The sequence below is a fragment of the Electrona antarctica genome (genome assembly GCF_951216825.1).
Source record: "Electrona antarctica genome assembly, chromosome: 1".
NCBI lineage: Eukaryota > Metazoa > Chordata > Actinopteri > Myctophiformes > Myctophidae > Electrona > Electrona antarctica.
The window spans coordinates 8,964,205-9,104,839 of NC_136806.1; the positions used below are offsets into that span (position 1 = coordinate 8,964,205).

Sequence of the window (140,635 nt, forward strand, 5' to 3'; positions counted from 1 at the left end):
GGTGACAACAAGACAGCAGGAATGTAAGGAATATGTGTGGAGTCAATTGTCCAACATTTGGCCTAAGTCATGTGAGGTCTCCTCTTCGTGCATTAAAAACCAATAAAGTCTGCACGTCGGATCATGCTCTGAAGAAAAGCCGGTGAGGCTCGAAACGTCACGTCCAGGGGTGGAAACCAACCATAAATATATTTTAAACGTTTCGACACGGACAGGGGTTGGTGTTACAACCACAGACACTATAAATGTGACACCAGTTTTTGTGTGCAGTATACAACGCTGACGAAGGCTTCGGCCGCAACGCGTTCGTTGTGTGCTGCTTGTTTGCAGCATGCCATACCCAACCTACCAATGGTAAAATAAATAAGTGCCTTAAAAGCTATTGCCGTGAGTGCTGGTTTTCTTCTGTTTAAAATGTCGTTTCTGACTTTGCACCCGGTAAAATGATTAAAGTGAGCGAGACGAGATGGAGTGTGTGGACTTGTTTTTTTATTTTTATTCTGCCCTCTGCCCGGCCGTCACCTGGTACTTTAGTGAGAGGATGTGTGTGCTTTATTGTTTGTTTCTCCTCTTCATACATGTCAGTCAGTAAACTCACTTTTTATTTACCTATGAACATACACAACTTCTATTTTCTTTGATGCTTTTAGAGATTCTGATTGCTACAGATATCGCAATCAAAGATACTAATGAAATACCACAAGACTGAATATCTGCGGGGCAGAAGACTTTTATTCCCAAAACCGCTATATTTCAGGAAATGGGGAAAATAACCTGTGTTCCAATGAATCATAGTTATTATTCAGTCACAATTAGACCCAGTGAAGAGGAAATGACGGAGTAGTAGCAGCAGTAACTGTGTGAGGTTGAAGAAATGACGGAGTAGTAGCAGCAGTAACTGTGTGAGGTTGAAGAAATGACGGAGTAGTAGCAGCAGTAACTGTGTGAGGTTGCACTTAAGTATTTTTCTCTGCCACAGTGAGCTACTCGTCGTTTATTCCGTGTTTTCTCTATGAAACATTTCCCTACGGTTGACTCAGATGTGGAGAAAGAAAAGGGAAAAAAGAAGGTATAGCACAAAAGAACCATTGAGAGCGCTGACATCACAGAGAGAGCCCAGCGCACAACTAATGCATGTAGTGTGTTATTATTATAACACACTGCCTTATGCCTTATTAAGAAAACCATATTGAGGCTTTGGCGCGGACAGAGGGGGAGAAGAACTGAGTCAGAGGGGAAAGAGTGAGCGCGGATGTTCCCAGGAGGAAGCAGGGTGAGCGAGAGGAGAGGAGAGGAGAGGAGAGGAGAGGAGAGGAGAGGAGGGGAGGGGAGAGGAGAGGAGAGGAGAGGAGAGGAGAGGAGAGGAGAGGAGAGGAGAGGAGAGGAGAGGAGAGGAGAGGAGAGGAGAGGAGAGGAGAGGAGAGGAGAGGAGAGGAGAAAGGGATGGGAGGGTGAGCAAAGCAAGTGAGACTGAGAGAGGGAGGGGTGGGACGGGAGACGGAGAGGAGCAAGAACATCCAAATGTAGTTTAAAGGAGCTGCAGCTTCTGGACAATGTCCCGACTTCCACCTACTTAGGCTGCAGCCCATTTTATTCTGAGTCACAAACAGAGGCGCACACGCATGCACGCACGCGCATTAGAAAGCCCCAATATGGTTACAAAAATAACACTGTATGTGGATGACGTTCCCGTGACTCTCTCTGGGAACTGTGTGTGTGCGTGTGCGCGTGCGTGCACGGTCTTGTGTCCATATACAATATTATAGGATGAAGGAGAAGGTTGAGGCTGGCACGCACCCGGTACTAGAGTCAAACAAACTTTTGGGAGCCAACCCTGCAGGGCAAAGCCAGGGAAGGAAAGAAGCGCACCATCTACGTAGATGCACTGCAGTGCAACACCTTAGCTAACACTGTAGAGATCAAGACCCTGATGTTGGATAGGAGAGTGTGGCAGCCGACGACTCAGGAATCCCGAGATGGTGTTCATGGCTAGACCACACCCTCTCTCGCATCACATCGCATCATTGTGTCCATATACAGTAACTCAATGTATGTTGATATATGACTTGTTTGCGCGTATGTTTATGTGGGTGCACGTGTGTTCATGTGAGCGTTGCTGTGGCTTACTGGATCTCCGTTGGGGCCGGCTGAGCCCTCCCTCCCCTGCTCTCCGCGTGGTCCTGGATCCCCCTGGTAAAGGAACAAGATGCAGTGCATCAACTCACACCGCACATCTGAAGTCCACAAAAGACTAATAATAGACAAGCAGCGAGGCACACAGAGCCAAGTTTGAAACAGCGCTAAGCCCTCAAGCACACAATAGATTACATTAGGCTGACTAAACCAAACAGACAGGCAAATTCTTTTCTTTTTCAGGGATTCATACAGTAGGTCAATCCAATTGCTACTTCATTTTCTAGTTCAACGTTGAATTTCACATTACTTCAAGAATACAGTTCCTTTAATGCAGGATTATTAGGAACGTTTGTTTTTTAATGAAACAAACTGAATTATGGTGACTGTACAGCAGCTCCACAGTCAGGAGGACCAGCATTCATTGTTGTCTTTGCTCCAACAGACCCCCTCAAGTGTGTCTTGGGAGTTATGGGAGTCCACATTCAAACCAGTTTCAGCTGAATGCCAATTTTGTTTTTGCTTTCCATTTCTACACATTTATTTGGCTGTGTTTTTTTATTTATTGCCATTATTTTGTTGTCATAGACTGAATTAACATCACTGCTACAGCGCTCTATGGGTGGAGCTTAACCACACAAACTCTCTAGCGCAAAATAGCCATAAAACATTCAGTGACAATTGATCATATTCACACGGTGGGCATTTTGCTATTAACTCCTTGGACACCAGGGGGTGGTAGATGCTTTAGGTAGCAGGTGCCAGCCGATTCTGCAACATGAGCGAAGAAGGGGCGGTCTTTTTGTGGAAGTGGAACTAATCGAGCCCCCGGCTCTGCGGAGGCCCAACGAGGCCTACTAGCGCTCCGATCAGTGTTCATTAGCGGGAGGCTGGATTCACGTTTTGCGCCTATTTCATCTCATTTTGAGCCATAATGCCAATAAAGACGGCGTGCGTGCGTGCCATTTTTACATGGACGCTAGCAGTGGCTAGCTAAAAATGCTGAACAAATGCTATTTTTTTTAAAACGCTGGATTAACGCCAATTAATCAAATCTCGTTCTCTCGGGCGTGGCGACCTGGACAAAGGTAGATTAATCTCGTTATCTCGGGCGTGGCATCTAAACCGTTAATGAAATAGCGCCAGGCTGGTGGCATTACTTCTCAACGGGACGTGTCACGTGAGAGCAAAATGGCTGCAGTGTGGATAATAGTCAATAGGCAAACATTCAGCAGAAATAGCCAGTCCTCCTTAGCGACTGCGCCACCGTGCCCCTGATTAGGGACGTTTATAACGCCTTCTCATCCTTCATCATCACTTACTATTTCTCCTCTTGTACCTCTGTTTCCACGGGAACCTTGTTCACCTTTCTCTCCTCCTAGTCCCTAATGGTGAGTTGAGACGGATGTTGAAACACACACATAAAACACTTGCATAGAAGCACACACTCACAAAGTATTGATATCATTTATATTTACTATCTCGCCACGAGGTCCGTCCTTTCCTGACGCGCCCTGAAACACAAAGACACACACACACACACACATTGAATACACAGATAGGATATCAGAGTACATCACCAGTTCATGAACTCCACGTCTCCGGGGACTTTGTCTATTTTCTGTCGTAAAAACAGCGGTTTCGAATCGCTGGAATCACTCACGTCATCGCCTCGTTCTCCTTTGTCCCCGCCGGCTCCGGGAGGGCCACCGTCCCCCTATCAATAAAACACAGAATGTCACTGATGTGTCCATCAACAGGCCTATTTCATTGCATATTTCATACTTTTGACACTTTTACAATTCCCTATCTTTCTCATTAGTAACGCATGGCAGGGTATAGTAATGACTTCAGTCTGTCTGTGAACAAAATAACTGTAATTATTTACACAAATCATGGTGAGAATGATTGATTGGCTGTTTCATTTTTTGTTTTTTTGTTTGTTGACACTTGAAAAAAGGTGAAAAAAAGGTCAAAAACGGGCCCAAAATGAATTTCGGGCAAGCCGAGACGTTTCCCCATGGCCTGTCTGTCAAAAGTTAATGTTTGACGATCACTGTCCATGATTAAGGCTGTCGTGTGTGTGTGTGTGTGTGTGTGTGTGTGTGTGTGTGTGTGTGTGTGTGTGTGTGTGTGTGTGTGTGTGTGTATGTCTAGTGAGCCTGGGAGGGTGTATGACTCCTATGGCCTCAGTCAAGCCCTAGGTATACAAGGTCACAGACAATTTCAAGGTCAAGATCCAGAATGGATGGATCGGCTGCCCTGAGGACTGAGGAGATGATTAAGGTTTTGGTCAAAAATGTGAAGGTCAAGGCCTCAAGGTCAAAATAAGCCTACATGATATCCAGGGACAGAGAGGCGTAGAATTGAGAGACGGAGAGAATATAATACCTGGGGCACTTCCTCAGAGTCCTGAACTGTTTGACTCTGAGGATGACGCGAGTCGAAACACAGTGGTGGGAAAAGTACTCAATTGTTTTACTTAAGTAAAAGTACCAATACTGCAATTTAGAACTACTACGTTAGAAGTAAAAGTATGGAATTGAAAATGTACTTGAGTAAAAGTACAAAAGAATCGGCATCAACATGTACTTAAAGTACTAAAAGTAAAAGTATTCATATTGCAGAATGTCCCATTTCACAAGTTCAAAATGTGTAGAAAATAGCCGATCTACAAGCTTGTAGATCGCCTATTTTCAAATGGCCGAAATGTATAGGGTTGAAGTGGTAAATGTATGTTTTCTAATCAAAATTTAAAAGTAACTAGTAACTAAAGTTTTCAAATAATTGTAGTGAAGTAAAAGTACAAATTTTGGCTCTGAGATGTAGTGGAGTAGAAGTACAGTACTTAAGTAAAAGTACTTAGTTATTTTTCCACCACTGTCGAAACGTCAATCACCCCTGCAAAATAATAAATACATGCAGACACGTCGAGTGCTCCAGTATTTTATTTCATTTGGGTCGTCTCCCCTGAGGAGCCCAGGTATTATATTCTCTCTTGAAGTTGTCACTGTTGAGCACCCTTCTACCAACTGGCTGAAGCGTGGAGGTATAGGGTTGGGTGATATGACTTCAAAACAATATCACAATTATTTAAAACTTTTTACAAATATCTTAACCCATTTAGGCCTGACCTCAAAATTTTAAAAAAATTCTTCTAAATCCTCCAGTTTTCTGAAATAAATATTTTCACAATTTTTCAAAAATAGCAGATCTACAAGCTCATAGCGCGCCACCGAGTGGCGCGCTATGAGCTTGTAGATCTGCTATTTTTCAATAGCTAAAGCATAACATAGTGCTAACACCAAAAGGGGTTCCCGCCCAAAATGGGTTTAAAAAAAAGATCTACAAGCTCACAACACGGCGTGAGCTTGTAGATTGTGCGAGTGAACTTGTAGATTGTCTATATTTTTGCACGCCACCATTGTACAACAAAGTACTGTACTGTATACTGTGAATGGTGGTTGATCAGAATAATCCATTTAGTCGATTTTGAGAAATCTATTAGAACTTCTTTTGGTGTCGATTCGTTGGTATAAGAAATTTAAAATAATTATCAACTGCTTGTCGATTATTCGGTTGACTATATATGCAAGTTGGTTAGAGGTTCTACATTTCATTTTTTTTAACATATTTTCGGTGAATTGCCCTAGATTGAGGTTTGCACCCCCAGGTTCATTTGCTTATTTGGATATGGTAAATGATGCGTTTATATAGCACCTTTATCCAAGGCGCTTTACATAGATTGTGAATTACATTCACCCATTCACACACCGATGGCCGAGGAAACATGCAAGACACCAACCTGCTCATCGGGAGCAATTAGGGGTACAGCGTCTTGCTCAAGGACACTTCCGACACTAACTCTGGGGGAGCCCGGGATCTAACTCACGGTTCCCATCCAGCTGTTCTACTGGTCACTCTACCCCTGAGCCACTGCCACTCCATATATTAACCCATTACATTTTAGGCCTGACGTCGAAATAAAAAAAAACGTTCGTTCTGAAAGAATATAAGTAAGTAGCCTCGCCGAGCCATGAGGCCCACCTATTCAAAGATTTGTGCCGCATTTTTACGATTTTTACAAGCTCGTAGCGCGCCACTCGGTGGCGCGCTATGAGCTTGTAGATCTGCTATTTTTCAATAGCTAAAGTATAACATAATGCTTGAAACACCAAAAGGGGTTCCCGCCAAGAATGGGTTAATAGTACCTTGGGTCCCAGGGTTCCAAAGTTGCCCGTTCTTCCTGGTTCACCATTTTGTCCCCCATCTCCCTGGAACACATTGCATACAAATGTGTCAGACAGTGACAAACACACAGTGGCAAACAAGTAGTCTGACTATCTTTGACAGTGCACGTCATTTATCGTCTCACCTTTCCTCCTTTGTTTCCGTATGGGCCGGGGTCTCCCTTTGGACCGAGTGTTCCCTGCTGACCCTGGAAGCAGAAAACAATAGAGACAGTTTCACTCTTATGATCATGAACTGCTGAGGTCACGTCAATCCATTCTCAGGGCCTGTGTGCGTGCGTGCATTTGTGTGTCAGTGTGCACGTGTGGATGTTACATTATGTGTATTTGTATGTCAGTGTGCACGTGTGGAGGTACAGTATGTGTATTTGAATGACTGAAGCATGATTTATACTTCATCATACAACGGTGGCATGCACCAACAATAGCAGATCTACAAGTTTACAACAACGCATTGTGAGATTGCAGATTGGCTATTTTCAGCATATGATAAATTGGGCATGACTGTTTGCGTGCGTGTGTGTGTGTGTGTGTGTGTGTGTGTGTGTGTGTGTGTGTGTGTGTGTGTGTGTGTGTGTGTGAAGTTCAGTCACGCGAGAGACTCAGAGTAGAGTCGCTGCTTCTTCGCTTGGAAAGGAGCCAGTTTAGGTGGTTCGAGCATCTGGTTAGGATGCCTCTCGGGCGTCTCCCTAGGGAGGTCCTCGAGGCACGTCCCACTCGGGGGAGACCCTGGGGCAGACCAAGGATCACGTCCCACTGGGAGGAGACCCCGGGGCAGACCAAGGCGCAGTTGGAGGAAACACATCGACTCGCTGGCCTCGGAACGCCTCGGGATCCCCCAGGAGGAAGTTACTGGATGTTGCTATGGAGAGGGAAGTCTTGAGCGCTCTGGTGGAGCTGTTGCCCCCGCGACCCGACTACGGATAAGCGGTTGAAGATGGATGGATGGATGGATGTGTGTGTATGCCTGTGCATGTATTTACAGTATGGCAGTACTACAGCTTCATTTAAACAGTCTGTCAGCAGAGAATGTAAACAGATGGTGATTAAAGAGCCAAGTGCCATAGAATCCCCCAGCCTCACTGCCTCAGGGCCCGAGACACTCACCAAGACGCTGAGCTTCCAAACATGTCAGTATGGCTAATGGCTAAACTGTAAACAATAGTGGTCAAGCCACACAGACACAGATGGAAGTGCTGGGCTGGTGTGGGTGTGTGTGTGTGTGTGTGTGTGTGTGTGTGTGTGTGTATGTGTGTGTGTGTGTGTGTGTGTGTGTGTGTGTGTGTGTGTGTCTGCATGCAAGTGTAAATTAGTGAAAGAGTGTTAGATCAGGAATTAAGAGTGTGTGAGTGTGTGTGTGTGTGTGCGTGTGTGCGTGCGTGCGTGCGTGCGTGCGTGCGTGCGTGCGTGCGTGCGTGCGTGCGTGCGTGTGTGCGTGCGTGCGTGCGTGCGTGCATGATTGAGTATCAGTAAGCAACTTTCCATTCCTCAAAAGCAACAAACGTGATGACAATGTCAAAAACTAATACAGTCATACTCTATGACGGAATGTTGTTTAATTTGAGATTAAAGTTTTAAAAACAAATAAAAGAGTGTTTGTTCAGTAACAGTAGTCTCTCCAGCTTTTGACCTGAGATCAGATTCTAAAAATGTCTTCTAAATCCAGACAGTTTTCTGAAAAAGCTATGTTTCTATGTCAGTCGTTCTTCGATTTTTCAAAAATAGCAGATCTGCTATTTTTCAATAGCTAAAGCATAACATAATGCTAACACCAAAAGGGGTTCCCGCCCCAAAATGGGTTAATAAACAGAATACATTTTCAGATGGGTTGAACATTTTCAGACAATCAAGAAAGAGTACCCATTTATCAGCTTACATTTTATAGTGTTCCAGTTTCAATTTTCACTGCTCATTTATTCACTTCACTCACTTCACTTCACTTACAATTTCACTTGTTTAATCTGTATTCTACAGTATGCACGTTTTCTCTCCTGATTGGATAAAATATGTATCCCGACCTGAAATTCTATTTTACTAGTTTACTAAAGAGCGGGAGAGACAGGGAGACGTTCTACTACTGAACAAACGCTCTATACCAATGAGTACTATCAGAATGTAGAGCGACTTAACAATTATTTTTAACAGAACAATATCACATACCCTACCTTTAGGATTTGAGATCTGAGATTGGACATTTATGTTTTATGATGTAAGATTTTGTGTTCTATACATTTAGATTTAAATTCAGTACTCACGTTTGATCCGGGACCACCTTTGCAGCCTGGAAGACCTGAGAAACCAGCTTCACCCTAGCGGGGAGAGAGGCAGACATGTTATCAGAGAAAACACAAGACTCCAATGACAACAACAAAAAACAAACAGACAATGGGAAAACAGCCAGAGCATTAAAGGAACTACATCATGCATTTTAAAACCTGTTTTTAATATTTAATATCATATTGTTTATGTCCCTCAAACGTATTTCTAATGGTTTGAGCCTAAATCACCACTCTGTCATTTCTGTCTGGCTTCTAAAGCCGTTTTAGCTGCATTACCACAATGTCCTGATGTGGTGGGGGCGCTGTGGATGCAAATTATTTTCTCCGCCACACTCTTATCCCAGCTGCTCCCCTCTCACATCTTTGACTCATTATAATATGGCCCACCGCCCCTCCCCTCCCACAGTCTCCAAAGATGAAATGCAACTTTGGAACTGGAGAAGGGGAGGGATTATACAAAGTAGGGAGATACCTATGACATCACCAGCAGCACCAAATCAGTTGGCCTGTTCAAAATTGGGTATTTGTGGGGATAGAAGACACACAGGGGAGCCCAAAAAACACGTTGTAGGACCTTTAATGTTTGAACAACAGTAACTGTAACTCACCTTTCTGCCATCAGATCCATCTCTTCCAAATTGACCTTTATCTCCCTAAAGGGAGGAGAGAGAGAGAGAGAGAGAGAGAGAGAGAGAGAGAGAGAGAGAGAGGGAGGGAGGGAGAGAGAGAGAGAGAGAGAGAGAGAGAGAGAGAGAGAGAGAGAGAGAGAGAGAGAGAGAGAGAGAGAGAGAGAGAGTGAGAGAGAGAGTTATACAAAGTGAATGCAAAACATCGAAATACTGCTGTCAACTTTCAAAGGTTTATACCAAGCTAACCTCTACTATGGATGTATAACTAATTTTTTTTTTTTGTATAACTATTTCTGACATAAATGTATAGTATAAGATAGTCTTCCCCGTGTAACACACATGCAGCTCTGTTACTTTACACTTGCATTTGATTCCTATTTATATTCAATATTTATTTGTACATACATTGTTTTGCTTTGATCGTTTTGTTCCACTTTTTGTGGAACATAAGTATGATTTCTCATGTCAATACATCTCCTTTGAATTGAATTGAATTGAGAAGAGAAGGAAGTAATTCGGAAAAAAGCTGTCAAGATAGCTAATGACCTCCTCTCATCCACTCTGCAGGGAGTTCGAACTACTTCCCTCTGGTAGACGGTACAAAGTACCTAAAGCTAACCGTATTAAACGTCTTTAAAAAAAATCCTTATCATGTCTCGTTAAACTTGTTTTTAATGTATTTGTCACTGTTGTCCTGCTTTTTGCCATGAACATAATTGTGTGTAAAGGTGGCCTTACACTAGCCGATTTTTTTCAATCTGAAATCTGATAGCACCACACACTACAGGATAATCGGAGCGGGGCAGAGCAAATATCAAACATTCTTGATGTTGATCGGGCCGATCCCGATCGCGCTTTGAGCGGCCCCGAGCAGATCGATTGAGTCGGGCACCCCCCGAGCGTCAAAAAATGCCCGATTATCGGCTAGTGTAAGGCCACCTTAAGTGTTGTTGCTGTTTTGTTGTTACTGTTGTTTGAGACCGAAGACAAATTTCCACATTGTGGACAATAAATGAAACTAACTAACTAACTAAGAGGAAAGCATACTACAGGGTATTTGCTACTTAAAATCAGCTTACCTTGTAGCCTTTATGTCCTCTTTCACCCTGGAACAAAATGCCAGAAATTAGTCATCCGCATATTATTAATATATACATTACAGCACGTATAGACATTTTACAAACTAAGGCTACAATTCTCAAGTAAAGTCCATTAAATACAGGATATAACACTCTGTGAAATACTAGGAAATGCATTTAAACATTTTAAAGTATACATTTTGAATCTGTGTGTGTGTTCCTCTACCTTGTCTCCTCTTCCACCACGGTCACCCTGGAAACACAAACATATATAGTTAGCTTTGTAATTTATTAAACAAGTGCTATTACGTCATCATTACACCATTACTGTAAACATCCTTCTTCAACCTTCTTCTTTATCATTGTGTATAATAATAATCAAATTATTTACGTGACTAAGTCAGGGCGCTTTTGTATAAATCACCTCCCTCTCTTAAGCCCAATGAATCATACCTTCATTCCACGGTATCCGATAGGGCCGGGATCTCCCACATTTCCCTGTAAAGCAATGAAACATCACACTTTTAAGACATCTCAATAACGTGGCCTCTTGTCCTGTGTCCTTGTCCAGTTGTTGAAATAATTTAAGACAAAGATTTATACAACTGTGTGTGTGTGTGTGTGTGTGTGTGTGTGTGTGTGTGTGTGTGTGTGTGTGTCTGTGTGTCTGTGTGTCTGTGTGTGTCACACGCGTGTGAAAAGTGTAACTTTGCACAACATATTAGGATGTATTTATGTTTGCATGTGTGTCCGTGTGAGCGACCGGGTGCTTACTGCGGCGCCGATGTCTCCTTTCTCTCCTGGCAAGCCTGGTCTGCCTGTTTCTCCCTACAAAGACAACACAAACACACGTTCAAAAGTTGTACAAATTGACGCAGTGAAGAATGCATGGCGCAAATGTGTACATGGTATTCAAATTTCTCCTGGTAGTTAAACTTTTAGCCTTGAGAAAAAGTACACAAATGTCTCCTAGTTGATTAGATATGGTGTAACAATTAGGGTTGTCCCGATCGGATCGGGTGATCGGAAATCGGGGCCGATCACATCATTTTCAAATGATCGGATCGGGAGCCAAAAATCGTGATCGGGACATCCCTAGTATCAATATTGTATCCATATCATCATATTAGACTGGATATTGTCTGTGATTTGGGATATTGTACTATTGTGATATGGCATAAACATATCACAATACAAATATCGGATCGGGAAAAATCGGTATCGGCAGAGGCTCAAAATCAAACGATCGGAATCGGATCGGGAGCAAAAAAACGTGATCATTAGTAACGGTAGTACGATCTCTCACCTTTCCACCAAAGTCTCCGTCCGGTCCTTTGGGCCCTCCTGGAGCCTGCAGAAAGAAAGAAAACATGGTAAGGTGATGCGATGTCAGGGCTTTGAACAACTGGAGCGCTACGAATGGACATGGAGGTGTCATACGAGGTACTTACGTTGCAGTCGAAAGAGCAGCACTGGAGATAACAGAAGAAAACAAAGGATTGACTCAGTGATGTCAGATTGTCATCTTAAATGGATATGCTTTGCTTTACTTCTCATAAGATGAAAACATAAAGGATAACAATTTGCTAGAATGATGACTAGCATCTGAATGGTACCCCGGATCTTCAGCACAACTTCAGCTTCATACAGGTCAGGTACAGCACCAAGTAATTACGTTTTCAGAGCAAACATATATATAGTTAGTAACATGTAAACTTAAAAAAAAACATACCACATCCTTGGTCTCGTTTGTCTGAAAAGTAAAAGGGAAAACAATGGTTAGGATCACATCAAACTGCGAAGAGAAGAGAAGAGAAGAGAAGAGAAGAGAAGAGAAGAGAAGAGAAGAGAAGAGAAGAGAAGAGAAGAGAAGAGAAGAGAAGAGAAGAGAAGAGAAGAGAAGAGAAGAGAAGAGAAGAGAAGAGAAGAGAAGAGGATACATACAATCATGTCAATGATGCTGCGGATGGTTGCCATCTTGGTGGATCTTGGCGAGTCATCGGCAGCAGTGAAGTTCTGTCTGTAGTTGTGGTCGGTGGCAATGACTGACAGCCTGGTGTCCTGGTGAGACATCACAAAAACATCAACATGTAAAGGCCTACAAATATGACTTGTCACTTCTGTTAAGGGCCGGTATGGGTTTTATTTAGTTTAGTTAGAAGTAATAATAGTAGAGTATTATGAAGATTTCTAGACTCTCCTGATGATAACATACTGAGGACTTGCTTCTAAACGCCTTTAGTTTATTTTCTAGCAATTATTACATTTATTTACCACGGCAAACAATTGTAATGATCAACATCATCATCCATCATCAAAACACAATATACTGTAGTGTAAATATCAATGCAAGGATGTCATAGTTGCCCTTATTTCTGACTCAGGAACAACAGGGGCCTGCAGTCTTTCTATGCTCTGTAGGTCCAAGACGAATCCTCGTGTAAACTATATTGTAAGATGTTTACTGTACTTGATGAGGGGTCATAAAATATCTCACTAAGAGAAGCTGAGCTTCCAGTTGCCTGCTGGATGTTTTCAGGCTGAGGCATTACAGTGTGTCATTACAGTGTGTCATTACAGTGTGTCACAGGAGAATGTAAGGGTGACCTCTGTATGTCTTTTGGCTACGGGCCCTAGCAGCACCAGTCCATCCAACGGTCCCTAGCAGCACCAGTCCATCCAACGTGACATTACTTATTGTTTGTTGTAAAGCCATTTGGACAAACTGACCGTAATCCCCCTATACAGCTATAGCTCTATATGTCAGAACAAAAGTACACCCTGCAGCTCACTGAAACCCATTCTTTACTGGCACTGTTGCAAAGCTTGCATTGCTTCATAAGGAAATTAAGGTCTGGGGGCCATTCTTACAGTGTTTTCATGTAGTCTTTTCTTACACTACAGTATATCAAGTTATAAGGTCAAGGCTAGTGTCTGTCTGTCTGTCTGTCTGTCTGTCTGTCTGCGTGCGTGCGTGCGTGCGTGCGTGCGTGCGTGCGTGCGTGCGTGCGTGCGTGCGTGCGTACGTACGTGTGTGCAAGCATGTTATCAGGACTTTTAATTATACATTTAGATTTTCTATTTTCATCAATCAGTGTGTGTGTGTGTGTGTGTGTGTGCATGCGTTTGTGTTATACCTCCTGGTCAGGGGAGATAGCGACGGCGAACACTTTAACCCCATGTTGCCTGGCTTCATTAGCAGCCTCCTGCACGCCTCCACAGGGCTCCTTGTAACCAGTGATGGGGTGACCGTCGGTCACCACCACGATGTACTTGTTCTCATGGTAGTGGGAACCCCTGCAGAGACAAAGGAACACTTCTTAAACTACAATGTACTTGTTCTCATGGTAGTGGGAACCCCTGCAGAGACAAAGGAACACTTCTTAAACTACAATGTACTTGTTCTCATGGTAGTGGGAACCCCTGCAGAGACAAAGGAACACTTCTTAAACTACAATGTACTTGTTCTCATGGCAGTGGGAACCCCTGCAGAGACAAAGGAACACTTCTTAAACTACAATGTACTTGTTCTCATGGTAGTGGACTGGGAACCCCTGCAGAGACAAAGGAACACTTCTTAAACTACAATGTACTTGTTCTCATGGTAGTGGGAACCCCTGCAGAGACAAAGGAACACTTCTTAAACTACAATGTACTTGTTCTCATGGTAGTGGGAACCCCTGCAGAGACAAAGGAACACTTCTTAAACTACAATGTACTTGTTCTCATGGTAGTGGGAACCCCTGCAGAGACAAAGGAACACTTCTTAAACTACAATGTACTTGTTCTCATGGTAGTGGACTGGGAACCCCTGCAGAGACAAAGGAATACTTCTTAAACTACAATGTACTTGTTCTCATGGTAGTGGACTGGGAACCCCTGCAGAGACAAAGGAACACTTCTTAAACTACAATGTACTTGTTCTCATGGTAGTTGGAACCCCTGCAGAGACAAAGGAACACTTCTTAAACTACAATGTACTTGTTCTCATGGTAGTGGACTGGGAACCCCTGCAGAGACAAAGGAACAGTGGTGGAAAAAGTATCAATACTGTAATATATATAGAAATACTCTGTTAAAAGTCCTAGAATTCAAATTGTACAAAAGTATTGGCATCTTAAAGTACCAAAAGTACAAAGTACTCATTATGCACAAAGTCTCATTTCAAGTATTCAAATGTCTAAAAATCCTTTGAAAATAGCAGATCTACACGTTCGCAATGCGTCGCATCGCGACCCATTCTGAGCTTGTAGATCGGCTATTTTCAAATGGCCGAAATGTATATATATATAGGGCTGAAGTGGTTAAAATGTATGCTTTGTAAGAATAATCAATCACAATGTCTCTCGCTCTGCGCCTCGTTGGTGAGCTATGGGCAGTTCATACCCCGTCTACCAATGACATCACCAATGGGGATTCCAAGCTCATAGAAACTACAGCCTTTCTCTTCCTGGAAAGTTAGCTTGCTGAAATATAAGCCAGTGATGTCACTAGCAGGCAGGTTTCTGACCTTGAGATGAAATATAAGCCAGTGATGTCACTAGCAGGCAGGTTTCTGACCTTGAGATGAAAATATATTCTCTCCGCCACATGGAGTGACTAATCCTGACTAACACTAATTGATGTGGACAATAAACAAACTTTTGCTCATTTGTTTGGTCTACACGGAAAGCATTTTGGCCTGTGTGTGTGTGTGTGTGTGTGTGTGTGTGTGTGTGTGTGTGTGTGTGTCAGGGCTGTGAGAAACCTGTGTTGGCTGGCCGAGGCCACATACACGGATGTGATTAATTGGAGATTCGGACTTTCAATTGTAGGCTACATACATTTTGTTTTGATTGTATTGTTCCACTTTTTGCTTTGGCAATGTAAATGTATGTTTTCTCATGCCAATAAAGCCCTTTGAATTGAATAAATCACACCCGTGTGAAGTGAGGGGCGCTAATATATTAAAGTCTAACTCATGTTGATTAGGTGATGTAATGGTGATGTAAATATATTAAAGTCTAACTCATGTTGATTAGGTTCTGCCCTCACCTTTACCTTCAACAAGTACTTTGCTCAGCCAATCAAATCATCGCTATGGGGTGATCGGCCAAACATCAGCCAATGTTTGTGTTCACACAAACACACAAAGCTGGGCATAGGAGAGGGGCTAGCTAGCGCCCCTCAAAATTTGAATTGAATTGTGTGCACGTGAGCACACTGGGCAAGAACTACGCTGTAGAGTGTATTGGCGGAAGTAGCGGGACTCTGGCGGAGGAACCGCTCAGGGAAACGACGTGCAAATCTGTTTACATTCTCCGTGAAAGAAAGAAGTGTTGTGATTGGTCGAAAAAAATATCGTATCCGGGGGAAATACATCTGACGGATGTTCCGGCCCGACACTTACGCCGATATACACTCTCCGCCTTAGGTTGTGGCCTGCAGGCGTTTCTCTTCGCAGATGAGTAAGGCCCGACTCACACGGTCACAACAGATTGTTGTATAGCTGATGCATGAGACTTGTTTACTGATGCAAGCTCGCAATGCATTTCCAATGGGAGTTACATGGTTTGACACAACATTTTTGTTGTATGAGGGGGAGGGGGGCAGTCGAAAAACACAGCCGAAAGCCGTACAACAAAAATGTTGTGTCAAACCATGTGACTTTCATTGGAAATGCATTGGGGCGGCCATGACACTCTGAGGCTAGCGTGTGAGTGAGTGAGTGAGTGTTGTCATTACCCTACGAGCAGCTCGGCGAGGCCTCTCTTGATAGCACAGTCGGTGTACGTGCCCTTGCCGATGTACTTGATGGTGTCAATGTCATTCTTCAGCTCCTGCTTGTGTGTTGTGATGTCGGTGAGCGCACGCACGAGGATGATGTCGTCACTGTAATGCAGCGCTCCGGAGTTCCACGTCAGGTAGCGGTCGCACGGATGGCGCCTGAGAAATGACACGTGACAAATTATTGACCGACAGTCATTCAGTCAACGACACAGTCATTGAGGTGAGGCATGTAATTCATATACAAGGCTGTAGGGGGCATAATCAGGTACCAGCCAGGACCCCTGCTAGCTAGAGTGTATATATGTCTCCTACATCATTGCTTCTCAAAGTGGGGTCTGGGGACCCCTAGGGGTACTTGAGGGAGTTCAAGGGGGTCCCTAGATAAATTAGAGATAGTTAGGAACCAAATGGACCCTTATGGCTCTGTAACTCTGAGTTAAATTAACAATGATTTTACAATATAAGTTGGGGGTCCCAGAGATAGCAATGCCATTACATGTGGGGCCGTAGACTAATGCAGGTCAAACTGGGGGTCCTTGGTTGAAAATCCCTGTAAACATCTTCTCTTGTGGGGTGGTCCCAGGGATATCTTTTCAAATGGGATTCCACAGCCTAATACAATGTCGATTTGGGGGTCCTTGACATGCATGGAAAAGGTTTGAGAACCAGTGTCTTACATATCTTGGAGTTCATCTATGAAGCGCTTGGTGAAGTCCTTGATCTGGTCGATATAAAAGTTGGGCGGTTTTTGCCTCAGGGCAACACTCTCCGATGTGTCCAACACGAAGAACAGGTCCACAGGACACTCTGCACAGACGGAACAAAGCCAAAGAAATCCAGTGTTGTCAATCTGTCAATCAATCAATCAATCAATCAACCAACCAATTCTTCCATCCATCCATCCAAAGAACCAACCAATGAAGCTAGGGTGACCAGATCCAAACTGTTCATTTGAGGGACAGAAATATTGGGCCAACTGGACAAGTGGTCATATTCGACCCATATACTGTAGGTTTAATTGCCTATCATTTTGTTAAATTAAACCCTGCTGGTATCTCACATTTTATTTTAACAGGCTTAAAATAAAAAAACACATCTTGCAGGAAAAGATTGAGAATGAGAAAGGTTTACAACAGAAAGCCAACTATAGGGGACTAACTATTAGGGCATTTGAACACTGATGCCTGACAGTCACAATGTGGGACAGGGGTCTCAATTTGTGGGACACCTGAAAAGTCTTGGAAATGAGAGACTGTCCCATGCTAAGGGGGACTTCTGGTCACCCTAAATGAAACTGGCTTCATACCCAAAATTATGTTATAAAGTAGCCTATACTGTGCAGGCATACCAAAAAGGTATTTGATTAAATGAAATTGATCAATTAATTAATTACAATAATCAATTATATACTGAGTAGCAGGCCCACAGAGCAGCACAATCAGTTGAGGAATCCTTTAGTCATGAAGGGGGTGGTCAGGTCAGGTGTAGGCCTATCCTAGTCCTAGTCTGTTCCCATAAGATGGCTGTCTTCATCCTTCTGTAACTCATTAGCATCATGCAGCAGACATGAGAGGGCCTGCAGGCACCTTTAGTTCATATTTGTCCACAGCTGTTTGATGTCTGATGCAACAGCAACGTTCCAATTCAAAACATATAAGCTTGCACCGTTGAACTTGTTATACCCTAACTTAAATAGTCATGATGATCACTGAACCAAACCATGGCCTACTTATACACAGTGAACTTGACAATCATGTTGTGTTGCTATATTGCAACTGGGCACCTAGTTTTGAAGACACATTAATACGCAGCTATAGCTCTGGTCAATAGCTCGAATGTCTTTAAAGGCATTAGAGCTATGGACCAGAGCTAATACGCAGCCAGTGAGAGGAGATGAGAGACATCTGGATTATTTCCTGTGGCGACATCAACTTTATGAAGATGTCGCTTTTATGTATACACAACACAAACTGATATGCTGCTAGGCTACAAGTACATTCACGTTAGCGAACATTTTGGTATATATATTTTTTCCAGGAAAAATAAAAAATAATTTTCTCCAACCTACCCGCAAACCTCGGTCTATTTAGGACCTGCGCTCGCACCCCAGCCAAGACGCACAGCAGCGCAAGGAGAACTCCTCCGGTCTCCATCGTGGAAGAAAGTAAAGTGCAAAGAAAAAACCCTTTAAACTCCTACCCTACCCCCCTAAAAACACCGAACCACTCCGACCCGCAACTCCGTTACCTCTCTAAATAATTTTGGCAAACTTTTTTTGTGTTATAAATCCAGTGCTGCGACGCCGTTTGTCCAGTGCGTGCGAAGCCCGGAGCGCGCATACAGAGGACCTGGAGACGGGGAGAAGGCGGAGGAGGAGTTCACGCGCTTTCTGTGGAAGGGAGGGAGGTATGGGAACGCGCACGGCACAGGACAGGAGAAGAAGTTTGTGCTAATTCATTCTAAATGCCAGAACAGTCCCTAATCTCCCTATAATAATAATAACAACCGATTCTTGCATTAATATTAGTCACACTCACAGCAGGGCCCTCTCTGGGCATATGCTTCCATATGTAAACATTTTCAAAAGATACAAGAATATAGGCCTATAGGCTTTGATTCATAAACGTATAGCCTACTAGCCTATACTTCATGTTTGTGTCAGAAATGGATGATTATATGAGTTCATAATTCATATATGGTTTTTCCAAGACACCAAAACAGGAGAGAGAGAGAGAGAGAGAGAGAGAGAGAGAGAGAGAGAGAGAGAGAGAGACAGACAGACAGACACAGAAAGTATATAAACTATACTAATCTCTCTCATACTACTATAGATGATTGTAGACAAATGCAACACTACTGAATAGATGCAGACTGGCGTAATTTTCAGCACTCATGCTTAACGAATACCAGATGCCAAACATCTTGAAAGCATTCTGTAATCTCTTCTCTCTCTCTCTCTGTACATGTCTCCCTTCTCGGCTCTGTTCCTCGCAGGGAGACAGTGGGTGGAGTCTCTACACATCTGGTACACTTCAGTGTCCAGATCTGACCTGCACATTAAAGAAAGAGTCAAAGAGAGGAGGAGGAGGAGGGAGTGGAACAGAAGGATGTTCTTGGCATCATGTCTGTTTCCTGGCCAGCAGTTTTTTTCCCCCCCGAAGTTCAGAAGGAGCCACACTGCCATCTAGTGGCCTTTCGTTCATTGCCTGGGGAGGGTCGCTGGAGGTAGTAGTGCATGGTTGGGATGGTGGGGTGGGGTCTGGCTAGCTGGAGAAGGCATTGGAAAGACTGGGGAAATTGGGGATGGAGTGCCAATAAGGAGAGGGAGGCCGAGGTGTGTAGGCGTCTAAAGTAGAATGTTCATTTGGCAACGCAATGATGGGGGTAGCTGTCCTACGCGGTTGCTATGGACACAATGTGTGTGTGTGTGTGTGCTTTACTGTATGTGTTAGCCTGTGAGTTAGGTCTGGCCAGGACTCACAGTTTCCACTGAGGTCACTCTTTTAGGGAGGAAAAAAACAGTTGTGTGTGTGTGTGTGCGCGCGCGTGCACGCAGGGAGAGTACTATTGAAGAGCAAGGGGGAGGGATGAGGGGGCATGAGAGAGAGAGAGAGGGAGAGAGAGACACATCTGGTAATGATCTTTGTTTATTACGGAGCTCTCACAGTAAATCTGCTGGATATTGTTTTTCATAGCCGTTCTGATTCTTGTTTCTCGTACAATTTCAGATTTGAAACAGCATTTTCAGGAAGGACAACAAATAAGTCTTCTATTACACTTTATTGTGTACGTCCTGGGTTGAACATTACGCTGAAACGTGTATTTCTTTCACCAAAATCAAATCAAATCAATCCTCAATAACAGCCTTTGTAATAAACTCAGGAGAACTCTTTAAAGCTTGAGAGGATTCTGCTGCTCTGGTGCTCCCACTACCATCTGCTTCTGTCGGTTACATCACGAAACTAACCGTCAAATATTAGTTTACAACAGCAATGTATTTAATGTGTACATGCATGCATGCGTTGCCTGTAAACAACTCAACCTATAGGTCATCATCAATAATAAACATTCCCTGCAATTAGCTGTGTATCCTGAACTGAACAGTGTGTTCAACATGTGATTTTTATTGCCATATAGTGCAGTTAAGAGAGAGGTCTTAAAATATATGTATATAAAGTTTGCAGCATACTAACATCAAAGGTCTGCAGAACGTCTTGTCTTTGCTGGCAGACAAGAGACATGCTCAGTTCTGACTTTGGAGGAGATACTGCAGAAATACTGAGAAGGAGAGCATGTGTGATGCCAGGCCGGGGGGATGCTTGGAATGCTGGCCCTTTGACGGCAAATCACTCTGGATCCGTCAATATGTAGGTCTATATACATACACACATACAATAAATCATCCTTAAAGCTGCCCGTCAGTCCAGGTCTGTTGGTATCTTCCTAACCTCTCACTCTATTCGGCTGTAACGTGGTGCTATAATAACTGACAGCAGTGAGTGAGTGTGAGTGAATATCTCCAGCATAGCCAGTGGCTGTTCCCAACAACACACCTCATTTAATCCATTTTGACCTGAGATCAGATTCTAAAAATGTCTGTTTGAAAATGAGTTTTCTGAAAAAGCTATGTTTCTATGTCAGTCGTTCTTCGATTTAAAAAAAATAACAGATCTACAAGCTCATAGCGCGCCACCGAGTGGCGCGCTATGAGCTTGTAGATCTGCTATTTTTCAATAGCTAAAGCATAACATAATGCTAACACCAAAAGGGGTTCCCGCCCAAAATGGGTTAATCCATGTGAGCGCTATTTGTTTTTATTATTGAACTGATTGGCCATGAAAGTCAAGACTATATTCATTCGTAAATTATGACGAATGGCAAAATAAAAGAAAAACCACAAGAAGTGAGATGAGAGAATAAGTGAAATAAGAGAGAGATTATACAGTGAAACCCTCTGAACCTCTTTTTGTCCCTATTCCAGGCATTCGGAGGCAGAACATTGAAACCAGCACAGCAGAGCACACAGATGGAGCAGATTATTCTCACATTGCATGATGTTACCGTTATCCAGTCCATTAGTCTATGGGGTACTGTTGGTACTAAAACAATGTAGGCAAGGTTGGGGGAGGTGGTCAGACTTCACTGTCAAAGCATTAGTACCAAGTTCACACAAGAGTCCTTTTTAATGCCAACGGTTATATTTCGTTGTATGACAGAATCACATGCTTGCTGAATATCCAGTATTATAATAGATCTACAAACTCATAAAGCTTCACGGATGCAACACTTTGAGAGCTTGTAGATCTTCTATGTTCAGCACGTGACTCTGTTGCATGGCAAAGTATGTGCTTTTTTTTGGCCATACATTTGCATGTTGCTGGCGAGTGCTGGACAAAACATGAGGAAATGGCTGCCAATTTAAAATTCCAAACAGCCCCATCTGAATTAAGTTAATGACAGGAAATGGGTCTAATGAACTTCCTGTGGATAAACAAGCCCTCATCAGTTGGGTCTGTGACCTCTTCTCTGGTTCAATCCTAATTTTGCCGACACATCTGGATATTTCAATGAGTGTCTTTCAGGCTGTACTAGTGTACTGTACTGAAAAAGGTGTCGTGAGGGATAAGGGACTTCCAAGGAAGGATCAAGCTCTTCACCTCCTTCACCTCTGCTCAAGACTCTGGGGCTGCTTGTAATTATGCATGAAGATCAAGTTAGAGATGTAGAAGTTACTGGTCACATACTGCCACCTAGTGGAACTTTACATTATTACCACTGTGCCACTTTGACTGCATCCAGGGTAGCGATCAGGGTCTTTGAGTGATAGTATGCACACTGGACACAAGACCCCCAACCTTCACCGCCTTTATTTCCATTTTGAGTTTTTCTTTTAAATCTTTGCCTAATTTATTTTATTTGTAGTCTAAGCAAGCAAATACCTGTACCAAGTCAGTGTCTTTGTACAGTATGTGCAAACTTGCTTAACCAATATATTTTGTTCATTTAAAACACATTCAATCATCGTGCACAAAGACAAAGTACGGTATGAACTGTTGCCTGACAAAGTTTGTATTTTTTATTTTGAAAGCAACACCGCTTGAGAACGATAGAAAATTAGACCCACAGGGCTAAACGTTACCAGTCATTTTAATCAATCAGCTGTCCAACCATTAATTCATGATTTTGTTTTCTCCTTCGTATTTACAGAGACCAATCAGTCTTATTTTTAGAATATCAGTGATCTTCCCAAAAATATAACATTTCCATCGATACAATCATGTTCATGATCTAAATTTCACAATATCCTTTAGTTTATATCCAAATGTATTACAACGTATCAAACTCAAGGAAGCAACAAAAACCACAAGGACCAAGCCTAATATGAAAAATGAAGAAATAAGGAAACTTGTTTATATTTATGGGGATTATTTTCTCCTGGGAACACATTTTAGATAACTTTGTCCACAAACAAAGGATTGGTGGCCTTTAGCATCCGGAGGCGACCAAAGAGACCAATTCAACCATTTCTTTACACCAACCCTTCATTTATGGTTCAAACAATCTAAAAATATGGCCCGTTTTTATTTTCTATTTTTTGAAATTTCTAAAGAAAGAAAAATAAAAAAAGAATACTGTATCCCCGCTTTATTCCTTGAAGAACAGCAATAGTACTGCAGCTTAAGTGAAGATCAAATATTACCATCACCTCTAATGGTAGCCATACTTCAATTCCATATCCCTTCATTATACAGTGTTTCATTTGATTGATCAACATCAACATGATTCTCAATCCCAAACCACATAGATTACTACATGTAATCAAGAGTGTTCTCCAATCATTTACAGTATATGCTGCCGTCATGCCTCAATAACAGGAGTGACAACAAAAGAACGCAGATGAATTGATCATTCATGTCGCCGACAAGTGACAAAGCAAAGAAAATGTCTTAGCTTTTGTCAAATGAGAGGGTACACTACACTGCACACCGGTGGATCACTGAATAAGAGCACATACCACATAAATAAGGCTCAAGTCCTTCCCACAGATTGTCCAGGCTCGAATTCGACCCAAGGCTCTTGCATGCGATCCCCCCTCTCTCTCTCTCTCCTGCCATCCTCGTCTCTCTGCTCACTGTCTCTATTTAAATACATGAATAAAGAAATGGGGGGGAAAGACGACAGGTATTGAAATTATATAAAGGCAAGTGGGTCCTTAAAAGTGGTGATGTGGTCCTTGTAGTCAGTAGAAACAATTCAAAATATTCTGACCTATATTTAGAGTTCATTCCTGTTTGGAGTCAGTTTACGTTAGAATGACTTTTTAAGTGCCGCCTCAGGTGATTGAGACATGTGTAAGTCTTGGGACAGATCTGACAATGGTAGGGTCTCACTCCAGAGTGGTTCAGCATGTGTTGCTTTAGCACACTGCCATCAGAGAAGGCCTTCCCACACTGAGAGCATATGTAGGGCCTCTCTCCCGTGTGCACGCGCATGTGAACGGTCACTTTGTGGGCCATGGTGAACCCCTTGCCACACACCCCACACTTGAATGGCCTCTCCCCCGTGTGGGTGAATCTGTGGGTGCGCATTGCACCCATCTGGGAGAAAGCTTTGCCGCAGTCTGGACAAACGTGTGGCTTTTCTCCGGTGTGAACCCTCGTGTGGCTCCTCAGGCCGCCCGCTGTCGAGAAGCACTGCGAGCAGTGTGTGCACTGGTAAGGCCGCTCTCCCGTGTGCGTGCGCATGTGTTGCTTCAGGTCGTATCTGTTTCTGAAACCTCTGCCGCAGACGAGACAATCCTCTGGTCGCTCGTCGTTGTGACGGAGCTCATGATTTGACAAGCATTTTTCCGAAAGGAAGCTCTTGCCGCATTCCTGACACTGGTAGGGCTTTTCGTGATCAACCCTCTGGTGGTACTTCAGCTCGCTGATTCCAGGGAAGGTCTCGTCGCAGTACCTGCACCTGAAGCGATGATTCGGGCTGTAGGGAAGCTGGTGTTCGCTCATCTGGTGGTTCCTCAGCATGTGGGCCATCTTGAAAGTCTTGCCGCAGTGGGAGCACTCGTATTTGGTCAGAAGTTGCATGCACTGATGCCGGACACGTTCGTGTAGAGATCTAAACTGGCACCCACACTTTGTGCATATATGAGCAGCGTTCTTGCACTTTCTTTTCCTGTGCCCGGACAGGTGAGCCTCCGATCTGAAGGCCTTGCCACACTGTGAGCACTTGTAAGGCTTCACTGCAGTGTGGAACCTCTGGTGTTCCAGAAATTCAAAACGATACTTAAAGCTCCTCCCACACTGCAGGCAATTATGGGTGACTCGTCCGCGTGGATAGACGGCCTTAGCACTGGTCTTCCGGGAGGATAGCGATGTGGAGGTTGTGCGATGATGACTGGTGCTTTTATGTTTTCTTCCACTCGTTATCTTGACAGTCTCCACTTCACCAACCTGCTCGTGGCGCTGTTGGTGTTTGGTCAGACACTTTGAGGAGATAAAGCTCTTCCCGCATTGCTTGCAATGATAAGGCTTATCATGATCGATCTGCTGATGGTACTTTAATTCACCAATTCCTGAAAAACCCTCGCCGCAATGACTACACTTGAAAAGGCGGCTTTGGACGTGAGTTAGCAGGTGCTCTTTGAGATTGCTTGACTTTTGGAAAGTCTTTCCGCAATGTGTGCAGTCATGGCTTCGGCCCCGCTTTGGGCACTGGTGTCTAAATTTCTCCAGCGAAGTCGGAAAACTGTTCCCACATTTAATGCACAGATACGCCGCGTTCTTACACTTGCGGAGCCTGTGTCCAGCCAGTAGGGTTGCCGTTCTGAAGGCTCTCCCGCACTCAGAGCAGTTGTAAGGCTGCAGACCAGTATGAACTCTTTGGTGCTCAATGAAGACAGAGTGATGCTTGAAGCACTTGTTGCACTCCGGGCATTTATGCATTCCCAGCTGCCGCCTTCGCCGCGGGGATGTGACGACGTTGCTCTTGGGGGATTCGGGAAAGTCAGTTGAGGTCGAGGGAACCTGAGAGTTTGTCGACAGCTCCTCGTCAAACATGACAATTTGTTGAACGTCACTGTTGTCATCGTCGCACGCACTCGGATGGGAAGCGATGGCCACTTCCAGTGAGGGAGGAAGTGAAAGGGAGGGGACAAGAAGATCTTCAGACTGAAACGGAGCTGTGTGAAAGACCATTGAAGAAAACAGTAAGTTCTATGTCCTAACCTAAATTAATCAACATAATATTGCCATGTAATGTATCCATCTTACCAACTGTGCTCTTGGCGAGTTTCCCATGGCACTGTTTGCTCTGAAGAAGAAATTTTAGGTCATCTCCATTGGAGACACACTGCATGTACTCCTCTAGAACAGAGGGGGCAGCACTGATCCACGATGCCGTCTATGCATGAGAAAGCACACCAAGAAAAATGGTTAAAAAAAAACAAGTCTCCCTAAGTTTAATTAATTTCTGTACTAATGTAATGATTTGGATACCTGTTTGAAGTCTGGTACTGGCAAAAGCTCCTCAAGTCTGGTGAAGAACTCGCAGACCAGCGTCTCCAGCGCTGTGTCAAAGTCAGGGCCATACTCCACAGGAAACACATTCTGTAAGAGAGAAAATATTAGGAGTCATGTTTTGACAGGGTTGTTTGAAGATGGATGAAGTCTAAATAATTAATGGATACTAACATAGATAGTCATCAGAAATTCAGGGATATAAATAATTCCTGGAGGGTGGGAATAAACGGAAGAGTCAATGTTGGAACAGTAACAGTAACAGTACGAGTCATTACCCTCAACAGTAGGGGCTCCATTTTCGTCACTGCTAAACCCCTTATCCCTAAACTTCTTTGCCTTTTTTTTTTCCGACAAGTCGACAAGCTCACAACGTGTCAATGTAGATTGGTTCCATTTTGTACACTCAGAGTTACAGACCCATAATGGTCCATTTGGTTCCTAATTATTCAAAAATGTTTTGCAAAATAGTGTAAAAAAAAAGGCAAAGAAGTTTAGGGATAAGGGGTTTAGCGCTGACGAAAATGGAGCCCTAAGTCTCTTAAGCGAGGCACCTAGCTACGTATACTATTGACTGTAAGGGACAGCTTTCAGATGCCAATTATTTTAACTGGTTCATTTAGAAAGAAAGTGCTGCTACAATAAGGGAATCTTGACAAATTAAAAACAACATAATTAGCCATTGAACTACTTCTATAGGGTCTACCATAATTTGCGCTGAACAAGCTGCGTTTCACCTTGAGAAAATGTTCCCGTCCGTCTGTGTCTTCAATGAGGCCTTGGACCAGCTTCATGAAGTTGGCTTCAGGTGCTTCGATAACGGTATCAGTTGTCTGGATCACAAAATATAAATCACATTCCGAGTGCAATATGACAGTAAGATTTAAGAAGTTTAAAAAGCAGGTGGCTTTGCGCACATCCAGTTCCTGGCTGGTGCTGGACTAAGGTAAGTACAGTGAAGAGAAGAGAGACCGCACACAGGTTTGCTCCAATGGTGTTTTCTTTTATTGAAACACCATAATAATATGAGAGCACAACGTTTCGACCTTCATCAGGAAGGTGAAGATGAAGGCCGCCTGCGGTCGAAACGTTGCGTCTTATATTATTATGGTGTTTCAATAAAAGAAAACACCATTGGAGCAAACCTCTTCTCTTCACAGTAAGATTTAAGAAACCAGGTTATGTCACTTACCTCTTCTATACAAGATGATCGGATTCTGTCAAGGTGAGTCTCAACAGCCTTTAGATCTTCAGGGTGTTCAGAACGTAGTAGCTCAAGAGTTGTCTAGGAGTAATTCAATCACACCAGTTACTATTACAATAATAGTATTATTACTACTAAATTATCGTCACATGCTTCTTTCATTTCACATTTACGAAACAGCTGTGGTAGTTGACCAGCAACTAATGAAAAGTTAAAAAGGAGTAACATTGAATTATGGGAGTGATACAGATACACAGCTGTCTGCAATTGCTGTGAAGATAAAGCTCCAGTTAGCAAATTAATGCAATGCCACGATCTTTTTAAAAAAAGGGGGGGGGAAAGAAAGAAAGAAAAATAAATGGTTAAGTGACTTATTAAGTGGCATAAAAAAGTTCCTATTTTCCTTAACTAAGTAAAGTATGAATAGATTGATAATCGTGACAACACTGCGTTCTGTAATTACACCTTGAACAATATAGATGGATTAATAAGTCCAATGAGAAACAAAATGGTGCAAATGGCAAAAGAAATCTAAAATTTTTCACTTTACAATAACACGAGACTAAGCATCAGGCAATTGAAATAATCACTTACTCTCGCTCTCAGTCCCAAAGAGAGTAATCTTCCCTCTCTTTTGCTCATAAGTTCCGGAACTGCCTCAGTCACCATGGACACAAACTCCTCAAGCTTCCCATAATGCTTGATGTTCCTCTGACGAACCACCTCCCACATCACTGCTGACATCAGTCGGAGTGGTGGAACCAGGAGCCCCAGGGAAGATAAGGGAAGACTGAACTCTGTGGACAGATTTGGTTTGCATCAAATAAATTCATCAGACAATGTGGCCTTTCTCTACAATCACCAAGTTAGTATGAATACCAAACGAGACGCCCATTTACCAACTCGCCCCTGGTTGTACAGCTGGCGGAACTGCTCAGTCTGGTATTCCTAAAGTAACCTAAGTAAATTATGCTTAAACGGTTAAACCGTTAAACCGGTGCGTCAGATACATAGACTAAAATAGAAAATAAAATGTCATAAGCAAGAAGTATCCAATCATATAACCGGGCGATGTCCAGTCATTTTATTAAGATAATTTAGTAGCAGTGACAATTTTGATGATCCTTTTAACATTAATGTATAATTGTACTATTTTGTAAACTATTAAAGAATTATAGATTTTCAAAAATGTTTCTGTGGGGAAGGCCGGACGCACTAATCTATTGTGGCTGGGTTTCTATTGATTGATTGACAATTGTATTAATAACAGTTTGCAGAATGGGCACAGTTCAAGGAAAGTAGGGCAATACTAAAACTGCTACGAGGATAAGACTTGTTTTCATCAGGGTCCTCCATTTTCAATTCATCAGAACATTTAAAGACATACAAATATACACTTCTATGCAAAAAAAGAAATCATATACTATACACGGTTAGAAAAAAAGGGAAAACCGTGTACAGTATAGAATTAAGGGTGGTTTAACTTTTTTACAGGGGATTTTAGTGAGTGATACTCATGTGCAGCCTGCCCTGGCTAAAGTCTAATACTATATGCATGTAAATACATGGGCATCGAGCTGCGTTGTATTAAAGTGTATATTTGTACGTCTCTAAATGTTCTGATGAATTGAAAATGGTGGCCCCTGTTGTAAACAAGTGTAAAACAAGTGTAAAACCGCTATCAAAGAGCACCTACGGACGGCTGCAATTCGAAACTGCCCCCCCCCCACCCCTTTTTCCCCTCACTGTATACGTTTCTTTTCCCTTTTTACCTCCTTTATGAATTGAACAAGGTGGACCCTCTTGTAAACAAGTGTAATGCTTAATTGGGTCGTCCACTCACAGTTAACAGTCTTTGTATTGAGTTTGTGCTTGAAATGTACTGTAATTCTGCAAACTGTTAATAAATATTTAAATCAATCAATCAATGCTTTATCAGTGTGGACGTCCACAGTAACAGTCTTTGTATCGAGTTGTGCTTTCGTCTGAAATCTGCAAACTGTTAATAAATACTTAAATTAATTGTATGCGTTTAGACATGCGACACTGTGGTACTACCATTGGTGTAATGTAAAGAAGTGGTTCCCAAACCTTTTCATGTCAAGGACCCCCAAATCGACATTTATTAGCCTGCGGACCCCCATTAGAAAATATATTCCACAGACCAGTGATCCTCAACCCGTTTAATTTCAAGGACCCCCAGTTTGACATGAATATTAGTCTACAGACCCCCCATTTAATGGCATTGACCACAATTTATATTGTAAAATCAAAGTTAATTTAAATACGAGAGTGTACAAATGGAACCAAACAGACCCGTTAGGGTCCGTTTGGTTCCATTTTGTACACTCAGAGTTACAGACCCATAATGGTCCATTTGGTTCCTAACTACCATTTAGCTGGGGACCCCCTGGAACTCCCTGAAGTACCCCTGGGGGTCCCCGGACCCCACTTTGGGAACCACTGTTTGTAAAGGGAAGCGTACTCAACTTAATTACAGACAGTACTTAAGTACAATTTTGAGGTATTTGTACTACTACTTTACTTATTATTTTAAATTTCAATTACTTCTACTCCACTACATCTCAGAGGCAAATATTGTACATCTGCTATTTCCATGTTCCATTTGTACACTCTCAGGGTTAAATTAACATTGATTTTACAATATAAAGTGTTGTCTCAGAGATAGAAATGCTATTAAATGGGGGTCCGTAGCCTGTTGCATATCAAACTGGGGCTCCTTGAAATGAAAATGGTTGAAATTCACTGCTAGAGCTGTAAAAAAAAAATCTTCTCTTATCCCTGGCATATATTTTCAAATGGGGGTCCGCAGGCTAATGAGTGTCATTTTGGGGGTCCTTGACATGAAAAGATGTGGGAACCGCACAAGTACATTTTGATATCAATACTTTTGTACTTTTACTCAGGACTTTTACTTGTAACCAGAGTAGTTCTACATTGCAGTATTGATACTTTTACTCAAGTAAAACATCTGAGTACTTTTTCCACCACTGGAACTTTTGTGTGCGTGTTTTGTTTAGCCATGATGCGACACTGTCGTACTACGAAGTGTAATTAGGATTGAAGTAACGCTACACGCCACCACGGTGGTGATCATTCACATTTCATTCAAGACTATTCCACTTGACTCGTGAAGGCAGGCATGCCATGCAGCTGCTTCTTCCAATCCTCTATTCCTCACTAAACTTAATGCACATTTTCTATTCGCACGCTTGTATTTGAAGCACAAAGTCGAGTTAAATAGTTACTCAGTTTGCGATTATTGCGTGCTAAAAGTAGCGCGTTAGAACTAAATCAGTCGTTTTGGGGTTTTAAAAAAAAACTTGTGTTTAGTACTGTTTAAAATGCATGTACTATAATGTATGTGTAACGTATATATCTATGACGTTTAGCACATCATTACATCCTGTCTGTCTGCTGCAGGTCCAGCGTGGCGGTGGAACACCACAACACACACCCCAAAACTGTCCTTCTATATTCTAACTAAAACAATGTTCGTTCCAGGGATTAGTCCGGGCCTATCCTCCCGCTGTTAGCCCGTTAGCCTGTCCTAGCCTGCTAGCCACAAAAATAACCATTTTTGGGCCCCATGCAGAGCCGGGCCCGATATATAACATACGTACCCATCTCGTTCATTTTCGGACCGTCTCCTATGGCTGCGAGAGCAGTAGTAGGGTGAATTTAGAATGAGAAAGGTTTCATTGTTGGAAGGATGAGCTAGCTATAGCAGCAGACGGTTCTTCAGGCGCCAACTTCTTCCTGAAACATATCGTTCAGTGGGCAGTGTGTTGTGTTGTTCCCAGGGGTTGGTTCGTCACAGGCAGGGGTGGGTGGGTTTGTTATCTGTCGCAGGGCTGCCCGGCTTTAAGCGGGTAGGGGGCTGCATGGCCGCTGCAGTACTATACTCCCGCAGGCTGCAGCTTTGATTGATTGAAGTATAGTATTTATTAACAGTTTGCAGAATTACAGTACATTTCAAGCACAACCCACGGTACCACCCCTTCCCCCCACACACTGTATATGTTTCAGTTCCATTTTTACCTCTTTTATGATGAATTCCTGCTGTTCTTTGGCTAAATAGAAGTGTATATTTGTACGTCTCTAAATGTTTTGATGAATTGAACAAGGTGGACCCTCTTGTAAACAAGTGTAATGCTTTATAGTGTCGTCCACTTAACAGTCTTTGTATTGAGTTGTGCTTGAAATGTACTGTAATTCTGCAAACTGTTAATAAATATTTCAATTAATCAAAAACAGGAAAATCATCAAAGGAGGTAAACTGGGAAGAAACAAACAGTGAGGGGAAAAGGGATTCAGATTTGATGGGGGGCATTTTCCAATTGCAGCCGTTCGTATGTGCCATTTGAGAGCAGTTTTGAAGGAGTCAAGGGATTCACATGTCTTAATAACTTGGTATTCTAATAGGTGTTCCACATTTTGGTGGCATAGGAGCGAAATTAATTTAGTCCCTTGTATGTGCCGAATCTGGGTTGCTCATGGTTTGTTGAACTCCCTCTGGTGTTGTAGCTTCATATATTACTTCAGAGAGCAAGGTTTAGACAGCTATTAGAACTCACAAAAACATATTTGACAGTCCTATACCCCCTACTCCCCTTGGTTGTGTGTCACACCAAGCATGATTGCAATTGCTTTCACATTATAACACACACACACACACACACACACTAGACTGCACAAGCACATTATAGGCCTAGGTAACAACAACTTCTAATTCTATACACAATGTTAATAAAAAGCGAATGCTTCTTTCATCGTATGATGTAGTCCCATATACAATGTATTAATATTTACAGAACATAGACACAAGCATATGGCCAACTCAATTTAGTTTATTATAAGTATTTCGACTGGCAAGTTTCTGGCTGATCATATTGTAGATGCTAGAAGCCTAGAACTGTGTGAAACTGGTGAAGTATTGCAGGAATGGCCTGACAAGTGAGTGCAGTTCAAGCCTTTTCAAATGTTAAAGAATGTATGTATGCAGTACAAACAAATACAAAGGGATTAAAGATGCACTTGACTCGAGGGTGCAAACCACACTCGTCCTGCACCAACATCGATCTTGTTCTCTACATTTTTTTGTGCATGTACCTCATGCCCGTTCTTCAGTTATTTTGTACACACATGACCAATTTCCACCTCGGAGGAAAGCCTGGTCTGTGTTACTGAATTGCCGTGTGATCCGGTCGGGAGCTGATGATATCGTTACGTCATCTTAGTCATTGTTTTGTAGTCATTAGGCCAGAACCCTCTAAACCAGAACCAAGGTATCATTCGTCCTGTTTGAGGGAAAGGTAGTTCCAGATTGAGGGTTCCGGCCTGATGAATACAAAACAATGACTACAACATGACGTAACGATATCCTCCTGATGACTACAAAACAATGACTACAACATGACGTAACGATATCCTCCTGATGACTACAAAACAATGACTACAACATGACGTAACAATATCATCCTGATGACTACAAAACAATGACTACAACATGATATCATCCGATCCCAACCAGATCATGATAAACCCGAAAAGGAATGCTGCCCAGGCTACATGCAGACAGGGGGTAATCCTTGTCTCACTTGGTGAGCGAAGGTCATTGGAGAAGTAACTGAGTAATGAATAAGTAGTTAAGAGCATGATCAGAAATATTAAACTGATGGTTTTGCTAGTTTGACACAGCAGAGTGGTGCAGCTAGTGCCAATACAGTGAGTGTACTGGAAAAGTTTCACCAATTCAGTCTGTGCTCCCCATCAGCCTGGGGTTCTTCAAAGATGAGGCTGTAGTGTCCGCAAACACATTGATAGAGCCTTCACATTATTAGCAGAACATATAGAATAGAAGGGGGGTGTATTTTGTTAGCACCTGTGTGGAACTATGTGACTGAGTTAGGTCTATGGGTTTTCAAGTGCCTCTTTAGGTGATTGAGGCATGTATACGTCTTTGCACATAGTTGACAGGCATAGGGTCTCACCCCTGAGTGATTGAGTGTATGTTTTTTCAATTCGCTGCCACGTGAAAATCCCTTTCCACATTCTGCGCACACATATGGCCGTTCCCCTGTGTGGACACGCGTGTGAAGTGTTAGTTTACTTGCCATGGTGAAGCCTTTAGCGCACACAGAACATTTGTACGGCTTTTCCCCGGTGTGGGTGCGCCTGTGGATCTGCAGCTCGCCAGCTGAAACAAAAGCCTTGCCGCAGTCGGAGCACAGATAGGGTTTCTCCCCTGTGTGTGTCCTTATGTGTATGTTCAGATTTCCTGACACAGAGAAACTTTTGCCACAGTAGGTGCACTTAAACGGCCGCTCGCCTGTATGACTGCGCATGTGAAGGTTCAGATCATATTTATTCTTAAATCCTTTCGTGCAGAGAGCACATATCTGAGTTCTCTGCTGGTTGTGACGCAATTCGTGAGCTGCCAGACACGCGCTAGAACTGAAGAACTTTCCACATTGCATGCACTGGTTGGACGGTTCCGGAGGATGAATCTTCTGGTGGCTTCTAAGTTCACTCATGCTGGGGTAGGCTTCCCTGCACTGTTTGCACTTGAAAATACGGTGTTGAGTGTGAGTGAGCTGGTGCTTTCCCAGCAAGTACATTTTCTTGAAGCTTTTCCCACACTGGGGACAGTCAAACCTTTGGACCTGTTGAGGGCACTGGTGTCTAAACTTATCCTGTATGGATTCAAAGCTGTTACCGCACTTGATGCAAACATATGCCGCTTTTGTGCACTGCATGCGCCTGTGAGTGGACAAATCGGAGGTTCTCCTGAACGCCTTTCCACACTGGGAGCACTTGTAAGGGTTTTCCCCCGTGTGAAGCCGCTGATGCTCGAGAAGCTCATATCGGTAAATGTAGCATTTCCCACACTGAGGGCATTTGTGGGCGACCCGTTGCCGTGCATGGGTCCCAATCACAGAGCTAGAGGATGTGGAAACTTCAAATGAGGTTGAAGGAGCCTGGGTGGAAGCTGAGGAGGACACACTGTCACACTCCACTATGTCTAATTCATCAACACTGTCTCTCTGTTTGTCCTCTGTCTGTCCTGTAACATCACTTTCCAGAGTCTGTGTTTGCTTGTTGGGTGGCCATGCTCCATCCTGAAACTCCAAACATGTGCTCTCACAGTGAAGAGAGGATTCTGGTTCACGGTCGGTAGTCTGGTAGGATGTACGGGTCTCACTCAGTGAGGTAAGTTGAGACAATGAGGTGAAGAGTCGATCTTCTGATGGACAAGATACTATCAGAGAATAAAAGGGGACAAATTAATACACACACGCATGCATACACAGTCACCCGTTTCAACTGGTATCAATGGACAAGACCGAGTTATCAGTTAGGATCAGTACGAATTTTTCGAGCTAGTATGGGCATGCTCTGCTGACCCAACGGCTCAGTCGGTAGTTCTAACTTCTCCGTGATTATTTCGCTTGATAATCACTGATGTCCTGACGGAGGCGCGCCGTGTCTGGTGGCCTTGAGCCACGCGAGGCACCGCCGAGCGAGGCTCGTGCCGAGCGTTGCGAAGGCCACCAGACCCGACTCAGCGCCGTCCGAGTTACAGAGAATAGGCAGAGAATAGTATATATTAGTAGCCCCTAGTTTCCATGCACCACAATAGTTGGAAATGACACGTCCACCAGGGGGAAACCTTGACCAGGCTACTATGGTGAGTAGGCCAGTATGGCCATACTGGGCCCATAAGATGCATGATAAACGGACATACTGGGCCCATAAGATCGTATGATAACGGTCGAATCCGCTAACACAGTACTGTGTGTGTGTGTGTGTGTGTGTGTGTGTGTGTGTGTGTGTGTGTGTGTGTGTGTGTGTGTGTGTGAGACTTGTAACTAAAAATTAAGATTAAAAGCAAAATATAACACTCCAACAGTTAAAAATCACATTCAAGTTGTTTACATGGCTGTCATGTTTCATACAGCATAAAGCAGGTGCAGGTGCTGTTAGGTTTTGATTAGGCAGCGGTCCGTTATAGAGCGGAGCAGACATTATCAAGGAATAAAACACAGCTGAATTCAGCGATTGTCTGACCAATCAGAATCAAGCATTCAACCAAGCCGTGTAATAATAAGCAGATATATCCTTGTTACTTGTTTTGTTTCTTAGATTTAGTTTTTTCCACCACCACAAATGTTAAGCATGTGATTTTGATTAATTTACATTATGCTAGGTTCATTTTTGTTTACCCGGTTTACCCAAGCTTCTTCAAGGCACTACATTGTTCTCGCGACATACCGTGTTCATTGACTAGAGCTCATGTTTACTCTGGTTATTTCGATTTCACACTTCCAAGTCGCTCTGGATAAGTCTGTAGCCAAAACGAGTCAGAGTGCCATGGTCTTTGCTTTTTTTTAAATGTATTCTTTCCAGTTTCTCGTCAATAAAGTATTCCATCAATCAACGAATCAATCAACCCCTACTATATGGAGCACCTCGCAGTCATTTTGTTTTTTTGCACCAAAATGCTTACGTGTAAGTCGTGTATCCAGGCAGTTATCTTCTATTCTTGTTTGTGGTCTTAAATGGTAAATGGTGCATTTATATAGCGCCTTTATCCAAGGCGCTTTACATAGATTGTGCATTACATTCACCCATTCACACACACATTCATACACCGATTGCGGCGGAAGCCATGCAAGGTACCAGCCAGCACATCGGGAGCAATTTGGGGTTCAGTGTCTTGCCCAAGGACACTTCGACATGTAGACAGGAGGAGCCGGGATTCGAACCGCCGACCCATGGATCATTGGACGACCTGCTCTACCTCCTGAGCCACAGTCGCCCCACGGTCTTATGATTTAACTGTTACGATATATTTACACATATCCAACACAGGTCCCAAACATACATAGATACATACATACCACTTATATCTGTCTTAGACAGCTTTCCAATACACTTCTTGCTATTAAGCAGCGTTTTGAGGTCAGTCACTTTGGAAACACACTGCACATACTCCTCTAGCACAGTAGGAATGTCACTGATCCACAGAGCAGTCTATAAAAAGAAACAAAGTAAATATACAATAAACAACAAAACAACAAATGAACTACTGTATATTAACCCATTTTGACCTGAGATCAGATTCTAAAAATGTCTTCTACATCAGTTTTCTGAAAAAGTTTCTATGTCAGTCGTTCTTCGATTTTTCAAAAATAGCAGACCTACAAGCTCGTAGCGCGCCACTCGGTGGCGCGCTATGAGCTTGTAGATCTGCTATTTTTCAATAGCTAAAGCATAACATAATGCTAACACCAAAAGGGGTTAATACAGTTTGACTCTGAAGATGTCAGTGAGGTCACACACCTTAGTCAGCAGTGAGTCTAGTCTGTGTACCTGTTTGAAGTCTGGTACTGGCAGCAGCTCTTCCAGTCTGGTAAAGAACACACAGACCACAGTCTCCAGCGCTGCATCAAAGTCAGCTCCATACTCCACCGGAAGCACATTCTGTCATACAGAAAACAGTGAAGTGAAAGTGTGAAATAGTGCTAGCCTGGAGAGGTCGAATCCCTTGACTCCTTCAAAACCGCTCTCAAAGGGCACCTACGGATGGCTGCAATTCGAAACTGGCCCCCGTAAAATCTGAATCCCCCCCCACCGCCCCCCCTTTTTTCCCCTCACTGTATATGTTTCTTTTCCCTTTTAACCTCCATTATGATGAATTCCTGTACTGTTCTTTGTCTATATAGAAGTGTCTATTTGTACGTCTCTAAATGTTTTGATGAATTGAACATGGTGGACCCTGTTGTAAACAAGTGTAATGCTTAATTGGGTCGTCCACTCACAGTTAACAGCCTTTGTATTGAGTTTGTGCTTGAAATGTACTGTAATTCTGCAAACTGTTAATAACATTTTCAATCAATCAATCAAAAAAGGTCCATCCCGATTTGTTGCTACAATCGATAATGTATTGTATTATTATTTTTATGTATTTATCGTATCATAATCGATTAAATAGAACTGTTGCCACAAGATCAAGGAGCGTCACTTTCCATCTGGACGCCCCAGGCAAAAAGGTTGCTGGCTAAAGCACAATGCACATCATATCAACCTTGCTACATCATTCCGCCTCTATAACTTAAAGGATAAGGTTAGAACCAAGCAAGTTTTACCTTCAGGAAGTGTTCCCTCCCATCTGGGTCTTCTAAAAGGTTTTTAACAAACCTCAGGAACTTATGCTCAAGAGTTTCATTTCCTGTTTCAACCTGTAAAGTAAAAATCACACCCGTGTGAACTGAGTGGTGTAAGGTTTTATATAGCATGATCAGCTGTGGTCTGACGTAATGTCTGACGTAATGAAATAAGGTAAGGTATTATGTAGCCTGATCAGCTCTGATCTGACGTAATGAAATCACACCCGGATGTGATTTCACAACTGGCTTTTTCTGTGCAGAGAAAATGACCATGGTTGCTACGGTCATCCAGTTCACCCGGGTGTGATTTAATTACGTCAGAAATTATTTTGAACATAGCAACCATGCTCATTTTTTTCTGCACACAAAAGCCAGTTGTAGGAGTGGTTTACACCACTCAAAAAGTACAGATCTCACCAGCTGATCACTTACAAAAAAAAAATCACACCTGCGTGAAGTGAGGCGCGCTCTTATCATCTTACAACATCGAGGACAAACAAACATTAAACTCTGTTCATTGTCAATCTGGCGTTTTTAATGTTCGTTTAAGGAAAAACAAACATTAAACCTGTATATAGGAGGGCGCCCCACAAAAATCAAGACTGGAATGTGGAGCTGGGCGATATGACTTCAAATCAATATCATTATTATTTCAAACTTTTGCCTCGATTATGATGAATGAACAATTCCTAAAAAATAAAGTGAAAATAGCTTATCTACAAGCTTACAACGCATCGCAATGTAATGCATTGTGAGCTTCGCAAAGCGTTAGCTAGATCAGCTATTTTTACATTTGTAAAATATAGGGCTAAAGTGGGTCATTAGTAAAAAAACAAAACAACCTATGAATTGTTTTAGTCATTTATTTATTGGTTTCGATATATATGTTCGGCTCTACTAAGTATCACTCACCTGTTTTGAGCATGACTGCTGGAGTCTGTCTAGGTATGTTTCAACACTCCTGACATCTTCCTGGTGTTCTGAACGCAACAGCTGCAAAGTCATCTGGAGGAGGAATGAATGAACCAGTAGTCATGTCGCTGCTTGACCCAGTGGTCAAACTCTCATCTACGTAAGCATATTGATATCCGTGATACGATCGATGACCATCAACTACTTTATCAGAGACCGACATCTCGTCTGTGCACAATGATACGAGATGCATGTTCTGTTCTTATCCTTGTTTTCATCTCTTCTGAGCAAGTCATGTGTCGGACACATGACTACTATATGTATCTAACTATCTATGCATGTATTAAACTTCAGAATGTGTCGTGTGATACGGCCTGGTGTCATCATGTTCTCGGCCCTCAACTGTAACATCACTCACCACCCCTTGACCCTTGTTAGATGGAGAGACTCTCGGATGGCCAACTCAAATCACAACTCATTTCTTATGAATTAACGCTAATAAAGGCAGCGATACAACTATACCTGCATCGTAAATTAAGATTGGTAAACAAGCTACTCCCACAAACAAGTCAAAGTCCCCATTATCTTTAAAGGCATTTAAGCATCCCAACAGCCACCATGGCAAAGATACAATTGTAGGACTCAATTAGACAAGTAGTGAGTATACTACGCAAATGTTATTGGAATCATAATAGCTTACACGTAAACATGGTGAACATCTAACAAAGTTAAAGTTCTGCCTGGAAGAAAGAAGCACCCCTTACCTTCGCCCTTAGTCCCAAAATAAGCAGGCTCATCTGTTTATTGCTTAAAAGCTCAGGAATGGCCTCGGCTATCATGGACACAAACTCCTCCACTTGTCCATAGTGGTTGACGCTCCTCAGACGAACCACTTCCCACATTGCAGCTGTCATCAACCTCAGAGGGGGAATGAGGAGGTTGAATGGGGACAAGGAAGGGAGCCATTCTGCAAGTAAAGGGCAGAAGGATAACACATGTATGTACATTGGAGATAGAGATGTTATCAATTCAAAGCATCACGCTTTGAAGCAATGCACCAACAATCCATGTAATAATCATGAGATTATTTCCCACCGTTGCGTAACACTGCGTTACCACGTATTGTTCAATGTCATGACATGTGTTTGAAAGCTGTAAGTTGTATGGGTATTCTTTGTGTGTGTGTGTGTGTGTGTGTGTACTGCGTAGTACTGCAGTACTGACTGAGCAGTTGTAAGGCATTTATGAAGTGGACAGTAGATTATGACATGAAAACAAACACTATGGGCAGTATTATGCGTGTCTTAAGTACCAGGTCTTATGACTTAACTTAAGACCTGGAGGCGTGGTCAATGCCATTTGGCTATTCTGAGTGGCCAAATGGCATTGATCACGCCTCCAGGTCTTAAGTTAAGTAATAAGACCTAGTACTTAAGACACGCATAATACTGCCCTATGACTCTCTGAAACTCTACTGTAGCTCAGCTGTAGAAAACAAAACATCTTTTATCTAAATAGTCATGAGGTTGCAGCTCATCATCAGACCTAAATGTAGGCTATCCATTCAACTTCTTGTTTATGCCCATAACTGGCTACCCACAGGTTTTGTAGAAATGTCAAATGTTGAAATCATGTGTAAAAATCAATAAAGTATACAAGCTTGACATTGGTCTTAAGTAATTAAAACCATTTCCTAAAATGCAAAAAGCTATTTTATATTTGATTTAACTTTGACCACAGTAACAATGTTTGTATTGACTTGTGCTTTCGTTTGAAATGTATACTGTGAAATATAAATTCCAACCAATCACTATCAGATGCCCACAAAGTTGACTCTTCCTGTCCGGTTTACCATGTTGTTGTAACTTGAATGATAACACATGCAACGTTAGAAATGTGATATTTCATGCAAATTCAGAATGCAATCAAACGCCAACACAAAAACGGTGTACCAGTCCAAGCCTCCGTTCCTACAGACATTCAATGACCATATGCATACTGTTGTGCATTGCTGTTTGATATCACTTTTGGAGAGATTCCTTCCAATAATTTAGCAAGCAAGCTAACAGCAGTAAGCATATCAGTTTATTTTGGACGGAGACGAGATTAAATACATACCCATTTTATTCCAATGAGGGACTCAAATGCTTGCTTGGCCGGATAAGGGAAATCTTTCCTTTGAATTGAACTGCTTACCTAAATAAAAAGTGCAATAATGTTCTTGCTTTACTGCAAACAGAAGTGCAATTAAAGGTCCACCCATAATGGTCACTTTTCACTTCCTGTGTCAAAGACACCCACAAGATCAGCAAATACCAGAAATGACATGACTGTGCCTTCAAAATAAAAGCATTTAGTGTTGGCAATTTTATTTGAATTAAATAAAATCTTCCAAGAATTCAGTGTACATGTCTTGTAGGCTACTCTATAACAGTAAAATCTAGGAACACAAAAACAACTGTACTTTCAGTTTGAGTTAACATTTTCTAGAGACGTTTATGAAATATAATTTCATACAGTCCACTGTATCATGCAAAAGAGGCATCAAAACGACATTGGATCAAATTGTAACTATAAATTAGCAAAGGTGACATTCAAGTTGTCTTTTTTTATGTATTGTATTGTATTTACACAAAGAAATATCCCATGTGATGCTGATGCTTAGTTCTGTATACAGTATGTATGAATCTGTGTCAGATCATGTCAGCAGTATACATGTTTTTTGATACATCAAAATGATCACATCAGCTATAAGACGTAGAAGATAAAACGTGTTACAGTATCAGTGTTAAAACAGTTCTGCCCTGTACGAACACAAACACAATATAATTTGAGAGGAAATAAATACAATAATACAAATACAGTTAACCAATTTCAACTGAAGGCACAATGCATACAGAGATAGATAGAGATTTGATCTCACAAACTAGATTCGCACAATTGAACTCTTCTTGTGAATTATTTTAGCAAATAACTCATTGAAACAGGCCCTCTTCTTTGCTGCGCTCCGTTTTGGAGGGGACATTTTCAGCTGGCCGGTTCCGTTGACATTTACAGAAGTGGAGATCACCTCAGAACACTTATCATTGGACCCAGCCACCTTACTGCACACAGGGTTGCTATATGAGCTGATGTTGCTTAGGTCAAAAGCATGGAGGCTGGAGATGCCGCTGTCATCCATGCGTGGCTGCTTGGTGAGGCTCCTGTCTTGGGCAGTCCTTCCCCTTTTAATGCCCACCATACACTTAAGGTTTCTAGAATGAAAGTGACGGTTGGTATTCAGTACTGTTCCACGAACAACACAATTTGCTTAGGTTTTCCTTAGGCGCGATTCATACTCCTATTTTAGAGCCGAATAAACGTCGGTTTGGCTCTGTAGAGCCTACAATGTGACGTCATTTGATGTTCGGGGGGGCAGGTACCGTCCTAAAGTCGGCTCTTCGGTGCTACTGAAAATGTCTGAAATAATTTCGGCACTACAGCGGTAAAATAGGAGTATGAATCGGCCCTTACAGCGCACACTTGTACACATGCTCATGATATGTGAGAATATCCCCCATTATAAAGTTATTTTCTTCTATTATATCTAATATCTATCATCTATCGCATGTAAACACAAATACAGGTCAAATTGGCTTTTTCCCTCAAAATCAATAAATGTATGCTATGAAAAATGGTCGGAAATAATAATGATTTGAACATGCACATTACATCATTATCGGACTGAAACCCTTATCCTTAAACTTACTTTATGCCCAAAATGAGGATATCCACAGGTTTGTATTCTTAAATGTCATGGTCTCCCATTTATACAATAAATGTAAATATAAAATAAATATAACAAAAATGGTGACAGAGGGCCCAAATGTTTTTTCTTGTTAAACAGTGAGCCATCAAGATATTCCACTCACAATTAAACATAAAAAATAAAATGGGACACCAGTCCATTGCAGGTCCACACATGGACACCACTTTACCTCTTTAGGAAAGTGTGAGGTCTGGAGCAGGTTGGTTGGTCCCACTCTCCCTTGTTCGGTTTCTTACAGAAGCTCTCACTGATTCTCACCATGACGTGGTGGTCCCAAACAGTCCTGGAAAGATAACAAAGTTAACAAAGCTGCTGCTGCTGGTGTCGTCACCAATCCCTTCAAACATATTGCTGCTAGTGCACATTTACGATTTCATGCCGTGTGGTCTTCTCGTGCTGCGCCGGTTCTGCATGACCCACTGGTCGCATGACAAGGAAGTAGGATCTGGTGAACAAATCAAAAGCCCAATTCAACACCATGTCACTCATACAGTTAACAGAACTTAGCTAATATTTCTGCAAAATGTTCCATCCACTTTAGACATTTAACAGCCCACTAAATGTTATCGTTTAGAATTTGTTTTTACAACAGTCTGAGTCAAGTGAAGGTTGTGTTGGGTACCACACCAGTCGGATTAGACTCCAGAGAAACTGCCTCAACAAAATGTTACCACTATTTGGCTGAGGTTTTCCAGCACTCTAACATAATACTGGACAAAACAGTGCTCAGCATTACCCAAGAGTTTGTTTTTGAGTGGCCTCTTCTTCTTCTTCTTCTTGGCTGTTTGGTACAGCTTGTGGCACCCAGAACACAGGCCCAGCAGTGGACCCTCCTGGCACCCAGAACACAGGCCCAGCAGTGGACCCTCCTGCATCATATTTGGGAAGGAAGGGCCAGACATTGTGCTGTCATTATCAAATGAACGTTCAGAGGGACACTGAAACTCTGAAGGCTCAGTCGGTTCTTGGTCGGCCACTTGTAGCAGCTCTTCTCCACAATCTCCAGTGTCATCCAAGCGTGGCTGCTTGGTGAGGCTCCCGTCTTGGGCGACGTCTTTGAGACGTTTTCGCCTGCTCTTCTCTGCAGTCCTTCTTCCCCTTTTAATGCCCACCATACACTTCTTAAGGTTTCTAGAATGAAAGAGTGACAGTTGGAATTCAGTACTGCTCCACGAACAACACTGTCACATCCCCTTTGGCCTGGCCTGCAGGGCCTGCATGTGTTGTCTTAGGCTCCCCTTTTGGGACCCTCGGTTACCTTTTCTGAAAAAGGGTGTGATTCATTCACACCCTTTTGTTTGTAAGCAACATTTAAGTTACCCTTGGTTAATAAATTATTGTTACATTTTTACACTGCCTGCGTCTCCTCAATTTGTCATGGCCCCACAGGCCGGGTTGTGACAACAGCCACAACACTGTAAGATTTTTTTTTCTTCTTTTCTTACAAGCGCACACTTGTACACATGCTCATGATTATGTGGGAATATCCCCCATTACATACAGTTGTTGTTCTTTTCCTCTATTATATCTAATATCCATCATCCATCTATCGCATGTAAACACAAATACAGGTCGAAATGCATTTTTCTCACCCCTAAAATCCCCCACTTGTACACATGCTCATGATTGTGTGGGAATATCCCCCATTACATACAGTTGTTGTTCTTTTCCTCTATTATATCTAATATCCTTCATCCATCTATCGCATGTAAACACAAATACAGGTTGAAATGCCTTTTTCTCACCCCTAAAATCCCCCAAAATAAAGAATAAATGTATTCTTTGGAAGATGGTCGGAAATAGTGTATGTAAAGTAGGCAAAGTATACATGATTTGAACATGCACGTTGCATCATTATCAGACTGAAACCCTTATCCTTCAACTTCTTGTTTATGCCCAAAATTACTGGATATCCACAGGATTGTATACATTTCTAACAATTACTACTAGGCCTTAATGTCATGGCCTCTCATTTATACAATAAATGTAAGATACATTCTTAAATAAATATAACAAAATGGTTCTCAGGGGCCCACTATTTTGTTTACCACATAACACTCACTGGTAGATGAAAAATCACACCTGTCTGAAGTGAGGGGCACTCTTAGCATCATACATCATCACATTCTGGCCAATCACAATTTGCGTCCTCACTTTTTATCCTCAATAACCGAGTGGAATTGTAAGAGAGTGGCGACACGCTTTGATCTTGCCGCAAAGCGGGGTGCTATGGGCTATAGTTCCAAACATTGGAACTATCCCATTGGGATAGAACGAGCACTTCCGCATTCCATTGTTACAATGGGAGTCAATGCTAGTGTCGCCACTCTCTTACTATTCCCCTCGGCTCAAGACGTACTTTGCTCAGCCAATCAAATCATCTCAATTCCGTGCTCAGCCAATCAAATCATCCCTATGATTCACACAAACACAAAGCTGGGCATAGGAGGGGCTAGCGACCCTCAAAAATGTAGACCACATCGAATATAATCAGATATTTTTGAGGGGCGCTAGCCCTTCCTATGGCCAGCTTTCCGGGTTTGTGTGAACACAAACATTGGCTTGGGATTAGCTGATCACCCCATAGCGATGATTTGATTGGCTGAGCAAAGTACATACAGTATTGAAGATAAAAGTGAGGGCAGTAAAAGTGAACTCCAAAGTGGACTCCAAAAGTGATTGGCCGGAATGATTTTTGTGATGATTTCATTGGCTGAGCACGTAATGTGATGTATGATGATAAGAGCGCCCCTCACTTCAACACAAGTGTGAAGTTAAAAAGTGAGCCATAAAGATAACACAAAAAGACATGTGACACCAGTGCATTGCAGGTCCACACGTGGACTTCACTTTACCGGTTTAGGAAAGTGTGAGGTCTGGAGCAGGTTGGATGGTCCCACTCTCCCTTGTTCTGTTTCTTACAGAAGCTCTCCCTGAGTCTCACTATGACATGGTGGTCCAAAACAGTCCTGGAAAGATAACAACCAAGTTAACAAAGCTGCTGCTGACGAACCAGGAAGCTGGCAACACCAATCCCTTCAAACATATTGCTGCTAGTGCACATTTACGATTTCATGCCGTGCGGTCTTCTCGTGCTGCGCCGTTTCTGCGTGACCCACTGGTCGCATGACAAGGAAGTAGGATCTGGTGAAGAAATCAAAGCCCAATTCAACACTCTTACAGTTAACAGAACTTAGCCAATACTTCTGCAAAATGTTCCATCCACTTTAGACATTCAACAGCCCACTAAATGTTATTGTTTAGAAAATACTTTTACAACAGTCAAGTGAAGGTTGGGTACCACCAGTCGGATTAGACTCCAGAGAAACACTGCCCCAACAAAATGTCACCACTATTTGGCTGAGGTTTTCCAGCACTCTAACATAATACTGGACAAGACAGTGCTCACCATTATAGAGTTTGTTTTTGAGTGGCCTTTTTTTCTTCTTGGCCGTTTGGTACAAGTTGTGGCACCTAGAACACAGGCCCTGTGTCATATGTGGGAAGGAAGGGCCAGACATTGTGCTGTCATTATCAAATGAATGTTCAGAGGGACACTGCAGGTCTGACGGCTCGGTCGATTCTTGGTCGGCCACTTGTAGCAGCTCTTCTCCACAATCTCCAGTATCATCCAAGCGTTGCTGCTTGGTGAGGCTCCCATCTTGGGAGACGTCTTTGAGACGTTTTCGCCTGCTCTTCTCTGCAGTCCTTCTTCCCCTTTTAATGCCCACCATACACTTCTTAAGGTTTCTAGAATGAAAGAGTGACGGCTCGGTTGATTCTTGGTCGGCCACTTGTAGCAGCTCTTCTCCACAATCTCCAGTGTCAACCACCGCCATCGCTGCTTCTTCATCGTCGATGATGTCAAGCAAGTCCCTGGTGGACCCCTTGACTGGGACACTGTTATCCCTTGTCTGCCAGTTACTTCGTCCATCTGTGTTTCTGAAGTTCTTCTGCTTGGGGGTGTATGTGGAAGACCTGTGGCGTTTCCATTTCATACAATACTCAAATGACACCTTTGAGAGAGCACACACACACACAACAGAATCTGTTAATAGGCATGCACGCACCATCAAAAATAAAATATAAGAGAAATGTAGGGTAAAGTCTATTAGAAAGATTTAATTTGACAGTAAAATCAGTAAGCTTTTCACTCTAGGCCAGTGGTTCACAAACTGGGGGTTGGGACCAAATGATGAGGGGGAGGGGGCAGATTAGTTTAATGTACCATTGTTTTCTTACTAAACAGTCAGTAAACAATCTACAGGCTTTCAATGCCAAATATATACTGAGAAACGTCAACATTACATCTAGTGAGTGATACTACCAACCTTGCAGAAGCCCTCTCTTGTAAGTCCTTTGGCAGTAGCAGACCTGTGAATTTTAGCAGAACTTTAAGGGTCTGTTTGACAGATAGAATGGTCTACTCTAGATAGATTAGAATAGATTAGATTCACTCTGGGGAATTGAAAATGGAGGACCCTTATATGTAAACAAGTGCTTGTTCTGGTTTTATCCTCTTCAGCAGATTTTGTTTTGACCTGTAGCCTATACCTTCGTTAAACTGTAGGCCTACCCATTCAGAAAACTGAATACAATCAATTCAATCAATTTCAATCAATCAGACACTAGACAGACTAGCCCGTCTCCGGACCCCCCGGGTTGAGCTCCTTTGGACCTAAAGTCATCAAAATGTCAGAAACTTTAACGTAGGGTTCCGAAAGGAGCTATAGACAGACATACATTAGCATTAGCAAGTCAATAATAAGACATCTAATGTAGCTCTTAATAAGGGCTACATTAGATGTCTTATTGATATGCTATGCTAATATAGTAGACCTACATAATATAAGGGCCTACTAGTAGGCTACTACATTTCTGGCACGAGGGAACTCCACTAAAAGACTAACCCAAAACTCAGCGCAAACCACCTGCCCCGGACGCCCCCTAGATAGATCATCATCTGCACGGCCCTGATCGTCGTTTTAAAAACTTACCGGGTCTCAAATCGTTCACAGTTGACCTGTTTCGAAATGTTCACCACCATTGCGGATCGTTTGAAGTAGTTTTCCACCAAAGAAGAACTCCAAAGTGACTTCGCCCTCCTCCACTGTCTCTAGAGCCCCCTAACCTCGCGTCACCACCAGGTTTCCACGGTGGTCCACCTCGGAGGAAAAGTGTTTGGGATGTTTCAACAATTTACCTATAAATAAAAATCAGAACAGTTTGAAGCGAGTGGTGCAACAGCACCCCCTATTGGTACTCTAAACATAGTGACATAGTAGCATTGTCCCATAGTCACATAGGGACAAAGCTGTTCCTTTGAGTGGTCAAAAACGTAACAGTGAGTGTATATGATACAGTTAACAACAGTTTAGTTGACAATATACTCGTCGTTACACATTATATAATCCAGTTTATATTTTATCTTCATGTGGCCGAGAAGGTAGAACATGCAGGCAGGGATGCATAAATGCATTTTAAGGGAATGGATACTCTTTCCCTCATTTTGGAGAGGGGTTCGGTTCAGGTGTACACAGCCACACATCCATGAGAACATTTCCATAACAGCTGAGCTCCAGCCTCCAGCTCTCATCCCCCCTGGGAGAAACACTAAAACCATCAATTTAACAAACATAATTTAGAAAACACTAAAAGCGTCAAAATATTGCACGCGTGTGACTCTAGAGACAGACTCATGGCAGAGGTTTGGCTCCAGTGGCAATCCCAGAGTGTCCTACAAGGGCAGTAGTTCTCAAGCAGAACTACAAAATAACACACACACACACACACCTGATGTGGTGTGTGTGTGTGTGTGTGTGTGTGTGTGTGTGTGTGTGTGTGTGTGTGTGTGTGTGGGTGTGTGTGTGTGTGTGAGTGTGTGAGTGTCACAGTGTGTGTGTGTGTGTGTGTGTGTGTGTGTGTGTGTGTGTGTGTGTGTGTGTGTGTGTGTGTGTGTGTCTGTGTGTGTGTGTAGGCCTATGTAATTAAAACAAGTGATTTTATTTTTTTAATACACAGATTATCCCTCTATCCCAGCTGGTGGGAGTTGGATTTCATTTGACCATCCTAACGACCAGAGGGAGGAAATTTGGCAATTTTGTGATTGTCACATTGCATTAGGCCTACATTACCTTCATAATAACTCATTACCATTTTCTTGACAAGGACTATGGATCTTTATGCACAACATGTGCTTACAAAGTACAGTAGGCTATCAGACATGGCCTGGCTGGAAACAAGTTCTTGAGCTTAGCCCAGATACCCTGGGTAAATATAGTAATCATTTCATTTCATTTCACATATTGATCAGTGATTCCCAGCCCTGGATGAGGGCCCACTCAAAAGCATTCATGGCCCACCCATCTAGTGGTCAGATGGGTGGGCTGTTATTCTTTCACCGAAACCTCTTTTTCGAAAATTCCATTTCCCCAAACACCCCCCTATATAGTAAGTCTGCAGTAACTCTGAGGACCCACTAGGGGTCCCAGACCCACAGTTGAAAACCCCTGCTGTGGGCTAGGGCAACAGACTAACAAGGACATTCAGCTAGAGATACAGAGGTTTGTGAACAGCTGTCATGCTTTTTTTTGCTTTTTTTTCATACCCATGGACTCAGCGAGGGATTTAACATCTGCCAAGTAATGAGGTCATAACTGCATGGTTTTTCTATTGTAGGAATTTTGACTCTTTAAACAATTGCTGAATTTCTATTCGTATTTCACTCTCAGTTCCAATGTGTTGTTGAACATACTGTAGTTAAATAATGAACATGTTTACCAACTCAGTGGCCTTGTGTTTAGAGTGTCCGCCCTGAGACTGGGAGGTCGGGGTTCAATCCCCGGCCGGGTCATACCAAAGACTCTAAAAAAATGGGACCCAGTGCCTCCCTGCTTGACACTCAGCATCAAGGGTTGGATTGGGGGTAAATCCCTGCGACATACTAGCGTCATGTCCAGGGGGTGTACTTGTACATCAAGCTGCTACAGAAACAGGAGATAGGCTCCTGCCCTATGGGCCTCATGGCTCGGCAAGGCTACTATAGAAACGTGTTTAAGCCTTGAGGACATTATGTTAAAATAAGTCATCATCCCTACTGTAGTTGCGATACAGTTAGCAAAACCCACAAATATGGAAAAAGGTTTTATTACCATTTTATGAAACAATTCATGAAATGTCTGACCTAAATGTAATAATACATTTACATCTCATAGAACTTGAAATATATGCTTATAATTTGATAACTCTGGGCATATTACTTGTGGCTTTCTTGTCATTGAAATGTTTTGTCAATATAAATGCATTACAAAAGCTTGGTAAAAAATAGTTTTACATATCTATGCCTATAAAGTACACCCTCAAACCTCTTTATACATACAATTACAAAAGGACCTTATATAGTGCATTCCCGCCATTCCAATGAACATGCATTAAATCAAATTAAATGGACAAAGAGTATCTATGTAATAAATGGGCAGACTCAATATCAGGCACATAATGACCCAAATTATGTTAGAGCTCTCTTACAATTTTGACAAAATAATATTTTCCTAGTGCAAATATACTATATTACAAGAAAATGCAATCACAAATGTGAATATTTTACTAACCAGGAAAAAATATATATGTATTTGACTGTATATGATGGCCATTCATAGTTACTCAAGTGAATTAGTGAATGGGAGTTGGATTAGTTGGATTGGGGAGTTGGATTAGTTGAATTAGTGGCAGCGGTGGCCGAACGGATTGCGGAGCGGTCTTGATACCGGAAGGTCGCCAGTTCGAATCAGCGGTCGGACACGTTAAAATTACCACCGCTGAAGTGCCCTTGAACAAGGCATTGAACCACTACGATGAAATGTTCTATGAGCAGGGCCTGGCTGGAAACAAGTTCTTGAGCTTAGCCCAGATACCCTGGGTAAATATAGTAATCATTTCATTTCATTTCCACCAGTAAAAGAAAACAGAAGGGGACAAGTTAGCTAAATAAATATACTAATTGAATATGCAACACTTTAACTGCATAAGCACTGGTTTGACCATTATAATTAATAATAGGAAGCCGTTTGTTATATATATATAACTCTCTGTTGTGCTCAACATGTTGTAGTCTACGATGTATTACATGAAAACCTTATGCAACCTACCACAACAATTACATTAGTCTGCCTTGTAGCCATTGAAGTTGTCGCCAGAGTTCATGTAGTAATGTAAATTAATGCACATTACTAGGTCAACAATAACGCTAATAATGCAAACTAAAATAAAATTGCAGTATGATCCATATGGAAACGAACAATTTTGCATTTCAATAGGGCGACAGATTGAAGAAGATCATGTTTTTCTTTTACTTGGGTCCTTTCTGTGTATGCAACAAAACCTCTCCATAGGGTTGTTCAGTTGATATAGAGGCTCTGGATTGCTTTAAAAAATATTTTGCATATTTCATTAACCAATAAAAAAAGAATCCATCTCCTTGACCATGAGTTCTGTTGTAAAAAAAAAAAGAAGAAAAAAAACAAAAAGACCCACCAATGAAAACTCTGACATCTCAGAGGAAAGTCTCCTCGTATCTTTCAATTGAATGGCCTTGTTCCCCGGGTTCAAAGTCTCTGGAAACAGATCTGTCTAAATGAGAGAGGCCACTTATTGCCCTTGTCACACTATCATAAGAAGGTGGCGAGGAGATCAGGATGGCCTCTGTTCTTTCCATAAATTCCACCCGGTCCACTGGTCCATAGTGCTCCTGCATCATGCAGGCTATAAGGCCTTCCTTTTCAGGAGCGCTCTCCACGGTCTCTTGGTTCATTCGTCTGTAGAGGTAGGATGCCTGCTTTATCTGCCGGCAGACCAGATGCTTCCGATAACACCTCTGGATGACGACGGCGGACACCTCCTCCAGCTTGCGACGCAGTGTGGACGTGATGGGCTCGTGGGAGACGTTGGAGGGGTTGTTCATCATGAACTTCTCCTCCATCTGCTGCTTGAGGGCGTCCATGTCGCCAGACTCTCCCAGCACGCGTTTGGTGAAGGCAAACAGGATGTCCAGGCAGTGGATCTTGTCCCCACTTACCATGGGCAGGTCCATGGCGATGAGCTTAATCTTGTTGGGCTTGGCGATGCGCAGCGGCTCCGACAGCGTGTCGGAGAAGTTTGAGAGCATGGCGAACTCGATGAACTGGCTCGCCTCCGTGTCGAACTTCTCCCACACCTCGTAGAACATCTCAAAGTCGTCCTCGCTCAACGGTTCTGAGCTCTCCTCCGTAGCAACGCTGAAGTTCTCCAGTATTATGGCTATGTACATGTTCACCACGATCAGGAAGGAAATGATGATATAACTGACAAAGAAAGCTATGCCCACGGAGGGGCTGCCACAGTTTCCGCGGGTGTTTGTGCCGGTATTGACAAAGTGTGTGTCACACTCTGGAGAGGTGGACATGATTGGGCTCAGCAGATTGTCCCACCCGGCAGACGTACTGATCTGGAACAAGCAGATCATGCTGTTGCCGAAAGTCTCGAAGTTAAACATGTCATCGATTCCGTCTTGTTTCTTCACATAGGCAAAGTTCGCCATACCAAAAATAGCATATATGAACATGACTAGGAACAGCAGGAGGCCAATGTTAAACAGTGCTGGCATGGACATCATTAAGGCAAACAGTAAAGTCCTTATTCCTTTGGCTCCACGTATAAGTCGAAGGACACGTCCTATCCTCGCCAGGCGGATGACTCGAAACAGAGTTGGAGATACAAAGTATTTCTCGATGATGTCAGCAAGAACAATCCCTGAAATGAGAAGTGGAAATCAGAGAGAATACAAAAGATGTAATGGTTTTACAGTGACCTTATAATATATATATATGAAGCCTTTCATTGCAAAATGAGATATTATAAAATCAGAATAATATCTAACATCTATAACATTGTTTGCATAAAAATAAATAGGCATAAACAGTATGTTACTGAAGTTAATAGCTAGCTATTGGAAGTATATAAACTGTGATGAGACAAGGCATGTACAGTATAATCTAATATTGCACAGAAATAAAGTAATAATATTGCATGCACAGGAGGAAGCTGTGTGTGAGTGTGCGTACACACGTACAGTACATGTGCGCATGTGTGTGTGTGTGTGTGTGTGTGCGTGTGTGTGTGCGTGACTGTGTGTGTGCGTGTGGGTTGCGTTGTGTATTTACTTACCCACAATAGAGAGGATTATCACCACAAAGTCAAAAATGTTCCATCCAACAGTGAAAAAGTAGCAGCGGAGGGCAAAGATCTTGATGAGGCATTCGGTGGTGAAAATGACGATGAACATGAGATTGAGGACGTTGAGGACGGCCTGCTTCTGCTCCGACTGCTCGTCCGTCTCCACCATCATGGTCACCATGTTGACAATGATGAGCATCATGATCATGATGTCAAAGGCTTGCTTGGACACCAGGTCGAAGAAGAAGGCCTGGATAATGTTCTGGAGTTGGTCACAAAGTCACAAAGAGATTGATGGATTAATTAGTGGTTCCCAAACCTTTTCATGTCAAGGACCCCCAAAATGAACCCCCATTTGAAAATATATGCCAAGGACCCCCCCCCCCCCCCATAAGAGAAGATTTCTACGGCTCTAGCTGTGGATTTTCAACCATTTTCATTTCAAGGGCCCCCAGTTTGACCTGAATTAGGCTACGGTCTCCCATTTAATGGCATTTCTATCTCTGGGACACCAATTTATATTGTAAAATCACTGTTAATTTAACTCTGAGAGTGTAGCATCAGTGTTTCCATTTGTAAACTCTCTGAGTTACAGACCCACCATAAGGGTCCATTTGGTTCTTAATTATCATTTAGCTGGGGACCCCCTGGAACTCCCTCAAGGGCCCCTGAGGGTCCCCGGACCCCACTTTGGGAGCCACTGGATTAGGAAGGTAACTGATGCAGATCTAATTGACATAGGGTTAGGGTGCACGATTGGAGGTTACTTCGATAACGTGAGAAATGATTCATGGAAGAAATCAAAAGAAAAATGTATCAATAAACGATTATGCAATAACAAATGTCATTTTTACCCCTGGCCGTGGTATAGGCTTTTGAGGTTTTTTGGATCCTAACTTCTTCATAGCATTATAGTACTTCTTCTGTTCTTCGGTCATAAAGATGTCCTGTCCACCTAAGTAAGTAGGCAAAAAATATCTAACATTATTACTTAATAATAATCAAATGTCCTCTTCCTCTTCTTATTTTGATGTTGGCCAAGGTTGGCCATTTTTCTTTTACAGAAATATGTGCAAGTGGTCAAATAAAGTCTTAGGTCTCTTGTTTTGGTGAAGTACCCAACATAATTCAGGCATTTTTATGCGAGTGTGTCAGCATAATTACTCTGACAATATGCAAGTTTGATTTACAGTATGACAGCCAACACATTAACTGGCAAAAACTAACTGGCAAAACTTTACTGAAATCAAAGCGGTGATACAATATACAATAAAATCCAGGGTTCTAGTGGTAGGTTCTGTGACTCCACTGCTCTGTGCCAAACTTCTGTCTGAACACATCTATTGCGTTGCCGAAAAAAAGAACGTCACCGCCCTCAAAGTAGAGGCTGTTAGCTAAAGCTTCTAAACAGTTTAAAATAAACACTCTTCAGTGAAGAGGACGTGACCACTGAAAACTACAACATGACGTCAGGCCCGTTTTTATTACTAACCTCTTCACCGAAAACTGGACTAAGAATAATGCCTTAATAATTATTTGCAAAACTCTGTTCTGTGTGTGGGGCAATATATACTCATCTTTCTTTTTTGCTGATTGAAATTGTCGATAATGACACCAATGAAGAGATTGAGGGTGAAGAAGGAGCCGAATATGATGAAGATGACAAAGTATAGGTACATGTAGAGGTTGATTTCTCTGATCGGTTGTTCTTCCACCTGGAAATGAAAGCAGTTTCCATGTCATTACATCGTCCGGACACTTGTTATAGGCTTGGAAGTAAGTGGTCATCATACTTACCCCTCTGGAGTCAACAGCTGCATACATGATTTCCATCCATCCTTTGAATGTTGCCTATGACAAAGTAACATTAGATGTCATTAGAGATCTTTATGCCAGAAATGCATTGGTAATCAACAACATCCTGGTTTCAGTACTGCATGTGAAAGACAAAGATTTCATTAAAAGTTTATCTTCAAATAGGCTACACTGCATCATGTAATGGGAAATGGCAATGAGCCTATTTCATTGCTTTTTTTAATTACGTCTATGTAAAGAATAGAATAGAATCAGAATCATTATATTTATTGGCCAAGTGTGTTCACATAATAGCACATGACTTGCTACATTGCTCTCATATGAAGATACATCGTAGAATGCAGTACATAAGAAAAAAATCACACCCGTGTGAAGTAAGTGGTGCAACTCCGTGTGGGGGTCCCCGGGGGGGGGAGTTCCAAACCCACAGGAACGCACCCAGGGTGCCGGCCCGATTTTGGCGAGCCGCCCCGTGTCCGAAACGGTTGAGAAATGACAGAGTTACCGTGTGGGGGTCCCTCTACTGTACCCTCTACTGTACTGTACTGTCACTGTACTGTACTGTACTGTACTGTACTGGCACACCAACAATCACCATATATACAGTTAATATGTGCGTGTGTGTTTGTGTGTGTGTTAGGTTGCGCACAGGTGGTGAAAAACAACCATGCTGTTTTTGTGCTCAGACGCACCCACCCAGCCAGCCAGCCACCCACCCACCCACCCATAGTCACTTAAGGAAGTGGTTGCACCACTTCCAAAATAAGATAAGAATAATGTAACTATAGTATATAGGTAAAAAGAAAATATTATATGACATCTAGAGTGACACCAAGTGTGAGCTGAGCACTGCAGAGTGAGCAATATGAATTATGATTTATGAACAATATTGTAAATATATACAGTATAATCTATAGCAATATATCAATAATATTGCACATCTTATATTATACACTGCATGCACAGGAGGAAGCCGTTTGTATTCCTGTCTCTTATGGTTTAGAGTTTTACCCCTGGGGGGCGCCACAAATTCACAGCCACATGAACGGCGTCTCAAAACCCAAGTCAGGACAATCACTTGTATGCCTCACAGGCCCACAATTACCAGCTTTTTGCAAATATCTTGAGAGCTAGGCTATTTCTGGAGGCAAATGAAAGGCTTTTATTGAGTGTGGTCTGGAGGGGACAGGGGGGGACAGGGGGGACAGCGAAAAGCATCCTGTTGCTTGGTTGCCACACCAGATAATTTGAGTGGTGTCCTTCAAGAGCACCAGGTTCTGGTCAATGTGGTCATGGAAAATGCGCTGGCCAAGAATAGCTGCAGTGCTTGCTAAGTGGTTGATGGATGCTGACATTTAGCAGGTACACAGTCAAACCCTCAGTGTGCATTTAGCTCTAAGAGTTTAACCCATCTTGGGCAGGAATCCCTTTTGGTGTTAGCATTATGTTATGCGTTAGCTATTGAAAAATAGCAGATCTACAAGCTCATAGCGCGCCACAGAGTGGCGCGCTACGAGCTTGTAGGTCTGCTATTTTTGAAAAATCGAAGAACGACTGACATAGAAACATAGCTTTTTCAGAAAACTGTCAGGATGTAGAAGACATTTTTAGAATCTGATCTCAGAAAGAAAGAAAGAAAGAAAGAAAGAAAGAAAGAAAGAAAGAAAGAAAGAAAGAAATTCTGGAGGGTGACAGTACACGGATGGTTTTCAGTGGTGGAAAGTAACTAATTACAGTACATTTATTTAAGTATTGTACTTAAGTACAATTCTGTATTTAATAGTATTTATTGATAGTATCAAGTGAAAATAGACAGGAAAGAGGGAGAGAGAGAAGGGGAGAGACATGCAGCAAAGGTCGTCATGAAAGGGACTCGAACACGCGACACGCTGTCAGGCCAGAGCCTATATGTGGCATGCGCCTGGACCACTAGGCCAGCGGGCGCCCCTCTGCTTTATATTATACTCATGATAGAGCTTCCGTTGCTGCAGACTGTATGACGGAAGCATTTGAAAATTGCGAGAGGCAACAACAGTCTGGCAATGCGAGACTATACGGCGGACCGCACAGGACGCTCACCACTTGCAGCAGGGAGAGGTAGCCGAGGCCCACGTTGTCGAAGTTGACCTTGACCTTGGTCCAGTAGAAGTGCGCGCTATCGTTCACGTTCAGGCAGTCGGACTTGTTGTTGACCGCAGAGGCGTTGTGGAGGAAGCCCGTTCGGTTCACGCACTTGCCGAACTTGCCGGCGAACAGGTTGACCCCCATGATGCTGAAGATGAGCCAGAAGATGAGGCACACCAGCAGCACGTTCATGATGGAGGGGATGGCTCCGATGAGAGCGTTTACCACCACCTGAAGAATAACACAACACATTATACTACGTTCATGATGGAGGGGATGGCTCCGATGAGAGCGTTTACCACCACCTGAAGAATAACACAACACATTATACTACGTTCATGATGGAGGGGATGGCTCCGATGAGAGCGTTTACCACAGGCGTGCCCGCCATTTTTGGACTTCTACCCAATCTACCCACCCAAAAAAGGATTATCCCATTGCTGAAAATAGTTTAAAAACAATGTACCTGAAGGGGCTTTGGAATGAGCGGTGCTGGTGTTACATAATAAGACAAACACACTCGGAATGGAAAATATTAGAGGGGGAAAATGGAATTGGTACTGTTATGTTTTATATAACTTATGTAATGCTACTGACGTTTGTGCGCAACACAAAGTATTGCATTGTGGGTTTGAGCTGACAGGCCATGTTTGAAGTCAACTAAATTCAAGTGGCAGATGCTTTTTTTCCTTTTCTATTATATATTTTTTATATATATATATATTTTTTTTTTACATGTTATACATGTCATGTGATCTACCTGCTCAGCCTTTGTGATCTACTGGCACATGAGCAGAGAGAGACGGATTAGTGGGTCAGAAGGAAGGTCTGGAAGGTCATAGGTTTAGCCAGCAGAATTGAAGAGTTTAGGTCTGAACTGCTAATTAAATACTGCTAAATTACAACATAAATGGCCTGGCATGCCAGGCTAACCTTTACTCCCTTTCCTGGAAAGTAACGGTTTTGGACATCGATACCGAGAAGAGCATGACTCACCCGCATGCCCTCAAATCTGGACAGGGCTCTTAGAGGTCTCAACGCTCGGAGGGTTCTGAGGGACTTGATTGCAGCAAAGTCTGAATATCCCAGTGAGTTTGCTACTAGGCTTACCAACGACACCTGGGGGTTTACAGAAATACATTCAAACTGTGAGGTTCATTACATTGACAAAAATGTATTTGGTCAAGTTCAAAGCAGAAGCAGCCCTGGCTAATGGACAATAAGAAGAGATCTGTGTCACTTGGCTTAGTTATCTACCATTCTATTATGTAGATCATCTAGGTCAGGTGAGTAATTTAGTCTTGTTTCTAACTGTTTCTGTTCTTGTACTGTAGTGTCTAATGGATTCTAAATGTGGAATTATGTGAACAATAAAAACACAATAATAATAATAAAGTAAAACATATTTTTTACATTTTACAGGAATGTTTTCAGAATATTATCTCATTTCATCAAGGCTGTAAGGCAGTGTAATTAGTGTGCAACTTGCTTTGTGCACAGTAAAAGAAACTGAAATGCCAATTCTCAAATACAAAATGTGAATTGCAAAAGAAAAGGCTGCAAATGCTATACATGGTAGTTTTATGGTAAAGCACACAGGGCCAGGGAAGGCCCAGGCAAAATGTCTAGTTTTATGGTAAAGCACACAAGGCCAGGGAAGGCCCAGGCAAAACATTACAAAGTTCACTTACGTCCACAATGAGAAAGTCCAGCCAGCACCAATAGTTAGTGAAATACTTCTTGAAGCCGTATGCAATCCACTTCAGGAACATCTCGAGGACAAAGATGTAGGAGAAGAGCTTGTCTGCATACTCTAACACCACCTTTATAACCTTTCTCCTCTCAATGTAGATATCTTCAAATGCCTGCAGAGACCATGGAAGGAGAGAAGCCAAGAAAACAAGAGCATGTTAGATGTAATCATTGTAAAAGGTGATGGCGACGATGAAAATAATGCAACAGAGGATTAATGTTTCTCTGCTATTTAATATTACTGTATATTATGCTCCGCAGGAAAAGAGAATTAAGTGGTTGAAATTATCTGTTATTTGAGAGACTTAGAAATACGTTGTTGAATGATGCAGTACAGTAGGTGTACTGTAGGCATGGCAATGTAGAATGAAGTAAAACTTTCATAATATAAAGTTATCCACACTTACTATAACCTTCTTGCATTCATATTATTATCGCTCTCTCTCTCTCTCTCTCTGTAGGTCTCAACCATTGAACACTATTGAACTGGCCTATACCCGAGATTCAAATCTTAAATTAGTGCTTGTGCTTTCTGCTTTCTGCTTCTATATTCTGTCTGCCTGGGACAGCGACTAGTCTGGGACAGCGACTAGTCTGGGACAGATCGAGTGACTGAGACTCTGAGAGTCATAAAGTCATTACTGTATGTCGTAAAAACAATTTCAAAGCATTTGATTCGGAGAGTCTCTTCATCTGTGATTTACAACAGCTGGTCATCATAATACACCGCGGATGCGTTCGCGCACCTCTCCGTATAGTCCCGTACACTCTCAGTAACCTCAGTAGTTAATTTAACTCTGAGTCAGAGTTAAAAGAACACTCGTGTTTTTAGTGTGTAAAAACCTCAATGAGAAGTGCCCTTCTCAGAAAGTCCCTAGTATTATTAGGGTAGGCTATACTATATTTGTATTGTCCATTTTATTTTCTTGACAAGTGATAAAGCACATAGGCTTTTAGTTCTGCTTGGGGGGAAAACAGCGTCATAGGGAAAAAATAAATATGTTCATTCAGTCAGAACTATTCTGGGTTTTGTTTTAATAGTCATGATAATGAATAATGATATACTGTATTTGGTTAAGTCAAAGCTATGTTAAATCCATCTTTGCCCACTACTAGTATTTGTTACCTTCAGGTGTGCTAATACTACACAGATTAATATACATTTACAAATAGCCTATATCTTTATCATTTTTTTGATTGAATTTATTATCAGTTATCGGTCTTGAGAAGCAGGATGTTATCAATATCGGTTAAAAAAAGTAATGGTGATGGGCCATGGTGGTCTGCTGGCCCTGCAATATGAGTACTTTTAGTTTTAGTACTTTAAGTACATTTTCAATTCCGTACTTTTACTTGTAACAGAGTAGTTCTAAATTGCAGTATTGGTACTTTTACTTAAGTAAAACAATTGAGTACTTTTTCCACCACTGTATGCCTATCCGTTGGCCAGGTATAGTGACTCATCACAATCAAAATGGCGCACCCCCCGAATTTCCATACCAAAGGTGCGAGGTTTACAAGCCCTATTGCTCCCGATGTGCAGGTTGGTCCCTTGCAAGGTTTATTCCGCTATTGGTGTATGAATGTGTGTGTGAATGGGTGAATTTGGATAAAAGCGCTATATAAATGCACCATTTACTATTTAGGGAGTGTGTTTTACTTGAGCAGAGCGGTATCAAGCGGCCATACCAGAGCCCCACTGCTGAGCAGGATCATAAAGATGATGAAGGTCTCAAACCAGCTGTGTTCCACGATCTGGTAGCAGGTCTTCCTCAGTCTCCACCACGCCTGGCCCAAACCACGCGAAGTGTCCACCTCGCAGCAGCGGCAGTGCTTCCTGCAGACTGGGAGGAAATATGTCAGGGCGCCTGCTGGCCTAGTGGTCCAGGCGCATGCCACATATGCTCTTGGCCTGACAGCGCTTCGGATGTTCGAATTAATTAAAGCTAAATTGTAAAGTATTGTAATTTAATTGTACACACATTCAGGAAAGCATTCCTCTGGTTCCATGGTCTCTTCAGCCAGCTCAGAGAAGTCGTCCCTCTCCTCCCCGGGTTTCCTCAGGTCCACCGTGCTGCCCTCGGACAGGCTGATCTTCTCCTGAGGAAAAGGACGTCACACTGTCTGTTATTATTACCCTTGTGCTCCCTTTTACGCAGATGCGCACCTAAAGTCCATTGTGTCTTCGATCTGCTCATTTCTTAACATGTGCTATAAAGTAAATCTACACATTGCACGTGTACACTGCAACAGAGGATTGGTTCTCAAAGTGGGGTCCATGGGGAGGTTCCAGGGGGTCCCCAGAAGAATGTCTTAATATAGCATAAAAATCTGTTTAACCACTTAAAGGTGATTTCACTTAATTCAAATATCACTTTTTGTTCCTTTTTTTGTGATAATCCTCCCTACTATAGAGTGTGCTGACCATAATATGGTCAGCACATTATAATTAGTTCCTCCCTCTCCCCAGTGAACCGCAGGGGTAAAAGAAAACCTAGTTTCGGCTTTGGTGGTGGGTGAGAAAGCCTTCATCCAATCAGGATAGAGGGGGCCTTCCTCCAATCAGGATCGAGCGTTGGTTATGCAGAAATAAAATATTTGGAATGACAGACATTATTTAACACAAATCGTCTCTTAACTTCTTCCTGGCACGAAATATGTGCAGATGGGGAGGTGTGGCCAAATGTTATCAATTTGGAGGTTTGAGAACCACTGCATTAGATTAAACCAGTCAGACCCCTTTTCCACCGGTTGGTTCCCAATGGGAACCGGTTCAGTTATTTTTGGTTTTTAGTCCATGAGCCAGAGCTCCAAAATTGGTGGGACAAACTAGACCTATATTAAATTGTTTATAGGTTATACATGATAACCGTTCCACAGTAGTAGCTTTTTCATATTTTCGATTATTTTGCATATTTTCCTACATAATGCCTCATTTGCATATTTAAAAATGTAAAATTTGTAATACAATAAATCATTGTCTTCGTGTAAGTACTCAATTGGGGAAGTTTAATGGTGATAACAATCTAATATAGGTATGGTTTTTCCCACTCAATTCATAATTAACGTTTCAATTTTGGAGCTCTGGCTCATGTACTAAAAACCAAAAAGAACTGAACCGGTTCCCATTGGGAACCAACCGGTGGAAAAGGGGCCTCAGTGACACTGTGGAAAATGTCAACATGGAGATCAGTCTGTGTTTCAAGCCAGAGGCGTAACTAGCAGCTCATTTGCTCTACTTAGCCAGCTCAATGAGACTGCTTTCATACGGTTCCTCTCTCATGACTTTTGATCTCATTTGTCAAACATGAATAACTCCAGCCTAGTACACTGTAACACTACAGCACTTTGTCACAGATTAAAGGACAGATAAATGCTCTGTGTGAATGAAATACGCAAGCGCGTGCACGTCCGTCCACATACTCATGAGCCTTAGTTTTGATGTGATTTTCATGTGTCATAATGGTAGCATATTTAACACCATTTACTGGGATTATTGAGACAGAAGAGCTACTTCAATCAAAAAAACAACAACCATCATGTCATGTGACGTTAATCCAGTATAAATGAACATGCATGGACCAGGAGACGAACACACACACAGTCTGTCTGTCTCTGTGTGTCTGTGTGTCTGTGTGTCTGTCTGTCTGTCTGTCTGTCTGTCTGTCTGTCTGTCTGTCTGCCTGCCTGTCTGCCTGTCTGCCTGCCTGCCTGCCTGCCTGCCTGCCTGCCTGCCTGCCTGCCTGCCTGCCTGCCTGCCTGCCTGCCTGCCTGCCTGCCATCTCGAGCAATTATTAAACCAAACTGTTCTGTTCCTGGGTCATAAGTGAACGCAGGCCACCGTGTCAGTTTGGTGTGATTATAAAACTCTACACAGTCATGTAAAATGCATCCTGCTTTACACGTGACAGCAGCTGATGCCTGTTAAGCTGATGACTGGAGAAAGCTTATTTTTTTTCTAATTTCCATTTCCCTTTTCTAATTCTGGTGGGGAGAGGGATTGGGTTCATGATGACGACGAAAGAGGGCGGGATAGAGGGAGCCATATAATGCCGTCCACCACAGCTCAGCATAGAAGCCATGTCTGGCCAGCATTATTTGAGCTTCAATGGTTGCCGTCGTGGGAACCCATGTCTCCAACGATAGGCCTATCTCACAGCCCCCTTTCCACGCCCACTTCCGGTAGATAGTGGTGTCATTTAACATTAGGCATTTACTCTTTTTTTCTCTGGAGAATCTAAGTACATTTCCTAATGTTAAAATGTCAAAGACCGATAATAATATGAAGAAAACACAATGGTATAACAACTCAAATAAGTAGAATAAACCTTACCTTTACAAAACGGTAGTTTGTGGCTTGTGAAAATACCTCTTTTAACATGGAAGCCTATGGACCGCAAAAGAAATAACACCACTATCTCCAAAAGGGGGCGTGGAAATGCTGTGAGATAGGCCTATCTAATGAAGAATTTAAACTGCTATCCAAGTCTTCCACTGCTAAATCTCTCTTCTCATTTAAACTGCTATCCAAGTCTTCCACTGCTAAATCTCTCTTCTCATTTAAACTGCTATCCAAGTCTTCCACTGCTAAATCTCTCTTCTCATTTAAACTGCTATCCAAGTCTTCCACTGCTAAATCTCTCTTCTCATTTAAACTGCTATCCAAGTCTTCCACTGCTAAATCTCTCTTCTCATTTAAACTGCTATCCAAGTCTTCCACTGCTAAATCTCTCTTCTCATTTAAACTGCTATCCAAGTCTTCCACTGCTAAATCTCTCTTCTCATTTAAACTGCTCCAAGTCTTCCACTGCTAAATCTCTCTTCTCATTTAAACTGCTATCCAAGTCTTCCACTGCTAAATCTCTCTTCTCATTTGACACCGAGATCGTCTCATGACGTCATTTCATTTTATATTGATTACATTTCATAACTCTGTTCTGAATCTGCACGTGTCTGTGTCACTCCGGTTGCCGTGTGATGAAGTAGTGTAGTAGTAGTGTACGGATTTATTTAGAATCCATTTCACTCGGATTCTTTTTCCAGGCTGCGTTTTTGATCAAAACAAGCTTGATTTGCAGCTCATAACTAAATCACTTATAATCACTTATGATGTATGTTTTGGGTTTAAATAACCTTTGCGGGACACGTTACATAGCGATTTTGCACATCCTGTAATTCCGTTTTAGAGTGTAACGGCTTTCAAAACAAGACGGTTCTCTGTTGAAATGAATGGTGGCAGTTCTCGAGAATAAATCCAGCCACCAAATGACTTTAAAAGGTTTTAGAGAATGCTCTCAACTTACTTAAAACCTATAGGTCTACTGATTAATAGGTCTACTTAATTTAGGTTCAAGGTTCTTTATTCTGTGGTGGCGGCGCCGGTCCGGGCACTTAGGCTCAATGTAGCCTGACAGCGTATCGCCGGGTCGAGTCCCGAGCCCGACTGCCTTAGCTGCGTGTCATTCCCTAAACTGAAAATAATCATCTGGAATGGTTTCTCATACTGATATACCGGTAATTTGCAAAGATGAAATGTAGACAAATTAATTTGTATGAATAATGGAGTAGACTTTTTCCACATATTTTACTGTAATATTAAACTAGATATATCATGGATGGACTTCATCAGTTTGTACCCATTTAATGGAAAGGCAAGCTCTGGCCTGGCCTGGCTTGGCTTGGTTTGGCTTGGCCTGGCCCTGATCAGCTCAGTTGGTTTAATCTGATTTGCAGGGCCTGGCTCTAATGTCAAGATCTGGTCTTTTGTCATCTCAGAGATGGGAGAAGAGGATGGATTGGACAGACAAGGCACATGGATGGCAACGGGGGAGGGAAAGCAAGAAAAACGGAGAGAGAGAAAAAAAAAGATGAAGAGAGAGAGACTTAAGGTGGCCTTACACTAGCCGATAATCGGGCATTTTTGACGCTCTGGGGTGCCCGACCGCTCAAAGCACGATCGGCCCGATCAACATCAAGAATGTTTGATATTTGCTCTGCCCTGCTCCGATTATCCTGTAGTGTGAGGTGCTATCAGATTTCAGATTGAAAAAAATCGGCTAGTGTAAGGCCACCTTTAGGAGAGGAAGACAGAGACAGAGATGATTTATTGACACGATGAAAGAGAGAGTTAATGGTGATTAGTGTGGGAAAACAGATAAATACAATTCACAATGCATGCAGTCAAATTGTGTCGTCTTTTTTCTTTCTTTCTTTTGTCTTGTCTGAGTTTATACTGAAACAATGTATATTGTTGTATGTGAATATGTCTGTTATAATCTTTACATTGCACCGTGTGTGTTTTTTTTATCCCACGATTTTGTAACCCATTTTTCAAACCTGTGTCAATTATCTAATGTGATCCTGGACTCTACACACCCTCCGCCAACCTGGGGAGAGCAACGGACTTGAACTCATGCTCATGCCTGAGTGTCCAAGTTGCTCCTTTACACCTGACAGGGGGGAGTTTCCCTGGTTGGACGTAGCGCGTGGAAGGAACACGTTATTCCAACCAGTTCCTTTCCCCTCCATCAGGCGCCCCGGCTGGCCAGGGGGAGGCAGTTTAGAGACCCGGATTACTGCATGTTTTTTGTGAGGGTACCTACCCTAGGGGACACGGGGAGAACATGCAAACTCCATTGTTGTTGTGTGTTTTAAGGAAAAACAAACATACTGTATATAATATGTCATGTAGCATACAAATAAGCATGGTTGTCAATTTAAATCCCTTCTCTTCTGTCTAGATTAGCTGGGACACCTGCTGTGCATAGCGCAAAGTTTCCCCTATAGCTTTTCAAAAGTTCTCATGCTTGCATTAGATTTTTCCAGCTGTCTCCTAAATACGATTGATGTTCTACTTTTTTTTTTGTGTGTGGACTTGCATTTTGGTTCTTACTCAGTGGCGTGCACAGACATTTAGAGGGGCAGGTGCTCAAGTTAAAAAAGGGCACCTTGTGCAGCGCGTGGAACCGGCCGGTTGCCTTAATCCATTTTGGGCGGGAACCCCTTTTGGTGTTAGCATTATGTTATGCTTTAGCTATTGAAAAATAGCAGATCTACAAGCTCATAGCGCGCCACCGAGTGGCGCGCTATGAGCTTGTAGGTCTGCTATTTTTGAAAAATCAAAAAAAAAAGAGAGAGAAAAAAATGTTTTTTTTTTTCTTTTTCTTTTCAAAAGGGCACATTGCCAAAAGGGCAGGGGGTGCTCTAGCACCCCCTAGTGTCTATCTGTGCACGCCACTGTTCTTACTGTACATAGATTAATATCTGTGTCACTGGGAAGCTCCTTGTCTGGTTGGGAGATTAACGGCTTATATCCGGAAATCCAACAATCATTTGCTAACTCCACACCCAACCATAACACTATGGCTTCTTTCTTCAAATGTATTATGTATGGCCTGCCAGTATATAGACTATTGGATAGGCTATTTCTCAGTAGAATGTGTAAGGGTTCCTAATCTTTTCATTCTCAAGATGTGAAAGAAAGGCTATTTTATTTTTGTATATAGACCTTTTCACATGTGGTTATACATTTGGCTACATTGCCAACACACGACTATTGATATTGCACTGTAGCTAAATAAAATGTGATGCATTTGTATGTATTATAATGTAAATGGTAAATGGTAATTTATATGCATTTATATAGCGCATTTATCCAAGGCGCTTTACATAGATTGTGCACTACATTCACCCATTCACACACACATTCATACACCGATTGCGGCGGAAGCCATGCAAGGTACCAGCCAGCACATCGGGAGCAATTTGGGGTTCAGTGTCTTGCCCATGGACACTTCGACCTGTAGCTAGGAGGAGCCGGGATTCGAACCGCCGACCCATGGATCATTGGACGACCTGCTCTACCTCTTGAGCCACAGTCGCCCAGTCACAGTCACCATGGCAAAGATAAAATTGTAGGACTCAATTAGACAAGTGAGTCTATTACGCAAATGTTATTGGAATCATTTAGCTTACACGTAAACATGGTGAACATCTAATAAAGTTCTGCACCTCTTACCTTCGCCAATAATACTATAATAATGTATATATAATGTATTACATACATTATAACAGGAGTTGCAAACAGCCCCAGGGTAATTTTCATAATGTTCAAATATGACCCCCTTTTGAAAAAGGGGCTCCTGCTCTTCTATTGACACATTTAGATGGTGTCAAAGGTCAAGTCTCACGTAGATACAGGATCTGACACAAATCTGACATTCAATTTATCCCCTGAGCGAGCATCTCTATTAGCTCAATGGTAAGTATGTCAGCACTTCCAGGGTAGAAGAGGAGAGTTACATAGTGCGGCTTTAAAGTATGTTTTGCATTAAAAATCTAAATCTGTCGCCTCACAGCTAGAAGGTCCTGGGTTCGATTCCCGCTTGGGACGCTGGGGGCGTGTTCTCTCCTCCACGTCATCAGTGCACATACCCGAGGCGGGGTTGGCGAAAGGGCCTTTCTGTGTGGAGTTTGCATGTTCTCCCCGTGTCCCCTAGGGTAGGTACCATCACAAAAAACATGCAGTAATCCTGGTCTCTAAACTACCTCCCCCTGGCCAGCCGGGGCGCCTGATGGAGGAGCAAGAAACTGGTCGGAAGAACGTGTTCCTTCCACGTGCTACGTCCGGTTGGGGGAACTCTCCCCCTGTCAGGTGAAAAGAAGCAGCTTGGACTCCTCATGCATAGAAGGAAGCATGAGGTCAGTCCGCTGCCCCCCCCCCAGGTTGGCAGAGGAAGTGTAGCGCGCAGGATTACATTAGATAATTGACACTGGGTGAAAAAATGGGTTGCAAATTCGTGGGATAAAAATTAAAAGTAAAAAAAAAATCTAAATCTAAAAAATAAAATACAATATTAGACCCTCAGTATTTATTATCCAGTTAATTTCATTTATAATGTAGGCGTATAAGGCGCGATTCATACTCCTATTTTAGAGCCGAATAAAACTCGGTTCGGCTCTGTAGAGCCTACAATGTGACGTCATTTGAGGTTCGGGGGGGCAGGTACCGTCCTAAAGTCGGCTCTTCGGTGCTACTGAAAATTTCTGACGAGCCGAAATCATTTCGGCACTACAGCGGTAAAATAGAATGAATCGGCCCTTAGAATGCTCACCGGTAGGTTTCCCTCCTCTTCCGATGAGTCAGAAAGCACCTCCTCCTCCTCAAACAGATCCACGTCAGATTCTCCGGGGGCGATGGGGACGACGACGGTCAAGTCGGGGTTGGTCATATAGCTGTCCTCCTCCTCCGGTATGACGTACTTCCCCCCGTAGAGGCCGAAAAGACCTCCGTTGCTCTCCACGTGGTTGCCGGTGCCGGCGGCGGCGGCGGCGGCCATCTTGATCGACTGCAGTGTTTGATTTTGACAGCAAAGTTTTATTTTAGTTACCGGTAAGTCTCTTGAATAGTTCAGTTTTCATTGAGTCTTAAGTCACATTTTAGTCACCTGGAATGTTTTAGTGTTAGTCTAGTATTAGTCGACTAAATAATAATAATATTTAGTCCACTAAATCTACAGTTGATTTAGTTGTTATGATGGCATTATGATGCCATCATAATGACCGATTTTACACTTGCAGAAAATAGCCGATCTACAAGCTCACAAGCTTGTGAGCTTGTGAGCTTGTGAGCTTGTGAGCTTGTGAGCTTGTGAGCTTGTGAGCTTGTAGATCCGCTATTTTCAGCATACAACTAAGGGCACGTTCGGGAAATAACACACTGAGCGCGCTGTGTAATGCAAACTAATAGGCGAGTGCGCTCCGTCCCTTCCTAATATTTTACTTAATTGTTGACAAAATTGTCAATATATTTAGTCTTGGTTTATAGTCATCATAGCTTAGTTTCCATTTAGTTTTCGTCAGTGAAAAAAGCTATAGTCGACGAACATTTTCCGTCATAGTATTAGTCGACGGAATCAACACTGATAGAAAAAAAGTGCTGCAATTTGTTTAAAAAAAAAGCTTTATACCCTGTTAGAACATGTACATAACGATGCAATGTGGCATATAGCTCTGTTTACAAAATGCTGTACCTCCTCCAACTGTATACTCCCCCCATTTTCAACTGTTTGTATTGTATTGTGACACTTGCTTTGGCAATGTAAACGTTTGTTTTCTCATGCCAATAAAGCTCCTTTGAATTGAATTGTGTGTATTCCTCCACCGTCTGCATCGATCTTGGTGCAAAGAAATTGATTTATTGGAGATTCTGACTTTCAATTGTATACATTTTGTTTTGATTGTATTGTAACACTTTTTGCTCTGGCAATGAAAATGTATGTTTGAATTGAATTAAATTGATAGACTGCCCCCACCACCCCACCCCACCCCCCCTGACCTTCACGGACTTCCTCCTCTGTTGGCGCTTGATGTTGCCGTTCAGGAGGTCCACCACGCGCGCCGAGAGCCAGGCGACGCCCGTGTGAATGCGGGCGACGGCGATCTGAATGTTGTTCAGGTCTCCGTCCTCGTCGGGCGCCGACAGGTTGTCGGAGCAGAAGGAGCTAAGAAGCAGAGCCAGAAAGAGGTTCAGCACCTGTGGAACAGTTAAAGAAGGCACATGTATGGGTTTTGGAATAGATGATACATTCACATCTTTGTACCTAGGACAACTCCTAGATGGGCTAAATCAGGATGACTCCTACTTACTTAAGATTTTACTTGTAGCAAGCAAAAAAGCTATTACAAGAAATTGGTTACAAAAGAATTGTCCTACTGCTGACCTATTTATCAACATTGTGAAACAACTACATCTCCTAGAACAGATGACCTATTCTTTAAGACTGCAAAAAGAGCTGGGTGAAAGAAGATGGGAGAAATGGATATTTGGAGTATTTAGCTGGGGGGGCGGATATGGAGTGAATATGGGCTGTGTCTTTCCTGTTAATGAATGTAAGGATTCCAAAAGTCTGTAATATGTATTGTTGTTGCTTGTTGCTGTACATCCCATGACCTCTTTTGTTTGTTTTTTATTATTCTGTTTTTTTCTGTTGTTTTTGTTTTATTGTAGGCTATGCCTTGTTTGTCTTTTGTGTCTCGTCTTGCATATTAAAAAAATAAGTACAAAAAAAAAGAAGGCACATGGTACACATCAGTGGTTCTCAAACCATTTGTCATTTCAATTAAAGGAGCATTCAGTGATTTGACTGATTTGGAGAACCACCCAGTCCGCCCCGGTAACAAAATGTGCACATGCACGCTCTACAGTGGGGGGAAGTGCAACAGGCCAACAGCATGTGCACCAAGTCGATCATGATTGGAGGAAGGCCCATCTCATCCTGATTGGATGAAGGCTTTGCCACCCACCACCAAAACTGAAACTAGGGTTTTTTGACCCCAGGGGCTCACTGGGGACAGGGAGGAACTCCTTATATGGTCAGCACACTCTATAGTAGGGAGGATTATCCAGAAAAAAAGAAAAAATAAGTGATATTTAGATTAAGTCAAATCACTGAATATACCTTTAAGGACCACCACTTTATTCTGCATTATGGTTAGGATAATGAATCGTTGTTGATGAATAAATCACAGACACAGGGTGATTAGCCACCGACGCATTAGCCCACTTATTAGACGGCTACTTAAATTAATAAATCGACCCAAAAGTGGTACAACAACAAAAGAAAACGTGGTAATGAACTTATTCCAAGTTGGCCCCGCCGAGCACAACAGTCGCCTCGGGAAACAAGGAAGTGCGTGTTGATCAAATGGAATACATTTCTGGGTACTGTAATTTTTGAGAGCAACATTTAGCTGTAAATTACATTGTGAGCTTATGTTTACATGGCTAGACAATGCATTTATGATGAATATATGTGTAAAACAAGTTCTGGTTCATCATTTTGTATACAATTGTCTGAGTAGTGACATTCTTTATGTATATTTATTGTTTCTTTTCAATCTTTTCAATGTTGTCCCGTTACTCTTATCATTATCGTCATGTACCATCTTGACTTGCTCTGATCACGTGAGATTGTACACAGCTGTGATCATGTTGACTACCAGTGGGTTGTATAAAGATGTGTTCCTCTGTGACTTTAAGGGCCGATCCATACTCCTATTTTAGAGCCGAATAAAAGTCGGTTCGGCTCTGTAGAGCCTACAATGTGACGTCATTTGAGGTTCGGGGGGGGCAGGTACCGTCCTAAAGTCGGCTCTTCGGTGCTACTGAAAATGTCTGACGAGCCGAAATCATTTCGGCACTACAGCGCCGAAACAGCGGTAAAATAGGAGTATGAATCGGCCCTTAGTCTGAGGAAGAGCGTTGTGCTTGAAATGTCACTTGTCATTTTATGGTGCAATAAAGTGCAAAGAAAAAACTATAGCAGTCCTATCCTAATCCTAAGCCAATAATGCTGCTGCTCTGACAAAACACTGTTTAATCACTAAATCAGCACAACTGATGATATTTCTAATGTGATTAATCCTTTCTCAAATTCTCAAAACAAGTCCATTTCAACCAATAGCTTGGTCAGAAGAACTACCTGTAGTCAAATCAATATTTCATTCCACTTTTGCGTGCCACCAGAGGGGGTGCTCAAGTACCAGCAGTGGTGCCAGTACCAGTGGTTGGGAACATAGATATATATAAACTCTAGATGGCTCAAGGCGGAGTTTCTGACGTCGTTCACCCGGCAGCCATCTTACTTCGGGGCTACAGTACAGTATGTTCAATGGCAGCTCAAACAGAAACAGTCATAACTCGCTCAAATCTTGACGGATTTACAAACGGGTTGGTTTATTACAAACGTTGTCAACGTGGCTATGATTCAGGACGCTTATCTGCTTAATTTTCTTTTTTTATATGAACGTCATATAAAAGCATATAAGTATGCGGACGTCTCTGACGTTTATAACAAACCAAACCGTTTGAAAATCGGTTGAAAATGGAGCAAGTTATGGTCATTTAAGAGTACATGCCCCATAGACACAATGTTATGTGGCCCGAGGTAAGATGGCCGCCACGTAACGACGTCGCTCTCCATTGGCCAACAGCGCGGGTGAGCTATCTAGAGTTTATATATATCTATGGTTGGGAACCTCTGTACTGTAGCATTGGAGCCCTCGGCCCTTTTTGAAACTAGCTCCTCACCACTCGCCCTACACACTTCCACTTGGTTTGAGCATAGATATATAAATAATAGAGATGGCCCTGGGATTCCCATCCCATCCAGTGCCGTCTCTATGATTTATATATCTATGCTCAAACCAAGTGGAAGTGTGTAGGGCGAGTGTCGAGGAGCTAGTTTCAAAAAGGGCACAAGTGTCCCTGTTCCTTATTGTTGTAAGTATGTTTTGCACTCCGTCCGTGTGTGTGTGTGTGTGTGTGTGTGTGTGTGTGTCCTTCCTTCCTTCCTTCCGTCCTTCCGTCCGTCCGTTATCAGCTAATCTCCGGTACCGTTGGCCCGATCCATGCCAAACTGTGCACACACACTCCATGGATGCCAACGATGAACCTCTGCCCCAAATATTCCTCAACGGCCTGTTATAGCGCCACCATGAGGCCGATTTAGGCAAAACACATTTCTGTAGATTACCCGTACACATTTTATCCATACATCACACAATTCGGTATACACTATCTAGTCATGTGATCAACACGGATTTGCACCATTTCCCATCTTCCATCCTGATTGGCTAATATTGGCTTCCAAAGCTCACATGAATGGTCCGTTTCGAACAAAATGCCACAAATCACAAAAACTGTGTGCAATTTCCGTGAAATTATACACGCACATTTCCACTAGGCCGACGACGACATGCCACTCATTATTTTCCAAATCAGCCTCATGGTGGCGCTATAACAGGCCAATTCCTGTTTTTAGCTATAACTGCATCAATCTGTATACAACTTATGTATGCGCACTCCCTAGAGGCCATGGAAAAACATTTTCCCTGCATCCCTCCACATCTGCCGGTTATAGCGCCACCATGAGGCCGATTTCTGCTAAACACATTGCTTATGTTAGTCGCACAGATTTCATCCAAATCTCACGCAAATCGGTACACACGATCTCTGTAGTCATGTGATCAAGACGAGTCTGTTGGATTTCTCAGATTCTACACTGATTGGCTAAGATTGCCTTCCAAAGTTTTCAGGAGTGGCCTGTTTCGTTCAAAATGCTGCACATGTCCTGCTCATCCAGAATTCTATCCTCAGAGATGCTATGAGTGATCTGGCTCTGCATTTCCTCAACAAAATGAAGAAAATTGTTGCAAAAAACAAACAAACAAAAAAACATGTTTATATTACTCCTAAACATTTTGCCAAACATCACACACAGTTCTATCCTCCTGGATGCCCAGAAGGGCACAGGTTTATTCTTATGTTTATTTTTATTTTTTTACATGGCTGTCATGTTGGATACAGCATAAAATCCAAGCAGCACAGCCAGGTGCTCTGATGCTTTGATTAGACAGCGGTCCGTTATAGAGCGGAGCGGTCATTATCAGGAAATAACGCACTGCTGAATTCAGAGATTGACCAATCAGAATCAAGCATTCAACCAAGCCGTGTAATAAGACTCCATAATAGCGGATATGCGCATGCATAAAGTGAGTGGCAAATCGAGTGGCAAAGTGAGTTTAATGCCGCTTAACGTCGTTTCATCAGTATGGACTGTCAAAGCCAGAAGTAGTTTTGTGCCACTCAGTGGGCGTTCCCGCATAATGTCCAGGTATGATGATGATGTCACACGCACACCCTCTATAACCCCCATAACTCTGACAGTGTACAAATGAGAGAACCAAATGTAGATATTATTTAGTCACAAGCTCTTGTTAATACTTTTCATTGCGGTTAGATATTTATAACAGATCGACGTAACCACTTCCACAAAAGAAAATATAATAAAAATACAGAAATGGCTATAGACTATAGTAGCTATTTTCTCTACATTTTTGTCCTAGACTTTGGTAGGCCAAAATAGGGAATTGGAGATAAAGTTACTGTACAGTGCAAGCTTGTTGCACAGTCACACATATTGTCATACTTGTCAATGAACAGCAAACTGTGCAAAACAAAAAACTATACATACTGTAATCAAAAAAGTGTGGTAGTGTGCAAATTTCCAGGTGTGAAAAAACAACAACTTGTGTGATCCTCTGCTCAGAGCCCGGGATCGCCCCGTGCCGTGTGTGAGGACTCAGGCGGGGAAACACACCTTAACCTAATCAAAACAGAACTTTCCCCCCCCCCCCCCCTCCCCTCCCGCCCACAATTGTCTACTGACTGTAGGACAGCTGTTGTTGAAAAGTGTTTAGCAAACAATTTGATCAGAATCCGACTCGACAGGGTACGAAACAAGCTTTCAACAAGCCTCGAGAGCCGATACAGTCATGATGACCAGGGACATATGTTTTGTATATAATTGAAATTCGATACAATCCTATGTTGTACTAAGAGCCAGGGGGGTGTGGGGGTGGTACACATATGGCTTGTGGAACCTTGGTACATTACACTTGATATACCAAGAACTCAAGTAATCTCTCTCTGCTTAGAAAGTAGCAGCAGCATCAAGCAGCAGACATATCATTGCACTCTCTATGCGTGCGTGCGTGCGTGCGTGCGTGCGTGCGTGCGTGACATGTGCACAGTTGGTGAGGGAGGGAGGGATCATCGCTAGGCCAGTCGGAGATGGGGAGCATGGGCACTGATTACTGATGAATGCCCTTTGACCTTCTCGCCCTCAAGCTTCCTGGATAATCCCAGCAGGATAAACAGCTCACATGGTTTATGGTCAGCCGGAGGTCTGAGGTCTCCGACGATACAAAACTTCACACAAATGTGATCTTCCCTAATGAGGTAATCGAGCTATTTGGGCTGATCTGATCGACTGCTTGTCATTTTTTTTGTGTGACTGCTATACAGCTGATTTGATTTTTATTTATTTATTTTACATTTTTGAGGTCCAGCTTTGAGGGTTTGTGGTAAACACAAACATTGTCCTAACACAAACATTGTCCTAACACAAACATTGTCCTAACACAAACATTGAATGGCCAGTTTTGAGTGTTTGCGTAAACACATTGTGTAAACACAAGTTATTGAAGACAAAAGTGAGGATGCAAATTGTGATTTATACCCAGAATGAGATGATGTATGATGATTTGATGCAGCGTTTTCTAATTAATAATAAAAAAATCACACCACACACACACACACACACACACACACACACACACACACACACACACACACACACACACACACACACACACACACACACACACACACACACACACACACACACACACACACACACACACACACACACACACACACACACACACACACACACACACACACAGAGACCGGCCTGGGCACACCTACATCAACACATCTGCAGGCAGCTGTGTTGCTCACTTGCCCGCCATGTTTTCAATATTCTGTTTTTAACACAGTACTTTAGTAACACCCATGTAGCTGTCTAACTACTTCAAAAACGTCAATCAAGTACACAATCACACCACCACTGTGATTCGGAACTGCATGGCCCCTGTAAAAAGTCAAAGCCATTAGCCACCCACTAGCCAGGCAGAAATCTATTTCAGGGTTGAGAAGATATGAAACAGATACAGTACAGTTCAGAGCATCAGCTTAAATGTAGGATACCATTTAATAGCACAGAGAAGCCAGCCAGAGGGAACATGTAACTGACCTGTGCCCTATAGGAATGCCACAACTGTACATTACTGTACAAGACTGTATGTGAGATAAACTAAATTCAGATCACGAGGACACAGCTGGACAACACAGCACCATATGGGAGGACCAACCGACACACAGTAGCCTATACCCTTTGCTGAGGCACCAAGTGACAACAGTTGCGTGTATCCAGATCTGTTACTTGGATTACGCGGTCTTTACATAAACGGCGACAAGCACAGACATTGCTTGTTGATACAATACATATATACATCATCGGATTTCAATCGAATTACTACCCCCTTCATAGCCTTGCCCGATCTTTGGTTCCAATTTCACCCATAAAGCTTAACTCATTAGCAGTGAATAAAAACATTAAGCCCTGTCAGACATTGAGCTTGAAGCCACATGTCTGCTGTTATGACTGAGGTTCGCACGGCAACAGATGAATGCGTACAGTAGATTTGCATATATACGGTAGAATGCATCAATATGAATTCTGTAGAGACAGCAGATGGCTTGAATCATGTTGTCCAGCCTGGATAATGTTTTGAAGCAATTCTGCAAGCCAAATAGAAGTATTGAGGAATAGACATAGAAACAAATATTTGGGAAGTCAGGTTCTATTTCGTCCCTGCTGACCGCCAGAGGCGGTGCTTAAAGCACTGAATACGTCCCTTCGTGCATGCGCCAAGGGACGTATTCAGTGCTTGTGTTACGATTTTCTCAGTAGGCCTACATATTGGGCGGGAACCCCTTTTGGTGTTTTAAACATTATGTTATAATTTAGCTATTGAAAAATAGCAGCTCTACAAGCTCATAGCGCTACGAGCTTGTAGGTCTGCTATTTTTGAAAAATCGTGAAAATATTTATTTCAGAAAACTGGAGGATTTAGAAGATTTTTTTTTAATTTCGAGGTCAGGCCTAAATGTCTTAAAGTACAGCATTTATCTACCAGATAATGTACGTCACTGTGTGCTGTGGACAGTCCAGTGCTACAAAGCCCTAGTCACTGATCAGACAGGTTCCATTTTCACATCTGTAATCCATGATTGTGTATGATCTGAGTTCGATCTGCTGGGAGCATGCTTTTGGGGGGGGGTGTAATTTAACCCATTTAGACCTGAGATAAGATTCTAAAAATGGCGCGCTACGAGCTTGTAGATCTGCTATTTTTCATTAGCAGAAACCAAAAGGGGTTCCCGCCCAGAATGGGTTAAAGTGATTAAAACCATGAAAAAACAACACTTTCCATATTACAATATCCAAAGTCCCAAATGATATCTAGTCTCACATCACAATATTATTATATACCTGGTCATGGCTTTTTTTTTATCCGATAGCAGAAAAGAAAAGGTGATTGAACACGTGAACACTTACCACCAGATTGCCAATCACCATGACCAGCATGAAGACCGTGATGCAGAGCGGCTGTCCGGCCACTTCCATGCAGTCCCACATGGTCTCGATCCACTCGCCACACAGCACGCGGAACACGATGAGGAACGAGTGGAAGAAGTCCTTCATGTGCCAGCGGGGCAGCTGGCAGTCCATGGAGATCTTGCACACGCAGTCCTGGTAGCTCTTGCCAAACAGCTGCATGCCCACCACGGCGAAGATGAAGACAATGATGGCCAGGACCAGGGTCAGGTTTCCGAGGGCGCCCACCGAGTTACCGATGATCTTGATGAGGGTGTTCAGCGTGGGCCACGACTTGGCCAGTTTGAAGACTCTCAACTATGGGAAGATGAAAAGACCATGCAGGGCAAGAAGAGTATCAGGAAAAAATACACATAGTTACAACAACACAACATCTAATGCTATGAAAGAATATATATAATCAAGGCAATGATAACAGGAATCTATGTGTGTCTCCATCCATCCTTCCATCTTCAACCGATTATCCGTAGTCGGGTCGTGGGGGCAACAGCTCCACCAGAGAGCTCCAGACTTCCCTCTCCAGTGCAACATCACAGTACGTTTTAACAGCGGGCGAGCATCGTCCGACACATCGCCCAATCGCCCGTCATCGCCCCAAAAAGATGAATTATTTTGATATTTTCGGGCGACATTGCCCCGCCCACTTTTCGACCATCACCTGCTATCGCCGATAGTCTCCGGGTCCCATAGACAAATAATGCACTTCCGGAAAATTCGTCTGGCTGTCGCCCGCTGTTAAAACCTACTGTTAGTGACTTCCTCGTAGGGGATCCCGAGGCGTTCCAAGGCCAGTGAGATGATGAAATCAACCAACTGCGCCTTGGTCTCTTCCCAGTGGGACGTGCATCGAGGACCTTCCTAGAGAGACACTCGAGAGGCATCCTAACCAGATGCCCGAACCACCTAAGCTGGCTCCTTTCCAGGCGAAGAAGAAGCGACTCTACTCAGCTCAGCTCTCTCTTCGTCACAGAAGTGCGGTACAGCGACTGCAATACCGCCCCTGCCACTCCGATTATCCGGCTGATCCCCTTCTATGTGTGTCTGTATGTTTGAATTCATTGAGTATATATATATATATATATATATATATATATATATATATATATATATATATATAGGTCCTGAAGGTAAGTTCCTATTCCAAAGTACAGGGCAGAAAAGCATTAACATCCAAATGAGTCAGAACAACAGTTCCCATTACCAATCTGAAGGAACGCAGGACAGACAGGCCCTCTACATTGGAGAGACCCAGCTCCATCAGACTGAGACACACGATGATGCCATCAAAGATGTTCCAGCCCTGTTGGAAGTAGTGGTACGGGTCCAGCGAGATGAGCTTCAGCACCATCTCTGCGGTAAAGATGCCAGTGAACACCTATAGCACAGCACACGGATTGACACATCAAAGAAAAACAATTAACTATGACTAAAGTTCTTCTGTTTCTCTCTGCATTCCCACTCGCCTGGCGAGCCTCATTGAAAATGAATCACTAGACGTGTCAGTCGCTCACCCGTTAATGCCCAAACCACACCAAAGGGTCGGGTCGGGACAAAACGGTTTTTAAGGTAAACCACACCAATGCAACTCATGGAGTTGCAAGGAGTTGCATTGGTGTGCTTTACCTTAAGAACCGTTCTGTCCCGACCCGACCCTTTGGTGTGGTTTGGGCTTTAGACTGCCGTGCTGTGACGCGATAGTTAGTCATTCTCAACACATTCACCTTACAGGGGGGAAATTTGATTATAGTCAAAACTATTGCTTGTCATCTTTAAATGATTAATTAGTCGTGTGCCAAAATACTCCCACCAATTGACCACACATACATTTGCTTTTACCGTACGCCATACTCTGGTGTGTGGAATGGCCACCACATGAATATGTTCAATGCTTAGAGTATATATGAATAGAGACGGCACCCGGAGGAAACCCTGAGGCGAAATGGACATAGTGGCCCGAATTTGGTATTGCAGCGCTGGGCCAAACTCATGAACGCGCTGGTCCGTTGACTATCATTGTGCACGTTCATGATGACACGTGAACGCTGTTTCATACGTGACCGCCGCTGTTTCATACGTGAACGCCGCTGTTTCATACGTGAACGCGTGCATTAGTGGCAGCGGTGGCCGAACGGATTGCGGAGCGGTCTTGATACCGGAAGGTCGCCAGTTCGAATCAGCGGTCCGACACGTTAAAATTACCACCGCTGAAGTGCCCTTGAGCAAGGCATTGAACCACTACCATGAAATGTTCTATGAGCAGGGCCTGGCTGGAAACAAGTTCTTGAGCTTAGCCCAGATACCCTGGGTAAATATAGTATCTTTGCTTTGCTTTGCAATGATAGTCAACGGCCAGTGCGTTCATGAGTTTGGGGCAAATCCATCCCAGAATGCACTCTGTGTTGTCTTTATACATTTCAGGCGTTTATCTCCTCCAGTCTAGTGCTCTAGAGTAAAACAAACAAATCATAATTATGTTCCCTGATATAGAAATCCATTATCTGAGTGGCATGTTTTCTACAGCATGTTGTTCTGCTCTCCTGTGTGCTTTTACTGCCCACCGAATCAGGCTTTCAGTACCACTCCACAGGCCATTCATTTATCAAGCTTTCAGTACCACTCCACAGGCCATTCATTTATCCAGTACCACTCCACAGGCCATTCATTTATCCAGTACCACTCCACAGGCCATTCAGTACCACTCCACAGGCCATTCATTTATCAGTACCACTCCACAGGCCATTCATTTATCAGTACCACTCCACAGGCCATTCAGTACCACTCCACAGGCCATTCAGTACCACTCCACAGGCCATTCATTTATCAAGCTTTCAGTACCACTCCACAGGCCATTCATTTATCAGGCTTTCAGTCCCACTCCACAGGCCATTCATTTATCAGGCTTTCAGTACCACTCCACAGGCCATTCATTTATCAGGCTTTCAGTCCCACTCCACAGGCCATTCATTTATCAGGCTTTCAGTACCACTCCACAGGCCATTCATTTATCTGAATCAGGCTTTCAGTACCACTCCACAGGCCATTCAGTACCACTCCACAGGCCATTCATTTATCAGTACCACTCCACAGGCCATTCATTTATCAGTACCACTCCACAGGCCATTCAGTACCACTCCACAGGCCATTCATTTATCAGGCTTTCAGTACCACTCCACAGGCCATTCATTTATCCAGTACCACTCCACAGGCCATTCATTTATCTGAATCAGGCTTTCAGTACCACTCCACAGGCCATTCATTTATCTGAATCAGGCTTTCAGTACCACTCCACAGGCCATTCATTTATCCAGTACCACTCCACAGGCCATTCATTTATCCAGTCCCACTCCACAGGCCATTCATTTATCTGAATCAGGCTTTCAGTACCACTCCACAGGCCATTCATTTATCCAGTCCCACTCCACAGGCCATTCATTTATCTGAATCAGGCTTTCAGTACCACTCCACAGGCCATTCATTTATCCAGTCCCACTCCACAGGCCATTCATTTATCTGAATCAGGCTTTCAGTACCACTCCACAGGCCATTCATTTATCTGAATCAGGCTTTCAGTACCACTCCACAGGCCATTCATTTATCTGAATCAGGCTTTCAGTACCACTCCACAGGCCATTCATTTATCTGAATCAGGCTTTCAGTACCACTCCACAGGCCATTCATTTATCTGAATCAGGCTTTCAGTACCACTCCACAGGCCATTCATTTATCAGTACCACTCCACAGGCCATTCATTTATCGCCCAATAGCACTTTACGGTATCACAGATAGAGCCATGCACGGTGTTAGCACTGTATCCTGGCAACCCGCCACTGGGGGAACGTAATTAACCCATTTAGGCCTGACATCGGGGGGGGAAAAAAAGTCTTTTAAATTCTGACAGTTTTCTGAAATACCTATGTTTCTAGGCCTATATCACTCAATATTTCATGTCAAGGACTCCAAAAATTATATGTAATTGGCTGCCGACCCCATCTGAAAATATGTTGTTCCAGGGACCCCCCCAGAAGCAAAGATTCGAGTTAAAATCGGTCGCTCTGAAAGAATAGTCCAAGGTTTGTGCCACATTTTCACGATTTTTCAAAAATAGCAGATCTACAAGCTCGTAGCGCGCCACCGAGCTTGTAGATCTGCTATTTTTCAATAGCTAAAGTATAACGTAACGCTTAAAACACCAAAAGGGGTTCCCGCCCAAAATGGGTTAAGTACATTTACTCAAACTGCTGAATTTAAGTGCAATTTTGAGGTACTTTTACTTTGGTTGACTATGTCCATTTTGTTATACTAAATACTGTACTTGTCTTCTACTCCAATACATCTTTGACACAATTGAATGTATTACTGGTATTTTTAATGTGTATACTTTTAGGGGAATGAAGTTCTCGATAAGCCTTTTGGCTTCTAACTTCTCCTGCACAATATTAACATGTATGTATCTTGTTTCTGTTTAAAAAATAATTACGTAAACACCTAAATTATTTCACAGCTGTAGTAGTTACTTTGCAGATTTAGATTATTATCATTACAAAACATACATGAACCAACTAAGCCCTATTTTATACTTTGTCTATTCGAAGTGTAAAAGAAAAAGAAAACACGTTTTTATTGCATTCTGCACATGAATTCTTTTTACGTAGACTAGAATTGTTTTTGTTTTTTTTGTCTTGCGGTATTGCTTTTTTTTTACTAACTCTTTTTCCCCCCAGGTACGTAATACAGACATCGACGCTTGGTGGCGTCATATCCCAGGTCTGTATATATACGTACCCCAACGTATACTTTTAACTCAAATCTTTGCTTCTGGGGGGGTCCCTGCCTGGAACAACATATTTTCAAATGGGGGTTGACGGCCAACAATTACACCGTCAGGATTTAGAAGATTAAAAAAAAGAAAAGGAAAAGGTATGTATACCAGATTGCCCACCGAGAGCATCCCGTTGAACTCCGGGGTCATGGGGTAGTGTTCCAGGGCCATGAACAGGGTGTTGAGGACGATGCAGATGGTGATGCCCAGGTCCAGGAAAGGATCCATCACCAGGAACTTCACCCACTGCTTCAGCGTCAGCCAGCAGGGGCAGCAGTCCCACACCAGGTACCTCCTGGCCAGCGGGTACCACTCGGGATGACACTTCTGCCTCGACTCCTCCAGCTCTGCAGCAGCAGGGAGAGGGCGGGAACCCCTTTTAGTGTTTTAAGCATTATGTTATACTTTAGCTATATAAAATAGCAGATAGCTTGTAGGTCTTTTGAAAAATCGTGAAAATACAATTCAAATATTTGCAAAGTGCAAATATTTGAATATATACTGTATATTCTTTCAGAGCCAACGTTTTTAACTCAAATCATTGCTTCTGGAGGGGTCCCTGCCTGGAAGAACATATTTTCAGATGGGGGTCGGCAGACAATTACATATAATCTTGGGGGTTAATGTTTGTGTAAGACGAAAATCTACACAAATGAATGTGTGCATGACGTGTACGTGACGTCATTAAAATAGCGTCCCACCAATTAGAAAGAATCACCACTAAAACACTGGTTATATTTTGACCAGCAGGAGCATCTACACTTTGACACTGGGGTTGGCACTGTTCTGTTGTTTGACTATATAGAAGTGTCTATTTGTACGTCTCTAAATGTTTTGATGAATTGAACAAGGTGGACCCTCTTGTAAACAAGTAATGTTTAATTGGGTCGTCCACTCACAGTTAACAGTCTTTGTATTGAGTTTGTGCTTGAAATGTACTGTAATTCTGCAAACTGTTAATAAATATTTCAATCAATCAATCAAAAGTACTCTGTCCACTATATATACTGTAGTGTATGGAGGGAACAAAATGGCCCTCCGTAAAGGAAGCTCTGACCTCTCAGCTGATGCTCACCATCCATGGCGTCGCTGAAGCTGACGGAGCTCAGTCCTCGCTTCCTGCGCAGCGCTGGAGGCTCAGCCACCGCCGCTGGGGAGGACAGCTGGGGCCGAGGCTTGGGATATGCAGTCATCTCCAGACAGGCGAGCTCCTGGGACCCACACGAGGATACAAACAGGGCTTGAGACATGATGGATTCATCTTCCCCAAGGGGACACACAGTAGGCTGTATCTTCGTTGCTAACGGCACTCTAAAGACAGTCTATGGCCTGACTCACACCTTTACATCTAGCATACAACATTGATGCATGCTAGATGTAAAGAAAGGGTTTGTTTACATCTTGCCCCAATGCATTTCCAATGGAAGTCACATGGTTTGACACAACATTTGTGTTGTACGGCTTTCGGCTGTGTTTCGACTGCCCCCCACCCCCTCATACAACAAAAATCACACCCGTGTGAACTGAGTGGTGTAAGGTCTTATATAGCCTGATCAGCTGTGGTCTGACGTAATGAAATCACACCCGGATGTGATTTCACAACTGGCTTTTTTTGTGCAGAAAAAATGAGCATGGTTGCTACGGTCATCCAGTTCACCCGGGTGTGATTTAATTACGTCAGAAATTATTTTGAACATAGCAACCATGCTAATTTTTTCTGCACACAAAAGCCAGTTGTAGGAGTGGTTACACCACTCAAAAAATGTTGTGTCAAACCATGTGACTCCCATTTGAAATGAATTGCGAGCTTGCATCAGTAAATAAGTCTCATGCATCAGCTATACATCAGTCTCTGTTGTAAAGGTGTGAGTCAGGCCTAAGCCTTAGACTGTCTTTAGAGTGGCGTTAGCTAGGAAGATGCACAGGCATAATGAAGCTCCTCCTCGTTCAACAGACTAATTCGCTCAGAAGTAACAACTTTTCGTTTACAGAAAGGACGCTATGTGACAGTATGTATTTATTTATTTTTTTGTCCTGCATATTCGTCTCTCTTTTATATATTTAGCTGTTGTTATGCACCAGCTAATGGGGATCCTAATCAATCTGTAAACTCTCTGCGTGTGTGCACGCTTCCTGTTCCAATCTGCACATCCACATCTTATTTGACAACATCAGGGCAACCCTTCACTCACCGAGACCTCCTTGACCCCCTCCATGCTCCAGGCAGGAAGTGCGGAGGAGCTATGCAGACGCACGGCGCTCAACCCGTTCAGGTCCGGGAGCAGGCTGTGGCGCCTGCCGTTGACGTTGAGACTCACGGGGATGAACACCTGAGAGCAGTGGCTCCTCACGCTGCCCGACCTCCTCCTCTTCCAGGGGGTGACGGTGGAGCCGGCGCGACTCCTCGTGGCGGCGGCGTCCCCCCCGCAGACGCTGTTCTCGTCGTCCGCCATGTCGGCCTCCGAGTTGTTGCGCGGCCAGAAGGAGCTGAAGATGCTGACCTGGCTTCCTCTCCTGCTGCTGAGGGGGTGGGAGGAGAGGGTCGCCAACAGAGGGTGGACCGGCATGGGAGACAGTGGAGGCTGGATGGAGGAGGGACACAAGAAGAAACACACTGTGGGTCACTTTATTTGGACGCCTCTGAAAACAATCAGAATTTAGGGTTACAAGTGTAACACAAGTGTTCAGGCATTAGAACATTACACCTTCTCCATCTTTATTTATTTTAAATGATGTACTGTATCCCAACTACACTCGCAAGCACGTCTTCTTTGCTGGTGTAACAGTGGCAAAGAAGAGGGTCGCTACGCAGTGGAAACATCCTCACACATTAACATTTCGCCCATGGGCTCGAAACTTTTTAGATATTGTCAACGGAGAGGTTACATCGAGCAAAAGAGGATATTTTAAATATTTGGTCTAACATTACAGATATAATTAAGGGTATGATTTACGTTTTTTTTTACACAGTGGAAAGAAAAACAGGTATGCTTTATGAGACATCGTTGGTCCTGGGAGGGAGAGGTGGGTGGGTTTTTATATTTCTTATTTATTTTACTATGTATATATCCTGTTTTTGTTTTCTATATTCATTCATAATGCCAGTCTACATAATTGTAGCATTTTTATTATGAAAAAAAAAAAAAATTATAACAAAAAGTGGTGCAGGCATTAGGCGTTACTACGCTCAATGCCCTACCGTAGTACCGTAGTACCGTACCATTGGGTCGTCCAACGGGTCAAACTTCTCCTCGGCATCCTCCTCTTCCGCCTCCTCCGACAGTGTCCGGTGGGAACGCCTCCTCCTGCTGCTCCGTCGCATGCTGCTGACGCCTCTTTTCAAGCAGAACGGAGACATCTCCGGGGACATTATCGAGTCTGTGTCCTGTGTCTGTCTTTTTGCTGCAAGCTCCACACGGGAAAACAAGATTATGTTAGAATGTCGTATTTGCTGATTTGCGGACAAAAAGGACACGGTTACAGTAAGGCCTGGCCCGGGCCGCCGGTGTGGTGGTCCAGGCCGCCGGTGTGGAGGTCCGGGCACCCTATAGGCTGCGATGCCAGTCTGACAGCCTGTCGACCTCTGATGATGCCAACAACATGACGTCACAGACAACTCATCAGGCTGAATCTATAGCGTTTTCCTCTTTACTTGCCAGACGCCTGATACCATTTAATTGGAAAAAGGCAGCGCTGCCATCTCACAAACGCTGGGTGGAGGATGTTATGTCACATCTCAAACTCGAAGAACTTAAATATACAATCAGGGGCTCCACTCAGAAATATACCAGAGTTTGGCAACCGTTTCTAACCTACTTTGCGTTTTTCTTTTTCTTTTTTTTCCAGTTAGTTGATTTCATTAATATACAGTTTTTGGTTGCATCTCAGAATTTTATACTGTATACATGAATGTTTTGTTCTGTATCTATTCTGTATTTGTTGTCATGTATCTGAATGTGCAAACTTCAATAAAAATACTTGAATAATAATAACATGACGTCACAGACATTCCGTGCTCAAACGGGACAGACAGACAGACAGACAGACAGACAGACAGACAGACAGACAGACATACACACAAATCTGTGCATTGGAGTGTCTGCAATGCTCTAAAACGAAACCGGGGGAAATCTGGTGAAGTATCCGCAAAATAAGCAGAGAAGGATCTGCCGTCCGGATCTGTGGTGTAGTAGACTGGAACCCAACATATGCTTTCTATGGCATAGGCAGCTCGAGTATACCTCTAATAACCCTGTGAGTGTGCACGTGTACCGCAGATTATCCTCTAGGCTGTTTCTGCTAGCACCGGAAGCTAACGGAGGCTAAGACGGAATATAATAACTTTCCACGAGATATCTCGAGAAAAGCACGGAATGGGTTAACACTGCTGGAAGGCGGATGTGGACAGACTTACTCTTTGCTCTCGTCGGAGATGCTCCATGGCCATCTGGAACTCTCTCTCCTTCTGCCAGGCCTCAGCGATGGTGGCCTGGTTCTGCTCCTCGTAGGCCATGGCCACCACGGCCAGGATCAGGTTGACCAGGTAGAAAGATCCCATGAAGATCACCAGCACGAAGAACACCATGTAGGTCTTCCCTACGGCGCGCAGAGTCTGGCGGGGGTGAGATTTAATTTCATCAAAGACATCTACCTGTTTTTTTTAATTTCGACGTCAGGCCTAAATGGGTTAATAATTAATCAGTCAATAATGTAAGTCAAATGTGAGCACCTCGTGAGGGAAATAATTTGAGCATTGAATCATAGAGTTATAAATAATAGAGACGGCACAGGAATTCCCCTCCCATCCACTTGCATTGAGTTGTTCACCCTGCAGCGCATGAGGCGTTTCACCCCTTCTTCCGTGGTGGACTCTACTCATTTTTGGGCCTGGCTATATCTACGTCATAGAATTGCCTTCAATTTAACAGAGCTTTTATGAGCGCGCCGGGCCGAAAGCATGAACGAGCACCGCGAGTCGTACGTGCGTGCGTGCGCTTCACGTACGTACCCATAGTGACCAGGGACAAATTAGCCATTGGGCCAGTGGCCCAGGGGCCCTTGGCTCTCAGGGGCCCTTCAGGGAAATTGGACAGCGCGGTACTGGGTTTGACACCCTGAAAAGGGCTCCTGTGGCCCTTCATTTGCTGTTGATTTTGTTAAATTTAGGTCAAAAAGATGATAAAAACACGGAAAAACACAAAAATGTTGCGCACACGCCCTATGGGGGCCCTGCAAAAATTACCGGCCCAGGGGCCCTTGTGGGGGTTAATCCGTCCCTGATAGTGACGTAGATATAGCCCAGTGCCGCTCGAGCTGCAATACCTACTTTCTGCCACCATGTCAACTTCGCTTCAATGTCTCCTCTAGGAGGCCGGGGCTTGCATTGAACATATTCATTCACATGGCGGCCATTTTACTATTACTTCACTTCCCCTGATTCTGAAGTAAGAGCAAAATGTCTAGCGTGACAATTAAAAACCACACCTGGTGAAATAGTTTCTCCCAGTAGTCTTGCGTCATGAGGCGGAACAGTCCCAGGAATGCCCAGCCGAAGCTGTCGAAACTGGTGTAGCCATAGTTCGGGTTCCTCCCCTCTTTTAGGCAATCAAATCCATCTGGACACTTCCTGTAACACACAACAACAAAAGAACACCAAAGAGATATTCAACAAAATGCTCCTGGGGGTTCGAACCCTGCCTGCAACAACATATTTTTCTCTTTAATCATCGCTTCGAGGCAGCCTATACTGATCATCACCACCAAGTTTATAATCATCTGTTGGAGGCAGCCTACTGATCATCACCAAGTTTATAATCATCTCTTGGAGGCAGCCTACTGATCATCACCAAGTTTATAATCATCTCTTGGAGGCAGCCTACTGATCATCACCAAGTTTATAATCATCGCTTGGAGGCAGCTTACTGATCATCACCAAGTTTATAATCATCGCTTGGAGGCAGCCTATTGATCATCACCAAGTTTATAATCATCTCTTGGAGGCAGCCTACTGATCATCACCAAGTTTATAATCATCGCTTGGAGGCAGCTTACTGATCATCACCAAGTTTATAATCATCGCTTGGAGGCAGCCTATTGATCATCACCAAGTTTATAGTCATCTCTTGGAGGCAGCCTACTGATCATCACCAAGTTTATAGTCATCTCTTGGAGGCAGCCTACTGATCATCACCAAGTTTATAATCATCGCTTGGAGGCAGCCTATTGATCATCACCAAGTTTATAATCATCGCTTGGAGGCAGCTTACTGATCATCACCAAGTTTATAATCATCGCTTGGAGGCAGCCTATTGATCATCACCAAGTTTATAGTCATCTCTTGGAGGCAGCCTACTGATCATCACCAAGTTTATAGTCATCTCTTGGAGGCAGCCTACTGATCATCACCAAGTTTATAATCATCTCTTGGAGGCAGCCTATTGATCATCACCAAGTTTATAATCATCTCTAGGAGGCAGCCTACTGATCATCACCAAGTTTATAATCATCGCTTGGAGGCAGCCTACTGATCATCACCAAGTTTATAATCATCGCTTGGAGGCAGCCTACTGATCACCACCAAGTTTATAATCATCTCTAGGAGGCAGCCTACTGATCATCACCAAGTTTATAATCATCGCTTGGAGGCAGCTTACTGATCATCACCAAGTTTATAATCATCTCTAGGAGGCAGCCTACTGATCATCACCAAGTTTATAATCATCTCTAGGAGGCAGCCTACTGATCATCACCAAGTTTATAATCATCGCTTGGAGGCAGCCTACTGATCATCACCAAGTTTATAATCATCTCTTGGAGGCAGCCTACTGATCATCACCAAGTTTATAATCATTTCTTGGAGGCAGCCTACTGATCATCACCAAGTTTATAATCATTTCTTGGAGGCAGCCTACTGATCATCACCAAGTTTATAGTCATCTCTTGGAGGCAGCCTACTGATCATCACCAAGTTTATAATCATCTCTTGGAGGCAGCCTACTGATCATCACCAAGTTTATAATCATCTCTTGGAGGCAGCCTATTGATCATCACCAAGTTTATAATCATCTCTAGGAGGCAGCCTACTGATCATCACCAAGTTTATAATCATCTCTTGGAGGCAGCCTATACTGATCATCACCAAGTTTATAATCATCTCTTGGAGGCAGCCTACTGATCATCACCAAGTTTATAGTCATCTCTTGGAGGCAGCCTACTGATCATCACCAAGTTTATAATCATCTCTTGGAGGCAGCCTACTGATCATCACCAAGTTTCGTGAAAATCTGGCCACTTGTTCAATGTTCACACACAGTCGGACCTTGACCCCAAATGTGACATTGACTTTTGAACCTTTCAACTCAAAAGTTAATCATGTCGTCAGGGCAGCATATATTGATAATACATTTCCTGTAATAAGGTTTCCTGTAAATCTGCCCATCTGTTCTCAACTTATCTTGCTAACTCTCACACACACAGAACCTTTAAAGAAGACATACAAATATACACAAACAAAATCATCTATACTGTACAAAATGTGTACAGTATAGAAATGTTAGAGGGGGTTTTTACAGGGGCCAGTCTCGAATTGCAGCCGCCCCTAATTGCCTTTGAAGGAGTCTAGGGATTCACATTTTAGCGTTCCACATTTTATTGGCATAGGAGCTAAATTAATTTAACCCCTTGTTTGAGCCGAATCTGGGTTGAACGTGGTTCGTGGAGCTCCCTCTGGTGTTGTGATCGTGCATGGACCTGAGATACAGACGGTACATGTACAGTAGCCTCAGGGGTGAGCCGACGCTAGGCCGCAAGGGGTGCCCAAAACTTAAGGTAGATCGCGATCTACCAATAGATCACATGGCATGGTCCTAAAAATATATTTATTTTAAATGTTTTCGGCATCTGCCACTTGAATTAAGGTGACTTGATTGATTGACATCTGTCAGCTCAAACCCACAATGCAATACTTTTGACGTTTGTTGTACACAAACATCAGTAGCATTACAAAGTTATAAAAACCTATACAATTCCATTTTTCCCTCAAGTGTGCTTGTCTCATGTCTTACTGTATGTAACAATTTCAAAGCCCCCTCAGGTACATTTTTTTTTTCTAATGTTTTTTTTTGCGGCTTCCGCCTTTATTTTATATTTTTTATAGAGGGACAGACAGTAGGCTGACAGGAAATGTGGGAGAGAGATGGGGGAGTGACATGCAGTAAAGGCCGTCGGGATCGGGAGTCGAACCCACGGCACACTGCCAGACTCGGACTACCGGCCAAGGTGCCTGGACCGCTGAGCCACGGACCAGGCCCTCAGGTACATTTTTAAACAAGTTTCAGCAATGGGATCATCATTTTTTTGGTGGGTAAATCTCGTTGAGCTGGTCACTTCGAAAGTGGCTCTCAAGTAAAAAAAAAAGTGTGGGCACCCCTGCCCTGCGCTAGGGCTATGGAGGGAGCCGCCCTGGTAGTTTGAAACAAGCTGGTAGTTTTCGACACCTCGCTAAAACCTGCTGATAAGACGCCGGGTGTCACAGCTTGAAACAATATGAATGACCGAACTTGGATGCATATCAATAGTTGACGGCCAGGTCCATTGTCTCAACCTGCTGACGTATAGCCTACTATACCGTAGGTGTCATGTTCTGTCTGGAGCAGTCTGAAGTAAGAGTTGGATAACAGTGGCTGATGGATTCATGAACTAATTAAATTACAGAGGTGACGTTTGCAAGGTAAATGCGTAATTATGACTAAAGGCTAAAGTCTGCACATTATGCAAGTAAATAGAATATACAGTATATTGGTCGGTTAATAAATAGGTCTACATTAAGAGGTTATTTCAAATCGGTGTTGGCTCGTGAGCACATGCATGTGCGTTGCTCGCGCCACACTAGTTAAAACATCCCCTGGCGACCTGGTTCACACTCACAGGGGGGAGTGACGAGTGAGTCAATACAGTTCTGTATCATCACCGTTATATAGACTGAAGACAGGGCTGGACTGGCCATAGGACGTACCGGGCATATTCCCGATGGGCCGCGACCGTAGGGCGCCGCCATGATAATAAATAAATAAATAAAAATAGGCGGCAGGCCACTGTACCTGTATCAGTGAGTGACAAATAAACCCTCTTCTATCTTGAATCCTTTTGCCAGCATCATTCTTGTGAGAGCAACAAAGGGTTGTGTAGCCTATAGTTGTCTGTTGGTTTGTATCATTTATGTTGTTCTGTAAAAGTGGTGGTATTAGGGCTTGTTTGTTTGTGTGTGCCTCGACAGAGCGGGCGGTATAGTTTCTGCTATCTGCGCGCTGGTTGTGGTGGGCTGGTCTGGGCCAAATTTGCGCGAAAATGACCGGGCCAAATTTTTGTCCCAGTCCAGCCCTGGCTGAAGAGTTGACAAAATTCATCCCAGGCTGCAGCTCTAAAACGCATTGAAGCCAAAGGGATTATGCCAGGCCAGATGGATATCAAGTTTCAGTAAAATAAAAATAAAATCAGCTTTATGCCTATTTGATCTTTAATGTCAGCGCACTTGCATTACAGTAAATATTTTCAGTCCCGGCAACATGGGGACAAGCTGGTCTGCCATATCAATCTGAGGTCAGAATAATTTAGTAATGGCAGTGAAACAGCTGGGCAGGGAGCACACTCAGCACAGACAGTACTGTAAAGTATGTTGCTGTGGGAACAACTATAGATCAAGCCTGCCTGCCTGCCTGTCTGCCACCCAGCCAGGCAGGCAGGCAGGCAGGCAGGCAGGCAGGCAGGCAGGCAGGCACAGGCAGGCAGGCAGGCAGGCAGGCAGGCAGACAGACAGCCAACTTCACCCATTTTCAACCGTATCTTCATATAATTGGTCTGCTGCACTAATGAATATTACTAGATGGCACCATTTGTGTCTCACTCTGCTATGGACAGTTCAGAAATCTGCATAATATCTGCTATGACACCATCGATGGGGATTCCAAGCTCAGAGAAACTATACCCTTTCTCTTCCTGGAACTTTAGCATGCTGAAATAGAAGCCATTATTGTTCTTGCATTGAAAATGTTTTTTTAAATGACCAAACCTGCCTACCTGAAACAGGCTTATAATGACCAATTATATGAAGATAGGTTGAAAAGTGGTCCCCACCCACCTTTGTTTACCAATCATGAGTTCATGACCCAGGAGTAATGTATGTGTTCACACTGACACACGCACAACTTCATTTGTTAGTCAGACAACAATCTGTCCAAGTTGTAAGAACTGTGTCTGTGTCTGTGTCACTCAGAAAAGCTAGGAGATTGATTGACTGACTGACTGACTGACTGACTGACTGACTGACTGACTGACTGACTGAATACTGTATTAGCAGTTTGAGAAACAAGTACAATACTTGATTACGTTTGTGTCATGCAATGAGATACAGTACCATTAAAAACAAGGTGCCTGTTACGCCAATGTTAGAAGTTTGAGTTTCTATAGTAACCAGGCCCTGGAGGCTGTATAGTCTCCTGTGTACAGTAAGTACACCCTCCTTTCCTGTGTCATGGGAAAACAATAGGCAGCTAACATAAAAACCATGCACAACAGTCCTGGAACACTTGTGGATCTGATAGTCGTTCTTCTATGACGCACAATGAATGCTGCTGTACTTTTTTTTTTAGGTGTCATCCAAATGAATACGGTAGTAACGCATTCCGATGCATTTCTTGCGAGACAACAAAAAGATACAAGATGAAAGAGGAAGTTTCTACGAAGATTAATCGCGATTGAGCTCTCTGACAGCACAAGTATAGCAAATATAACTCTCTGCTGAATCTATGACATCCCTCACTAGATAAGACAAAATAAGGAATTGGAGTTTGCATGTTCTCGCCTGTTAGAGGGGAGAGGAACGGGTTGGAAAACAACTTGTGGATCTGCTATTTTCAGGGTCCCGGGCAAATTAACTCTCTTTTGGGTCTCGCCCTGAAAAGTTTGTGAATAGACTAGTTAGTAGATGAGAGTTCAGGTCAATGGTCTGGTCTGGATATGTGAGGAGGATATAAGCTCTTTTGTTTTTTAAGATATTTTTCTGCCTGTTATTGGACTAGACCTATACGTGCCCGTTGGCCACCGGCCTACTTGAGAGCGATGCAACTTGGGAACCTAATAATACCCGTTGTCAAATGTCAACTTGTCATAGCACCCGTTTTAACTGCCTGTCTGTGTCCAACATGGAGATCTCTGTATTTGTCTGTCTGCCTGTGTGTGAAGAGTGCAAACTGACTGTGAAAAGTGGAGTGGTTAAGTAATCAATTGGCAGGTGTGGGGTTGCCATGGCAATGCGTGTGCAAGCACACGCATTGCTTCACGCATTGGCTGAGGCAGAGGCTGGAAATTCCACAGGTGAGGGGATTTAGGCTGATTACGTCCACTGGCAGAGCTGACCAGATCCTTTTGGGGTGGTTCTGGAGAACCGTGGGTCTGACCAACTCGATACCGGGCACTGCACTCCCTGCCGGGGGTGTGGAACGTGTGTGTCGAATGTGAAGTCGGTGGGGCAAACGGTTCTCGAGTTATGTGCATTACAACCGTACACTCACACACAAACACACACGCACGCACACACACACGCGTGCACACACACACACGCGCGCGCACGTAGACAGAGACGTGGCGCATTTATAGTAGGATAGCGTACACGTAAATGGGGAGAGAGAGCTGGGGTTGACACGGACGGGATCAGGAGTCGAACCCGCGACACGCCGTCAGGCTGGCTTAGCAGCCTAGGTCCCCCGGACCGCTACACTAGCCACCTGGGCCAGGAGGATATAAGCTCTTGAACAATGATAAGGAACAGTCAAGTTGTACAAATTGACAGCCTGTGAGTGTGAGCAAAACGTTTGTTACTCACACATGAAACCACATAGGTTGTTCTCTTAGTTGTGGGGGGGGGGGGGGGGGGTCTCATCATAATGTATCCAAAGCTTTAATTTGGAAATGTACTAAAAGATTACTTGCTGGGATTCACTTAAAAGCTTAAGCATGCATTGTCTATTGTATATTGTATGTCCTGCCTCCCAACCTTCTTTCAACAGCTTACCTCTATGTCAGCCCTAAAAAGAAATCACACCCGTGTGAACTGAGTGGTGCAACTCCCCTCTCCCCCTGCCTCTCTCTCTCTCTGTAATTAGCAGGCAACAGTGCAACACTATCTCTCTCTCTCTGTTTCTGGCACAACAGCGCCACTTTTGCCCCTACTGGTACTCTAAACATAGTCACATAGGTTAGGACGGACATTGCTGTTCCTTGGAGTGGTTGCACCACTCAAAAAGGTACTGGTAACATCATGTAAAGGAAGTAGAAAAGCTGTCTTACTAAATCTTTTCACACACAAAAGTACAAGCAACTCTGCTGTTATTTAAACTTACAACCTGCCATGGGCACAAATCTCTACAATAACACCTGTGATATTCTGTTGTAGATTTGTAAATATTCAGAAATGAATAATGTGGCTTAATTGTTGCTGTACATGTTTGAAGTTACAAAAACAAAAACAACACAAATCCTCTTTGTTCAGATGTTCATTGTTCAAACAGCCATCATCAAACATGTTAGAGACTGTTAAAAGAAGAAAATCCTCTAGTTCTGACTTTTATAGTGATGTGCTTTTCAGTTTAATCCATTATCTTTTATGATCAACAACAATACCTAAAGCCTATAGTTCAGACCAAAGATTTGCCACGAGATGAACCCATTTTATCCCATTTTGGGCGGGAACCCCTTTTGGTATTAGCATTATGTTATGCTTTAGCTATTGAAAAATAGCAGATCTACAAGCTCATAGCGCGCCACCGAGTGGCGTGCTACGAGCTTGTAGGTCTGCTATTTTTGAAAAATCGAAGAACCACTGACATAGAAACAGCTTTTTCAGAAAACTGTCAGGTTGTAGAAGACATTTTTAGAATCTGATCTCAGGTCAAAATGGGTTAAGCCTGATTTATACTTCCTCTTATGATGGTGTAGCACGCTGAAAATAACCATCTTCACAGCGTGACGGGGATGCTGAGCTTGTAGATCTGCTGAATTTGGCGAGTGCGAGAGCATAAAATAAACACTAGAACGTTGTTGTGGAGAAGGGATATAACCCCTAACGAATGGACAGATGGGTACCGTATTTAGTTCACTGTAACCTTATGGCCTCATGGTGAGAGAGAGTCACCCTGTTGTGCTTGTTGCAAAACCATTGGGATGAATAGGATTAATCGGAACACGGAGTAACAAACTTTGGATGGTCTCACACTGTGTCCCAGACAGAAATGTCCAACGGATTAAAATATCATGCATCACGTTTTAAATGAATCAATAACATGCAGCAATTATTGTATTTATAGACCTACCTATACTTTTGGACACTACAAACAAGGCTACGGGATTCAACAGGAACCAACAGAGAATAAACAGCATCACGGCCGAAATGTTTGAAGACGGGCGCAGAAGAAGGTTAACACAGTGGCACAGAATCACATCTCAACAATAACAGAACAGCCATGCAAAGTGATCTCTGCTCCAGTTAACCTCGTGGTATTGTGGTGGGGCTTTTGAAATAATGAAATATCATCAACAGACCCCATCATCAACCCCCTCTGTCCAGCTGGCCACTCACGCCATGTTCCACATGGACAGGGTTGTGGCAGAGGCAGGGTGATTAACTACACCACATGTCATCTTGTGCATCTCTCTCTCTCTCTCTCTCTCTCACGCTATCCCACGCACTCTGACTGCTTTGCGTTCCCCCGACGCTATGCAAGACATCTACTGAAACATATTAACCTGAAAGTTAACCTACATCTGTTGCTATTTATTGAAGCAATGTTCTATGAAACCTATTTGTGCCAGGCTTTGTTTGTGCTAAGAGTTCTTCGCTGAACCACATGTTCATGCTATTGTATCCAAGTCATACAGATGGTGCACACCGGGTCTAGTCACTCTATATATAGTCACTAATCATTCTATACACTGTATTGTGTAAGGGCTCGTAGTACACACTGCACGATAGGCCTATTTACTCCGATTATGCTGTCGGGAAGCATTTTTGGCGCTCGCCGACAAAACCCCCGATCAGGCTTTGATCGCCGAGGTTTTGCTCGCTGTGAGTGTGACAGGAGCTGATGACGCCCGATATAATGACAGCCGATTTAAAAAAAAGACTCCTGTAGTGTGAAATACATCTCCCTGACAACTTTAACCTATTCTGAATGGGAACCCCTTTTGATGTTTAAGCATTATTTTATACTTTAGCTATTGAAAAATAGCAGATCTACAAGCTCATAGTGCGGCACCGAGTGCTTGTAGGTCTGCTATTTTTGAAAAATCGTGAAAATGTGGCGCAAATCTTTGAATATATATTTTCCTTCAGAGCCAAAGTTTTTAACTCAAATCATTGCTTCTGGGGGTCCCTGGAACAACATTTTCAGATGGGGGTCAGCTGCCAATTACATATAATCTTGGGGGTCCTTGACATGAAAATGTTTGAGAACCACTGACATAGAAACATGGGGTTTTTCAGAAAAATGTCAGAATTTAGAAGACATTTGTAGAATCGTTCCCAGGTCAAAATGGGTTAAAAGTCATAATACAGTGACATGATACACAGACATACTTATACTTAATGAACATGATTCAACACATGCAGCAAATGAAGGCCCACTTACCCTGCATCACTGGCATGTCCACATATTAAGGCATCCTTTGCTCCTTCTACTTTGTAAAAATTGTCTGAGAAGGAGAGAAACAAATAACAATCAATTAGGGTCTAATGTTAACACTCACTCCACACATTTGATCATGTAATAATAATGCATAAATAACATGGATGCTGGATAGATTAACTATGAACACACATCCATATAGATCCACAGCCTATGTACTGTATGTATGCCACCAGACAGTGGCCTTGTGGTTAGAGTGTCCGCCCTGAAACTGGGAGGTTGGGGTTCGATCCCCGGCCGGGTCATACCAAAGACTGTAAAAATGGGACCCAATGCCTCCTTGCCTGCTTGGCACTCAGCATCAAAGGGTTGGATTGGGGGGTCAAATCTACTAAACAAATGATTCCCGAGCACGGCACGGCTGCAGCTCACCGCTCCTTGGCTGCAGCTCACTGCTCCAAGAGATGGGTCAAATGCGGAGAACAAATTTCACTGCGGTAACGTGTGTGACAAATCCTTTGACTTTGACTTTGTATGGATTTTCTTTTCTTTACCGGTATTTAGATTTAGAATACAAAACATCTAATGACAGAAAAGTAAGCTTAACACTACAAACAAAAGAAAAGACACACAAACAAAGAGCAAAAACGGTGTTGGGTGAAATCAACCCTCAATACAACGACTTCTGACAGACAACCCCTCCCATACTGGGAAGGGTTTTTCCTTTTCTTTTACATGACTTGGGCGTGTTATAATGAAGTAGACTCTAGAAAAGCATTCTAGCAGCCAGTTCGTAGCATGCCTCGTTAGGCAATAGACTTTCAATCCATACCTCCTGGGTTGAGTGGGTTTGAATCCTGTTCATATCATTTTTGTGTCCACCGCAAACAACCTTTTTGGGGATAAAGTGAAGTTTGCTTTGGTCCGACATGTGTTGCGACGTGCTTGCGGTTACGTTTAGGTTTGGGGTTTGGCCTTTGGGGTAGGGTTAGTAATAGTGGGAAAACGACCGGATTAAGGTTGGTGAGGGGTCCGTTAAAACGACTGCATTAAGGTTGGTGAGGGGTCCGTTAAAACGACTGGATTAAGGTTGGTGAGGGGTCCGTTAAAACGACTGGATTAAGGTTGGTGAGGGGTCCGTTAAAACGACTGGATTAAGGTTGGTGAGGGGTCCGTTAAAACGACTGGATTAAGGTTGGTGAGGGGTCCGTTAAAACGACTGGATTAAGGTTGGTGAGGGGACTGTTAAAACGACTGGATTAAGGTTGGTGAGGGGTCCGTTAAAACGACTGGATTAAGGTTGGTGAGGGGACTGTTAAAACGACTGGATTAAGGTTGGTGAGGGGTCCGTTAAAACGACTGGATTAAGGTTGGTGAGGGGACTGTTAAAACGACTGGATTAAGGTTGGTGAGGGGTCCGTTAAAACGACTGGATTAAGGTTGGTGAGGGGTCCGTTAAAACGACTGGATTAAGGTTGGTGAGAGGTCCATTAAAACGACCGGATTAAGGTTGGTGAGGGGTCCGTTAAAACGACTGGATTAAGGTTGGTGAGGGGTCCGTTAAAACGACTGGATTAAGGTTGGTGAGGGGTCCGTTAAAACGACTGGATTAAAGTTGGTGAGGGGTCCGTTAAAACAACTGGATTAAGGTTGGTGAGGGGTCCGTTAAAACGACTGGATTAAGGTTGGTGAGGGGTCCGTTAAAACGACTGGATTAAGGTTGGTGAGGGGTCCGTTAAAACGACTGGATTAAGGTTGGTGAGAGGTCCATTAAAACGACCGGATTAAGGTTGGTGAGGGGTCCGTTAAAACGACTGGATTAAGGTTGGTGAGGGGTCCGTTAAAACGACTGGATTAAGGTTGGTGAGGGGTCCGTTAAAACGACTGGATTAAGGTTGGTGAGGGGTCCGTTTGTGGCTTCGTGTGGCGCCACTCAAAGTGACTACTGCGTTGGGCTTGCTGGATGCATGTTCCGACCACTAGTATGTCTGTCAGAAGCCTTAGAGGGGTGATTTCACACGCGTGCAGAAAAAACTAGGGCATTAAGCAACTAGTCGACTAGTTTACTAGTCGACTAGTTTACCAGTCGACTAGTAAATCCACTAGTCAACCTTGTTGATACTAGTTGACTAGTGGATAAGAAAAAGGATTTTTTTCCCCGATTTTGTAGGCCTCAAGATCAGGTAGATTATAGTTATAGTCACCAATGTACACAGTTGTTAAATTATTACAAATATATATATATATATATATATATATATATATATATATATATATATATATATATATATATATATATATAATTTTTTTTTACATAATAGGTAGTTAAACAACTAGTCGACTAGTAAACTAGGCAACTAGTCAACTAGTAAAAATGACTAGAAGTGAATGCCCTAGGAGACACATGGGTGGGATGGATGACCATCAGAAAACTATAGAATAGTCCAATAGTGAAAGATGCACGGTTGCACCATAGATGCACGGTTGCACCATAGATGCACGGTTGCACCATAGCAGGCAGATATACTGATATACAGAAGCCTTTGGATGTATTTGCCGGTTTCTTAACTTGAAAAAACACAGAAATGGGAAAACCTGCCGGCCTCCTAGACATACTGTGTAACATTCATTTTCATTTAAAAAAATTTTATCCCATGATTTTGTAACACATTTTTCACCCCTGTGTCAATTATCTAATGTGATCCTGGGCTCTACACACCCTCCGCCAACCTGGGGAGAGCAACGGACTTGAACTCATGCTTCCTTCATGCATGAGTGTCCAAGTTGCTCCTTTACACCTGACAGGGGGGAGTTTCCCTGGTAGCACGTGGAAGGAACACGTTAATCCAACCAGTTCCTTTCCCCTCCATCAGGCGCCCCGGCTGGCCAGGGAGAGGCAGTTTAGAGACCAGGATTACTGCATGTCTTTTGTGAGGGTACCTACCCTAGGGGACACGGGGAGAACATGCAAACTCCACACAGAAAGACCCTTTCGCCAACCCCACCTCGGGTATGGGCTGAGGCAATGACGCAGAGGAGAGAACATGCCCCTAGCGCCCCCAGCGGGAATCGAACCCAGGACCTTCTAGCTGTGAGGAGACAGCACTACCGACTGTGCCACCGTTCCCCCCGTAACATTCATTTTAACGGGCACCGCTCTAGTGTTCCATAGTTCGCCTCCCCACTAAACCAGCAGGAGTCACAAGTTCAATGACAAGCTAGGACACAATCCCATGCCAGCTCCCCACCCAATGAACACTGACAATTGTGTTCGTTGGAGCACCCGGTCAAACCAGAGGTACTGCGGTAGGGAATTGAGTTGTTCTACCTCTCTAGAACAGCACCTGCACGCCCGGTAATAGCCAAAAAAAACTTCACAACAAGAATACAAAACATGGCTGACCTTCATTGTTGAGGAAGTCTGCCGTTGAGGCCCAGGTTCTGTTGTTGCAGACGAACGTGTCATTTGGGTTGAAGGAGGAGTTGACACAGTGAGAGAAGTTGCGGATGCACTTCTGCCGCAGGTTGCCCATGAAGAGCTGCAGGCCGATGAGGGCGAAGACGCTGAGACAGAAGACCGTCAGGATCATCACGTCTGCCAGCTTCTTCACGGACTGGATCAGTGCGCCCACAATGGTCTTCAGGCCTGGAGGAAGAAGGTGACAAAGATACAAGACAACGAGACACATCATACATCAATGAGACAGAGAAGAAGGAATTACATTTTGCGGGTGTTTCCGGCACTTTAGTGTGCCTTTATTTTTCTCTCATTAGCATAATTTATCCAGAACTCTGCGCATCACTACACTTCACATGAATGGAGTGTGTTAACATCTACATCTAACATCACTTAGATGCTAACACTTAGATGCTAACATCACTTCAGTTGGATAAAGAAGATACATCAGACAGCAATTAAATTGATTTCTGGTAACAGAGTGTTATTATGAGATACAAGATTTATGAGAGGTGCTTGAGCAGGGCAAAAAATAGATAATCGATCTGACAAATGACTCATATGCCCGACTTGATTGAACGCTGTTGCTATTGATTAGATATTGTATCTGCAAATTACACCTGCACATTATACCTCAAAAATGCTGCTAAACGTTAAGGTATTATACCTGTGTAGGACAAGACTCTCCTTTTTATTAATATTATTACTTCTTTATTTGCTTTAAAATATTATGACGTTAGCATTTTGCGGAACAAGTCCCAACAAAATGTCACTGCTTGTACTTTCTTGATTCCTGCTTCTTGGTTTTTGATCGGATGATCATTTGAGAGATTTCTTTTGAATATTAAACATCCCGTTTTTTTCACAAATAGAGATACCGTAAAGTATAAATATTTTACAGATACTACAGATTACTAAGATAAACTTAATAACCTGACAAAGCATTTCCCCAACAAAGCGATAAACAACATTTCGGACATGAGGGAAGACAAAGTCAAAATGTAGGTTCGGTTGGAAACAAGCTAGGGCCTCCATGGGAGTCAAAAGTTCGTTTTAGTCAATAATGCTCTGGCTACACATACGGCAATCATAACTCACTAGAGTTGTCCCCCAAACATTGACTAATGTATTGACTACTGTACTCGCCACCAGTAACACACAGCATAAACACGCAAGAGTTCTCCTTTCTACGTGACAATAAGCACTTATGACCCTCCATTACGGTAAAATGGATGCATTTTTTGTGTCATTCTCTTCTTACCTGGGATAACTGAGATAGTTTTCAGTGCTCGTAGGACTCTGAAAGTTCTTAATGCAGAGACATTTCCAAGATCCACAAATTCTGTGACATAGCTGGGGGGAAAAAACAGAGAAAGATTAGTGTGCGTGCGTGCGTGCGTGCGTGCGTGCGTGCGTGCGTGCGTGCGTTAAATAAACACATGCATGGATTGGAAACTTTTAACAAATAAAATAATTTGTATACAACAGGTATGAAACATGGTAACTATTAGAAAGCTTTCACTGCCTTCCACTGAAAGATGGAGCCATCATTTTGTTTGTAGCATAAGAATGACAGTCAGATGATGATCACTCAGTCACTCAGTCAGTCAGTCAGTCAGTCACTCACTCACTCACTCACTCACTCACTCACTCCAAACGCTGACATCATGAGTCTGGGTGGCACTTGCACAAATGTCCTATGTGGAATTGCATATCATAAAATCATAAAAAACAATATGCTGGAATTAAAACTACTTCAATATGCTTTCACCCAATCTGCTTATTTAGAAGGCTTTTCCTTCGCCCACTGACTTATTATTTAAAAAACAACACACACACAACAAAGATACGCTGCAAAAAAAAAGGGCCAAGCACACGGGCAGCAGTGGCTCGAGAGGTAAAGTGGTCCTCTATGTTTAAATGCAGTCCACTATTGCCATTTCACCAAACAGCATTTGTTTGAATACGTCGTCAGCAATGCAGCATATCTGAACACTGAACTGGCTGAGCCACTAGGGGGTGAAACAGCAACTTCCCTGAGGCTAACAGTCCAGCAGAATGTGATGAAGCTACGCTGCCCAATAAGTTCCCTCACTGTGAACTCAGTGTTTTCAAACAAAGCAGATGCCCTCTATCAGCGTGATTGGTCTCGGACCATAAGCAGAACAACTAGGTCACCTGTCTAATCCGCCACCTGCATGTGGAACACTGAATGACGGCACAGAGATCTATGACCTACAGAATGGGCTTCTAGGTCATGGCGCTTCCAATCAACAGTGGCGAGTGTACTGTCCATGATCACATGGATGTTACTGTCCATGATCACATGGATGTTACTGTCCATGATCACATGGATGTTACTGTCCATGATCACATGGATGTTACTGTCCATGATCACATGGATGTTACTAGAATATTGGAAGCAGGGATGGGAGGTTTCACCATAGGCTTGACCTGTCCATGTTGCTAGAAATCTTCTGGCCTGGAGAGATTTTATCCATTCAAGTAAGGTTTAAACTTTTTACAAGCTATATAGAATTATAGAAGAAGAAGAAGTAGGTCAGGAGTGGCATATCGTCAGTATATCAGCCGTTAACACCCTTATCCCCGTTACAATGCGCTAGACCTCTGGGAGATGGATTGCTGAGGTGGAGAGCCACACCTACCATCAGCTCCCAGTACTTCCCGCACGACTTGCTGCACCAAGCCGTGCTACTCATTCGCTGAGTGGGCGGTGCCCGGGATTGAACCCATGGTCCAAAGGCGAGAGCTGTATCGACTGAGCTGTTATAAATAATGGAATAATAACTATAGACAATGCATTTGATAAACATTTACTTACGCCATAACAATGACACTGAAGTCCAGCCAGTTCCATGGGTCTCTCAAGAAGGTGAATGGTTCTAGACAGAATCCTCTTGCTAACATTTTTATCAATGATTCAAAAGTGTAAATTCCAGTGAATGTATTTCTAAAGAAAACATATTCATGGAGAAGAACAATGTTAATCAGATTGCATAAGAGAACAGAAACAGTTTGTCATTATAAGTCACTCACAATCTCTGCTATATGTAGCAGAGTGGCCTCTGCCTGAAGACCAAGGGGTCTTCAGGCAGATTCCCCTTTAAAATGCTTGGATTAAGATGCTTGGATTTAGCATCCTTTCCTGGCCTGCCAATCAGCGGCAGCTAGAGGCGGGATCAAGGCAGCACTGTGTATGCCTTGATCCCGCCTCTAGCTGCTGCTGATTGGCCAGGCCGTTTTGTGGCCGGAGCATCAAGTCTGCCTGAGAGTTCCCAGATGGGAGCAGGAGGGGGGAACCCAGTGTACTCTCTGCTGCCCCATCTGGCGGAGTCAGGTTAGGATGGGAGACCCGCAGGGTAGAATATCAGGCACTTCATTGGTTCTGTCAACTTCCGTGACACGGATCAGGTTTAGTGGGGGCAAAGCCAGGGAAGTGAGTGGAAGCAGAGTGGCTCCCAGCCAGGCTCTGACTGAGGACCAAAAAGCCTAGTATGTCCCCTGGCCAAGGGGGGATTCCTCTGTTTATGCATAGATATTAGTAAAAATAGATGCCTCATTGGCCGCTGCAGTTCGTTGGAGCCATGTATGTCGAAGGAGGGCTGGAACAATTTACACTGGGGGAGGAAGTACGCCGGAAGTGTGGATGGCACGCTGGCTACATCACACTGTGATTGGCCACTCAAGTGATTACTGGCCAATCATAGCACATCTTTTCCGGGACTTATCAGACCCGAACATGCGCTCTTGTGACGCACGCTCATGCTTCCGCGATGCTTCGCAAGGAATCTCGGGGAAATGTTGCCCTTCCTTGAGCACATATACGCTCCAGAGGCGGAAAGGGCGTCTACCTTTATATGTCTATGTGTTTATGTAGCTGGGCTTTAGAATCCCTTCTTGTTATATAAGGTCTCTTAATAGTTATAACAATTACATCAAAGCATACAAGTAAACAAGAAATACATAATATATAAAGAAATATATTAAATAAGCAATTAAACAATAAACAATTGATAAATGTTAGTTTTATAATTGCCAACCAATTCATTTAGAAAGCAGACAGATCAGCAAAATGTGAATGTAATCCAGCTGTAGTTTGTTCATCCTAATTTGAGCCTTGTTCAGTGGAATTTCATGTAAAAAACCAAACAGGACTTGGAAGCATTTGATTTCAAGAAATGTGTTATGACAGACTGAAGCACAACATTAAAGGCCTCATTAGCCAAGCTATTATGTGTAGTGTCTGGTACAAATTAGTAATTTGACATATATGATTCCTCAACATTGATCAATAGACCTTTTTCATGGAATATTGACATGAAATAATAGTGTAAACGTAGTTGTTGGTTACCAATTATACTAATTAAGGTTTGGTTCTATTTAGTGTAGCAGAATCTATCCATTGAGCTATAGCTCTGGTCCATAGCATTAGGAGAACCCATAGCTATAGCTCTGGTCCATAGCATTAGGAGAACTCATAGCTATAGCTCTGGTCCATAGCATTAGGAGAACCCATAGCTATAGCTCTGGTCCATAGCATTAGGAGAACCCATAGCTATAGCTCTGGTCCATAGCATTAGGAGAACCCATAACGTAATGGACCAGAGCTACCACTGAGCCAACATGCACACACAATAGCAGCATCCTGACTCTGTTTGACCTGAATGACACACAACCTTAAAGGGACACTTCACCCTTTTTGCAAAAAAATATATGTTAATGACGTTTAGAAGATTTAGAACACTTTCCTGGGGGTCTTTATGTGTGTAATATGTGGTTTTAAATATTTTAGATTTTAGCAGTGAGCCCAGTGTCTCTGATGTCATGGACACTGGGCTCACTTACTTCCTGGACTACATGTTGTCTTAGTAAGACAGCCCTCCACCTATCCACAAGGAGGAGCAGTGCACCAAAGCATTATGGGAATTGTAGTCCAGGAAGGAAGTGAGCCCAGTGTCGATGACATCAGAGACACTGCGCTCACTGCTAAAATCTAAAATATCTAAAACCACATATTACACACATCTTCTAAATGTCATTAACATGTATTTTTTTGCAAAAAGGGTGAAGTGTCCCTTTAAGTATCACTACTGGTAACTGGTAAGGTTTGTGTTTACCCTACAAAATGGCTGCTGTGAAAAAAGATCCTTTGAAACTAGGGATGTCCCGATCACGTTTTTTCCCTCGCGGTCCGATTCCGATCATTTGATTTTGAGCATCTGCCGATACCGATTTTTCCCGATCCGATATTTATATTTTATAGAACACGTTTATGTCATATCACAATAGTACAATATCCCAAATCACAGACAACATCCAGTCTAATATCATGATATGGATATACTATTGATACTAGGGAATGTTCCGATCACGTTTTTTTGGCTCCCGATCCGATTCCGATCATTTGAAAATGACGTGATCGGCCCCCGATTTCCTTTCACCCGATCCGATCGGGACGACCCTATTTGAAACCTTTTTTGTACTAGTCAGGTGCAAAACGGATTCTGGTTCAGTACAGATGGCATGCTGCATGCTCAAAGATGATTCCAAGCATTTAAGGTTGACATACATTTCCATTACAGTCTTATAGAGGGCATTCATGATGTTTTGTGTTGTTTTTTTAACAGCTTTTCTTAATCTCTTGGATGCATTTCATCATCATTCTCTTAACAGTGCCTCACGTTTAAGTGTTTAGTGGCAGCGGTGGCCGAACGGTTTGCGGAGCGGTCTTGATACTGGAAGGTCGCCAGTTCGTATCCCCGGACCGGCACGTTACAATTACCACCGCTGAAGTGCCCTTGAGCAAGGCATTGAACCACTACCATGAAATGTTCTATGAGCAGGGCCTGGCTGTAAACAAGTATCTGATGCTTAGTCCAGTTACCCTGGGTAAATATAGTAACTTTGCTTTGCTTTGCTTTGACAAGTGATATGGTAGCCTACTACAAAAAACTGAAAATCTGTTTTGTGCTCAAATGGACAGATACAAACTTTTCACTAACTTGGCTCTTAATTAATGCTATAAAAAACAAAACAATGCCGCTGTTTTGCAAGACGAGGGATGAGGAGAGAGAGAGAGAGAAAGAGAAATTGATAGAAAAAGAGATGCATGACCATTTATTGTATTTCATTAAGTAGTCTTCCATCATTGTATTGTTGAAAGAATAGCCTATGAGCATTTCACACATGACACTGGCCGCAGTTACATACAGGCTGATCATTCCGAATAAATACTTCCGAATGAAATACTTCGGAAGTAATGTTTTTTGCTGCGAGTTTACATGGGAAATGGTCATTCCGAATTACTGTTTACATGGACATGTGATATTGATTGCACTAGACTAGAGTTTTGGGAATGAGATTCAGGAAATGCATCCAAGCGATTGAGGAAAAACTGTAAACATTATAACACATGCCTTCCTTGTTAGCATTCCAAGTGCAGCCAATATTTCGTGCTTCAAATATACTTACATGTCAAATGAGTCCCCAATCATGACTGACAAGGCAACAAACCCTGGTAAAACTCAACATTAAAATTAATCTAACTCAGTTTATTGACAACTATATTGCTGAAAATGTTAAGTGAGCAACTCTGTTGTGCAACAAATTATAGATGAAGCCTTAGAGACTTGTTTATGAGTAGGAAACTATAAGGGAAGGTTAACACTTACTCCAGGTACTTGGTCCATGGGGGTGGGTCAGACATCGCCATGAAGAAACAGTTGGTCAGAATTGTGCACATTATGAACAGGCTGAACAATGTGAAAAGGTGTTAAGGAAAAGTTCAATTCAATAACCATAATCATGTCATTGATCTGCCGTTGAACCACAGCAGTCTCTGTATGCTTTGTGTTATGGATTTGTCTTCTAGAAACAAAGCAGAGTGTACAAAATAAATCACACCCGTGTGAAGTAAGTGTTGCAACTCTGTGTGGGGGTCCCCGGGGGGGGGGGGTCCAGACCCACAGGAACGCACCCAGGGTGCCGGCCCGATTCCGGCAAGCCGCCCCGCGTCCGAAACGGTTGAGAAATGACAGAGTTACCGTGTGGGGGTCCCTCTACTGTACTGTACTGTACTGTACTGTACTGTACTGGGCCTGGCACACCCAAAAAAATCACCATATATACAGTTAATATGTGCCTGTGTGTTTGTGTGTGTGTTAGGTTGCGCACAGGTGGTGAAAAACAGCCATGCTGTTTTCGTGCTCAGACGCACCCAGCCACCCACCCACACACATAGTCACTTAAGGAAGTGGTTGCACCACTTAAAAACAGCCAAGTGCATTCAATCAAGATGCCCAAATGGCTAATAAAGCAGGGCTTGACATTAACTTTTTGAGGCACTTGTTCTTCGGACAAGTACATTTCCCATTCACTTGTCGTCCGGACACAAAGCTCACTTGTCCGGAACACGAGCACACAAATACATGTTAAATCAACTAACTGTAAGTTGGTTTTGGTGAATACATGAATATTGAATATTAGATGAATATTCTCAGTTTACAAATTAATGTATTCCAAATACACAGCCATACAGTAGTAGCCTGGCTAATAAACCAGACTAATATCACACAACACTGTCGCGGTATATTAGTCTGGGCTGGCTCCACTTGGATTTCATTTCCCGGGGGGCGGGTTCAAACATTTTCTCTTTGACGCAATTGGTCAGAGCTACTGTCAGTCAAAAGTCTCAAGCATTGAACGTCACTGTACCAAAGCCCGCCCATATTGCATACCGTGTCCCGATTGGTCCGACCTGTTCTCGGTTGTAGGAAAGAGGCGTGCTACTGAGCCTCGCCAGACCGTAATCCGCTGGTAGGCAAAAAAAAATTGCCAACGGCTGATTCGGTCTGGTTTATTAACCAGGCTAATACAGTAGATCAGTCCTATCCATAATAATGTCAGTATATTGTTGGCTCAGAAAACATGAAACCAAGAGTCACTTCTCCCAATGGACAAGTCAAATTTTAATGCACTTGTCCGGAAATATGAATTAGTTTTCCCGGACAACAGCACATGCAAGCCTTAATGTCAAGCCCTGGCTAAAATATATCCTTATTTGCCAAAGGAATTACACAACTAAATGGATAATAGAAATTGATCAAACTACATAAGCTTAGATAAATATTCCATTAAGTATGATATCAGAACAATGACAATTGTAAAAGCCATTCACTCTAATAATGGTCCTCCAGTTGCAGAGGATCACAACAGTTTTATTTTTATATTTTGAGTGGTGCAACCACTCCTATAGACAGCTATAGTCAGCTATATCCGATTGGTTTAAATGGTCACATGACTCATTTAGACAAATCAGATTCCAATCTGGATGTGGCTCAGATCTGATTCAGGCTGGATTTGTCTGCCAGTGTAAATGGGGCCTAATAGACAGCCGTCAACATGCAGTGAAATCTCCTTTGCTCTTATGACAATTTGGAGATTAAATGAGGGTTATCAGGGGATTTGGTTTCTGATGCCACAGCGGAACATAACAAAGCTGTTTAAAAAACAGGACTACAGAAAAATCCAATGGAAAAGGTAAATAACAGAAATTGGCTTATGTGACTAAAGTAAGCAAGTATAGTGTATTAATGTGCGTTACTTTTGTTGTTGTGTAGTTTTCAATACATTTTTTGCATTGCTCAATTAACTTAAATTAAATCTATGCTTTACTGCACTATACTGAGCATACACAAAAATGTCAACTTCTAAATGAAAAGAAGGTGAACTTCCAACATACTATTCTCAGGATCACGACACATATTCTGCAGTGCATATTTGAAATACTATTATAATTTGAAAACAAAATAAGTCAGCATTATTCTTTTCAAGCTGTTTCACAGAAAACAGCATGGAGAAACTATTGCATTAGGGTGCAGTCACTCACACAGAGCTTTGAGTTTGCCTATGAGGGCGGATTCTGCCATAAATGCTTTTCAATGTTCCCATTAGCAGATTTCTGCAAAAGAAATGCTTCTTTCCCATTGAAAAGCATTGGCAGAATCCGCCCTCGTAGGTAGAATTAGACTTCGGTGTGACTGCACCCTTACACCTGATTTTGTAAATATATCCATCAACAAATAATTACTGTGGCAGAGGATGATATCTCATCCTAAAAATCAAGCTGGCTCACTTCCCTGTACAACTGATTACATCACTATTTTACAGTGGTGGTAAAAGTACTCTTTGTTTTACTTAAGTAAAAGTACCAATAGGCTACTGCAATTTAGAAGTACTTTGTTACAAGTAAAAGTACGGAATTGAAAATGTACTTGAGTAAAAGTACAAAAATATCGGCATCAAAATGTACTTACAGTACTAAAAGTAAAAGTACTCATTGTGAAGAATGTGCCCAAAATCTATTGAAAATAGCAGATCTACAAGATCACAATGCGTCGCAAAACGTGACGCATTGTGAACTTGTAGATCGGCTATTTTCAAATGGCCGAAATGTATAGGGTTGAAGTGGTTAATGTACGTTTTCTAATCAAAATTAAAATCTCCAAAGTAAGTAGTAAGTAAAGTTTTCAAATAATTGTAGTGAAGTAAAAGTACAAATTTTGGCTCCGAGATGTAGTGGAGTAGAAGTAAAAGTACTGGAAATTGGAAATACTCAAGTAAAGTACAAATACCTCAACATTTTACTTAAGTACAGTACTTAAGTAAAAGTACTTTCCACCACTGCTATGTTATGCTATAGCAGTAGGACCAGTCATTTCATCAATGCACAAGCAGTGGTGAGAAAAGTCACAACGTGTGTGCAGCAATAACCAACCAGAAAGGATATGAATGGACTAGAACCTTTATGGCGATCAATCTGATGACGTGAAACGGAGCAAATATATAAAGTGCGGACGTGGCACTGAATCGGAAGATGGCCTTCCCTTTGTTAAGTACTATAAACGTCTGCAGGGCACACAGAAAGAGAAGTCGTTAGTAAGACAATAAAGACATTACCTCTTATAACAATAATCATAATCATAATATTGTGTACTGTATAACAACTGAGATGCATACTGTACCATGCTGGGATGCGCAAGTAAGTATTACTTTGTTTATGGCACCTTTTTAAAATCACTAGAACCATAGCATCCATATCCTGGGGCCAAACATATGGCAAAAAATGATTATCTCGCTAGCTTGCAGATCAAGTATAGATAGAGCCCTGGGGGACTCCAGCCAATTAAGTGGTTTGTGTTTAAATGAAGGCCACAAAGGAAGGTCACACAGTGGTCTTTCACAATACACTTGTAATAACATTTGAGTGAAAAGTTTATAATTGAATGAAAGGCAGGGTCCGCACTGACACATGAAAGCACCTCTGAGCTCACCTCTTTCATTTATGACGGAAGCAGTGATATCAAAGCTTCAGCCTTGAGTCTCTACACACCGTCAACCATCTGTGTTGACTTTCAATGTAAGCAATGTTGTCTCCAAGAAAGCAGTGCACTGATGTCAACATAGTGACGACAGTGTGATGACGCCATAGCGCAGGGCCAGCTGAGATAATGGAGGCAACTCCAAAGCAGGCTGAACCTTTTGCCGAACAGATGTGGCATGTATTTAAATATTTATTTGTCTTTGGATAATCCTCCCAACCAGCAGTGCATCACATGCCAAAACAAAGAGGCTCTGAGAATTACTGCCACATCCATTTGTCTCTCTGTTCATAAGCACTGCATTAATGTGCGGAAACCTGATCTACCCATTCTGCAAATCAAAACTTTGCTGATCTCATTTCAGGTCCACTAATGCCTAATTTCTGCTTCTGCGCACAATATGTGTTGTGCAACATGTACATCGCACAACTCATCGTCTCCCATGACACTTTTTCCTTTTGCTAACTCAGAGCTAGGTAAAGCAGCTTTTTCTGTCAGTGCTCCATTTGATTGGAACGAACTCCAAAAATCCCTAAAAATCAGATCACTGCCTTCCCTAGGTCAATTCAGGGAAATGATTTCTAGCACTTTTACTCAACAATGTAACTGTTTTAATTGATTCTCATCTATCTATTATAGTTATTTTATTTTTACACTTTCTGTTTTACAATTCATATATTTGATATTGCTGTATTTAATGTATGTTGTTGATTTTTGTGTTTTGTATTTCGGCTACATTGAAAATGAGGGCCTGCCCCTCAATTGTACTCTGAGTTTAAATAAAGGTTATGATGATGATGATTTCACTGAAAAAGGATTTCCCCGTTGAAATAACTCACCTATCCTAAGGTTACCCTGTGTAATATCATTGGTTATCTCTGCCAAGTTGCCAACACGATCTGATTTAAAATTGGTTAAAGAAGATTATAAAGATTAAGGTTACAGCCAGGTACCGGTTAAAAGTACCCGACTCACCTGCACCATCACCAATGTGCACAGATAGACATGAGCATGTCCTTTATGCACATACTGCATATTCATAACCATGGTTGTGCCATAACATATTGTTGTAGGTAGACATACATGCAGTACACAAGCATGCATGATATGGACATATACACCAATATCTTCACCACTGCAACATCACCTCTCTCTCTCTCTCTCTCTCTCTCTCTCTCGCTCTCTCTGTGTACATACTGTACACACTCACCCTCTTGTTCTTGAAGTAAAAAGCATCAATGTCTTCCAGTGGGACCCCAACCAGTCCCGGGGGGATGTCACCATAGATTCTTGGGAGCTGCTTGCCAGCCTCCAGGTCCGCCCTGGGTTTAGAGTGCTCCACGTCACCCAGATCCTCCTGGTAATCCTTGGCGTTCTTGGCCTGCTCCTCCGCAATCCGCTGCTCAAGGGCAGCCAGGGATTCGCGAGTGAACCGCCGCAAGCCATCGGGACCCGTTGGTAACAACATGGCTGCCATCTTTTCATCCTGATTCTACTGTCCAAGTTTTTACCTACAGCTGTGGGTGCGAAGGAGTGTGTAATTGCAGAGAAAGAAAAAGAGAGGTTGAGCAGTGAAACTATCATCTAATATGTTGGTTGATATGTGATATCTGACATTTTGTTGTCAGATATGTAAAACGTAGCAAATTTGGAAACCAGCGTTTCCTGATTCAAGTCATGTGACCCACACATCCCACGCAACTTGATACAAGTAAATCCCCCCTGGAGATGAAGCTGGTATGTTGCAGGGATTTAGCCCCAATCTAATTGTTGATGCTGAAAGCCAAGCAGGGAGGCACTGGCTAGTATTATTATTGTCTTTGCTATGACTCGGCCAGGGATTGAACCCCCGTTAACCTCCCATTCTCAGGGTACAGCGGTCGGACACCCTAAAGAACATGAGCCAGTTGCACCACCTCACACTAAGGTGGTGCAACACTTATGCATTACTCTATGCCTATACAATGCATAGCCATTTAATCTATAACTAGGCTAAGTTTGAATTTATAGGGTGAGGTGGTGCAACTGGCTCCATGCCACTGAGCTGGTCTATGAGCCATGGTCTAAATATGTGCTTAAAGTACCACACACACACACACACACACACACACACACACACACACACACACACACACACACACACACACACACACACACACACACACACACACACACACACACACACACACACACACACACACACACACACACACACACACACACACACACACACACACACACACACACACACACACACACACACACACACGATAGCCAGGCCCTGGGCGGTTGCTACCGATGTGGAGGACCAGGGCACATCGTTGCTGTCGAGAGGAAACCACCTAACTCTATTTTTGACCCCATTTTTGTCTGTTGGTTTAAAAAAATCTTTTAACTCCATTTGACCCTCAAACTGTCTGCTAAAGCAGCTAACTCCACCACCTCTGATGAGGCGTTATTAAATGTATATTTTTAATTTCCTGAAAAATGAACATTTTGGAGTTAGGAGTTAGGTTTCTTCCCGACAGCAGAGACATGGTAGCCGTTTCCCCCTGAACACCGACTCAGTCGCATAAAACAGGCCAAACCCAAAGGTTAAAGGTTATAGCTGGACTCAGTCACATAAAGCAGGCCAAACCCAAAGGTTAAAGGTTATAGCTGGACTCAGTCACATAAAGCAGGCCAAACCCAAAGGTTAAAGGTTATAGCTGGACTCAGTCACATAAAGCAGGCCAAACCCAAAGGTTAAAGGTTATAGCTGGACTCAGTCACATAAAGCAGGCCAAACCCAAAGGTTAAAGGTTATAGCTGGACTCAGTCACATAAAACAGGCCAAACCCAAAGGTTATAGCTGGACTCAGTCGCATAAAGCAGGCCAAACCCAAAGGTTAAAGCAGGCCAAACCCAAAGGTTAAAGCAGGCCAAACCCAAAGGTTAAAGCAGGCCAAACCCAAAGGTTAAAGCTGGACTCAGTCGCATAAAACAGGCCAAACCCAAAGGTTATAGCTGGACTCAGTCGCATAAAGCAGGCCAAACCCAAAGGTTAAAGCAGGCCAAACCCAAAGGTTAAAGCAGGCCAAACCCAAAGGTTAAAGCAGGCCAAACCCAAAGGTTAAAGCTGGACTCAGTCGCATAAAACAGGCCAAACCCAAAGGTTATAGCTGGACTCAGTCGCATAAAACAGGCCAAACCCAAAGGTTATAGCTGGACTCAGTCGCATAAAACAGGCCAAACCCAAAGGTTAAAGCAGGCCAAACCCAAAGGTTAAAGCAGGCCAAACCCAAAGGTTAAAGCAGGCCAAACCCAAAGGTTAAAGCAGGCCAAACCCAAAGGTTAAAGCTGGACTCAGTCGCATAAAACAGGCCAAACCCAAAGGTTATAGCTGGACTCAGTCGCATAAAGCAGGCCAAACCCAAAGGTTAAAGCAGGCCAAACCCAAAGGTTAAAGCAGGCCAAACCCAAAGGTTAAAGCAGGCCAAACCCAAAGGTTAAAGCTGGACTCAGTCGCATAAAACAGGCCAAACCCAAAGGTTATAGCTGGACTCAGTCGCATAAAACAGGCCAAACCCAAAGGTTATAGCTGGACTCAGTCGCATAAAACAGGCCAAACCCAAAGGTTATAGCTGGACTCAGTCGCATAAAGCAGGCCAAACCCAAAGGTTAAAGCAGGCCAAACCCAAAGGTTAAAGCAGGCCAAACCCAAAGGTTAAAGCAGGCCAAACCCAAAGGTTAAAGCAGGCCAAACCCAAAGGTTAAAGCAGGCCAAACCCAAAGGTTATAGCTGGACTGCATGTGGAACGACACCCGGTTCCGGGCCCGTATCGCACGGGAGCTTTCCTCCAGTGTTGATTTCGTCGACTAAAACTAAGACGAAAAATGTTCGTCGACTACCTTTTTCCACTGACGGAAACTAAATGGAAACTAAATGAGATGAAGATATGATGATTAAAACTAACACTAAATATACTGACAATTTCATCAACAAATAAAAACTAGACTAAAATGTTCATTTTACAATTAGTTGCATGCTGAAAATAACGCCCCCAGCGCGTTGCGCTGCGGCGTGTTGTGGGCTTGTAGATCGGCTATTTTCATTACGATGGCATCAAGGCCCGCCAAAATACATTTTGTTCGACTAAATCAACTGTAGATTTAGTCGACTAAAATCTCATGATATTTAGTCGACTAAAACTAGACTAACACTAAAACATTCCAGGTGACTAAAATGTGACTAAAACTAAATGAAAACTATTCAAGAGACTGTGACTAAAACTAAAATAAAAAATGTGCTGCCAAAAACAACACCGCTTTTGCTCTCCCCGGTCCGTGAGGTGAATCCTGCCCAATGGCCACCATGACAAATCATATCTGACCGTAATGGGAGAGTGAATACAGGAATACAGGCTGGTGGATATCCAGGCCGAGTGCATCATTGCACTTTGCTGGAGTGACAGAGACTAGAGCCATGATAAGACATCCCGCCTCCATATGCGCTCGGTGACTAATTTAGCTCTTTAGCATCACCATCACATTAGACTTTTAGTGGGTAAAGAGAGGCCGCCTGGTAATCAGAGGGTTTGTCTCCTGGCCCAGATCTGTGTGTTGAAGTGTCCCTGAGCAAGGCACTTAAAACTCTTAACTGTCGTCGTCCCCCTCCCCAGCAGTGTTGGTTTTGACAGCAAATTCTGATTTTAGTTTTAGTCAGTCTCTTGAATAGTTTTCATTTAGTTTTAGTCACATTTTAGTCATCGGGAATGATTTAGTGTTAGTCTAGCTTTAGTCGACTAAATATCATAAGATTGTAGTCGACTAAATCTACAGTTGATCTAGTCGACTGAAATGTATTTTGGCAGGCCTTGATGCCGTCCTAATGACTGATTTTACACTTACACTGAAAATAGCCGATCTACAAGCTCACAACGCGTCGCATATTTAGTCATAGTATTAGTCATCATGGCTTAGTTTTATGTCGTTTTTGTCAGTGAACAAAAGGTAGTCGGCAACATTTTTCATCATTGTCCAGGGGTTCTCAACCTGTGGGTCGCGACCCCTCGGGGGGTCGCCAAATTATTTTAGGGGGTCCCCAAATTATTACAAAAAAAAAACGATTTTTCAAAAATAGCAGACCTACAAGCTCGTAGCGCGCCACTCGGTGGCGCGCTATGAGCTTGTAGATCTGCTATTTTTCAATAGCTAAATTATAACAATGCTTAAAACACCAAAAGGGGTTCCCGCCCAAAATGGTTTAAGGTTATTGTAGCAGTCAATTTATATTGGGGGTCGGGAGGGGGCGGGGCGGGGGTCCCGAGACATTGCCAAAGCATTTCCGGGGGTCCCCGGCCAAAAACGTTGAGAACCCCTGTATTAGTCGACGAAATCAACACTGGCCCACACAGTAGGAGGCCGAGGGGCTCCTCACCCTCAGCCAGTCAACTCCCCACCACGGGTAGATTAACCAGTCAACTCCCCACCACGGGTAGATTCATGCGTTTGTAGCTTTATCTGGTGCCATTTGTGTTATTTATTCGAATCGAGTGACATCATGTAATGGTTGTTGCAATGACCCCTCTCCCATTTCACCTTAATGTACAGTTGGAGCCAAACCTGTGGTCAAGTGGGAGAGGTTGTTCCACACGTTATAAACCTGTGGTCAAGTGGGAGAGGTTGTTCCACACGTTATAAACCTGTGGTCAAGTGGGAGAGGTTGTTCCACACGTTATAAACCTGTGGTCAAGCGGTGTACAGGGCACAGGTAGATACCTGGTCGAGGTCGCGTGCACTGACCATATATGGAGCTTGTCTTGAGTTACAGGGTTTGATGAGGTCAGACCAACATATGGAATGTCAGAACAGGTCAGCTCCATATATGGAGATCTAAGGGTGGCAGCAGGGGCAGTGTCTTAGGTGTACAGGGTTTGATGAGACGGGCCTTACCTTTCGGGCCTGTTCAGAACTCTAGTTTTCACCGGCTGCCGGGCGCGGCTGCACTAATAACTTTGGGGCGGGCCGGGCCCGTCTAGAGTTTAAATGGACAGTCAAAAGGGAGACATCGAAGAGGAAGGATGGATGGGGAAGGATAAACATATGGAATGTCAGAACAGGTTCCTGACATATATCCATATACTAATATTGATGACATCAGGGATCTCCATGTATGGGCTTAATTGCGACAGCAGGTCGCATTTACTATATACACTATATGCTACTATATTACTATATACTATGGGATCTCCATCCCTGATGATGTCATGTGATGTCACGAGACCTGGGCACCATATGGGGGCTTTCCCCTTGTATGGGGATTTTGATTGATACGCTGACAGGACTGCACGATTCCATATAGTTAACTGTGACCTTCGGTAGCAATAATAACTAAATCACATTCGTGATCATTATGAGGATGACGTATGAATGTATGATGAGAACGTCATCAGGCATCAGCCAATCAAATCATCACATTCTGTGCTATACAAACATATTCCGTGCTTAAACGGACGTACACACAAAGCTGTGCATATAGGAGCGGCTGCACCACTCAATAATAAAGTGTTCATAAAGGAAGTCTCAAATCCACCAGTCATTACAATAGGCTTTGTTTAGACTTTAGAGATTTAAATATTAGAATGAAATGTTTGTTTGATTGATTGATTGATTTATTGATTGAAGTATTTATTAACAGTTTGCAGAATTACAGTAGCCTACATTTCAAGCACAACTCAATACAAAAACTGTTAACTGTGAGTGGATGACACCATAATAAAGCATTACACTTGTTTACAAGATGGGTCCACCGTTTTCAATTCATCATAACATTTAGAGCTGTACAAATATATTAATATTAATATATTAAAGTCTAACTCATGTTGCTATGATTAGGTGATGTAATGGTGATGTAAAACAAACGGTGACAAAATAAACATTAAATTCCCTTCATTTTCAATGGCATTTTTAAAATAAACATTGAACTAAAAACAAACATTAAACATGTATATAGGAGGGGCTAGCACCCCTCAAAAATTTAGAATATATAGGCATATATATATATATATATATATATATATATATACAAAAAAAACTTTTAAAACCTTTTATGGGTTTTGTCGGAGTTGTTTTAAACCTTTTAAATAACATTTTACATGGGGTTTGCACTGTTATTTATGTTTGTATTGTGTATTGTGGAGCACCCCCAACCTAAGTTTTTCACAATGCATGTACTTGTACATCTGTGTGACAATAAACATCTTGAATATAATATAGGATAGGACTTACATGTGAAACTCCGAGATTTAAAGCACAGCTTCCAGAGTTTTGTTCTTCGGCATTTAGACAAATATTCCGTGCAAAATCCATGACTTCTTTTCAGGCGGAAAAAAAATCCAATTTATAATCGACTCCAATCAAAATAGTTGGGGGGAAAAAGGACAGTGTTCTTGTGGAGAGAAATCCACAAATGTGTTGTTATCACTTGAGTAAGAGTTGACCGTCAGTGACGTCCGTCCAAATTAATTAAATTCCCGTTGCCTTTATTTTAGACAGTCCACAGTTACGCCACAGGTGTGATGATGGCAACTTAATTGTCATCTAAAAAAAATCCGAATCCATCCCATTACCATTCGCCTCGAATCGATCCTTGTTCGGGTTCCATCCATGGATCCATGGAAGAGAAAGGTTCTCCAAGGCAGCCTCGCACCGTCCGGATAAACAGGCTGGCGCGCAGTTGCGCAGCAGGGGACCAAATGTGGTGCCAAATGTGCCCTTGAGGGGTCTTTCCCTTGAGCATCACCGAGGCTCGGGGGAGGGAGGGAGGGAGGGAGGCAGGCAGGGAGGGTGCACGATTAGGCTATACATGTAACATCACATGATGGATGCACGGATTACATTTCACTTTGAACTTTGATCAGGAGATTGAAAGCGGCTCACTCACTATAGACCCGTGGTTTTAAACCAGGGGTCCGGGGACCATGCGCCATTTAGGAGGGGGTAAGGGGGTTCCCCTGTCCCCAGCTAAATGATGGAGAGTTGGTAACCAAATGGACCCTTACTACTAGATCTTTAACTCTTGTCTTGAGTGTGTAAATTTAAACCATTTGGTTTCATTTTACGATCTCAAGAGTTATATTATTGTTAATGTGCATTTAGGCTATACTTAATTTATAAGAAGTCTAAACAATTCTTAGAGAATGTAGAATCATTGTTATTGTGATCAACTTTTTGCCTGTTTTCTCTCCATCAGTAGGCCCTACAGCATGGAATTGTGGACCAAATCTTATCCAACGACAGTTTGGTAGTTTTGGGTCTGACTCTGAGAGGCTAAATGTCATGGTGGTCCGTGGCTCAAAATAAATGCCGAATAAATAATGGACATTTTAAGCCCCTCCTACACACTGTTGTGCCATTTGATAAACTGTTAATAAAGTATTCAATCAATTGACAGCCCTGTTTTGTCTCTGTGTTCCCGTCATGCCCTGCTGTGTACACACCCACTTCCCTGTGTGTACAATCTATGTTCAGAGTAAACAGTGAAGCTACAGTGCCATTATCTGTTCTCCCGTCTCCTTATCATTCTATATAAGTATACAACAAACTGGCGACGAAAATACTACACGGGGCTTCGCTGATTACACACAGCCTAGTTGGAACTTGGAAGTTAACTGCGGCAGCCTGTAAAATAATAAAATAATATAGGACGTCAAATCACAACCCGAACCGCTTGGGTGTTGCTCCCTCTACTGGTGGTAAGTGGTAAATAATACTCTCCTCGTTTTGAGTGATTTGATTGATTGATTGACAATGTCATTAACAGTAGGCCTCAGTATGTAGAATGGGTTGGGTATACAAGCCAATATGAAATCTGCTACAGTGGATAAAAACAGAAAAAGCACTAAGAAGACTTGTTACAGGGTCCTCCATTTTCAATTCATCAGTCCATGGGTGGTGTGTGGTGGTGGTGCGGGGGGCACCAGTGGTCCTTGAGGGGGTTCCAGGTGACCCCAGCTAAATGATGGAGAGTTGATAACCAAGTGGACCCTTATTATTAGATATTTAAACCAAGCCAAATTAACCCTTACCAACGGGTCCATTTGGTTCCATTTGTACACTCAGAGTTAAATTAACTTTGATTTTACAATATAAATTGGGGTCCCAGAGATAGATTCAGGTCAAACTGGAGGTCCTTGAAATGAAAATGGTTGAAAATCACTGCTCTTATGGGGGGGGGGGGGGGGGTCCTTGGCATATCTTTTCAAATGGGGGGTCCGCGGGCTAATGAGTGTCAATTTGGGGGTCCTTGACATGAAAAAGTTTGGGAACCACTGTTCTAGACTAGAGTAGATGTCATACGCTCTAAAAATCGAGCAACCAGCAGATGGCGACAGAGTAACATGCTTATTTCCAGACGTGCTTTGTTGACAAAGCAAGTCATGTTTGTTTAGTAATCCCATCCCCACTAGTAGCACTTGATACAGTAGCGATCAGCTTTACACAACAAGTGACACAACAACAACAACACAGTGATGTTGTTGGCTCACTGCCGGAAGGCTCTCTAATCCACACACAAGATTTATTTTTGGTAATGCAATCCTTGACCTTAAGTGACACTCAACTCCGGTTTCCAGGTAGACTTATAGTTTGGTGCATTATGTTACGTAACAATTAGTTGTAGCCATGGTGGCCCATACTCATATACTATTACTTACATAGTCTACTGCACAAAGTCATGATGATGTTCTCTCGCCTCTCTTGTTTCACCACCAGCAGCAATGAATGAATGAAGGGAACAGAACGGCTCCTTCCGTTGCAATGCCTCACATGGATCCGCATCATGTGATAGCCAGGCAGGCCTAACTGTTGGACCTTTGATTGATTGATTGATTGAAAATTGTATTAACAGTTTGCAGAATTACAGTACATTTCAAGCACAAACTCAATACAAAGGCTGTTAACTGTGAGTGGACGACCCAATTAAGCATTACACTTGTTTACAACAGGGTCCACCATGTTCAATTCATCAAAACATTTAGAGACGTACAAATAGACACTTCTATATAGACAAAGAACAGTACAGGAATTCATCATAATGGAGGTAAAAAGGGAAAAGAAACATATACAGTGAGGGGAAAAAAGGGGGGGGGCGGTGGGGGGGGATTCAGATTTTACGGGGGCCAGTTTCGAATTGCAGCCATCCGTAGGTGCCCTTTGAGAGCGGTTTTATCAGATCTCGCCGCAAAGCGGGTGCCTATGGGCTATAGTTCCAAACATTGCTCCTATGGCTGGAACTATCCCATTGAGATATAATGAGCACTTCCGCATTCCATTGTTACAATGGGAGTCAACACTAGTGTCGCCACTCTCTTACTAGATTAGGGCGGCTACTCAGTCTGAATTCACTTTGCAGGTTGAACTGTTTGCAGGTACGCTACAGCAACGACGTAGAGTCTGTGGGGGCCGGGGGGCCAGGGCCCCCATGAGGAATTGGACCAGGGATCTCGGCCCCCATGAGGAATTGGATCTGAATATATATTCGCCTCGGTTCGTCCCGTTTATCAGGTCGCGCCCGTTCGCGCAATTCTCGCTTGCATTGACTTTGTATGTAATCGCGCTGTTCTAACCATCCAAGTCTGACACCTTAACACGTCTGTTTTCCTGTCTGTCCGGGGCGGGGGGTGGTCAGGCTCCTACTTGATCTAGCCCCCCGAACCCCCCTGCCCACTTCGACAGGCTGGAATGGCTTAGGGTCGACGACAGAGTACAGCATCTTGCAATGGGTCTGGTCCACAAGATTCGATACACCACCAAGATACCCATGTACCTGTCTAGATACTTCCTTAATGTTAACGAAGTCCACACCCACAACACCAGAGGGAGTGCAACGAACCATGTACAACCCAGATTCGGCACAAACAAGGGACTAAATTATTTTCGCTCCTATGCCACCAAAATGTGGAACGCCCTACCAACTGTCATTAAGACATGCGAATCCCTTGACTCCTTCAAAACCGCTCTCAAAGGGCACCTACGGATGGCTGCAATTCGAAACTGGCCCTCGTAAAATCTGAATCAACCCCGCCCCCCCCCCCCTTCTTTCCCCTCACTGTATATATTTCTTTTCCCTTTTTACCTCCTTTATGATGAATTCCTGTTCTGTCTATAGAAGTGTCTATTTGTACGTCTCTAAATGTTTTGATGATTTGAACATGGTGGACCCTATTGGAAACAAATGTAATGCTTAATTGGGTCGTCCACTCACAGTTAACAGCCTTTGTATTGAGTTTGTGCTTGAAATGTACTGTAATTCTGCAAACTGTTAATAAATTCTTCAATCAATCAATCAATCAATGTGTCTAGTTGAGAGTGGAGGGGGCCTCTTTTGTTTGAGTGTGATGGGCCGTTACTACAACAAGAACAACAACAGATCAACTGTAGGAATGTAACCATTTATTTGAGAGAAATAATATATACAGATGCCACTTTAAAAAATTGTTGAACAAAAAAAATATATACAACGCTTCTTCAATACTAGAAGAAAAAAAGTTGAACAAAAATATATATACACAACGCTACTTCAATACTAGCAGCAAAAAAAAGTATGTAAGTGGGAAGCAACAAGGACTTTAGTGCCACCTGCTGAAATAAATGTAATACAATTTTATGATGTGAACGTAACACAATGTCTAATATAAAATGTCTAATATGCATAATGTGCATGGGAATAATAAATAAAATTGGAAATGCTTCTTTTGCAAGTAGTCAAACATTTCCAGCAGCAGACACAGATTCAGTCTCTTAACAGACATAAGTGACAGTACCATGCAGTGCAACAGCAGTGGAGTGTAATCTATGCATTGAGTCTGTTGTGCGTTCTTGCAAAAGAAGCATTTCCAATTTTATTTCACACACAAAAAAAAAAACACCACCTCAAGATCCCACACTATTTGTGGACTTGCTACAAGGTGGTTTGGTGGGACTCAATCTGAGAACCCATCATGAAAAAAATAAATAAAAACAGCGTCCTCTTTTCCGTTGAATTCAACCGTCTGTCTCGAGAGAGACTAGGTGGGACTTGGCTTGGTGGTGATGAAGGGATGGTTCAACACCTGCTCAGGTGTTATCCTCTCCTCTGGATCCAGGTGAAGCATCCGTTTCAACAGGTCCATGAAGACGTCACAAGACGTTTTGTCGGCATCGTCGAAGTCGAACACCTCTTCCAGTGAGATCTCATCATCCTCATCCTCGTCTTCGTAATACTTGTCTTCGTAATACTCCTCTGGTTTCTATATCAAAACAAAACAAAAGTTAGTTTCAGTGATTTGAATTAATATGAGCAAGGATACTTGAATATAAGAGAGGAAGTTATTACACCAAGTGTGTGTGTGTTTGTGAGGGGGGGGATACCTTAAATCTCCACATATTGTTCTCTGGGATGAAATAGTTGCAGGTTTTTAGTCCGGCATCCAAGAGAGATTGTGCTGGCATACCAAGCATCGAGAAGATGGATTGAAGCTGCAGAAAGAAAAAAAAACAGAGGATATTCAACAATTCAGTCTTAAGTAAACTCCCAGCTCATAAGAAGAACGTGTAACTACAGTGTTTGTTCAGAGTAGAGTCTGAAAGCATTCTGTTTTAAATGTTTTATCAATAGATTACTCACCACATCGTATTCGGTGTCGCCGCTGATTAATTCCTCGCTCAGCATCACGTTAGCCATGACACAGCCCAGTGACCACATGTCAAGGGCCTCTGTGAGTGGGAGGCCCAGGAATACTTCTGGTGCACTGTGGGTTGTAAAAGAAAATAAAGTTTTATAGCAATGCAATAACTATCTTGTCAAATGCAGTCATTAAATGTTTTCTTTCACATGCTTTCAGTAAAACACATTAATTTAAGCCATTGTCCAAGAGTAGAACTCACCTGTACTCCAGAATGGGCTCGATGGCCAGTCGCTTGGTCTCAGAGACAGGAACGGCCAGACCAAAATCAATGAGTTTGAATCTGAGGGGTTGTTCTCCTTGGTTCACCAGCATGATGTTCTCCAATTTGATGTCTGCATGGATCAGACCGATTCCCTTCAGGGCCTGGAGTGTAACGGCAAGCTGCAAGACAAGAATAAAGAGCATGATTAATATGTGCACTGCAGCAAAGGAGTTGTGAAATTTAACTCAATATTGTTGTCATCACTTCTCATTTAAAACTCATACCTGCTGGACGATGGGTCTCATCTCCGTCATGGACAGACGAGAATCTCTTACGTTCAAGAATCCCAGGAGATCGACATCCAGAGACTCAAACACCATGCATCTCAATCCGTTGTGGACAAAGCTGTCGTGAAATCTCACTATTCCACACGTGTCAGGGTCCAGGACTCTCAGCTTTTGCAACATGGCCATCTGGGAATACAAGAAGACAGATTTAGACACGGCGTCATATAACAAATGATGCACAATTTTTTTGAAAAGACCCCAAAGCAATGCCTTACCTCGTGTTCTACAAATTCGTCGTAATGCTTGCGTTTCTTTATTATCTTGATGGCCACCATGTCACATGTACGCGTGTTGATGGCTTTGGCCACCATCCCGTAGCTCCCTTCCTCCATGAAGCTCATGACGATGTACTGGCCTCCATCCAGCATGTCCTGCTCGGCTATGCAACTCTCTGAATCCAACCCTGGACCATCAGAGTCTTGGGAGGAGGAGCTGGTGGACTCTGAGCAGGACACGATGGCGTGGTGTTGGGGGGCGGACGTGGTCAGGATGTCGACGAAAACCGCCGGGGAAGGGACGATAAACTTGAACAGGCCCTGCTCGACGGTGCCCGACTCTGTGTCAAAGTACACGGGGGAGTTGGTGTTCAAGATGTCAATGTAGGCCGCTGGCGACGGGACATCTTCAGAGATGAACACGTCCGGCTCATCTGTGTCCCACTCTGGTTCAGAGCTGGATATGTTGGAGTGTCGGATGGCTTTGTCCATGGAACCACCTAAAGAGAGAGGAGAGAGACAGAGAATTTAGAGTCAATTGGATTATGATACAAAATAACCAATAAGTACCATGACATTCCATTGGCATCTTGGATATATCTGACATATATCTCCACTTTTTGTTTAACTATAGCTGCATAATTCCATATCATTATATCTAAATCATTATATCTATTATCACTGCTGATTCAGGGACTACAGAGATTATGAAAGAGACATTTTGAATCCACAGTTAGTGATTAATTAGCTCAAGTATCCTCACTTTGAATCTAATAAAATGCCATAAATATCTATTAGCATTTTGACTTACAGAATATGCTATAGAGACATCTATGGTATATATTTACTATAGGTGACTCAGACCATACTAATACAAGTGTATTTTTTCCTCATTTGGTCATTGATCCTTACCTGTACATGATGTCCTTGAAGAGCACTGGTATGGTTCAAAGCGGTGCTTTTTCAGACTTCCTACTTTGAGTTTTAGTCCTTTGCTCTGCTGTTTTCTCCTGGTCATTAATGTAGGCATGTTTGTGTCCGTTGAGTCCTGCTGCTTTCTCTAGATTCAGATGATCTGCTCTGCAGTCTAGTCAGGGTACTTAGGGTCCTCTCTGACCAATCAGGTAACCCCTTTACCAAGGTGTTAGTTGTTGGTGGGGGGAGTGGGGGGGGGGGGTGTGGTAAAGACAGACTGACTTTCCCACTTATGTCTTTGTACCCCCAGTATCAGTTTCAGTACAATCACCTTATGTATTACAAATGATGGACAAACTCAGTTGAAATATATATTTATTGATTTAAAGAAAAAGCTCATTGCTCAACCAAACTTACTCCCTGTTTTTGGGTTGATCGTCCAAACAGTCACAGCTGATTCCGGGGATCCTTTTATAGGCTGGTGGAGGAACCTAATTGGGACTTACCACTTGTGTGGGTGTGTATTTGTATCTTTATATTATGAATGAAGAGTTGTTTGCTAAAAACATGATTATAGTTACCTTGTGGATTATGATGTCTGTAAGGTTTGGGAAATGTTTTCTGTGTTTATTTTGGCTAGAGAGGTGACCCAACAATTGAAAGGCCCAGATTGTACCTGACTGAGTTCCAGGTGGTCCCCTCAGCTAAATGATAGTTTGGAACCAAATGGACCCTTATTGGTCGGTTCCATTTGTACACTCTCAGAGATAAATGAACATAGATTTTGCAATTTTAAATTGGGGGTCCCAGAGATTACCCAGAGATAGAAATGATATTAAATGGGGGTCCGTACTCCGTAGCCTAATGCATGTCAAACTGGGGGTTGAGAATCACTGCTAGAGCCGTACAAATCTTCTCTTACGGGGGTCCCTGGCATATCTTTTCAAACGGGGGTCCGCGGGCTAATTTAGTGTCTATTTGGGGGTCCTTGACATGAGTTTGGGAACCACTGGTATAGAGATACTATAGCACTGGTTCTCATTCATTTTCATGAATGTAAAACAAATTCAACAATTTTTTTCAGTAATTTTCATGAAGAAATAAAAGAAAATCAAAGAAATTCCAAAACAAAATGTTTTCACGCCGTGTTATGAGCTTGTAGATCGGACACACACACACACACACACACACACACACACACACACACACACACACACACACACACACACACACACACACACACACACACACACACACACACACACACACCCACACACACACACACACACACACACACACACACACACACACACACACACACACACACACACACACACACAATTCAATTCAATTCAATTCAATTCAATTCAATTCAATTCAATTCAATTCAATTCAATTCAATTCAATTCAATTGGCATGAGAAAACATACGTTTACATTGCCAAACACACACACACCCACACCCACACCCACCCCCACACCCACACACACACACACACACCCACACACACACCCACCCCCACACCCACACACACACACACACACACACACACACACACACCCACCCCCACACCCACCCACACACACCCCCACCCCCACACCCACCCCCCCCCCCCCCCCCCCCCCACACACACACACACACACACACAAGTGTGATTTTTTATTTATCGTTTATTATTTTTCTGACTATTGTATACTTGTAAGTCATGTAAGTAATTAAATGTTCAAATGAATTGAATGAGAAAGACCCCAATGGAAACAAGCCATATAGTGCTTTCTTGGGTTATTATCAATCCTCTTAGCAGACCTTGTATTGAACTGTACTTCAATCAATCAATCAATCAATCAATCAATCAATCAATCAGCACCGTTAGCCCTGCATGGACAATAGAATAGTCTACTTTTATACTATAGACTTCTGTTCTCCATTGGGGGCTACAAGCGAGCTGGACTCAATCAGAGACTTTAAAGTTCACACACACTAACAGCCAAAGGGATGCGGATCCCATCTGGTCGCCGTATTCAGAATCAGCATTCCATGGTGGTAATGTGCAGGATTGAGCATTAATACAAAATTCTCTTTGTGTCCACGAGTCCACGTTGAGTCACCCCAGGCCGGTGGTTTGCATTAAAGGTCACAACTACTCTAGCTGATGTCAACAGCAGTTTCATTGTCACGAGGAAATCACCAGTCACACAGGTCACAGGATGAGCTTCTTGCTACATGCATGTGCTGCTCTGCTCACATGCAAGCAATAAATAAAATCAGTTGAAGATGGTAATTGCATAAACTAGTTATACTATGGCTTTCAAAACTGCCAACAAGACTAAGAGAGAAAGGGAACGTAAGGACAGGACAGCTAGTTTTTGAGGGGCGCTAGTCCCACGTAGCAGCTGTAATCTCAGCGAACGCACTATACACACTTTACACCACAGTTAAATACGGTCATCTGACTACAGTCAGATGTAATTTTTCTTTAGTCAGATGTCATCACTATTTAGTCAGATGCACCCTCCTATCTCCATGACATGCCTGCCTAAATATGCCCCAGGCCGCCCTCTCAGGTCCGCCATGCTGGACTGCTCGAGGTGCCTTAGGGAATGGCGTCTAAAAAATACGGTGAAGCAGCTTTCTGCTTCTATACGGGCCAACGGCCTGGAATAAACTTCCACGGCACTTTAGACAGGCAGCCTCTGTAGACATTTTTAAAACATAGCTCAAGACCCACTTTTTTACCCTTGCTTTTGGCTGAGTTTGTATCTCCCCCCTGCTAGTTATATTTTTAATGTTATTAATGTTTTTATGTAATGTTTTCCTTTGAATGTTATTTTATGCTATTATTGATTTTTGCTTTGTTCTGCTTTTATTTTTTGAGTGGTGTAAACCACTCCTACAACTGGCTTTGTTAGTGCAGAAAAAATGAGCATGGTTGCTATGTTCACCCTGTTCACCCGGGTGTGATTTCACTCCTACAACTGGCTTTGTTAGTCTGTGCAGAAAAAATGAGCATGGTTGCTATGTTCACCCTGTTCACCCGGGTGTGATTTTATTACGTCAGACATGATTTCATTACGTCAGACAGGCTATATAAGACCTTACACCACTCAGTTCACACGGGTGTGATTTTTTTGTTCTGTAAAGCACTTTGCGCTGCATTTTATGTCATGAAAGGTGCTCTATAAATAGTTTATTATTATTATTATTATAATAATAATTATTATTATTATTATTAAGGCAGTGGAATAGCAGAAGTAGCCCTAGTACTGGTCGTGGATGAAGTGATATCTCTCACCTATGGAGTGGGCCAGGGATTAGCCCACGATGCACTTGACTTGGCGCATGGTCAACTCCAGATATTCCATTGGGGTGTTTGAGGAAGTCTCTTTTTCCAACCCCTGAAATGATACCTGCACACAAAGCAGTTGACGTGACGTATCACTTAAGGTGTCACTGATGTGAAACTTTACCCACACTCTTTGTCTGATGCCCCTTTCAAAGGAGACGAATGAAAGTGAACTCATTACATTATCTGGTGGAAATTTGGCACGCACACACGTGCACGCACCTCTACACACACACGCACACACACAATAGATATATTATAATAAATATGCTAGACCACAATAGATATAAGTTATTTTGTATATTTTTTCCTGGGTTACTTGTTGTAGGCCAACTGGCTTGCCAATATGGTGGGTGGGTGGTAAATGGTGCATTTATATAGCGCCTGTATCCAAGGCGCTTTACATAGATTGCGCATTACATTCACCCATTCACACACACACATTCATACACTGATGTCGGCGGAAACCATGCAAGGCACCAACCAGCACATCAGGGGTTCAGTGTCTTCCGAAAAAATACAAACTGAACTGAACCTTACGGTTGCCATCCGGCAACTCTACTCCTGAGCCACCGCGGCTGGCTGGCTGGCAGGCACCACCACCCTCCCTCCCTCCCTCCCTCCCACACACTCACTCACTCACTCACTCACTCACTCACTCACTCACAGAAACATTCATGGGTGTTGTTGACCAGTCCAGAAAAAGAATCACACTCGTGTGAAGCGAGGGGTGCTCTAATCATCATACATCATCACATTCCGACCAATCACTTTTGGCGTTCTCACTTTTCTGTCCTCACTTTGTAAGCCCTCAGCCAGACACACAAAGCTGGGCATAGGAGGGGCTAGCGGCCCTCAAAATAATGTGAGCCTCAAAGTCAGCATGTTTTACTTGAATGCTTATAACCAATACATACTTATATGCAATATACTGTACATAACAAAACTTTTACATGAGAGAAAATACTGTTTTTATAGCCATGATACACTGTTAGTCCTGTATCAAAATTGGTGTGAAAAGACATTTCTATGTAAACCCATTTAGACCTGAGGACGATTCTACAAATGTCTTCTAAATCCTGACAGTTTTCTGAAAACCCCTATGTTTATATATCAGTGGTTCTCAAACTATTTCATGTCAAGGACTCCTAGAATTATATGTATTTGGCCGCCGACCCCATCTCAAAATATGTTGTTCCAGCCAGGGACCCCCCAGAAGCAAAGATTTGAGTTAAAAACATTCGCTCTGAAAGAATATATATTAAAAGATTTGCGCCACATTTTCACTATTTTTCAAAAAAAGCAGACCTACAAGTTCATAGCTTGTAGATCTGCTATTTTCCAATAGCTAAAGCATAACATAATGCTTAATACACCAAAAGGGGTTCCCGCCCAGAATGGGTGTTTTGAGGACCCGTGCTGTAATTCAGGATTGGGCTTTTAACAGTAAGAACACTATCCTGATTCCTGTTGGTCAATTTGTGGAGCCTTGAGCAAGTGAACAAGTGTTTCAATGAATCGGACAAGTCAATTGAGAGACATGGACTGATACACAGCGGATATAGATGAAGATAATGAAGGCGACGAAAACCGTGGGAAAGATGAAGACGTTGATGATGAATATGATGATGTCAATATTAGTATGTTCCACTGTCTTTTCCGCCAACAATGCTTCCTGTTCTTTCTAATAAGTGCAGCCACTGGGCCATGCTTGCTCTCATCACCATGGCTACCGATGTGTGACATCAGAGCAGGCTATGTAAAGCGAAGCCAACTCATGCGTCCTTTTGACAGCTCCACAACTGGGGGAGCTTGGAGTAGGGGTACAAGATACTCAGTTCTCTTCTCACAGACAGAGGGAGAGAGAGAGAGAGGGAGAGGGAAAGAGAGGGAGAGGGAGAGGGAGAGGGAGAGAGGGAGAGGGAGGGAGAGAGGGAGAGGGAGAGGGAGAGAGAGGGGGAGAGAGAGAGAGAGAGAGAGAGGGAGAGGGAGAGGGAGAGGGAGAGGGAGAGGGAGAGGGAGAGGGAGAGAGGGAGAGGGAGGGAGAGAGGGAGAGGGAGAGGGAGAGAGAGGGGGAGAGAGAGAGAGAGAGAGAGAGAGAGAGGGAGAGGGAGAGGGAGAGGGAGAGGGGGAGAGGGAGAGGGAGAGGGAGAGGGAGAGGGAGAGGGAGAGGGAGAGGGAGAGGGAGAGGGAGAGGGAGAGAGAGAGAGAGGGGGTGGGAGGGTTGAACGTTGGTCATCTCTATTGGTCATGATGTCTATTTCAGTGTCAAACTCAAGAGTGAATCATGCTCACTTCCCATTATATTAATAGTATTGATGAAACATGACGATGTCACTGAGTCACTCAGCCACACAGGAAGAACATTTAGGCACGAGGAATTATGTTTTGAATCGGAACAGGCCATGAAATAATGTCATGATGTTTCTCACAGCATGCACACATAATACAATAGCCTCCATTATCCAACAGCACTTAATTGCCTCCGGTTTTCACCTTAGATTACGGGCTGATTTGGGAGGTGACAATACATGACACCATCAGATACTTCCTGGCTGCTCCCGTCAGGAACATGGACAGGCAATTCTGGGCAAAAAAAAGATCAAGCCCTTTACAGTATCCAAAGCCTGAGTAACTGGAGCACGCACAGCTTTGCCTGCCTCTAGCTTTGTCAAACTTTGTCAGTACATTTCTGTATGTAGGTCATTACTGGCACAGCTTGACAGAGAAAGTGGGCCACAAGAGCCGATGGCAGCAACCTGAGAGGCAGCCAGAATAAATATAAGTTATGTAACATCATGGCCACTGTACTAAAAGTGCTATAAAGCCGATTGCCATGAGAGCGGATCAGAAATAACATTTTGTTGAACATGTTGAAAATCAATCAATAAGTGTTAAGGAAAACATGTCAGTTCTGCATTAGTTGAGGTCCTTTTTTGAATTACCGTATCTATAAAATATGGAAAGAGCATATATTCTGCAAGTTTGGGTTGTGTGCTGTTATGGAAATAATATATGTCCATCCGGGTGAATGTATATCTTAGAAGTTTATTCAGAAGAACAGCAAAAAGCAAACAACATCTCTCAGTCTAGCAGGCTTAGCCTGTATCACTCCTGAGACAGGAACTACCTAGTGATACCTATTCAGGCCCATTAGGGTCTCATAACAAACAATAGGTGTGACATGGTCTTTTACATACAGCTTGATTGGATTAAGACAGGCTTTCAGGCCAAGGTGTCGGAGGGTGTGGGGAGGGTGTGGGGAGCCTACTTTGTGGGGAGCCTACTTTGGCAGCCCTTGTGCATGCAAATTGATGTGTTAATTAGGAGGGGTCCAGGTAATATTAACATATCTATGGCCAATTTGCCAACACAGTTTTACACATTTCTTCAGAAGTTTAAAACACACACCCACATACACACACTCTCTAAGGCGCGTACTCTCTCTCTCTCTCCCTCCCTCCCTCGCACGCGACACCCCCCCCACGCACGCACGCACACACACACACACACGCACGCGCACACACACACGCGCGCACACACACGCACACCCCCCCCCCTCCCGCCACCCCCCCCCCCCACACACACACACACACACACACCCCCACGCACACGCACACACGCACACACACACACATGGGTGGGGGGGGGGTGCGTGCGGCCGATAGGTGGGGGGGGGGGGGGGGTGCGGGGGACAATTAACAAACGGAATCAATTTGCATGCACAAGGGCTGCCAAAGTAGTACTACTTTCTGGCCTTGACAACCCATGCATCCAAACAGAAAAGTCATATCTGATTGCATTAAACAACGTTAAACAATGTTAAACTCACTTTGCATGTTTCTTTGCCACTCGATTTGCCACTCGATGTGCCATTCACTTTAAGCATGCGCATACCCTCTATAGGGGCTCATAAACTCAGACATAGCCTACTGTACACTGAAACGGTCCCCGTTAACTAATGTGGGTCACACTCTAATTAACCCATCACAATAAACCTCATTTTAGAAGATGCAAGATTATAAAACAGTACAAAACCAAATACAAAACAATCTAAAAAAAATCACCCCCGTGTGAAGTGAGGGGCGTCCTTTCAATGTTTGTGTTACGCAATGTTTGTGTTTACACGAACACTCAAAATTCATTGTCAATGGGATTTAATGTTTGTGTAGGACGAAGTTATACAGTAACACGAAAAGCTGGACATATAAAAAAAAAATCACACCCGTGTGAACTGAGTGGTGTAAGGTTTTATATAGCATGATCAGCTGTGGTCTGACGTAATGTCTGACGTCCGATGTGAGGTATTATATAAGGTAAGGTATTATATAGCCTGATCAGCTCTGATCTGACGTAATGAAATCACACCCGGATGTGATTTCACAACTGGCTTTTTTTGTGCAGAAAAAATGACCATGGTTGCTACGGTCATCCAGTTCACCCGGGTGTGATTTAATTACGTCAGAAATTATTTTGAACATAGCAACCATGCTCATTTTTTTCTGCACACAAAAGCCAGTTGTAGGAGTGGTTTACACCACTCAATAAATAAAGAACATGAAAAAGGTAATGTAATAAGAAGTTTGCAGTGTTACTCAAGTAGCCTAATGGTAATGTGCACACAAGGTTTGGCACCGATTGGTTCAACAGAGTACAAGACTATGTCCAGACACAGACACACACAGACCATCTTATACAACTAACCTCTTGCTGAGCTATGCCATAGAAATACAGGAACAAGGTATTAATATCCTAATGACAATATATTTTAAAGCATAGCCACGTATTGTCCTTGGCAATAGAGCACCAGGCTTCCAAATGAGCCGCTACAGGTCTGTACCTCAGTGTACAAATGGAAACAAATAGAATAGACCCTTACAGGTATACCTTGGTTAAATATTTACACTTAATACTGAGGATTTTACAGGTTGGGTTTCGGAGATAAAAATAAATTGTATCACACATTGTATCATATCAAACTGCATGGGATCCTTGAAATTAAAAAGGTTGAGAATCACTGCATTAGAGACAATTAAGAATGTCCTTTTGGTAAACTCAGAGCCATCTAATAGAAGAGTTGCGATATTGAGGGGGCAGAAAACAGCCCGGTCACGTGGTTCATGTACTCGCGCGAGCACATAGACTCCAATTCATTCCGTAAACTTCCGGTTATCCCCATGCTCAATAGAAGTCTATGTAGGAGAGCCGCCATTGGACTGGCCCCATGAAGTGAACAGAGTTTACGTAACTCTTACTCTAAGGCTCTGGGTAAACTATAATAGCCTGTATTGGGAAAACAAAAATAAAGGGCCTAATGCCTGATTTTTTATACTAATAATTTGTTGCACACCACACACACTAGCAGATCTACAAGTTCTCACAATGCATTGTGCCTCCTTCAAGTACGACATAAAAACAAAATAGTCGCCATGTTTAACTGAAAGGAAAGGAGTGGTCCAGTTTCCCAGTTCAATGGTTTAAACATATTAACTTTTAAATAGTTAATCAAGTGCTTTCTACTGTCTGTTAGTCCTCTTTATATTAAATAAACATGTTTATTTGTATAGCATAGCACATTTCAACAATCAGGCAATTCAAAGTGCTTTACACGTTAAGCATTGAGACAATAAGACGGAACATTATATTATTAAATAACATTTGAATACAATAAAAAAGGAAGACAAAAGTTGAAAAAACAGAGAGTTTCAGCAGGCCTGCAGTTTTCTGGGACTTTTGTTCCAGACGTGGTGCATAAAAAATGAACTGAACTTGAACATCATTGTGCCTGGACTCTGGAGTCAACATCACGTAGAATAGCAGAGGCTTGGATTCATCCCTGTAGCTTAGTGATGATGGCGATCAAAAGGGTTGATCATGACTGGCTTCTTGGCACTTTATGGATTACTTTTCTTACAGTTCATGAGGTCAAGTGGTGTCCACAGCAGCATCCATAACCTGATCTGGTCTCCACAGTCCATGAGGTCCAGTAGCGTCCACGGCAGCATCCATAACCTGATCTGGTCTCCACAGTCCATGAGGTCCAGTAGCGTCCACAGCAGCATCCATAACCTGATCTGGTCTCCACAGTCCATGAGGTCCAGTAGCGTCCACAGCAGCATCCATAACCTGATCTGGTCTCCACAGTCCATGAGGTCCAGTGGCATCCACGGCAGAATCCATAACCTGATCTGGTCTCCACAGTCCATGAGTTCCAGTGGCGTCCACAGCAGCATCCATAACCTGATCTGGTCTCCACAGCCTATGAGGTCCAGTGGCGTCCACAGCAGCATCCATAACCTGATCTGGTCTCCACAGTCCATGAGGTCCAGTGGCGTCCACGGCAGCATCCATGAGCTGATCTGGGATGAGCCACTGCAGGAAGAGAAGGAACAGGAAGTCTACAACAGCCAGTAAGGCAAAAAAGGATCCAGCCACTGGGCCACAGTGAGCCCTCAGCCTGAGCAAACGTCTGTGCATTGTGAGCACCTCCTCTCCAGCCACCCTGTCATAGACCTTCTCGGTCCTCTCGGCCACATTTTCCCAGGTGTAGAGGCTTCGCACGCGGGCGTGGATGGACGTTGGGGAGGAGACGGACCCCGATCGTTGCCTTGCAATGGCCGTCTCCAGGCCAGCACACAGCGACTGCACGGTAGGCTCGCAAAGAGTGATCAGGTCCTCTGGCAAAACCTCGGGAATGCCGCCAACGCGGGTGCTGACCACCTGCAGTCCACAGCTGGCTCCCTCCACTATGGCCATGCAGAAGGCCTCCGTCAGAGACGTGTTTAGGAAGATGTGACCTTGAACCAGAACTCCACGTACATCTTTATGCTCGAGAGCCCCAATGAGATGGATCCTGTCGTGTAGCTGGTATTCCTCTCTCACTTCCTCCAGTACTCTTCTTTTGGGCCCTTCTCCACCAATTAGGAAATGAAGGTCTGGATGTTTGAGGCAGAGCTCTGGGATTATCCCAGCGAGAAGATCGATTCCTTTGCGGTAGACGAGTCGACTGGCCACCACAACGGTAATCCGGCCATCTTGGCGCCGAGACGGGTCAGGAGTGAAATCTGCGGCGTCCACCGCATTGGGAATGACGGACACTATCTCTGGGTGGAGCGCTGCGCGCAGCACCGTGTTCTCCTTACTGGTGTACGACACACACACGATATGGTTGGTGTCGCACAGGGACACTGTGAGAAACGCGTTGGTCAGCACCGAGGACAGGTCGGCGAAGCCGAAGAGCGAGTGGTCTGTAAACACCGTGTTGAGGCCCATGGTCTTAGCATGGAACAATGCGTCGTGGGCCATGCAGGAGAAGGAGCTGTGTGCGTGGACAACGGTGATGCGTTCCCTGACAAACACGCAGCGCAATAACGGCAGGCTGTGGACGCAGGCTGGGAACGATGACTGGTTGTACATGACCCGCAGGGGGAGGTAGTAGACCTTCAGTCCATTGGTTAGGTACCGGACCCCCTTTCTCCTGCCATAGGCGTGAGTGGCTATCACCACCTTATGTCCCCTTTCTATCAGACACTGAGATAGATGGTATATATGACTCTCCACTCCTCCCATATTCGGATAGAAGAAGTCGGACACCATGCAGATGTTGTGCTTCCTGCCAGGGACTTGGGACTCGGCTGAGGGGGCTCCGGACGTCTCGGACGGAGGACCCTGGAGAGCTGGGGGGTCCCTCCTCCTCCTCCTCCACTGGCCCATTGTACGGGGCAGACGTTGAGATAGATGCCATCTGTAGGAAGTGGCAATTCACCGCATTCATACAGACTTCAGAAGCCTTATAGACGTGACAGAGTGCCTGGTTGTCCGAGTATTTGAAGGCCACTCTATGACATACAGTAAGTAATCTGTGATGTCAGCGCTATGACGTCAGTTAGTGTTGTGTGGGCCCAGAGCCATCTGATAGAAGAGTTATGACGTCAGTTAGCATTGTGTGGGCCAGAGCCATCTGATAGAAGAGTTATGACGTCAGTTAGCATTGTGTGGGCCAGAGCCATCTGATAGAAGAGTTGCGATGTTGAGGGGGAAGAAACCGAGCACTCGAGCGCTGTTCATGCAGCCTGAACTGAGACAAGCTGGAGTTGGAAATACATCGTTTTCAACATGGGGGGGGGGGGGGGTGGTGCAAATAAGAGCTATTTTAAGCATGTGTGCAACATGACAACTGTTTTAAAGTATTGTACAGTAACAACTAAAGTCTCTTTGTTATGTTGTACTATTACTACAAAACAATCTAAAATAAAGGGATTTAAGATCATTACTGCCTACTTCCGGTCCAGGACTTGTCGCAGATGGTTGTCCCCATTCTCAATAGAAGTCTATGTAGGAGAGCCGCCATTGGACTGAAGCCCCATGACGTGAACACAGTTTGCGTAACTCTGTCTATACCTAAGGCTCTGGTGTGGGCTAGTCTATGACGTCATGTCTCATCTATTTGGAAGACAGATACAGGGATTCCAGGAACGTAATAGATACGGGGTTTTCAGGTGGTCCATGGACCACTGGTGGTCTGTGGAGGTATTGCATGTGGTCCCTGACCATGCATTTAGTAATGTAGGTTAACCTTTCTTTCCACTAGTTGATGAAACCGTGAACTGAATGACCTGGTGATGACCTATGATGACCGTCCAATCGTCATCATTTTACTGACTGAAGCTGAACTGAAACTGAAATTCAACTGAAATTCAACAGAAAAAGGGGAGTTAGAATCTCAAGAAGGGGAAGTGCACCGTGTTGTCTGGTTGGAGTCATTATGATTAGGACATTATTAGTCATTGTCATAGTCACACACAGTGTCACACACAGTGTGGATGCATAGCAAGTGTTACAAAAGCACAACTTAGCCCTGCCATATCCCCACCCAACACAACAACAGTGGTTCCCTGCAGGTTGATTATTTATAACGTCACCTTATGCCTCGTTCACAATCAGTTGAAAACCCCTGTAATAGATATATAGATTCTTATTACTTTTTTAATACCTGAGATAATTTAGGACAATGAAGAAAAGAGGATGCCCACACCATCCTAAATCCTTTACAGGATTGAGTGGTTCTCAAAATCAGTACATAGCATAAAAACAAGCTTTATTGTGAAGCTTGTAAATTTGAAGTATTTTTTAAACATTTTTAACAACACAAATCTTGCATGGGGGTCCCTGCTGGCAGTGAACAAAACAATGTCACAACATGGCTGTCCGAGCCACATAAATAACCTAGGCCAACTTAAGATATACATTTGAGGATCCTTGATTCCTTCCTTGACATCATGACAAAGTTTGGTTTAGGTACCAAACAAACCGATTATTACACTTCCTCAAAAATCCATAATCGTGCCCACCCATGTCTGCTTCCTCTTGTGTCCCCCCCCTCCCCCCAGGGGATATTTTCCAACACTACAGTTACCCGACAACACCTTGGTTTACAGGAAGCTGCAGCCAGACAGTCAGAGAACAGAACAGAACGCAGTCTTCTCTCTCTCCGCCTGCGTGCCGTCTGCGTCATGCAGCCGCGCAGCGCAGGGGGGAGTGTTCCTGTGACGAAGTGCGCTCTGCCCACTAGTACTGTTAGGAGCCTATTACGGGAGAGCTCCGTGCGTGTGTGTGTGAGTGCGCGCGTGTGTGCGCGTATGGCGCTGCCCGTGACTCGAACGGTCGGGCAGAGAGAGCAGAATAGTGATGGGCCAAACGGACGTTCACGGTTCAGTGGCGCTTCCGGTCCCCTGCATTTACTTATTTTTGTTTTGAGACCTCCTTAAGTCATTGCCAAACACTGTACTGTATATGGGTCACGCAGATTGATTTGATTGAAGTATTTATTAACAGTTTGCAGAATTACAGTAGCCTACATTTCAAGCACAACTCAATACAAAAAAAACTGAGTGGACGACCAATAAAGGATTACACTTGTTTACAAGAGCGTCCACCTTGTTCAATTCATCGTAACATTTAGACATTACAAATATAGACTTCTATATAGCCAAATAACAGGAAATCATCATCATAAGGGAGGTAAAAAGGGAAAAGCAAGTAGTGTAGTGTACACTTCCATTTGTATACAAATACGTGGTTTTATGTTTTGCACTAGTAGGCTACTGTTGTGTGGTAAATGTTGGATGACTGTTTTGGACAAAAGACACATAGTACACTCCAATACAGTTAGCATACCAAATTACCAATTCGAGGCTACACCCAAGAATTTTGCATACTTGCATCTCGTTAGTCATAGCCTATTCATACTGTTGTTGTAGTGTATGTTGGATGACAAAAGACACTCTTTAGCCACTCGACTCCTATACAACCACCGATTGCTTTCGAGGATACACGGACAGAACTATAGTCTAATCTACTGCTGCATATTTGCATCACAATTCTCAGAAGAAACGTGTCAGACTCAGCTGAGCTCTATAGCCGATCGACGATCGCCGTTCCGTGTGTGTGTGTGCGTGCCGGGGGGGGGGCGCTATAGTCTAGCGATTAAATGTTAAAACGGCATAGCCGCGGGCCATTTGCGGCCCGCGGAGCGCCCCATTGTGGCCCCTGGAAGATTTAAAAAAATAAATAAAAAAAAAGTCAGTTTCGGTTGTAAACAAGCTGAAAGGGAAAGTGATTCGTTCAGAAACTTCAGACTCAGCGCGAGTCGCTAACAGACGTGATATGACGTGATCATATTTAGAATTTAGATATGAAAACCATGCATCACTTAAACAATGTGTATACTTAAACATGGAACGTGCTGCATCATTAGGCGAGTCATTCATTGTATCTGGAAGATACAGTGGTTGAGCTGCTAACAAACGTCGTCCTCCTGCTGCTCAACAGTTACAAATGCACAAATGTCTGTGACTGTAGCTTTGCATCTTTGTATCTTTTGCATCTGCCCGTGTGAAGCAGCATAAGTCAAGTAACGGTAGGGTCTCTCATGCCCAGGGAAAAGTGCTGATATGGAGAGACATTACAAGAATCATCTTTCCCCCCCTTTTTTTCATTGATTGTTTGAGTAGTTTATTGAACATAAATGTATAAACACAAGTTATAGTGACAGTTCCAGCACAATTAAAATAAAGAAATGTTTAAAGATGCAGTTGGCCATGGTCCCTCTAACTACCTAACCTAATGCGCATGATTTTGTGTTGGTTATACTTGGTTTACTGATAAGTGATAATCCATATTCATAATGCTCAAGGATTGTGTTGGATAGGCATGGACTGCAGCCTTAGAGCATGCTGCATTTATTGATTTTGAAAACAGTATAGCCTAGTTGTTTAGTCTTTCAATTAATTATTTCATTACGTTCACTCTCTCTCATCCTGCCGCATTAATAGCTGTGCATTATTGCTTTCTTGTTTGCTGGTGTGAAATTGCTCCCCAAAGGCTGTTTTTTGGGGAAGAAAACCGAAAAAATAACGCTCAAATGCATGTTTTTGGGGGCTAAAAACCCCAAAATCTCATCCGGACATAGCACCTCTGTTACCACTCAAGCTCCCTTCCAGCACCCCCAGTATAAATGTTCTGGAGCCGCCACTGGTCACATTGTAACTCTGTGAGGGTTGAATTGTGGGAGACTAATGCAGTGTATATTCAATCTTTATTTCAGACTCATGGGAGATCCATAGCACATTAAAAACACAACACAATACAAATAATGTATATTATTGGAGTGGCATTGTGTGAAGGCTATAATAAGTCAGTAAAACTGTGTGTGCGTGCGACCTGTGCATGCTCCTTACTAATTATCTCAGACACCCATTTGCAGGCAATTATTATTACTTGCGCAAGCAGAGCGCACAAGTACTAGTTTCGCCCGACGATGCGTATGCACCGTCCCAGCAAATGACGTAATGACTACTTGTGCCTGATACGTCACCATCAACGTATCAGTCACCATCGAAAACCAATTACACTCTGGCATTGGGACCTTTAATCCACATCTTTATTACGTAATCATTGAGAGCATATGACGCCAGTTATACCCTGACGTCATATGCTGGGACGGTGCATACACATCAAAAGTAACCACAGTATACCGCTAATCAATTTACAAATTACATATACATAGAGGCATTTCCTTTAATCCACCCGACACTGATCGAGATATACGTCACCATCGAAGGCATTGGGTCCTTTAATCCACATCTTTATTACGATATACTTCATAATACTATTTTATTAAAAAAAAGGTACGTAGCAAATAGCTAAACCTAATAATTCAATATTTCAATCGTTCTTTCAAAGAGAAGCTGAGATTTGACAGTTTGTAGCGGTCGACAGTACTTGCGCGCTCTGCTTGCGCACTAGTAGGCCATTTATGGCCTACTTGTGTGCAACAAGCAAGTAGGCACTCGACAGAGTGCAGTTCTAGTTATTATTAGTTTAGCAGTAATTTTATAAGTAATAATCACAAATCACTTTTTGGGGTTACTATGAAAGGCAAAGCCAATTTTAATTTTTATTTTATTTTAACACCAAGCATATTTGTGAAATGACAGTAGAATACTGAATACAATGCAAACAAAAATCACACCCATGTGAAGTGAGGGGCACTCTTATCATACGTCATTTTACATCATCTCATTCTGACCAATCAAAATGTATGTCCTCGTCTTCAATGTTTGTCAACTGAACTGGCCATTCATTGTCAATGGCATTTCACGTTTGTGTTAGGACAAAGTTTGTGTTTACACAAAGGCTCGACATAATTTTAACAATAATGCAAGCTATTAATCAGCATTGCTAGGGAAAAAAAATACATCCTGACCCAGAGAATCAAACAACCTTTAATATTTAGATTTACTCATTTTATGTTGTATCCCAATAATGGAGAATTAAAACAGTTTGATTAATTTCATAATGTTAACTTGAGTCCAGCTGTGCGAGGCTCCATAACCAAGCTTGTCTCAGAGTCACCTCACCTAAATATGCACATGAATTCATCCATTACTACTATAATGTACTTTGATATCACTGTTGAGAACGGGTTACATATAAGTAGTTAATTATGGGCCTCATTGATCATGAAACTTAGCTGAATAAATATTGAAAGAAAGTGTGGGTGGCTCTGAAAAGAATACATATACATATCCATAATGTGACACTACAACAAATACTTTTGTATTAATACAAAAGTATAGTGTGTGTTAACTGGTCAGCTCTTTGTTGCATTAAATAATATAACATTTAGATAGTTATATGTTGTTTTAATCGGGGAGAAAACACAAAAGTGTAACATTAAGATAGCTACAGTAGAGCTGCTGTGTGTGTTGAGTCTAGATGGTTCTCATGTGGTGTTTAAGTCCAGCCCCTTCAGAGCGTTCAGCATCACTCTGTGAGAGTTTACCAGCAGAACCTTACAGGGAGAGAGAGAGAGAGACGTGTTTCGCTGAGAGAAGACAAGACAAGAGAGAATATTTTACTTTTCCAGCTCTCCTGGATATATTTGGATTATATTTGATTCCGTCGTGGTGAGTACTGAGTAGCCTATATACACTAATATGTCTAATGTAGCCTAGGCTGTTTTGCAAATAGAGAAAAACCCTTATACAGCTGTAGCTACACTAATGGATCATGGAACTTTAACAGAGTGGCTACATTGATTCGGACTTTGTTTGTTTGCTCTGAGTTTTTGATAGTAAAAGCCTGCCTTTATATACTTTGTCGTAGTCGCTGTTGCCCGAAAATAGGCGATCTGCAAGCACAGTAGCACACAATACGTTTTGCGATGTGATTGTTGTAGGTATAACTATACTGCTAGAGTAGTGGGCTTGTAGATTACAATTTACAATTTAGGCAT

The 140,635-nt window shown here is 43.0% G+C and overlaps 6 protein-coding genes across 7 annotated transcripts in view; all 6 read right to left on the reverse strand.

Moving 5' to 3' along the window:
• Positions 1–18,481, reverse strand: part of col6a1 (collagen, type VI, alpha 1) — a 47,197-nt gene extending 28,716 nt beyond the window's left edge. Inside the window, exons 1-20 of the mRNA XM_079498443.1 lie at positions 18,208–18,481; positions 16,817–16,946; positions 16,095–16,295; positions 13,508–13,667; positions 12,315–12,431; positions 12,103–12,123; positions 11,822–11,842; positions 11,677–11,721; positions 11,145–11,198; positions 10,824–10,868; positions 10,597–10,623; positions 10,371–10,397; positions 9,271–9,315; positions 8,639–8,692; positions 6,509–6,571; positions 6,345–6,407; positions 3,797–3,850; positions 3,612–3,647; positions 3,456–3,518; positions 2,128–2,190 (exon numbers count right to left, since the gene is read on the reverse strand). Coding sequence (XP_079354569.1) covers positions 2,128–2,190; positions 3,456–3,518; positions 3,612–3,647; positions 3,797–3,850; positions 6,345–6,407; positions 6,509–6,571; positions 8,639–8,692; positions 9,271–9,315; positions 10,371–10,397; positions 10,597–10,623; positions 10,824–10,868; positions 11,145–11,198; positions 11,677–11,721; positions 11,822–11,842; positions 12,103–12,123; positions 12,315–12,431; positions 13,508–13,667; positions 16,095–16,295; positions 16,817–16,946; positions 18,208–18,292 — 1,374 coding nt within the window. The 5' untranslated portion in view covers positions 18,293–18,481. The remainder of the gene's footprint in view (positions 1–2,127; positions 2,191–3,455; positions 3,519–3,611; positions 3,648–3,796; positions 3,851–6,344; positions 6,408–6,508; positions 6,572–8,638; positions 8,693–9,270; positions 9,316–10,370; positions 10,398–10,596; positions 10,624–10,823; positions 10,869–11,144; positions 11,199–11,676; positions 11,722–11,821; positions 11,843–12,102; positions 12,124–12,314; positions 12,432–13,507; positions 13,668–16,094; positions 16,296–16,816; positions 16,947–18,207) is intronic.
• A 3,709-nt stretch (positions 18,482–22,190) lies between these two features.
• On the reverse strand, positions 22,191–30,740 carry LOC306926434 (uncharacterized protein). 2 transcript variants are annotated; one of them, XM_079505733.1, is made up of 8 exons: positions 30,503–30,740; positions 27,453–27,655; positions 26,847–26,939; positions 26,392–26,487; positions 25,634–25,744; positions 25,409–25,538; positions 23,409–25,317; positions 22,191–23,277 (listed from the first exon to the last, which is right to left on the reverse strand). In XM_079505733.1, exons 1-7 carry the CDS (start codon positions 30,513–30,515, stop codon positions 23,438–23,440), a joined length of 2,526 nt encoding a protein of 841 aa, XP_079361859.1. In that variant the 5' UTR covers positions 30,516–30,740; the 3' UTR covers positions 22,191–23,277; positions 23,409–23,437. The 2 variants fall into 2 exon arrangements, with proteins under 2 accessions (XP_079361859.1, XP_079361858.1); XM_079505732.1 differs by having other exon boundaries at positions 22,191–25,317.
• A 973-nt stretch (positions 30,741–31,713) lies between these two features.
• On the reverse strand, positions 31,714–40,266 carry LOC306922415 (uncharacterized protein). The gene is made up of 7 exons (XM_079500005.1): positions 40,082–40,266; positions 38,728–38,930; positions 37,964–38,056; positions 37,031–37,123; positions 36,255–36,365; positions 35,783–35,915; positions 31,714–34,140 (listed from the first exon to the last, which is right to left on the reverse strand). The coding sequence occupies exons 1-7, from the start codon at positions 40,083–40,085 to the stop codon at positions 32,774–32,776; spliced, it is 2,004 nt and encodes a 667-aa protein (XP_079356131.1). The 5' UTR covers positions 40,086–40,266; the 3' UTR covers positions 31,714–32,773.
• Positions 40,267–40,336: 70 nt separating this feature from the next.
• Positions 40,337–46,935, reverse strand: LOC306924706 (uncharacterized protein). The gene is made up of 9 exons (XM_079503312.1): positions 46,769–46,935; positions 46,103–46,145; positions 45,181–45,787; positions 44,840–44,915; positions 44,627–44,740; positions 42,508–42,902; positions 42,141–42,216; positions 41,941–42,054; positions 40,337–41,217 (listed from the first exon to the last, which is right to left on the reverse strand). The coding sequence occupies exons 1-9, from the start codon at positions 46,816–46,818 to the stop codon at positions 40,890–40,892; spliced, it is 1,803 nt and encodes a 600-aa protein (XP_079359438.1). The 5' UTR covers positions 46,819–46,935; the 3' UTR covers positions 40,337–40,889.
• Positions 46,936–49,735: 2,800 nt separating this feature from the next.
• Positions 49,736–118,926, reverse strand: LOC306929492 (sodium channel protein type 4 subunit alpha-like). Its single transcript, XM_079510039.1, has 28 exons — positions 118,804–118,926; positions 110,319–110,625; positions 108,505–108,635; positions 105,401–105,481; positions 101,551–101,679; positions 99,970–100,061; positions 98,655–98,897; positions 95,255–95,318; positions 86,061–86,202; positions 84,991–85,188; positions 83,797–83,985; positions 82,775–83,158; positions 81,652–81,787; positions 80,685–80,923; positions 76,959–77,132; positions 75,698–76,054; positions 68,014–68,205; positions 66,785–67,018; positions 59,654–59,771; positions 59,361–59,515; positions 57,611–57,784; positions 56,916–57,038; positions 55,875–56,150; positions 53,778–53,831; positions 53,554–53,695; positions 52,835–52,935; positions 51,972–52,242; positions 49,736–51,557 (listed from the first exon to the last, which is right to left on the reverse strand). Exons 2-28 carry the CDS (start codon positions 110,583–110,585, stop codon positions 50,323–50,325), a joined length of 5,901 nt encoding a protein of 1,966 aa, XP_079366165.1. The 5' UTR covers positions 110,586–110,625; positions 118,804–118,926; the 3' UTR covers positions 49,736–50,322.
• A 13,836-nt stretch (positions 118,927–132,762) lies between these two features.
• Positions 132,763–134,550, reverse strand: LOC306943124 (phosphatidylinositol N-acetylglucosaminyltransferase subunit A-like; the record flags this gene model as incomplete). Its single annotated transcript, XM_079529326.1, has 1 exon — positions 132,763–134,550. One exon carries the CDS (start codon positions 134,548–134,550, stop codon positions 132,763–132,765), a length of 1,788 nt encoding a protein of 595 aa, XP_079385452.1.
• Positions 134,551–140,635: the final 6,085 nt, after the last annotated feature.

Excerpts from the sequence above, each read along its gene's own strand:
- LOC306926434 (XM_079505733.1), bottom strand. Across the intron at positions 26,940-27,452 it reads CTTTGGGACTGAGAGCGAGA|ACAACTCTTGAGCTACTACG; the intron begins GTAAGTGATTAT and ends AATTACTCCTAG. Across the intron at positions 25,539-25,633 it reads CAGTACCAGACTTCAAACAG|ACGGCATCGTGGATCAGTGC; the intron begins GTATCCAAATCA and ends TCTCATGCATAG.
- LOC306922415 (XM_079500005.1), bottom strand. Across the intron at positions 38,057-38,727 it reads TTTTGGGACTAAGGGCGAAG|ATGACTTTGCAGCTGTTGCG; the intron begins GTAAGGGGTGCT and ends TTCCTCCTCCAG. Across the intron at positions 36,366-37,030 it reads GGAGGGAACACTTCCTGAAG|AATGTGCTTCCGGTGGAGTA; the intron begins GTAAAACTTGCT and ends TCTGTATGACAG.
- LOC306924706 (XM_079503312.1), bottom strand. The coding sequence starts at position 46,818 with ATGGTGGTGAACATTTCGAAACAGGTCAACTGTGAACGATTTGAGACC. Across the intron at positions 42,903-44,626 it reads CCTCACACTTTCCTAAACCG|AAACCTTAAGAAGTGTATGG; the intron begins GTAAAGTGAAGT and ends CTTTCATTCTAG. Across the intron at positions 41,218-41,940 it reads CCTCACACTTTCCTAAAGAG|AAACCTTAAGTGTATGGTGG; the intron begins GTAAAGTGGTGT and ends CTTTCATTCTAG.
- LOC306929492 (XM_079510039.1), bottom strand. The coding sequence starts at position 110,585 with ATGGCAGCCATGTTGTTACCAACGGGTCCCGATGGCTTGCGGCGGTTC. Across the intron at positions 80,924-81,651 it reads CTTCAGCGACGCCATGGATG|AGCTGGAGGAGTCGAGGCAG; the intron begins GTGAGCATCAGC and ends CTGCTGCTGCAG. Across the intron at positions 77,133-80,684 it reads TGCTCTCGGTGGGCAATCTG|GTGTTCACTGGCATCTTTAC; the intron begins GTATACATACCT and ends GCTGTGCTATAG.